Below are 121,896 nucleotides of genomic sequence, written 5' to 3'. Positions count from 1 at the left end.
TTCACAAACCAGCCTCAGTATAAATAATATTTTTTTTTTTTTTTTTTGCTTTTTAAATTGTTAGTGCACCAAGCACCTTCTCAAGTCAGTTTTATGCAGTTTTTCATCAAACAAGGCTCTTAGGACTCCCCTCCATAAATAACCAAAATGTAGTTTCAGAGTGCTTCAAGTTACAGCTGGAGGGAGACAAAGGGAGCAGCAGATGAATGAAGCAACAATAACCTTTAATAATCCATCCCAAAGCCTTGGATATAGTAACTACATCTAAACTGTAGAAAGAAGAGTTAACATGTATGTACTTCCAAAGAAATGCACATCCTTGGGTAAAACCATATTTAAGTTGCTGCACCTTTTTCCCCTTCTCCTTTTAAAATGTACTGATTTGAATGTTTTAATTCATGTTGTATTCTAAAACATCTTCTAAATGAAGCCTTTAGACTCTTTCCTTTGTAATTTCAATAAAATTACAAAGGAAAGAAGACATCAGCTCCTACTGGGGAAAAACAAAAGAAGCAAAGGAAACACTGCAATGTCAAATAAAGTATTCATGATAATTTTTGCATCTGACCTGACAAAATCTTAATTTTAAACATCTTGCTATAACTTCTTTTAGAGTATAGGTCATGGACATATGTGAAACATTGTCCAGTCAGGCAGTCCTGACTCATTGTTTCCAGCTGCTACACAACCTTAGGTAATTTTATTATCCTAATTTTTTTCACTTAAAAGTATTGCTGCAGTTTCATGGTAATTGCCAGTGGGAATTAAAGCCATTATTTCAATTATAGTAAATTCAGTTTTCTGAAGCTGCATGACCAAAACGTATGCATTTAAAAACCCACTAAATTGAGAGCTTCTGGATATTAGTCCAAATACTAAATATTGGCAGAATTTCTACTTGAATAAATCCCATAGGCTGTAAAACTCAAGGATCATGAAGATGTCTGCATGTATCACACCCATTTTCCTGCATGTAACAGGCAGAATTCACCAGGGAGGGGACAGAGCCTTTCCTGGCCAGCCTTTTCTGTGCATTCACAATCCTTGCACTGTGTAGCAGCCCCCAGCCCTCTGCCATCAGTGTCACCTGGAGCCCGGCACGAGTGCTAACAGGAGCAAGGAGGTGACAGACCTGCAGGCCAGCTTTTCACCAGCTGCTGCCTGCAGACCCCAGGCCTTAAGAAGAGCCTTGCTGGAGAAGCACCTGGTGCAGCAGGCAGACCCAAGTGACAGTCTTGCTGCTGCAGGAGAGCCTCAGGGACACTCAGGCCATGGCTTGAGCAGGCCCTTTGCACTCCCCAGCATCACCTCCCCGGGTAAAGCTGTGATTGCCTTGGCATCAGCTCTTCCTTTGAAGCTGGAAAGGGTTTCCTGGGGTGATGGGGTGAAACTGACTGCTTGTGCCTCTTTGTGGTGGTCTGGCCTCTATGCCAATGTTTCCTACACAAATCCACAGCTTGAGATGTGAAGAATAAAAACTATTTCTGTAAGTGAATATTTCTACAGTGATGTAAAGTCCATGGGGACCATAACAAACATCTCCCGTTTCTCTTTCAGATGAGAGGTATCTGTCAGATGTTAACTTCTAACAATTCAAATCCTCTCTCTATACATTGTCATTATTAATAAAAAGAATATTTTTCACTCCACAGTTACACACATCAGTGGCTTGCTCTTCTCAGAGTACTGCTGGACTCCCAGGGCTGCAGTGATGAGTTTAGGGCAGGAATCTCTATCAATAAAGCATTTGACCAAACTGCCAGTGGGATCTGAAAGGGCACCACTGCTACTGGACGGGGAAATAGCTATATGTAAATGATGCCTATGTGCAAAACCTCAACCCTTCACAGATACTTCCAGTTATTTTTCTTGGACATCAGAGAGGTTTTGTATTGATCAAGCTTTTGTACTTGAGTGTCACTTTTTTCTCTTTTTACTCAGTTGTATTTGTTTATAGAAGAATCATAACTACTTTTACAGACCTTCCACATTTCTTGTTCTCTGTGAGAATGGCTGTCAGAGCTGTGTCTGTTTTAACAGATTTGCAATAGTGCTGAGAACCAGGGTACTAAAAAATAAAATCCCTGACTAATGCAATTTGTCAGATTAAGCCCTAGTGACAGTGCAATTACATCAGCCAAAAATGATCACTCCTGGTATGGCTTTCCTTGCTAACAAAGGTTCCTGGCTATCAGGGTACATCATGCCCTTGCATGCACAGCTGCATCACACCCTGTGCTTTGTCACACAGGTACCACCCTGTGTCTTTGGCAGGCAAAGCACTTCAAACCCTGGGTACACTGTGCCCCAGGAGGGTGCAGGGAGGGCATCCTGTGTCCCCTCTGCCAGGCAGTTCATTTCAGCTGGTACTGCCAACTGGTAATGAAATAAAGACCAGCAAGCAAACCACAGCCCTCTTGTTGCAATTACACAGCCACATTAAGGACCCTGCTGCAATCCCTCCCTTCCTGACCTCAGTCCCAAGTTCTGCTTCCTCTCACCACATGACAAAGTATGCTCTGGCACAGGAGCACCCTGTGCTGCTGCTGGCCATCTCCCCATGGATGTTTCCCATGCCTTCACTTCCAAGATTTCCTAAGCCCACAAGAAGCAGAACACACTCTCCTGGAAGTAGTTCTTAGGAATCAAATTAAACTTAACCAACAACCTGAAAACCAATTGAAAGTTAGCAACCATAGCTTGTAGTAAGTGAGCGTAGGCATTCCTCTGAACTAAACCAACCCGTGATCTTATTTCTTTTTGCTACAAGTGGGTCTAAGAGAAAGACATTCTTTACTAATCCATGGCAGCGAAATACCCTAATTAGGTGAAAACATTTGTGTGTAGCATTCCAGAAAAACTCCTGGTGTGACAACAGCACTGTAGGCTCTTTTATGTTGCTTCCTCCACAGCAATAAAATCTCCTCCTCCCACTGGAACAACCACTGGAGTCAGTGAGAGTGCAGCTCTGCTGCTGTCTCCAAACCACCAGCTTTTGCTAACACTGATGTGTCAGGTCTCCATCCTCCCACCCAACCCATATGAACAAACACACGTACGCACCCTGACAGGCATCAGGTAACCAAACTCTTGCATTTTCAGTCTTGCAGGCCCAAAGGATTTTCTTCATGCCAAAACTTGCCCCGTGCCTCTTTACTAAAGCTGCAGCACTTCAGCAAGAGGAGAGAGGCCTTGGAGCTTTTATTGTGCTTGCAAGCCCAGATTACATTGATCACATTGACTGGTCACAACAGGTTTACTCGTGCAATCACCAGCTGAACATCAGAGGCTTTTTGGGATCCATGAGAGAGCAACACAGCCCCCTCCACCAGCTGAACATGGTGGCACAGGATACTGATTTTGCTGCTTCATTGATAAAGTATGCCTCAGCATTAGGATTGATTTTGTTTTTTATGAGGAGTTTTAAAACTATTTCCAAAGATAATTGTCCAATGAGGTCATTTTTACACTAACCCTTTTCTGGAATTCGCTGGGCTGGAAATGTGGTTTCTTCAGTGCAGCACAGCCATCTTTGTTTATTAGACTCAACTATTACTATAGTTATATTTATTATACTTTTATTATTTAAAAAGGAAAAAAGCCCAAGCATCTCCAAGAGCTATTTCTTTCCATGGATTTGTGTCCCATGCTTCTTCGACTTGGTCTAAGAGGGCAGAAGTTCCAACATGAGCTTTTGCTGCACTCTGGGTGTTTTAGGTTGTCTTCCTACACAAACTGTTTGGCATTTAATAAGGCTGGGAGCTCTTCCTCAGTGCACGAGTTTCTCCCTCCTTCCCCACACTTATTTTTACACTGCTGATCGAAGTAAATTTCCTTCCAACAGGTTCAAAATCTATTAGAGACAGGCATACAGCATGATCATAGAAACCTCCTGTGTGTAAGAACAAATCTATTTCTCCCCCTGCTCCACCACCCTTCAGCAGCCTCATTTGCTGGTATCTTCCTTAAGGGGCACACCACAGATCACCAAGTTTGGCTACTCAGTTTTGTTTCGAAAACAAGTTAAAGACCTGACGAAGCTTGCTTACAGATTAACAAGCTTCATGCTTAACTTGGGGAAAATAAGAACAGAATGCTCCTGAAAAGGTAGGAAACATCCTTAAAAGTACTTCAGCGTAAATCTTGCGTCACACAGGGCTCCAAAGAACGCACCAGCAACCTTGTGCTGACATATACTTGACCTTTGTTGCGAGCACACAATTGCAACATCCTGAATGTCTGTAGCTAAAGTTTTCCCAGCAGGTTTTCCAGCTTGCTTGCACATATACTGAGCAGCAGTGTAAATATAATTTATACATTAACATATTGCCTGTATGCATGTGAGGCCTCATTTGATGTTCATGATTGCACCATCAAACATGGATTTAAAATGTCCAGCCTTGGAATACAGCAGTTGTACTTTGCATTTTACTTACATCAGGACCAATCCGTAAATTAAGCCACATGCAGATGAAGAAAAAAAAAGTATTGTGTGTTTAGGAAACTTCCTTTAAAACAAATTATTTTATCTCAGTCCAAACATCCACAATAGCAGGAAGCTGGATCACAGCATGTTTACAGTTGTATAATAGCTCCAAAAACACTAAAGCATCCTCCCACTGTATTAAGAAAAGAGCCTTTAAAAGATGAAAAATAAGTTTAGTACAAAGTCTCTTGACTGAATTAACCTAAGACAAATTATTTGGACACATATGGTGTATATTATTTAAAAATAGATTAAACAGTGTTTTGGGTTTTTTTTCAAACATGAAATTATTCTATAAACATTTCTACTTTTCTGATGAATCAATGCTCAAAATTTGGCCAGAAGACAAGTCAGTTCCCATGTCATGGAAGTTCTCAAGGGGATCTAGGGGGAGATTTTCCAGCCTTGTTTTTTCTATGCTACTCCGTTTTTTTTCTGTCCTGTATTTTTTCTTGCATACAGCTTCAAAAGAGCAAGTACATCTTACTCATCTTATACATCCTATTCTGCACTCTCCCCTAGAAAACCTGGCATTACAAGGATCCAAATTGTATTACAAAAAATAAAATCAATCTTGCTTTAAGAATAGCAGTTTTAAGTGTAAATGGCACGATACAGAGTGGTATTGGTGATATTTGAGCGAGCCCCAGATTACCTGGTAAAGCTCAGTGGCACAGGCTGGCAGAAGCACCACGATGGGGAACAAAGGGAATAGCAAAGTCCTGCAGGTAGTGAACCCTCCTGGCCCTCAGCTGGGTCAGCCTGACTCATGGCATATGTTGGATGATGCCCACCATTTGACAAATATGCAGGACAGGGATTTCAGACATTAACATGTTAGTTCACCTTTGGGTCTCCACTCTGATCATATGTATTGTGGAAATGCCCATTTAGAGTTTCAGCAAGCAGCATAGTCTTGCCTTTAATTGAAAAGGGACAGAAAAGCAGGTTTTTCTGTTCATATTTCATTTCTCAGCCATGTATTCTATCTTTAGAAACACCACTTCAAGTAAAATGCATTAATTTTAACTGTAGTCCCCTCTTCTTAAAAATAATCCAGTAGTAAACTGGAATCCAGAAGAAAACACAAGACTTTTAGACAAACAGGTTTATAAGGTTTATTGTCCATTGCACATACATGGATTATATACAAGTTAGTAACATAAGTTACTTCTTAATTTTCTAGAAGATTGTTACAGCAAACGCCATTTTAAAACATCTACTCAGAAATCAATCTCAAAAAGGTAAATATGACAATATTTTAAGAACAAAACAAATTGCACTTGGTTAGGAGAGTCAAATACAGGTTTGTCTATATGCTGTAACAAACTATATAGCAGGTAATATTACAGTTAGAAGTAGCTCTTGCAGTCCATTTGTACATTAATAATTTTTTTCAATTTTACTTATTTAAAAACTGGTGAATATTTCAAAGATTTCTTCTTCTTCTTCCTAGTATTTGAGATTCACATGAAATGCACTAGCGACTAAGTCTTTATACAATTCCTATTCAAATATAAGAAGAACACCACACCTGAAAATAAGGAGAAAACTAAAACGTACTGATTTTACATGTATCATGAGATGAGAAGTATGGAACATATGTTCAGCAAGAAAGCCCTGTCCACTACTTACAAAAAAAAAAGATTTTAAAAAATAATCACTGCACACAATACAAAGGGTGGGGTCATACTGTACTTTTTAAACCTCCTGTAACAGTACTATTCCTCATTACTGTTCACAGATGAGTGTTTCCATAGCAAACTTGTTCTCAAAGTGTCGAATCTTTCGGCAGTTGATGGCTTCACGCTTCTGAATTCCTGTTGTATTGGGAAAGAACAACAGAGTGTCAAGAGAAGAAGGGCAGAGGTACATGAGAGGCAGAAGTTTTATGTTTGCTATGATAAGATGCCACAAGAAATCAGAACTACCTCTCTCCAACCCTCCCCTCCAACAAAACACACACAGGCACACATTCAGATAAACCCTCCACTGGCTAGTCTTTAACTCAGATCAGTTCCCAATCTCCCTTTCTGTACATCTGTAAAAATGCTTGTGGGGACATTTATTACTACAGAATAAACATACTAAATTTTTAATTGGATTTTGCTATTAAAACCTTTTCATTTTCAAACATCAATCTAAATTGCTTTTATAAATTGTATTTCTTCTCTTTGTTTTCCCAAGCAGTCAGGTCTCACAATATGACAGAAGCAATTAAACTGTTTTGGTGTGCACTTGCACACCATGTGCAGATTACACAACAAGAAATCAAACAACCTAAAAGCAAAAAAACCAAACCACCAAAAAGCAAATCCAAGTATCATCTGAATGCAAATTTTAAGGCAGTATTTAACAGCTCTTCAACACTTTTCCAAATAATGTTTTTCAGCCATTTTTCCATAAAAAAAGTACCAAGCACTATAATTTTCCTGTGAAGACAAGCTCTTATTGACATTTCACTGACACAAATAGGAAGACACGTAACAATGTATAGATGGCTTTAATGACAAAAAGAAGCTGCAATTCTGTATGTGGACTACAAAGCTAAAGCTTCTCCTGTATAAAAGATTTTTCTTTGTTTTGAGGTAGGGTGTGTGGTTTAGGGCTCAAGACTGAAGAATAGCAGCAATGAAAGCCTGAGCTCCAGAAAACACACCCATGCACACACCCACCCACCCACACACAGACACATCTGGCACTCCTAGGTCACTGGGGCCTTGAGCACTTTTGCACCATGACACGACTTATTTGCACACCTACACAAGAAAATATCAGACACACTGAGGCCCACAGAGCTGGTCAGTGCAATAAGCAAGCCTTGCTTTCATTAGAGCCTTCTCTGAACACACTCAGGCATCACTGAAGCCCTTGTTAACGCAGCAGACCATGGGAGGAGGGTTTACCTTTCATGGCTTCCTTGCGCTGTAGCTTGTAGGTTTCCTTGCCGCGGCAGAGGCGGTAAATAAAGAATCCCAGCTGATCCACGTTTTCAATGCGATCAGTAACAATCATCTGCTCATGAATCAAATAGGACTGAGGCAAGTATGTTCCAGCCTGTTGAACAAAATCGTAACAGCTCTGTCAAAAACCATCTCTTTGTGGTCCGAGTACACAAGAAATGCTTTCCAGTGTTTTTCTTCAACGTATCTTTGAATTATTTAAAAATATGTATTATCCATTGGCTTTCATTCTAAATGTGTAAACTTCACTACAGTAAAGAAACATGTAACAATTACATGCAAAAAGGTCACAGAACTTCCATTGATGCTAACACCCACTGCAGGTCCTGCTACAGTAACATCAGCCTTCAGCAGGTTTTTTTTCTAGCTGTACCCACTGTCACAGGCCAGTTCTGAAATTATCATCCAAAGTTTTCACTTAATTAGTAACAGCCCACTAGACCTCAATGGGAACAACTCCCAAGCAGGAGCTGGCAGAACCCTGATCCACATGGAGATACTCCTGCTGATGAAGCAGGCCAGCTGCAGTACAGTCCAGCTGCAGTCCATGGGGTTGGGAAGCCTTAGACTTATTCACAGTTGGGTCACTGTTCGCAAACCAAAGCCAAGATGAGACCCTCTATCCCTGTAAGTCATTATGGTGACTTGTCAGTTATGTAAGTTATTATGGTGAAGCCAAAGTGGGACATCAGGTGTTCCAAGACAATACACTGAAAAAGGGGAGAGCCACAATGACATACAAAGGCTTTCCAAGCCCTCTCTAGACCCTCCAGTATTACTCTGCCACAGAGGAAATGATGGAGGAATCTGACTCTGTGCACACCTCACTGTACATGGCTGAAGATGCAGACTTAGCTGCCAGCCAGTTTTCTAACACTGCTATTAAATAATCATCCATTTTTAAAAATACTAAGAAATCTTGTTAAGAGTGGTTCTAATTTATAGCAGTGTAAAGAGGGTGTCCTTGCTTTTAAAAATAAAATGATCAGCTATTGTGAAAACAAATTCAGATTCTGTTGTGAAAGATCTCTGTATTTTTAGTGACAATAAACAACTTGAAATTTCCGCTGTGAAACAAGATCATCTTTTCAGCTCCAGTGACATGTTGAGAAGCTGATTAAATGCTATTATTCCCAGTAAAGAAAGGACTGCATAAAATTCACTTTAAATTTTGCATGAATGAATAAACTATGAATATTTTCTTCACTATATATTGTGAGGAAAACAACAGCAAGTTTTTTTTTCTCTAAGTAACAGCTTAGCAAACATCACTCTCCCAAATTATCCCGCTCATTATTTTGTAATTAAATTTCTGCAAATCACTGCATCTTAACTCCTGGTCTCTCGACTCTCAGGAAGGAGTGCTGAGAGAGTGCCAGAGCACAGCACCCAGCACTGGCAGGGTGGGCAGCAGTGCTGAGGCCTTGGGGGCCAGCCTGCAAGGGCACTCCTGGGCTCATGCCCTCCAAACCACAGGACCTCCCAGCCACCCCAGACCCAGCCTTCTCAGCTCTCCCTGGGTGGGACAGGAGGAGAGGAAACTCAGTGCAGGAATCTCCTCTGCCCAGTTGCTGCAGGGGCAATTACCCAGCACTGGGATCCAGCATAGCCACAAATATCATCATTTTTGAGACATCCTGTGCACTGTGTACAGTTAAAATTAGCCAGTTGTCTCAGCAGCAGGAACGAGGTGGATGAGCAAATATATCTGGGTTTCAGTTTTGTTTCCCCAAGAAACAAAGGAGGCCCTTCATGTCTGCACACTGAAGCAAACTGTATCAATATACAGAAATGTGGAACTTTAGGCTAAAATTATGGTGTTTCTTAAACACCAGAACAGCCCAGAACTCCACCATGTACATAAAATGCCCTCTGCATGTATTCAGAGCTCATTTTAAAGAAACTAACACACTCATTTCATACATTTTTTTTGCCGGTGTAACCAGTGTGACTGCAGGTCAGTATTTGCTCACTTTATGTATCTGCAGCATAGTTTTCCAAATTCCAGTTAAACATTTAGCTTGATTTTCTGTGACATCAAATGCCCACAGCATTTGTTAATACAATGAGAATTAAGCAGATGTCTCATAAAATTAGGGCATCCACTGTTGGGGACAATGATCAAAATTGTTTGCTTTTGCACGGATTTTCAGTTAAATGTGTGATGCCTGGTTATCCTCTTACTTGGAAACCAAGCATATTTGATTCTGTACTAATGACAAAGTAGGAAATTAACAGATTTTAATAGTGGAATTTGTGTGATCTAAAAATGGAAAGAAAACAGCACAGACAAAGTTAAAAAAATGGGGTCACTGAGTTTTACAGACACCACATCATCCTTATGTACAGGAAATGAAAATGTGGTTAAATAGCCAGTCTCAAAATAGGAAGCAAAAAAGCATCAAAGGACTTACTTGTGGTAAATTTTCACATGAAATTTATTTATACATATAAACCACTCAGAAATGGCTAAAATGCTTCCTGGAGTCCTAATTCCAAAGCCTTTTTTGAAAGAAGCAAACCCAAATATGATGTAACTGTTCTAAAGTTACAAAAGCCCAGTAGAATATTAAAACATTCTCCCCAAATCTTAGCCACATTTCATCACCTCTCTTCCCCACTGGGCTATTTTGCTGTTCTGTGAAGAAACCAGAAGGCCAGAACCCAAGGCAAATACTACCTAAATCAGCAATGGAAAGCACACATTATGTGCAGATCCAACACATCTCGTGTGCAGCACCCTCAAGCCCTGGATCGAAGTGGGGGCCAACCCCAGGCTTTAAACAATGCCCCTGTAAAAAGCATTTCCCAGGCTTATCTACTCCATGCCTTTCAGCTAACCAGTCTTAGTCCAGTGCACACATGCTTTACAGAAACCTCAGTCACAATGGATTACAAATTAAAAAACACAGACTACTATCAAAGAGTCCAGCTACATCACTTTTACATGGTTTTGTCAGCCAAATTTGTAGCACTAAAGAAAATCAGATTTTTTTGCCTTCCTCTGAATTAATGATTCCTTCATGATTGTAGATCATTGTCTAAGTAGGTTACAGACTTTTTTCTCTTTGCAAAGACCTCTAGTGATCATGTGCCTTTTGTGAATGTCGGAGTTCTGCAGAAGGGAAAAAAACCAAAAAAACTTATACTTGTTCCTGTCTTAAGAACAAATTACTTATGATTTAATCATACCTTGATATTGATGAGCAGCTCCAGGAAATTTTTTGGTGGCATAACAACTGAAGTGTTCAGAGGAATCACATAGCACTTATCCAGGCTAAGGTCAAGATAGGCAGTGAGTCTCTATTGAGAAAACATTTATTTTAATCAAAAAACCAAGATCAGAAAACTGTCAAACAGATGTTGCTGAACTGCTATTGCCTTGTGCTGTTCTTCAAATTATTCTTTTGTTCACTGTAAAGTCTGTCCAACAAACTCCAATCTAAGGGCAAGTAAAAGTACAAGCAAAGGGCAGCCTTGATGAGAGTTTATATTTTCCACAGGGATCTGGGCAAGGCAGCAGGTGATGAGGAGCTCAAATGCACCATGCAAGGAAACTACAAAGGTGTACCTGAGCTGTTATGGAAACAAGAACAGTGTTCATTTATGCTTAGTGCCTTCATTGTGGAACAACAGGACAAAAACCTGGCTCTAATCTTCATGCTTTTATATTTTGTTATAGTCTAAAGAGGAAACGCTGCTGTAAGAACAAAACACAGAAAGAAAAAAAATTGCTACAGATAATGCAACAAAAGTAGTTTTAGGTTCAAAAATATGACTGACTTGCAAGGTTAATGATTATTCATAGCTGAATTATTATCTTTATACAGTACCTGAACTGCAGTATTTGCCATTATTTGATAAAAAGCTCAGGGAATTACCCTGATGAATCCTGCAGCTCTGTTCACTGAGCTGTGTTTTACTGCACCTGTTCTTGCTAAAGAAGATGTTATCTCTAGCTGCTGAAAGCTCTGAGGCTGTATATGTATATAAAATACTGAGCACCAGGAGCCCAGCAGTCAAAATAATGCCAGGACAGCAATCATCAGTGCAGCTAATCTCATTACATGGAGCAAGTGCTGTATCTATGGCAAATGACCCTTGCACTGACCTTTAGAGCAAAGCCTTGAACTTATTACATCCAAAAGTAAATTTTTAATATTATATTGTTCTTCCTTGCTTCTTAGATGCTGCTTTCTTTTTTCATTTTCTAGTTTTCCCTCTTTAGAGTCTTTATTCTAACTCTTAACAGAAGGTCCCTAAATATATTCTGAAATACTATTTGAATTACATAGCTTGAGCAAGCAATGTTTTCCTCCAAATCTGGCAATGAATATTTGAGAGATAGCACTTTAAACTCCGAAGTTTGCATAAAAAAATAGGACACTTCCCTATTCTTTTTCAGCTTAGCTTAAAAAAAGCTGTTCAGTGAAGTCTTCAAATGTTCACAGAGATTTAACTTCCTGAAAACCAGCTGTACAACATTTCGTTGCCATCAGACCGCTCCAACCATGCTGATACAGAAGAGGAAGGCTTCTAATTGTTCTGCAGCTGCTCTTAACTCTGAGAGCTGTAGCCCTGTCAACTGCCTTAACAGAAATTTATTGCCATGATTCCTATCAATCAAGGTTATTTCTCCAAAAAAGGAAGACAGCTTTGAAACTTTAGTTCAGTGTCTCTAGGAATCATAGTAGCCTGTGGTGCACAAAGAAATTAAACTTTGGCTTCCCGTGGCATCTGGAAAATGAGCTGTTTTCCATGGTCCTTCTGCTGCTGCTTTGGGGGTTTGAGCCATGCTAGGAGAGCACCTCCAGGAGAACACACCCAGTGACATCAGATGCAATCAGCCCCTCCAAGTAATGTCAAAGCTACCTCAGGCCTTTCCAAATTTCCCTTGGCACCACAGCAGCTGGTCAAATTCTGGCTCAGTGGACTGAGCAGAGCAAGAACAATATTCTTTTCCCTTTCTCATACTAAGGAGAGCAAACAGATCCAAGGTTTTTCCCTTTCTAGAAACAGAAGTGTGTTTGTAAAAGGTGGCTTACACACCACCTGATGATGACTCTATCGTGCTGTACTTTATGCCCAGTTAATAACTGCTTGCAGCCTGCTGCTGATCAAAACATTTCTGCTGCCTCCTCCACCCCTCTGCTTCCCCCCACCAAAATAAATGAGTACATTTATCAGGATGGCTGAGGGGGAACATTTTTCAAGTTTTAAATGCTTTCAATCAGCTTCTTCAGACATATTTCTTACCCGATGGAAGTCGTGGACGATATCAGCAGGATCGCTGTCAGCAAATTCAGGGACCGGCACACTGATAAACTCAACATCTTCCTCCTCCAGGATCTGAATATTTTGCTCAATTGTGTGGTAGCGAGCAGTCTGAGCCTCTGCCCCAGCCTCAGGTAAACTTAAGCCATCTTCAATGTACTTTATTCCACAGAAATACACGCCACCCTGCTAAAAACAGTAAACAACCCAGCAACAAAAATATCAGTAACGTAGAAGTTTAAAAGTAATATTCTCTGAAGAAAAACTTGTCAGACTGAATTAATTTTTTTGCCTTTAATTTGATTCATACACCAAAGCAGCAGCCAGTTGCTATCAACAACAGGGCCATGGCTAAAACCTCAATTACACTCAACACAGAGGGAGTTCTTTGTTTAAATTCAAGGATCCCATAAAGAAGATTCTTAAAATCCAGTCTTACATGTATTTTTAGAAAGACCATGAAGTTCCTACATCTATATGCATGTGTATTCTTATTATTATTGTTGTTGTTGTTGCTGTTTTTGTTGTTGATGTTGTTGTTATCTCACTGTAAAATTATTACATTTTAAGTCAAATCTAAACAGGTAAATTATTAAAAGTCAAAATTACAAATAAAAGCATTAAAACTGGTCATCCAAATCACCTTCAAAAAGCAAGTCTAAATTTGGTCTTGCTTGCAGCAGTGTGTTGGACTAGATGACATCAAGACTTCCCCTCCAAACTCAATTATTCTGTGAAGTTGCTTAGTTTTACTAGACTTCAAGAGTCTGGACAGTCAATTTCTAAAATACTTTTTGAACAGTTTTAAGAGGCAAAAAGGTAAAAAGAGAAATTGGAATAACTAATTCGTGTCCTTCTGCCACAGAACAGGTGGCAGGCTACCTAAGTTACGTGTAAAATACAGTTCTGAGTCAGACGAAGCCATGTACCAAATTTACACACCAAATAGTTTTAGAAATATGGAACTCTGCATATGCACATGCCATCAATTTAAAATTTTCCATTGAAAATGTGTCTTCAGCCCAATGTCAGCTCAATTCCTGAATGTTTCCTTTAACGCAGATCTGACTCCTAACCAGCAGCACAGGTTTAATTCAATGGCACTTTCAGTTTCACCTCACTGGCAGGTGAAAGGTGGAGCATCCAGTGCTAAGCATGGGTGAAATGTGCATTAGAAATGCAGCCGGCCTTCAGCTCCTTAGCTCGTTAATCCACCCACCCCGATTAGCTGTGCTGTTTAAGCATCATCGTTTGCAACACTTACTTATCCCCTGTAAATTTGGTTAATGTGATAGCCAAATAGACTCCAAACTGCAAGTTCAGCTAGAATTTCTCAAGTTTAATGACTTGGCTTTCCACATTAGCAGCTACTAAAATGGGGGGAAAGCAACAGTCCTGCTATCAGGGATAAGAACGTCATTTTTTACCTTATAATTAGGTGCTCTGACCAGTGGGCTAGAGAGATTCATGTTTTGCTTACCCTCTCCCTTTCTGGCTCTGTGATCTTGCAACCCCAGCAGTTTCTGAAGCAGGCAGGGTGTGCTCCCACCATTTGGGCAAAAGCCTAGCACATCCAGCACTGCCCAGTGACAACTCCCCCCAAGGGAGACAGTATTTAACTCAGATCTCCCATGTTTCAGGTAAATGCTCCGTTTCCCTGGCACTGCTGCCTTCACAGAGCTCCTCTTGCAGCAGTGCTATTTGTTAAAAGACTGAAAATACATTTTGTTAGAGGTCTAATCTTGTCAGTGTGGATTAGACTTGACAGGCCATGTTTAAACCACAGTGACTGTGCTTTTCCCAAGTGCCCTGCAGGGCCCATATTTCTTATCCACGTGGAGGCTAGGGAAGGAGAGAGTCGCCACGGTGCTCTCACAAGCAGCTCCTTTCCTGCGCATTAGCAGTGCCTCATGTGTTAGGAAACCTGGGATCAAACAAGGAGGCTTTCAAGGGGTTAATCCACCTCCAGTATTTGGCACTGCAAAAGAGAAAAGAGAGTAGATAAAAATCTGGGACACCACTGGGGCTCCTAAACCCAAGTCCTATTTAGATACAATCTTTTCTCTGCAAAGTGAGGTTTTCAAAACTGTTGCTCTCTTCTATTTGCCAGCTTCACTTCTGCCCTCCTCTGCTGATAGGTAACTTTAGAGAAGGTAAAACTCTAGCCTTTAGAAAACATGAAATTTTGGAAAGAAAAAATGGTTTACTTCCTTTGGTTTAGTCTGTTCCTCCTCTTCTAAATGTTAACACAGGAAGAACAGTCTGTTGCTCCTCTTCCCACAGCGAAAAACAGCCCTCTCATAATGAGTATGTGACTTACCTGGAATGCAAAATATTTGTACAGATAGGCACCACCCAGGAACACACCAGCCAGCATAAAGGCCAGTCCAAAGCACATGCACCAGCACCAGGCCCTTCTCTGTCCAACAGGCACAGCATCCTCAGGGTCCTGCAAGGCACCAGAGAGGGACCTTCAACACACTGTTCCCAGGCAGGTAAAAGAGTGCATACTTCAGGCTCAGCAAATACAATCATTGCACCCACCAGGAAAGCCTGTATGCACATTAGCACAAGTGTTTAGAAACTTAGCTTATTTGGTAAAATTTAAAACAAGTCTGTTTAAGTTGAGCTTTAGTAAAACTTGTACTTTTAATGCCATTATCACTGACTAGATCAGGAGACTTAAGAGAAAAATGTAACAAAATCTCCTGAGATACCAAATAATAAACAGTGAGCCACTTCCCAGGTTGCAGACAGAAAAATATTCATTCTCAGGCAACCTCAATGCAACAACAGCAGAGCAAGGAAGTCAACTCAGAAAGGTCAGATTCTTTTTTACCTTAGTATATGCAATGTAAGTGAACCCAAAGAACCAACAAAATATCAAAGGTAGTAAGAGCAGCAAAATATATCCTTTCCTATGTTGTTCCATCAGAACAAAACAACCCTTATCACAACTTGGCTGGCAGAATAGCCACGGTGGGAATGAAAAAAATATAAAGATGCTTTGTAAGTTGTTGTTAAGGAAGCTTTCTGCTCTATCTGCTGTTCGTGTAATAGTGAAGGAATGACAGGATGTTTCCCCTTTAGGGCACTAGTTTGCATAACCATGCAGTCCCCACAGGCATCCTAAGCAATAAACTGCTGCTTGCAAAAGCTTTCCTCTATCAGCCACATTACAATGCTCTCTCCTCCCCTAAGTGTTTGCGTAACTCATATACGAAGTAAGAAAAGAAAATAATAACAACGATAACTATAACGATAACAATAATTATAATATATTGATAAAATAAAAAAATTCAACTTTGAGCTACCCTGTTCTAAGCCAGGATAATCCTGGGAAAACATCTGAATTCAAATAAACACAAAGAAACTCATTACCCCTTTGCAACCACAAAACAATAATGTAGAAGGATGATGGTGCAAAATCATTATGACTGAATGAACAAAAAACCACCCAGAAAACTGAGGAAGAGTAGGACAGAACTGCTTGAGAAGGCTTTGACAGGCATAGTTGTTAGTCAGTGCTCTGCCTGATGTGCTGAGTCTTTTTGCTGCATTTGCTAATTAAGATGATACCCCCCTTGAACAAAGGTTCAGGTACAGTACCCAGCTGCCTTGGCCCAGTTAGGAAGGAATTCCCCTTATCTGGCTGAAGCAAGTCTGACACCAAATGGAAAGGGGATCCTCCCTGTAAATGGTGGGAGAAAGTGGCACTTCCTGGAAATGACTCAGCTGTTCCAGAGAAGGGTAAGTAGCATTTTGGAGGGACTTACTTCTTTTCATTGATTACAGAGGGAAATTCCTTGGTTAACAAAGTAGGTACCTAATTCATATGCAGCTAAAATTAAGTGATACGAAACCCACCTTTACAGTACACTGCAATTACCTTTCATACAGAAGTGGCAATGCAGCTTCTTTCCCAGGCAACAGCTGCCAAAATCTGATTCAGTAATACTTAGAGTCAAACTGAAGATATTTCACACATTTTGTTTTACTTTACCTTGTTAAATACCACAGTAAATCAGATTGTGAAATCTCCATCTTTGGAGGTTTTCAAGACTCAACTAGAGAAAGCCATGGCTAATCTTGCTTTGGCAACCATCCTGTTTCTAAAGGGAGGCTGCAGCAGATGACTTCCAGAGGCCCCTTCAAACCAACACTTCTGGGATACATCACAAGGCAAAGTGAAATCAGCAAAATAACATTTGCTGTGGACTGAAAATACACAATGTAAAGACAAGAAACAACTTTTTAATACTTTAAGAATACTAATTATTTAAGAAATTCAGTGTAAAAAATTACAGGATTACTGGATGGCTGATTTTTAACCTGGCTCTTTGCAAAGACTGAGAATAGGATATAATACCCATACTAATCTAATTAACTCTCAGGTCACGTTGAGTCACTGTGGATTCTTCTATAAATCATCTCAATTATAAATCTAAACCAGGTAAACCAAGGATTTTTATTTTTATGTTGCCCTGTATCATTAGGTAACTATTTCCCTAGATATTTCAAAGCATATAGGACACCTGATTGAAACTTTTTGTAACAGCTGTACTCAAACCATTCCAAGTTAATGCCAGAAAAAGGGATAGCAAACTGCCTTTGGGATACAATATCAAAATATTTCCTACTGAAGAATATAAACAGTATCTTTAGTCTTTCCTAGACCTGCTTTCACCCCCCACACCTTTTTAACTTCAACCAGAATTATCCATTAATGGAATAACCGCCTCTTCCATTTTTTTTTCATTATTTCGTAAGTCCAGAAAGACAAAGAAAACATGCACCTGGGAAATGGTGAGGAAGGCACACAGAGTATGAACACCTACCTGGAAATAGGGGTTAATGTCAGATCAATTTTCCCCAAGCAGCCAAAATAATCAGAAAAAAAGAAAGTAACTTTTACTCTTTAACCATGCTAGGAGGAACCTGAAAGACAAGTTTATCAGTATTCTACCTTAAATAATTTTCCTTTGATATATAAGATGTAAACAATGGGTTTAATACAACTCTTTTATCCTTTACCACCAGCTAAAGGCTATCATTATTATTTCTGAAGGTGTCCCTTGTGGTGGCACGTTAAGCTATTTTGTATTTGTAGTTGCCTATCATTGATTTGTCCTCAGCCTGCCAAAAACAGCCCATTAAATTCACAGCAAGAGTTCAAGCCCAGTTTAGGCTCCTGCTTAGGAGAATGAATGAAAGCACAGCACTTCAGCACAGGTAGAACCTGAAACTGACAACACTGAAATTATTTTATGCTACTGAAAGAGGACAAAGAATTGACTTCCTAGCCTGAAAATTCAGTACATTATTAAGCAGTTTAAAACCAGCTTAAATTAAAATATTATAAATAATTTACTGAAGCCAAATTACATAGGTAGCTGACCCATTGCTAAGCTCCCTGAGCTTTTGCACTGCTGCCATAATAGCTTTGTTTGGGCTGTATTGACCCAAAAGAATAATTTGTCCCTTGCTATAAAAATCTGACCCTCTGCACTGCAAAAGAAGGAAGTGCAATGGATGCTCACCCTCCTTCCAGGTGACTCATGTTCTGCAAAGAAACCCATTAAGTGAAAGCAGATCCCCACTAAGAGGGACAGTGCTGAATTAGCGCTTCTCCCCACATGGTTACAACTGCACTTTGTTCCCCGGCAGCAGCGCTGACTTCTGAAGCCAGAGCACAACATGAGACTGCAGCTTCAATGACTAATTTTTCTCTAGGCCAGCTTTCCACTGCCAGAGGTAGCTCACAAAATAAAGCATCATGTACTTGAGGTGAAGACTGACCTCTAAAAATACGCCTCTCTACTTCTGTGAGCAGTAATAAATAATTACTGTCCTGGTCCCCTTCTTTCCTCTTTTCTGCTTCATCCCTGCCCCATGTACTTTCAGCTCCCTTGTGAATCCTCAGCCTTAAGGTGATGCCACAAAATTCATCTCTGATGCAAAATGCCTTAAGAGGAACTGGATGCAGGCCCAAAACTGGCTTGTTTCCCTTGATGAGCTGATTGTTCTAATTGGAAAACATTTGATTAGCCTGTTTCCCATGCATAAGACATGAAACAGAAGCATCTCTCTGCCACTTGTACACTAAATCCTACAGTGTTGAAATTAAATGGTTCAGGACTTCCCAACCTGAAAAGCTTTAAGCTCTGCAGTAACAATTTCCTTTCAGATAGAAAGGAAGTATTAAATTCTCTATTATTTGAGACTAGCAATATTCAAATCTAGAGTCTTCTCACAAAGAAGTGACAAGTTGACTGCAGTTTTCAGAACAGGTCCCTTTATTGGTGACCACAGCAGTGAATGTAAAACTGCTCTCTGCCTTCTTACTAAAACCATGAAACACTTCTCAGATGGGAATGATACCACAAACTATTTATCAGAACACTCTCAACTACAGAGAGATGTGCACAAGAACATCTTTATGACAATTAGCATTAACTGTTCTGCTAGTTAATTTAAAAAAGAAAATACTAGTAAATTAAAAAAAGAAAAAGTTAATAACCCCATAAACCTGCAAACACTAGCAGTTATTAATGGCTAGTGGCCATATTTTCTCTTGCTCTTTTCAGTTCAATTTTAATGCTACTTTTTTTTTCTTTAATATATGCTGTATTTTAGAATGGCCAAATGCAAGTTTGGGGTAATATCACAAATGTATTCTAAGACGCTCCAATGCTGAGCCACAAATGTGTATAATTAGACTTGATAATTACTTAGATTTTCCCCTTGTGGCTTTTTGTACATAGTGGAATATAATTGCTTTAACATTATAAAAGTAAAGCACTCTATAAACTTACAAGGCATATGTCTAGCTCATATTAAAATGAGTGAGATTATTAGACCTTGTTTTTTTGCAGAAATTAAGGACACATCTATCTAAACCAGATATGATGAACAACATGCTGTGAGAAGTCCACAATACTGTATGACTACTGGACAGCTATGCAAAAGATAATGTCCCAAATTTAAAAATAGATTAAGATAGCAATAAAAATAATTATGGGAGAGGGAAATGTCTTTTGGAATGAACAGTCTTTGATCCACAGAGAAACCAGATGCAGAGCATTACTGAGTATTACAAACATTACTAAAAATGTCTGCAGCATAATACACAAAATGTCCATAATTATGCATGTGAGAATAACATCTATTACATATACACAAACACATATATAAAAGCTTACAGTTAATGTGGGTAAAACTGGCTGGAAGTTATTCAGAACAGTTTTTCCTCCAAGGTCCTCTGTGTGCCACTTAGCTCACATGGATGGACAGAACACTGTGGGACAGACTGAGTTTCCTGAAGGCAAATATTGACCAACTGCAGCTGTAATTAGTGGAGTGGGAAGAAGGGAAGTTAATGACACTCCCTAGAAGTGTTTTTAATGAGAGAAGCTAAAAAGCCTTTAAATAAAATACTGACCAATGGCTGTACAAACTGAATTCTGTTGGTCAGGCTCGCCTGCTCTGACTTGTAAGTACAACGTCTGTAGAAAATCCTCACAAAAGAAAGTCAATTTAAAATGAACTTAATTTAGAAAGAGCTCTGCATTCCTTCGATGGTATTCCTGCCTGAAGACTGCTCCAAGCCTGGTATTGTATTTATTACTTGTTGCAGATGGGAAATTAAGGCAGGCTTTTGCAAGACTCCTCACTTGGCAGATGCTGCGAATCAGGAAGGCAAGCATACTGATCTGCCTCTAAAACAGCAATTCTATGCTTACTAACAAAATTAAATTTAAATTTTAAGTACAATCATCTTTCAACTTGCTAGTTGGGAAAAAACACTCTATAAACAATAGATGCTTGAGAGATTTCTCCCTTGTCCAGCAAACAAGCTGTGGCTGTTTATATGCAGTTGGTATCTGAACATGGCAACTCCTCAGTGCCAGCAGTGCCAGTTCTTCTGTCAGGACAGACAGGGATTTGTCCATCTGACCAAAGGCTCTCTGCCTAAAGAACAACATGAAAACATGACATTAGTTGTGCTGCTGTTCGCTGTAGTCACATAGCCTGAATAACCAAGGGGATAAATCAATTAGAATTATCCATTAGGCTGTTGGTACTATTAACCTCTTCTTCTATTTCTCCTATCTGTATATGGTCTTTGAAATAGTATTGTAAATACAAAATCTTTTAGACAGCACTAGGAAATCCAGAAGTAAGAAGAAATTAAATTCCAGGAGCTTTACAAGTTCAAAGTCCAAGGTTGTTTTAATTGGTTGAAAGTTATCTTTGATGAAATAATGGGGGAGTTTTATTAAAACATACAGTGTCAGTCAAATGACTCATTTCATTGTTCAAACATTGTAACTATAACAGAATAAAAACATCAGTATAAACAGCCAGCTCAAGATCATCTTAAAAGGCAAATGAGAGCTGGTGGGCAGGAAGGTAGCTGCAGCTGCATGTATTGGGAGAGACAGAGGTGAAGAGAGAACAAAAGCTGGGAAACAGGCAAGAGTAGGGGAGAAAGAAATAAAACTCAGAAACATATTAGAACATGAAGAGTTCAAATTTTCTGCAAGAAGTAAAGGAAAATTACAACTGTAAAGTCAATGTTAAGGACAGATATCAGCAGTTCATTCATAGCTATGTGAGAGACCACAAAAGCAGCATGTACTGAAGAGTAATCCAGCAACTCCCAACCAACATGAGTAATCCTGATTTACCTAAACACTGCCTTCATTTCTGAGATAAGAGACTGCAAACCCTGATGGCAGTCAACAATTAAAGAGGATAGGTAAGGAAGGAAAAAGCCTGTAACTATTCAAATTGCTGTTTTGGTTAAATTTTGGAGTAGCATTAGGATGAGTAGTCGTTAGCTTTGGTCTTACATGAACTAGAAAGTGACAGGGTACTTAAATGGCCTGCAAGTTGTATTTTTAGACCAGGTAAAGACTTCTTTTCAGGTGATTCACCTGCACTTTCGGCTATATCCTCATCCCAGGCTGTCTACAGCAAGTGTGTAACTAACCACACACTGTATCTGATGTTTTCTTCAAACTGTGTTCCCCAGATTGTTCCTCTTACTCTGTCCAATTTCAAGCTCTACCAGCTTCCTTCTCTGTGCACTTATCCCATGTCTATGTTCCCTGCATCTTTCCCCACCCAAAGCAGAGCTCTCTGGTATCTGCCACACACAGAGTAACTGGGCACACCTTATCTCCATTTCCTCCCTTCACCGTTGCACCAAGATAAACCACTCATCACCACGCTCATCATCACGGGTGAAGAGCAGCTGGGCCATGGCCACAGGACTTTGGTCTGCCATATCACCCAGCACAGCACTCCTGTGCCTCTTGGCCTGTGCTTTCACTGCAGTCAGGGCAAGGACTGCCCTCCTGGTCACCTTCTGTGCAGCTATCAGCACCACAGGACCTTAATATCATCTTGTACTCCTACTGAACATGATGAAACACTTCTTTTACTGCATGACCTCAAACACTGGCACCGCTTGCCCAGGGAGATTGTGAAGTCTTCCATCCTTGGAGATACTCAGAAGCTGGCAGGAGGTGGTAACAAGCAACCAGCTGCTAGAGCAGGGGAGTTGGCCCAGATGACCTCCAATGCCAGCCATTCTGTGATACACATCTACAGTTTTTAAGTAACACTAATACTATAGAGGATGAGGATTAACAAACAACTCTAACCACTTGCTTCATTTAAGGAAAAAAAAAAAAAAAAAAAAAATCAGACTTCCAGGAGTGCTGGGTCTGTGCTAGACAAGTAATAAAGCTCCACACATCCTTTACTTCGCTTTGGAGTTTGATGATTCTTTTGCCTTCTCCCCACTCTCTGCCATAAAAACTTCAACAAAACCTACAACATTTGGAAAATGTCTTGCCTCTAAATGTCTCAGTGTGAAAATCAGGTTTATTAAGAAAATATATTAATGTTGCTGAATTTTTCTACATATTTTCATAAACTGGAATGACAGAAATTTGTTCTGCATTCCACACTTAAGTTTTCTCACATATTTAAAGGAAAGAGAAGTGTTCTGGTGCAAGTTTGCAAGTGATAGACCAAAACATGCAGGTGGAAAGCTTGCACAGGTATCTGGCAAGAGGGATTAATTTTTTAAACAAAAACCCTCAAGCTGAAGAAGTCATATGGGACGTTCTTCAGAATGGATTTGCTTTCAGAAAACAAAATCACCACACCCTTTACAGTTACAGAATACTGAACATGGCCTTTCATTAAACTGTCCAATTTTGAAAAATGCTTCATTTTCAAACATTGCCAAAATAAACCCTTTACCTATCTGCACTTTTTGACCTACAACTGACTTACATTCTACCATACCCACAAAAACTACACTAAATCAATCTATAACTTTAATGAAGTATTTCTTTCATCTTTATCCTGAATGAGATCAGTGTTTGAAAACAGGAACTTAGAAGGTTCCTATTCCACTTTAAATGGATCAATACTAAATTATCTCTTTGACCTTGATTGTTCCAGTCCCTGTTTCTCCCTTACCCTGCTCAATTCTTAGATCTGAAATTTCTTTTTTTCTATGACTGCCTGATTCTCAGCCATCAGTATGATGGAACGCTATGTGAATTTAACCTAGATTTCTCTCAAGGCTATTTTCCCAAGTGGCGTTGGCTCTTTCACCCAAGAGATCTCATTAGCATGCACATATGCACCACTGAGCCTCAGAATTTAATAACTCTATTCCCAGTTCAGCCACAGATGGTATGTCATCTCAAGCAAGTTACAAAGGCTGTGTCTCAGTTTCTCTCAAAAGCAGAATCCAGCATCACAAAACCCTCTTGTGAGGTCTGCAGTCCTGCTTCAAAGGAGGGTAGACTCTGAAGCCTGTCTAGGTTGCTCAGGGCTCTTGACCAGTCAAGGTTTGAAAACCGCTAAGACTGACACTTCAAAGCTTCTCCAGGTAATTTCCTCAGCAGCATTCAGTTCTCCTCAAGACTGAAAAATATTTTGCTTTTATCAGTCAGAAGCTCTCTTTTTTAACTTTATGACCACTGTATTTTCAGTCACCTCCCCAGGCACTGGGAGGCTGCTGTTAAGTCCTCCTTGCAGCAGTTTCATCTCTGGGTTGAACAAGCCCCACTCCCTTGGCCGCTCTCACAGGGCATAACCTCCAGCCTCTGACTATTGTGGTGGCCCTGCTGGACTCACACCAGTTTGTTGCTGTCTTTTTTGGGATCAGAGAGCTCTCAGCCTTCTGTGATGCCAGCGACTAGCATGCAGCTGAATGTCCACCAGGAGCCCTGGGTCTTTTTCAAGCAGAGCAGCTTCCCAGCCAGGTGGTGCCCAGTATATCCTGATGGTTGGGACGAGTCTGTTCCAGGTACAGGACTTGGCATTTGCTACTTCTGAAACTCACGAGATTTTGTTCAGCCCATTACTGTAGTCTGTTGAGGCTCTTGTGAATGGCAGCCCTGTCCTCAAACACATACACTCTGCTAATACATGTATTAGTGAATTAGAATGCATAGTACCTGAACAGCAAGCACAGTTCTCTGAGTGGAAACCATTCTATATGCAAATACAAAATAGCATTTAATTGTGGCAGTTATGAGTATCAGCACAGGAGAGCTGACCTTGGAAGGGTACGTTTAATTATGCTCTCTTTCTAGACAAAACTGTTGTAACAAACTGAAGAGCTTCAGTGCAATTACACTATTCCAAGTCTGAAGTGGAGCACACACTCCAGTGCCCAGCACCTGGCAGCACCACACCCTGCAGGATCCCAGACCTGGCCAGCGTTCAAACACCTCACCAAGAGCTTCCCAAAACTGCTCACTGCACTGTGCAGCAGCCTCCGAGTCGTGTCTGGCCTCACAACCTTGCAAAGGCTGCTGCATTTTCAAATGTGTGAGTGCAAGGCTTTTCTATTTCTGTCTAGGCTTTATCCTTTAAAATAAATAAATAAATAAATAAACAGGCCTTAGTGATTCAGCAACTATGTGAGATCCACCCCAGAGATCACTGACCCCTCCCAGTTATGATCTCTCCAGCCTCCTCTTTTTCCACAGTCATTCCACCATCTCATCGTACCCACAAAAGAGCAGAAAGCTGCCATCAAAGCAGGAGTTTGCTGAACACTGGAGTAAAGACAACCACAAATTAACCAAAGACTTGCATTCAAGGAACTCTACTCTTAAAATGCCTGTGGATTTTATTTTTATGTGTGTTTATATATATGAAATTATATGTATTGCATACTTAATAATATATCAACTTTAGAAAAATTTAGAAAAATATTTGTGTACACACACACACACACACTGACACTACATGGAAAGGCCAAACAAGATACCAAATTTTTTTTTTTGCAGGATCTCTATACTAACTGTTGGGCAAATATGACTTTGGCATTTTGTCATGATGAATTTTGTACAGCTGTTGCACAGAGGACCCTTGCTTGCAGATGACACATGGATCACACAGGAAGGACGTAGTCCTTTTCTGTAAGTCCCTTGTGGTCCAAACCCTACCTAGATCACATGATGTCTGCCACCAAAACCATTTCTGACTTCATTGCAGAGCTCAATCCTATTAATTATCTCATTCCTTTGGTTTACCACATCTGTAAAATTAGGACAGATACCCGAATTTTATAAATTAGCATGCTTTTCATCTGTAGATTCAAAGTAATTTCCACTGAGGATAAAAAGCAGTACATAAATAGTAAGAAAATGAATGTTGTATTATTCATACAGATCAGGAGACTAAAAGCAGATAATGCTAACCTTTGTCAATCACAGCACAAGGGGAGAAAGGGGAGAAAAAAATAGGGAAAAGAAAAAGGAATCTGTGCAATAAGCAACAAAACATATAATCACTTATTACAGCTGCAGTTACATTTTTAAAATGTCATAATGTTCTTAGAAGTACAGAATAAAGAATATTTAAAATTACTAGGACTTTAAAAGGCAGTGTTTGTGTTTGAAGGTATTTCCTGAGGGTCACAGAGAGGGCTATTTTCTTTTTATGAAGAGCTATCTGATGCCTGTAGCTACTGGCTACTGGCTAGAAAATACATATAAAGCTGACAAATATTCCAAAACCACAACTGCAGAACAGTTACCTGAAAACATTACTGGAGGTAAGTATGCTTACCATTCTTACATACCCCCCACCCCAAAGACTATTAGCATCAATATTTACTAAAATGCTGATAAGAAAAAGAAAAAATCAGGGGAAAAACCCAGATAAATAACAAAGAAAATAGATTTGAAAATAGAAATTAGTCTATAAAACCACATCTGTTAGGTTACATTTGCAGCTGCAAACACTTCATTAAAATACTTAACAGAAGAAAAATATAGATACACATTACATTTTAAAATTAAACTTTCCTTGAAATACATGTTCACATGTTGGATTAAATATTCATTATAATGGAATGAGTCAAAACCATTTCCCTTGAAAATACTGCTGATTCCAAGAAAATTTTCTTTCAAATGATTTTCACAGGGAAGCTCAGCTTCTCGTTTTGATCCACATCTTCAGAAATTAACTAATTTAACTTGATCTTTCCCATTGAAAAGAACCTTCATTTCAACAGCCTCTGTTTAAGTGGTATTCTTCATACTGCTACGCAATGTTAACATCTAAACTAGTTTCTTGAGGCTTATCAAAAAGAGTATTGCAGCACAGAAAGACAGGAGTGAACATAAGAGAAGTACTTCTGACATTTACTGTAAAGATACATTACAGGGCAGGATAGTTTTTCTAGATACTGCACTAAATAAAGCATCATCTAATTACAGACTCTTCCATACGATGATATTAAGGGGAAAACAACTTCTCCGAATACATTTTCAGGGCAAGGGGTTTCAGCCAAGTGGAAGTTTGGGAAACTGAAGAGAAACTATTTAGAACTGCAGAAAGCATCCCCCTTGTCTCTGTAGTCATCCCTGCACTGAGTTCACTCAAGCTGTATGGTGCAGCCATCAGCTCTCTTGCTCGGTCAGCCAAAAACGTGAATGATACAAACAACTGACAAAGCAGTTATCACAAAGGTCTGGCAGAATACATCCTGTTTGAAACATTAAATATAATTCTTCTGGGAAATGGTTCTATTTCTCAACCAAAGCCCCGTGCTTGTTATTCAGGTCGGGAGGTTATGAGAGACAGAAAAGGAAGTGAGATACAGAGAACTGACAGAGCTCCTCTGTCCCACAGGTTCGTGCCCATTGCTGGGGGTTGACACCACCTCCTCCAGACCACATCTTGGATTTTGTAATTCCAAATCCCTAAACTCACTTAAAAATAGCAAGAGGTTGTCAAAAGAGCACCACAAACTTTTAGAGATCTTGGTTTTCTAGTATTGTCTCAATTGCTGGCAAGCCTTTAAGGAACAGCTTTAGGAGTCAAAAGTCTCAAGGCCACAGTTACCTTATGTTCAGGAAGCTGCTCTACTTAACCAGTAGCACAAATTCATAATGTAAAAAAAATGCAGGGGAAAGTATCAGCCACAAGGCTTCTTTTCTTAGGAGAAGTCCCTCATTAACAACACAAATTTTGCTCAATAAAACTCCATTTACCCTAATTTATCTTTTTGGGTACCCATTAAGTCAAATAAAATAACAGAACAAGCCCTGGGTACTCTTTGTGTCTGAAACTGAAGGGTTTTCATCTATAGTTTGGTGGATTTTCATTAAAATTTCAGCAACATCTGGGAGAAGAGGGAGGGAATTTGCTCTATTAGGATTTTTTACTTCTGGGCCTCTTTTAAATAATCATGTCTTAATCTCCACATGCTCTGACAGATAGCAGAAGCTGGTTGGTTTAATGACCTAGTTGCATCACAGAAAATAGAGGAAAATACAAAAACTGCTCTTTCCCCAATGGCATCTGGTGTAAGGCCTACAGAAATTTGGCTGGAGAAAGCCTATAATGGGAATATGGAAACTCCTGAAAGAAAAAAAGAAATGAAAACCAAACAAGACAATCCTAAACCACCCAGCTACAGGGATGTTTCATAAAGAGGGAAAACCTGCTTTCCTAACAGCAAAATAATAACCAAACAGCTATTATGACTATTTTTTAGTGGATACAGTAACTTTTGCATATATATATATATATATATTTAACACCAATTACACAAAATCTGATGGTTTTTCTGCACAGCAAAATTGCATTCACTAGTTGTTGCTCATCAGTACTTCTTAGGTGGATCCCTTCATTCTGTGTTTAAAAAATGTCTATTTTAGTATGCTTTAGCTAAAGTTAAGTGAATGATTAAGCTAAAGCGAAAAAAAGAAGGTTAATTTTAAAGGTCACAGTAATAACGTTCTTATAAGGAATAAATGCAGAAAGCTGCTGCTTTTAAAATTCTTAACATTTACACTTTCACATTGAACTCTCTGCATATGCAGTTACCCAATGGTCAGTCACAATACATGTGTGAATCCACAGCTTCTGTGCACAAAGCTGGATGTGGTAAATATGCACCATGTTGAGCACCCCAAAAAGAGAAAAATAGTTTTAAAAGGTTGCCACTGAACCTGGCAGAATGGAGCAACAGCCCCAGTCACTGAGGGCACAAAGATTTTTGGGAAGGCCTAATCTACTGAAAGGCCTTTATAAAATGTCTGAAGACTTCAGCTGTGCTCAGAACCATCTTTGGCTCTCCAGAGATCTATTGTAGGGAGAAACGTTAAAAGACCGCACATTGTTTGTTTGTTGGAAACTGGGTCATAAAACACCCTATTATAGAGACAATGAGCAAAATGGAAAATGAAATGTGGCCTAAGACCCTTCACTGGGAGTATGCTGTATTTTGGCTGAGAATTATGGCATACAAGTACCACCCCAACAACAGAGTTGTAATGGCTGCCTACAGTAATTATGGAGACACTTTCACTACATGCCATAATCCTGAGCAGTGATTTATGCAGAGACAGGATTAGCACTCTAGATTTTTCAAGTCCTTTTTAAGTAACAAGATACTCCAAAGCATAAGACCACTGCCTTCTGCAAAACCCTTTTTTTGAAGACATTGTTTCCGTGACACATCCCCTACTCTTCTTGCCTCTTCCTGTCTTACCTTCCCTGATTAATTTCCGATTAGTATCTGCATCAGAGGTTATCGGGCAATTTCTGGGAAAATCAGAGTATTTCTATGCTGTGTCATCAGCATATTTTAGCTGCAAATGCTCTTTGCTAAGTCCTTGGAAGATTATGTATTTGAGAGTAATCCTGCAATGGCAGAGCAGCAGTCTTCAAGGCACTGTGCTGGGAAAAGCTGCAGAATGAGACTGTCAAAGAATCAGCCCAAAAGCTCATCCTGTGAATTTTTATTTTCTTGACATTTCAAAGCATTTGGCTTTATTCATTAATCTCAACTAGTTTACTAGTATCTCTGGCTCTCTGGCTTAAGTATTTTTAAGTTCTTGGTAATAAAATTGTGATAGTGCAATTCTGTTGAGTCTCTTCTTAGGGTTTTCTCTTTACTTCAGTCCAGAATGCCTTCCAGGACTTTGTTCATAAAAGAAAGCTTCATAAAATGTTGCAATATTTTTCATGTTTACACTTGTGATCCAGATCTAATTATTTTCCTAGAGAAACAATGTAGGAGAAGGGAAAACAAACTTCCCATATATGCTGTTTTGGAAATGTGACCTTTTTCAGTCTACCAGAATTCTTTCTTTCAATATACATTCCCACACTGCCTCCAAACCTCACTTGAAGCAAAGGGTTTTCCAGCAGCGACGTGATGTGAATAATGCATTTGTCAGATGTGGTTTATTTTCTCCCCTTTCCTCCAAAGAGCTGCATAGGCAGCTGAAGTTGTGGATGGGTGGGGGAAGATCTGTTTCTAATGCACTTGTATTCGAGAAGGCGAAGTTCAAAGAGTGGATCTTGCACTTACCTCAAACGTATCAAGTTTTACAAGGGCCCTCAGTTCCTTTCCACCCGCCCCCCCCGCCCAAAGATCTGAGAATAAGCTCCCAGACTTGAAGAATCACAATACCTCCAGAGCTACATGGCAGTGCTTGTTTCACTACTGTTAATCCTGCATGGATTGCACGGCCTGTTCTACAAAAACTACAGACAACGCTACTGTACCAGATCTGCTTTTATTGATGCTTTAAAACACAAAAGCCCAAAAAAAAGCTTACTCGAGAATTTTGCACACTGTTGGGTACAGGTCTGCAGATCTGCAGACAAAAGATAGAAATGTGTCAAGGAGAATGTCAAAGACTCATCCCTCAAGAGCGCTCGTTTGTTTTTGGAATTTTCATCTGTACTGAGCATCCCCTCCCAGCAAGCTATTTTGAGAGTGTTTCAAGCTTCGTTCAGGCATGTTCATCCCCTGACAGCAGTGCAAGAACTTTTAAGTAGCTACTGTGAGACCAGACTGCCTTTTGACCTGGTTAATAAGTGTTTACAAGTCTCATTTCTAGGCAAGGAAACCAAAGTTAAGGCAGATCTTGTACGTCATCCTCAGCTGCTAGAATTTGCAGCTCCACATTAAGGAAATCATAGCCAAATGACATGCTTCCGTCAGTATCTGGACAGGGTCGGGAGGATTTGTTCCCCAGTGTACAATTAGCCAGATGTATTTTGTTTGTTTAGTAGCAGAAAAACAAGCCCAATTTGGTAGGCTATCTGGAAACAAACACCATCCAGGGCAGGTCTGGATTCCGAGGTAATAAGAAAAACCCATTTTCTGGAACATGTAGTTTGAGTTTGTGTCTTGCTTATGCGCTTGGTGTCACACTGACCACCAAATCTGGGGTTAGGAAGGAATTCTACAGCTTAATGTGGGCTCAGGGAAGCCACTACTTTCTAGAGAATAGCACTCCTCTGGGAATACCAGCACCCAATGGGTTTCATATAATTGCAGGCAATCTGAGCAACAAAACTGTCTCATCTGTTGTGGCACACTGTTCTAGAGACTTAAACACTGGTCAGTTTTATCTGAAAGCGCAGTATGCTCAGCGGAAGTGTGACATTTAACCACCTGCTGTATCAGGGAGATGTCACCAGAAGCACTTTTCTGGTTCTCCTCGGCTGTGAAATGAGAGCGGATTCTGCAGGTGAGGAACCTGGCCCCATCAAAATCACGGCAAAACCTGCACCAGGGCAGGACTTCACAAACTGAACAGATACTGTCTTCCTATGCAGAAATTCACCACAAAGATTTAGGAAATTAATAAACACTATCACTTTTGAAGAGCCAATCTGGTAACTCAGAGGCCCGATGAACCAGAGACTGTGAAAGCAAATGAAAACAGCAAGACACTGTTGTTTATGTGCAGTTGGCCATTTTTCAAGTTTTCGTTCCCTTCTGAAAGAGCTTAGAGCAAATTACACTACTCCGAATTAAAAACTGGTTTTGATTACGGGAGCATAGAAATTGCAACCAAAAACCTTTATATTCTATGCAAAAAACTTAAAAAGCCGCTGCTGTTTTTTCTCCGTTGCTGTTCGCAGAGGGGAGGCGACAGCAGCGCCCGGAGTTTGGGTGCTGTTCTGGGGCGGGGGGAGGCAGCTCTTTGTTCCTTTATTTAAGTTCCGAGGCGAAGTTCTCCGCACCACACAACCACCAGGCTCTGCGAACACGCTGCTGCGGCAAAGCGCGGCCGAACCCCCAACTTCACCCTCCAGGCTCTCCCTTGCCCCGCAGCATCCGGGGTCCGGGAGCTCGCCAGCAGCCGGCCGGAGGGAACGGCAGCGGGGGGAACGGCGGGCACGACCCGCCCTCTCCCCACACAGCAGCTCCCACCGCCGGCCCGACACAGCCAGGGCGCTGCGGGAGCGCAGCCGGCCCCGAAAGCCGGGGTGGCCGCGGTGCACGCGCTGCAGCGGCTAACAAAAAAACCCTCCAAAACAAAACCCCAACAAAAACCCCCAACCAAACAAACAGAAAAACGGAACCAGCACAGAGATCCCCGGAGTCGGCAGAAGCGGAGCCAAGGAGCTCGCCCTGTCAGCCATTTTAGAAGCGTGAGCCGATGGGGCGGCGGGGCGCACCGCTGCGCAGCCTTCCCCCGGCCCGCCCGGGGGCCATCGCCGCGGGCAAGGGCCGTACAAAGCTCGGCAGCGTCCCCGCCGCGCTCCCCTCCCCGGGCTCCGCGCGGAGCGGAGCGGAGCAGAGCGGAGCGCCCTGCACCGCCGGGCCCCGGAGGGTCGGTCCCCCCTCCGCCCTCACCTTGGCGTCCGGCGGCAGGATCAGCACCTGGCTGTTCTCCTCCTCCTTCTTCGCCGCCTCCTTCTGCGCCAACGCGGAGTTGAACGACACCTTCACCATGGTCGATCCTCAGCAGCCCGCACGCAGCAGAACGAGGACGAGAAGCAGCCCGCAACGGCGGAGCTTCGCGGGCTGTCCCCTACCTTGCCACCCCCTGCTGCTGCCTCGCCGCGGCTGCCGCCCCCGTCCCCTTGTCAGGCGGCTGAGGAGGAGGAGGAGGAGGAGGAGGAGGAGGCGGTGCCTGACAGGGCGGGCGGAAAGAGGGGAGGTGGTGGCAGCAGGGCCTTGCCCTCCGCCCCCTGCCTGCCCCGGCGCGGCGAGTGGCGGGCTCCGGCCGGGTGGGGGTTCCCGGCGGGACGGTCCCCCCTCTGGGCTCGGTAGCCGAGGGGCCGCGGCTCGGTGGGAGCCTGGCCGTGTCCCGGGCGGTGTGGCCCCGTCCTCAGGGCAGAGACCCTCGGGGGTCCGTGTCCCCCCGCCCGGGGCTCGGCTCCTGCGCATGGAGGAGCCCGGGCTGAGGCGCTGCTGGCGCTGCGCTTCCCGGGGGCACGGCTGGCACAAGCGGTTCGGCTCGCCCCGAGCAGTGCCAGCATTTCCCTGGTTGCCATTTTAATTTGGGGTGCTTTGCGAAAAGAAAATGTTTGGGCCTTATGTTCGTGAAGAAAATCCCCAAAATCCTTCATAGGCAGCGTGCAGGTGAAATCCACCAGTTTTTAAACCCTTGGGGATGGAAGGATGAGAGGAGCACCGGGGAAAGTGGAGCTGTGACTTTCCCCCTTCCTCTCCGGTGCAGTGGGGTAAGAACTCAGTGAACTCGGCACACCATCCCAGTAGGGTGCTCTCCAGTAAAACTCAGTGATGCATATATTCGACTTTGCACTGGGAATATGGTTGTAGTCTGCTCCAAGAAGTTAATTTTGGTGACTCATTTGGGTAGAATTGATTTCCTGGTTAGAGCTTGGCAGTGTAGTGCTTCTGTCACTCTCAGTGAGACACCAGGCAAGCAAAATGCTGTCCTTCAATTCAGTGGGTGCTCTGCTGCTGACTTAGTCAATATCTGGTCTTTCTCCCTAGAGCATTAGATGGCACCAGGACTGAATTGTCCTTACGCTTCGTACCTCATCATCAGCATCCTTTAAAACTGTTCACCTAGAATAACTAACAGAAAAGCTAACTTAACCTGCTTCATCCTATCATCCTAAAGTATTTAAAGATCTACAGATAATTTAAGGATTTTTTTTTCTAATGAAGATATAAAATTCACAAAGCAAATCACAGTAATTTTATATGCTCTAAAGATAAAACAGCTGATGGCACAGCTTGCACCCAAGTCTGTAAATTGCCCAGATATTACATGAATTCAATCTAACTACCTTAAAATTCAACAGAGGTTGACTGAAATATTTGCAGATCCTTCACTGAAGTAGAAAACGTCATGGACTCTAAGGAAGACAAAATACAGAGATTTCCCTAGGCAATTTCTGACCATATTTGGTATGACCCTGGAGGTTTTACTTTAGTAGGAACTTTCATTAAAAGTATTTGAGCATTCTTCATGAGGACGATAAAGTACTTTAATAAAGCTATCATAAGCTACAGTCTCCCAAGCTACTACTATGGATTTTTAATTTTTTTTCTTACAAGTGGGACTTTATTTTCTCACTCCCAGACTAGAGAAAAGCACCAGGTGACACCTCTGCTCCCATTTCAAAGGGAATCTGTGCAGGCGCACTGTGTATTCAGGACAATATTTAGCATGCAAAGGCTGTAGTTCAGAGTTTTGCTTTGCTTTGTTCTCCTTAATGACATCTTCAGATATTCCTCACAGGGAGATGGGTATGCAAAAAACAGCCAAGGCTAAGGCATGGCATCTTATTATCTGTGTCAAAGTACATCTAACTCTTTCCCCAGGCAGCATACACTCTTATCTTTCCAGATCAAATATACTCTGTCTGCCTCTTGAATCATGTTTACAAACCATGGCGGCTGACTGCAGCTGGATTAGAGCAGCACCTTTATATGTTGCCAATTCTGACCTTTTTATTAGTGAGAATTTAGGATATTAGGATTATTTCTATTAGAGACCAAAGTAAGGATAAAGCATGAGGAGAACATCCCAACTTACTTCCTGACTATACTACACTTCTATGTGCTTTCAGGCTGTGGTTTCGCAGACAGCTGAGCTGTAGGATGGCTCCATTCCTCCAAATGGAAGTCTTGCCTCAACTCTTCTTTCTTTTGTCCTTCATCATCTACCTCATGTCACTCTTCATACATCCCTCCTTTCACCAGCAGTTCCTCCCAGTGCCTTTGCTGGATGCATGACCCATCCATACGTACATTTTTCTGCATGAGTTTTCTGCTGAGTTGGTGAGTTCCATCACTTCAGAGATACAAGGACCAGCACCAGCATGAACAGCAGACCTGTGAGACTAAGAATGAGGAAGAAAGGGCAATAGATCCAAGCAGTAAATCAGCCCATCACATCTCTCAAAACTACAGTTTTGTTTTTTCTCAGACAAGTAGGTTTATATCCAGATGACTGTCTCATTCTCTCTCATGTTTCTGCCCCTTTCCTTTCACATACAAGTCTTTATTTCCTTCCCCTACCTCACTCATGTATCAGATATCAGGACCCCTCCCAGGAACAGATGACACTGTTTAGATCTGGCTGTGTCCTTGGGCACATGCTTTCCATTGTTTCAGCTGACACTAAAAGGGAGGGAACTCATTGATTTCTTGTTTACCCTGAGTGGAAAATGGCTATTACATCTATCAGGACTGGAAGCTGCTTTCTCTTTCTGATGTCCCTCCTAAAATGTCACAATGCTTCAAGCAGTACCTCTGCTTAGCCATCTACAATTCAAAATCAGCCTACCTGCTATCTCTTACACCAGGGTTATTAATTCCTAACGCCTGTATTAGACATCTGTAAATTCAAGCATGTAAAACTGGGAAGGTAGGGGGAGTGGTGTTAAATATTGATATTGTCTGCCAACAAAGAACACTGTTTTGAGGTGAAGAGAATGTAGTTGTTTAATTTAAAGTTTCTTTCATAAAGCTTTTAAATGCAACTGAAAATGGAAAGTTCCATATCATGTCATGGTATTTTTAATTGTTTCATGTTAACTGCATAGCATTGTGATATGGTGTGTCTTACTTTTCCCTCAACCACTCTTCCCAATTTTATGTCTCTCTCTATATATATTCATTTATCTATCTCTGTCTGAATATGCATATCATTCTCATTTCTTGGGGGAGGGATGAGAACAAGCAGAAGTTGGTCCTGTGACAGACATTTATTCAGATTTCTTTCTTAGCCAGAAGTTCAAATCCATTTGCACTGTTTCAAGGCTTTTCACACCGTGGCTGGCTCTTCCTGTCTGCCTTCTTCTCCCTTCCACCTCCCCATCTTCTCTGCACAGCCCCCTCAGCTTCATCTGAGAGAAGTCTCATCTACCAGATACTTACCCAAATGGCCCACAACAATCCTGCTGTCACAGTGTTCCTTTTGTGCAATCCCTGAATTAATTCACAAGAACTTGTACTTAATCCTAGATACATTAGAACATAGGTAAGACTACTAGTTTTAGTTGTATAATTCCAATTACAAAATAGGAAGGCCATTTTTATCAGCAAAATTAGAGTTTTGATTTTTCTTTTTCATTTCTTAATGTATTGGTATGGGAATTCTTTTCCAGATTGTTTGTTTTTGTTAGATGGGGGTATGGCAGCATTTTTTTAGCTTTGTCACAAGGTAAATCTGCTACCACCTACAAGTCTACCTTTTCTTTAACAACTCAAAACAAAAAGAACAATCTAAATTCACGAAGGCTAAAGCAGAAAGGAAAAGATGGCACTATTTTAAACAGAATAGGATAAGAAAGAGAACATACCAAAAGCCACATGAGCAAGTCTGTTACTCAGCCTCTATATTCTTCTAAATATGCCAGAGCCTGCTGAAGTTGGCAAACCAAATGCTGCACAAATCTTTGCCATCCCAAATCTTTGCAGATGACTGGGATTGCAGACTGTTGGTGTTTTCACAGAATTTTGGGCCCGACATTTACAACCAAATCTCCAATTTTTATTAATCTCTAGGCAATACTCTAATCTGAACCTTAGAAATAACCTAATTTTCACAATCTATCTAAAATGCAGCCACCACAACAAAGCATGAAATAAGCCTGACAAATCTATTTCAACTTGGCTTGTGCCTCCCGGCACCTCAATCATCCCTGCTGTGAATAAAGCCCTTTAGAGTGAGTAAGCCGTACCACAGCAATGAATTATGCCTTAATCCAGCAAGCTGCTTTGCATGGCCAGCTTCTGCACCCACGTGGAGCCCTGGGGTCCACCAAGATGCAGCAGCTTGCCTGACTGTGTCTGCAGTTTGTCTGGTGTGAAATTGCCATATGCAATATGCAGAAATGTCCCTGTGTGTACAGTACCCAATTGCATGCTCTTAATTTCAAAGAATTGTTTGCAACATGAACCAGAACCTCCCTTGTTTGAAGGCAGTGGAAGGGCTCTCATGCTCTTCCCTTGAAGCTGATCCTGCCAGTCTTTACTGGTGTCATCTATTAAATGCCAGACTGCAGACAAGAAACCTTTATATGAATTTATCAACACTTTATTTGCTCATTAAGCATCATGATTTGGCCAGTACTGAAGAGGACTCAAATTAAAGACCACTGCTGCCCTAGGGACGTTATAATCTAAATCAGATACAGAAAGAAAACATTCTCAGGGAAGCTAAGGTCATGAAATAACTTTGAAGGTTTCACTTTCTCTTCCCTTAAGCTCTTTTCCTTCTCTCATTTCTGTTCACAGAAATTAAAATTGTGTGCAAGCCCTTGTCCTCTAGTATTCTAGCAGTTGCTTCCTTCTTACCAGCAATGCTATTTCTCCCTTTTTAATACATTAAATGTATGCTGCAAATATCTTTTGTCTTTTAGGCTTTATTGAGCTGATCCTATTGCTTCTTTTTGCTTTGTCCATTAGCACTCAAGACTTCCAGAACTGTTGGGTGCACATCACTAATTTACCCTAGGACAGCAGCTTTAGGAAATGAAAGACAAATCCAGCTTGGTCCATTATAGTATGTCCTAGAAGACAATGTCATAGTCTCAAATTTCTATTTAAGCCTTGGGGATTTTTTTGTACCTGTCTTTTTGTCTCCTTTTCTGCTGCATCAAATGCAAACTTCCTCACTTGGCCTTCCAGGCTTTCCCTGGCTGGCACGTGGCCCTGTCCACATTGGCTGTTAGTTCTTGTGGCAGGTCCTACACTGCACTACTGGTGCAAACCTTTCTTTTCTTTGACCTTGGCTCACCCATGCAAGGAAGAAGCTGTCCTGTCCATCAAAGCCCACAACACTGCTAAAACTATGTGTACACAGCCCAGCAGAAGAGCCACATCTGTGGCAGCTGGGTCACCACAGATTTGTAAAGTTGCCCTTGTCTCATACTTCCCAGCCAGATCACCAGGATCTTACAGGCTTGCATTTAATGCAATGTAGCATCGCTCTCCCTTGGGCAAACAGTGGCTTTACAGGGGAGAACATGAAGCTACACCTGAAGCCCCAAGTGTGCTGGATGGACTCACACACTGTGAGACCCTGCTGCTACTGTTCCTGTGCCATCCCAGGAGTCAGGATACAGCTTCATGTGCACGGATGTGCAGGTGAAATGACAGCCCTGCTGAGGTGAAGTGATAGGCTGCTCACCTGACTACTCCTTGACTTGACCTGATCCTATCATTGCTCTGCACTCTTGCATTCATCCCTTTCTCCACATTTGCTGTGTATCGCTATGTTCCCCTGGCTTTTCTGGACCTGTGGTTGTCTTTTCATAGACCTTGTGGAAGTGTGAGCATGCACACAGTGCTCTTTGACACCAGCTAACTCGCCCTGGGCACTCCTGTAGTACAAACCATTCTGATAGCATCCTTGCTATTCATTTAAAGTAAGCAGGGAGGTGGAATGTCGGTGGTGTGGGGTTGGAGAAAAATTCTCATTTACCAATTTTGTCAAAATTTCTATTAGCCAAGGTCTTTTAAAAATTGATTTTGGGGTTTTGTTGTTCTTTTTTTGGTTTGGGTTGGTTTTTTTATTCCCCCCAGCTTTTGTTGGCCTTGATGATTTTCAAATCTCTTCTGTGTTTGCCAGCATTCTGCAAAGAAGGGAAGAACTGACTTTTCCAGCCTGATGATGTAATACTAATTCTACCTTGCAACTGGTGGTTTTTAGGATAAACTTCTGCAAAGCTGCATAAATTGTTCATGCAGCAAAGCATGAACAACTCTGTCCTGTTTAAACAGGTTTTGATGTGGTTGGCTCTGGGTGCTGCTCAGAGAACAGTAAACCATTACTTGTGTCAGAGGGTTGATTTCTCTGCTGGCTGCTCTGCCACATCTCAGACAAACCTTCCCAAATAGCAGGAGTCATAGGCTGCACCCAGATATACCTGCTTAAAACATCACCTGGTATCCTCAGGAGAAATTTCATGTTATGCCAAATTTTGGTCAACAGCATCAGTCTGCTACAGTGACAGCCCCATTGCTTCCTATGAGTTAGGCCCTGATGTGATCAGAGATAAACTGGATCCAAGAGCAAGATGCTGCTTTTTTATTACTATTTTTTATTACTAATTTATTATTATTATTGCTGGATGAGCTCTCACTGCTCAGCTGCACCATCCCTGGAGTTGCCTCCTGGGAAGCAGCCAGAGGTGGCTGGTGGGAGTGGAAGGAGCAGTGGAAGGGCTCTTGGCAGGCAACAGTCACTTCACTTTGGAAGTGATACAAAACCTCATTACAACTGACATCCTCAGTCTGGCAATGAAGCTGATGGGGGCGTGTGTGTGCGTGTGCAAAAATGGCCCTGATGCTGGGGTCTCTGTGTACAGCACTTTGGGGGTTTTGTTTTTATTTCTTCTGGCAAGACAGAACGAGCAGCAACATGAATTATGAGAAACTGTAAGAGTTAACAGAGGATGGGATCCATCACTTGTCCCATGGCAATAATCAGAGGTGTCTTTACTTCTGCATTTGAGATAAGTTTTTAAGATGTTTTAAGACTTTCTAGTGCAAGATGTTTTAAGTTTTAAAACTTTCTACTGAGTTTCTGAACTTGTACAATACCCCACTCCATTTTACATATATTTTTAAAGCAATTGTAAGTTTCATAAGGTCACTTGGCTTAATATGACCAAGGAAAGATTTCCCCAGAAATGCTCAGCATGAGGGAGGTTTCCTTTATGATACTTTAATTCTAGTAAAGCAGAGCCATAAGCATATATCTCCAGACTACGACTCATTCACATCATGCAGCCCAGACTTTTCAGTACTGCTCACAATTTCAAGAAGAGCAAAAAAAAAGGAAGGGAAGGGAAGGGAAGGGAAGGGAAGGGAAGGGAAGGGAAGGGAAGGGAAGGGAAGGGAAGGGAAGGGAAGGGAAGGGAAGGGAAGGGAAGGGAAGGGAAGGGAAGGGAAGGGAAGGGAAGGGAAGGGAAGGGAAGGGAAGGGAAGGGAAGGGAAGGGAAGGGAAGGGAAGGGAAGGGAAGGGAAGGGAAGGGAAGGGAAGGGAAGGGAAGGGAAGGGAAGGGAAGGGAAGGGAAGGGAAGGGAAGGGAAGGGAAGGGAAGGGAAGGGAGAAGAGAAGAGAAGAGAAGAGAAGAGAAGAGAAGAGAAGAGAAGAGAAGAGAAGAGAAGAGAAGAGAAGAGAAGAGAAGAGAAGAGAAGAGAAGAGAAGAGAAGAGAAGAGAAGAGAAGAGAAAATTTAAAACCAGGGGTTATAATGACACCAGGATTTGGAATAGGCTGCAGCATACTGCTTGTTAAGTGTTGTCCCTGGGCCAAAGAGAGATATCTGTCAATAATTTAAACCTGTTTTAAAATTTCCTTCAGGAAAATTTCATAAGAGACCACCTTCTCAAATCCTGAATGGATTTGAGAAAATATGTTTACTCCCCAGAAAGCCTCGATGTTTGCCTTATTATAGAGACAAAAATTAAATAACATGCAATCTCTGTCCAACACTTTTCAGGATTATTTAAAACTGTAGAGCTAACAAATCAAGTTTCCTTTATATTTTTGAGACTGATTAGCGGGATAATGATATGATTACAAGGATGAGAACTGAAAGAAATGAAAGAGATATTTCTTAGTTTCTCAGGAAAATCTCCTCTATCTGCCATAACACAGCACTGATGGCACCAGCTCAGGGTGAACAAGCTGTGGTGAGGTGACTACCAACCTATATAGGGTGACTCAGACTCTGCCCTGGGGAGATAAATTGTGCAGGAAAGATAAAGGTAATAGTAATTTGCAAGGAAAAATCAAGATTCAAAGAGAAAACTGGTGTCTCAATCTAAGAATTCTAAACTATGTCCTCTGGGGAGGCTTAGACACCCCCCAAAAAAATCAGTGTTCCTGCCTATGACTTTGTTCTGTAGTTATTGAAGTCAAGAGCAATATTCCCATTAAGTGAAGATGTGCAATTATGAGTCTTGACTGCCTTACAGGTAAATCATCCATCTTCACTCTGCTAAAAAAGGAGTTTACAATCCCCTTTCAGAATTAATAAAATGTATATACCAAGAAACATCTGGCCATTTCTGGAAACAACAATGAAGAATACGGTTGTTTGCAGAAATTGCATCACTCAAATGATTGACAAGAAGACATCATCAAAGTTTTTACACAAAAATATGTAAAATCTGTAAAAACATATGTACCTTGCTAGCAATTCAGTTTGTTTTCCTTCAGTCTTCAATGATGCATACATAGCACAAGAATCATATTCCTAAATAATACTGCCCCTTCTGAATAGAAAGCATTTAAAAATAGGTTAAAAGTAGTATATTTTATGAACAATACATTCTTTAAATAGATTAGTAATGGAAACATAATATTTAAGCAGTTCTTTGTGGTGAAAGCTGAGACTACTTGTATTGATGAATATCCCTACCATCATGCAGTTTGTCAGAGAAGCCACAACAATCCTACTATGAAAACCATGGGTCATTTCCATTGCCTTTTCCCCAGTAAGATTACCATTTGTTTTCAGTAAATAACTGCCTGAGTAAAGACAATAGAAGCAGGTCTCATGTTTGAAAAATAAGAACAAACACAACTAAATATGAACCAGGAATGACAGAAGAACCAAAAATAAATATACAGAGAAAAAAGAGCAAGAGGAATAGACAGTTTAATGAGACTGGGAGTGTGGAGATTAAGGCAATTTTCATGCTAGTTTTAAACCCAAATTAAGAAGAAGGTGATAAGTATGTTATAAAAAAATTGTGTAGACATGTTTTGGTATATCATTCTTTTCTCAGTGTGTATGGGGGCTATCAGCTTGTTTTAGTTTAGGACACCTAAAGAGATGTCTTTCAGTGTGAAAACATCTTTGAATAAGTCACATTATCATATTTGCTAGACTGTGTTTTCTCCTCTGCTTTGTCCAAGTCACAGACTGTGTTGAAAGCACTACATTTAAGTCAGTGAGGTATGTGTGTCTTCTCTAAAGCAACAACTTCTGAACAGTTTCCACTTATTTCTGAAGTTTCAAGGTGTGTCCCTGGCACAAGTGGGCAGAACTCTCTTTCTTTTAGTAAATATTTAATAATGAAGGAGGAACAAAAAATTAAGAGCAAGGAAGACCTTTTCCTCATGTTTATCAGAACCACAGTCCCAGGCATTTTTCTAAACATATAGTGAACCAAAAATCCATTAATACCTTCCTAGATAACAGTGCCCGTCCATCCTCTTTGTTTGTTCTATCCACACAGCTGGGACACATCCACACTCTGAATAATTTCTCTCCCAGAAATAAAATCTCATCATAGTAGTGGGGGAATGAGTGTGAATCCAGCCATGGAACTAGGGAGGGAAGGGAGTGGGGGGAGCCTGAATTATAAAGAAAAAAAAAAAACCAGCATCAAGTCCATAGTACAGATAGAAAGGGCATAAAGTCCTTAGTATAAGGAAATTGGGGTCAACTAACCTAAAAGTGGGACAAAGGAGAGGAAGACAAAAATCCTTGCACTAATAGGAGGATTGGTGGCAAGGGAAAATTATATGGGCAGAGAGCATTTGGCATGTGAAAAGAATTGAGATACTGGCAGAAAAATCGGGGTACACTGGTGTGCATGTTTCAGGGTGGGAGTGTTTACAGTATCTTTTCAGTGGGGACCAGGTGAAGGACACTGAGCCACTGAGTAGTAAAATATTGACCACATGGTGCCTTGGGTATGAAACAGAGGCTTGAGGGAACCCTGAAACAAAAGGTGTCATACAGGGGAGTGTTTTGTATTCAGTAAGAAAGATGACTTTAAAAGGGAAAAAGATTCACAGAGTGAGGCAAGACAAATGAGGATTCAAGTTAAGCTGGGTGTTCAGGAATCGGTTCCTCTGGAGTCCCTTTGCATAAATTCCCCCACATCACCTTAAGGAGACTGGAGACAGGAACCTGCTGTCCTCAAAGGACTCCTCAGCCACTGGGGTGGAAAGAGTTGCCAGGCAGGCTCGCATGTGAGAATGTTAACCCTTGGCACTTCTACAGCCACCATAAATGCATACTTGCCTCCTGGCTGTCCATCTCCTCCGGGGAGCCACGTGTCACTTTGGAGCAGGGTGACCAAGGATATGCTCTGCTAGAGCAGCACATCCTCATGGCCTGGGCAGCAATTTTTTAATGAGTAATGGCAAGTTGTGTTCAGTCTGTCCAGCACTTTGGAAGTGCCTTCATGCATCAACAGAATGAACAGGCGCTGAAGAGACAGTTTACAGGGAGCAATTTCTCCACAAAACTGTGACTCCCCACATATGGCCTGTCCACCCATTCCCCACGTATGTCCCATTTTTCTCTCTCTGGAAACACAGAGGCACTAGTATCTTTCCAAGATTCTTTTGCATTATTGTTACATAACAGTTTGCATATTTTTCTAATCTGACACTTTCAGTTTGGGTATATACTTGCATTCTTACTAAAACACATCCAGAACTGCACAGCTTCAGACAGCTTTCTCTTCACCACAAAGCTGCTATCAAATAGCAGCACAGGAACTTTTTTTAACGCTGTGGTTGTAGCTGACTTCATCTGACAGGTTCATATCTGCCTCAGGAGGCACCAGCACTGGAGCAAGACTATGCTCTCAGTATCATCTCAAGCTGTCTAGCTGGTGTTTGGGAAAGGTACAGGAAAGGCAGACCTGGCTGTATGAGCTACTGCCAGTATGAGCTACAGACAGAGGCTGCCCATTTTGGGGTGAAGCAGCAGAAACCCTTGAGAGTGGTATGTTTGAGTAGCCCGTTACCATGTGGGTGTAGCAGTTTCAGAGACCTAGGGCTTCAAAGTAGTAGCCCTTGAGGAAACACACTCTATTCCCAAAAATTAATGAGAAGACAAGGAAATAGTTTCTTGTTCTCCATCCCTGCTGATTTTGCTGCTCTGAGTATAATTTCATACTCAGGCAGGGAGAGTAGGATTACACAAAATATGATAAACCATTAGAAACGGAGAAGAGCAATTAGCATCAATCAGTGCATCCATTTTTAGAAACTTGAAACAATGGACCCAGGACACCGAAGTGCTGTGTGCTGTACAGACACAAGACACACAATCTCCACCTCTTGGGACCCAGCAGTTAAGTTTAAAATCAAAGACAACAGACCAAAACAGGCAAATCAAGACAGGATAACAACTCAGGCATCCCAACAGACCTGCATGGCAGCTTGTCACTGTTGTCAGCTCTTCTCCAAAAAGCATAGTTTTGGGGAGTGTAATGAAGTACTTGAGGGACAGTGTAAAATGATAAGCTAACTGATGTTTATGGAGAAACCCTTCCTGTGAGAGAGATGCAGGGGAATGAAATTTGGGGATCTTTAACTGAGCTACAGCATTAGCAGATTCAGTGCAAATGACATGGCTGCATAGAACACTTGAACTGCCTGTTTGTTGGCCTAATCTGTCCAAATGATCAAAAAAGTCATTGGATAGAGGGAAGAGAGAGGAAAGAGGAAAGAGAAGAAAGAATACATCTACTGTGTATTGAGAGCCATGCCATAGACTGAGTGGAAACGTGGCAGCATTTCAAGCACATGCTACTCCCCACTTTTATGCAATCATATTTTCTAAATCTCTGCCTGAAAGGAAGGCTGGATGGGAAGGGAGAAGTGGACTTTTGCAGAAATGCAGTTTTGCCTGTCTTGTGACCAGGCACATATGTAGCTCTGGATCTGAGTGTCAGTCAACAAAGTAGGATGTCTCAGTAGGATGTGTCAGTAAATTCCTTGCTGCAACTGCTTTTGCTCAATCCACTTCAAGTTTTGCATGGTGCCCCTTGAATTGATGCTGAGGTAAATTAAGTATTTTGCATGTCCAGCCTGGGACATGGCAGATAATAAACAGGTTTTCTACTTAGTAAAAGACTGACCTTGTTCAGGAAAGGACATTCTGAGCAGTCATTTTGCAGTATCTGCAGGCAAAGAAGGGATCTGGTTTTGTCCCTTAGCACTTCTTCCTTCAGAGCTGTAAGCCAGCCTTGGCCCATGGCTGTCCCCCTTAGTCTCCAGCTGTTGTTTGCACAGGCTTTTCCCTCCCAGTTTTCTTGGACGCCACAATTGGCAATCACAAATTTATTGCCCACTTTCAAGGAAAAAGGCAAAGACTGGTCATGGAGGTGACACACTTGTAAGCCAGAGGTGATGAATTAAAGTACAAAATATGTCTACAAAACAAATGCGGAGTATGCAGACTTTATGACTGTCCCAGACAGATCACCTTGAAGCAATTTCCTGATGTAAATTAGCTTCCCTTGAAAGATCCCAGAAAAAAATGCCAGTCTGCTGCAGAGAAACTGAAATATTTCTCAGAAAGTAAGATTAATAATGAAAATACAATCTGAAAAAAAGGTAATCTATAGGTGAGTATCAGGTACAGTGAAAATGTGGCTGTAGAGAGAGGTTACAGATGAACTGATCATAGGAAGGAAATTTGTTGGTTTCTCACATTTAATATCTATCACAAGGTTCTTTCTAAAAATGAAAGTTGAAATTACACAGAGTATTATTTTGCAACTGTAATATAAATATGTAGTATCACAGTATCCAGGGTGGTTCTGTAGCAGCAATCAAACTGCAATGAGGCAAAGAATGATGCTGGAGTAAGACCATAACCCTGAATAAAAACAGAAAAATTCCCTAGTCCCATACTTGCCAGCAAATTCCTCTATCTAGACCCCAGTGCCAAAGGAAGTTTTTCACTCTGGGTATTTACTGTCACTCGTAAGAGGCAATGTGCAGGGTTTCAGAGTGTGTCCCTCCTCTGTCCTTCCCCATCACTGTCCTTGCTGCTGCTGTGATCCTGTGCCTGTTCAGATGGAGACCAACTGGAGCACACTGTAGAGCCTTCTTTTTCCATACACCTGAATTTTTTTCCAGTGAAAACCAGGATGCAGAAAGGGGGAGAAAATTGTACATTCGAACCTCATCCTCATATGTATTTAAAATGTGGCCAGGATACATTTTGGCAACTGATGCCTCTGGTCCTACAGTTTTAGACACACCTGGAAGGCACAAGTTGCCTGATATCAGATTTCAAAAATTAAACTGTGTTTCTTACTGCCTTCCACTCTAAAACAGTAATAATATTGTACAGCAAAGCAAGGAATGCTGCCAAAGTCAGCTTTTTTTCCATAATCAGATAAGTGCACCAGGAGAATAATTATTTGTCTATTAGCACTTGATTTGCATGTGGCTTAAAAATTATTTATGAAAAGTGCTGTTAATATATATATTCTGAATGTCTGAATGTGAAATGGCTGCTGTCACAATTAAAAAGGCTGAGGAAGCCTATGGAAAATATATAGGAAAACCTCTGTGTGACATTTTAGGTAATTAAAACATGTAATTTATTAAAACAACAAAACACAGTGAACTGATTCAAGACCATCTGTCCAGGATAATCCTAAGTATATAGTCATAGTTTTGCATGATTTGAGTAATAACCATAGCTGAGCAAACATTTTGAAAGAAAGATAAACTCATTAACCATAAGTTCCATGTATGAGCCCAATGAGGACCCTAGTCCTCCGTCAGGACTGAGACAATATAACAAAATGAGTCAGGCTTTGACAACATAACAAAAGCAACAAGAAAAGGGAGTGAAAAATAATTGAGGACTAAACAACAGGTTTTAACATGTTTAAAATTGTTGTTAATACATCCTTGACTAATAGAAAGCATCTTTTCACTTCTAAATTACTCAAGTTTTGCCCCATTCAAACAGTATTTTGTTATTTTGAGTCTTCCTCCACAGATTTTTATCAGAAGCAGAATGAACAGCAATCAAAATATGCACTAGAATGTTTTCCTTTCAGAAAAGAAAAAAGAGAAAAGAAGAAAAGCATATTCCTCCTATGACAGTGTTTGAATTTTAATGTAAAATGCATTCTGAGATAATCCTCACTTACAGAGGCTTGTTCCTGCACTGAAGGATGACAGGCTTTTAAATCTGCCAAAGATGAGAACTCTCTTTCTGGCTCTGCATTGCTTCTGCAGTACTTGCTGACACCACTGCTGCTTAGGGGAGCATAAGGAGTCTCCCTTAATTTGAGGGTGAGCTGTAGAAATGGGAAATGCTGATGGCTGGGCCTCAAAGGTGAAGAAAGAGCTGATGTTAAAATCATCTTTCAAAGAACAAAATGGATAAGCGAGGGTAGCAAATAACCAGGCTTAAAAAGAGCTTCTTTCTATACTCACTAATTTACATTAGCTGTATCCATTTTATCAATTGAAGGATGTTAAGGCTATGCCTATGCTAGCAAATTAAATATGCTTATGATCCCTCTGAGGGCCACTGTGCCTAGCCATTGTGTTAAAGTCTCTTATCTCCCCAAACAGGGTGGCTGCATGCAGACGGAATGGTCCGTGACTGATTGCCACACAGCATCCAGGGGCTGCCTGGGGAAGGGCTGCACATCCTGGCACAAGTGTCAGGAGAGCCTTCTCACAGCAGCTCTTGCTGGGATCCCTCTTCCAGCTTAATAGTCTGGATGCTCAAATTCTAGTTCCAAGGGACATTTACTATCTCCTTCACCACTACAGGGAGAGCAGTGCATTTGGCTAATAACATGAATAAATGTGCTGAAGTCATCAGAATAACTCATACTCATGAAAGCATAGATCTAGTATGTTGCACTATTGATGTAAAACTACAATATGATTAGGAATTATCATATGCATTTATTCTGTGAAGCCACAGACCTCTGAAGATTTGGTGGCTATTTATATGCCCAGAGTTACTTGAATACTTCAGGCTTTGACACACTGTGGTCGAGACAGAGACAGTAAAACCCACTGTGAACACACTTTACAATGTTCAATTTATTTCTCTTGGCAACTGAAATCTATATCACACTTCTGTTAGTTCTCCACTATGTCCTGATTCAGAAAATTGATATTGTAAATGATTTGATTTGGGGAAGGCAAGGCCCTCACCACAAGACAGGAGATGTATGAATAGTTAGAAAGTAGTTAGAATCCTACCAGAGTTTCAAAGCTAGCAGAGTTTTATTGTGTTTTTCTCCAACAGAGCCTTTGGATTCATCTATAGGAAATAATATGTGGATAATATATTTTATAGTTTTGGCAAAGGACATACCACACATGCAGTGACTTGCTCAGACCTAGCCAATACAGGATAAAAGGTGAGACGTACAAGACAATGGGAAGTAAAATATTCCTTGTTCAAATTTATAAGCTTCATGAACACTCTCTTAAAATAAACCTTGTATGCATAGTTATCAACCTCCACTTCCTGGTCACACAGGATCTGGTTCTAGATTACAGGCCTGCAGCAAAAGAAGCAAAGCAACAGAGCAGGAAAGAGTGGAAGACAAAATTAGTATTTATTTTTTACTCACCTAAGTAATCAAGTATTTCCATATGCCATGCAGAAATTGAAACTAGCTTTCCAACTAATTTTCATCTATGGTGGATCTTGCACCATCTGATAATGTGTGACCTCTGATTAAAACTCTTTATGAGGTTGGGATCTATAATATGGCTCTGCTGTGTAGATATGGCTTGGGTTGATGGTATACTTTTCTTCCATATAAGGCAGCAGGCTTTCCCTCTGCTATCTTCAACTGTTTTCCTGATAGATCTATGGACCCAGTATGTTTGAAACTGCTGTTTCTGAATAAAGCTGGGCCCAGAGTGGCCAGAAGTCGTTTGCAGAGAGAGGACAGACAAACACACAAGAGCACACATATGCTCAGAGCAAGACTGCATCATCATAATTTCCATACGGGCTAAAAAGAAATAAACACAGCAGTCGGATTTTGCTGCACAATGTCCTTCTTAATTGTCAAAGTTCAGCTGGGCTAGAAACCAAGATAACCACATTTTAATGCTAAGCATATCTGAAGACTCATGCTGCAAGCCTAAGGCAAGTGTGCTCTCAGAAAGTAGGCTCCACACCAGGCATTGAATGCAGCCACAACAAATCATCTTCCTTTGCACATCTAGATCCTGAAACAGGGTGTAAAAGACCATGCACACTGCAGCATAAGCGTGGGAAGAAGAAAATAAAACCGCCCTCACAAATGAAAATATGGAAGCTCTGCTGCACCATCGGTGACTCAGACCTGCTTCTTTCACCCCTGCCAAGAAATTCAGGACACATCCTCTTTAGAAATCCCTGGCCATGTTACTGAAATACCTGCACCTTCCAAATTCTGTCAGAAAGCGCACACATACTCTTTCAAAGTCTTGGCAGCATAAATCGAATGATTCTGTGAGGAATAATCTGGGGTCTCAGCTTCCTATGGCTCCGTTACACACTCCACAATAGCTCAGCAACAGATGCTGCTGGTAGGAACTTGGTGTATGTACTGCACACAGGAATTTTCACTGAAGAGAATCGCCTTCGCTGCGAAGGATGTTGGAAAGCTCATGTGTGGGAGGAGAGGAAAGGTTCCTATGTCTCCACCACAGCTTCCACAAATTCCCAGTGGGTCTCAGCTGCTCTGAGTGAATACTATTAACTGGCTGTCTGGGGTTCAGGGACAGAGTTAGTTGTTTTTCTCTCAAAAGACTGTGTATGACTTTGTAGATTATAATTACTCAAACTGCTGCTCCTCAGGGGAGAAAGACCTCTCCCCTCTGCTTGACTATTGGCCAACTGAAATCACTGTGGTTTGGGGAACAGGAAAAGGCCAGAGCTGTGACCTATGAAACAGATCTGTGAATCTCTTGGTTTATAAATCCCAACACAGAGAGGCTGGCCCCTTATGACAGCTGCCTCTAAAACCTGTGACCTGACAGTGAACAAAATGTCAAGTCCTCTTAACAAAGGAATCACCAGACTGCTGCTCAAAGAGAGGAAGTTCTCAAGTAGGTATTTTGTCATTTAAGTGACACTCTTCCCTACTGAATGCAGGCTTCAGCGCAGCATTTCCTACTATTGTTGCCTAGCATTTGGATTCCTGCTGCTCCCCTCCAGGGGCTGGTGATACTTCTCCAGAAGTTTCAAGCACATAATTAGATTGCTCCCTTAGTAAGCAGAATTTCCTGGAGGGGAAGCACATTGCAGCACTGTTCCATGACTTGCCCAGGCTGCCAGCAAGAGCCAAGGAGATGGCTGGTTCTTGAATCCACAAGGATCTGCAAACCCAGCTGGCCCAGACTGCATAGCAGGAAAAGTCTGGCAAGGCTCTGACATAGGACTTGCATGTATTTAATAATATGTTTTGGATAGCAGAGCCCAAAAAGATCTGGGCTGCAAATTGGCAGGAAACTGGACCAATCTAACAGCTTGGTGCTGCCAACAGGCTGTGATCCTATTCCCATCTTCCCCCTCACCCTTCTGCTCCCATCAGAGCCTCCTGCACCTTCCGTGGAATTGCTGGGTGTGGAACTCGGCCGAACATGCCAGGTGACCAAGAAAGGTGACTCAGCTCCTGAGCTCAGGAGATCACTCACTTTTTTGCTGGCTTTGTTTTCTGATGTGAATAGTGAGGTAAACTGACCCACTCTTAAAACTGAGTGCTGGACGAACGCTGGCATTGGTGCAAGGCAAGTGTTAATGGCATGTGCCTGTGTGGGAGGGAATAAAGGACAAAAAAAGAGGAGCAGCCCCCTTCCAGCAGCAGCAACCTGTTACATTGCATTCAGCATCACAGGAACCCCCACCCCACCTTTGGGCCTCGCTCATTGCCAAGTCCTTTTTTTTTTTTTTTTAATTCCAAAACCATACAGTGGGTGATAACTAATTTATTTTGGGACTCAGTGTGCATTTCAAACAGATTTATTTTACAGGAGGTATGGATGATGGCAACCCACTGGGCAGATAACAGGCCAAACTGTACTTTGGAGGATGATTCCAGCACAGCAGAAGCTGCTCTAAATTTGGGCTACTGCTGCCTGATTCCCCTCCCTCCTTACTCACACATTTCTTCTTTTCCTACATGTTTTGGTCTTATGTTTTCCATAGCACTGGTGCCAGTAGAACCAGAAGACAAACTATGTTCAGGGAGCTGACCTAACTAAAATCTAAACCTGTCCTGAGAGTTTTTCCCTTGGGAATCAGTTTTCTGAATCAGACCACTGTACAAGTCCATCTCATTAAAGGGATGGGGTACAAATATTTAGCTGATGATGTAAACAAAGCAAGAAAGCTACTCTGTATTTTAACAGTCTGTTAGTTTTTTAACATGCATGGTAGGTGAGTTTTAAAACTTAGGCACTAAGAACAAACAGGGAAGATCTCAAAGGACTAAAGATAAAATATCTTTAATCTCAAAGACCTTAGTCCATGAGAGTGATTTAGGTCTCTCTCCCCTTCCAGGAACTGAGGAAGTTAGGTAGTGATGCATCCTTTGTCTACCAACAAAACCTCTGAATGTGAGAGAGCAGCATCTTTTAAAACCAGCTAGAGGGAAAGACAAGGCAGTGAAGAGCTGAGATTCTTCTTCTCATATTTAGAATTCTCTGTGTGTAACATTGGAACATTTTTTGATCTCTCCTTCATTTCATTTGTTTCTAGTTTTAGGTAACTAGCTCTGCCCTGGGAAATAAATGTGCCCTGCTGAAAAGTAGCCTCCAATGAAAAATAGGCAATGGCTTAAATATCCAGTTTTTGTGGGTTGACACTGGCTGGATGCTGCTCACTTACTGCCCTCTGCAGCTGGATAGAGGGGAGAAAATTTAGCCAAGGGTTCATGAGTTGAGATAAGGACCATGAGATGTCACTCATCAAACACCATCAAGGGCAAAACAGGCTTGACTTAGAGATATAAGGTAAACAGGCTATAGACAGGCTTGACTTAAAAGTATAAGGTAAATTTGTTACTAATAAAATCAGAGCAGGATAATGACAGGTAAAAAACACCTTAGCTGCCCCAATCCCTCCCTCTTTCCCACCAACTGTGCAGGGAGATAGGGAATGGGGGTTTGGTCAGTTCATCACCTGTGGTTTTTCTCTCACCTCTCAGGCAGAGGAGTTGTTCCCTGCTGCATTGTGGGGTCCCTCCCACAGGGGCCATTTCTCCGTGAACTTCTCTGACACGACTCCATCTCACCAGCAGCAGTTCCCTGTGATCTGCTGCAATGTGAGTCCTTCCTGCATGCACCAGTCCCCCTCAACCTGCTGTGGCATGGGTCTCTCTTCCAGGGGGTGCAGTCCCCCAAGGACAGGCTGCTGCAGCATGGAGCTGGGGTGTCTCTCTCCACCAGGTCTCCCATGGACCACAGCCTCCTCCCAGGCAGCCACCTGCTCCGGTGTGGGCTCCTCCACAGGCTGTAGGTGCATCTCTGCATCCCCCCATGGACCCTCCAGGGGCTACAGGGGTGCAGCTGCCTCACCATGGGCTGCACCAGGGGCTGCAGGGGAATCTCCGCTGGCTCCTGGAGCACGTCCTGCCACTCCCTCACTGATGCTGGTGCCTGCAGAGTTGTCCTCTCACGTGCTCTTATTCCACTCTTCTCTAGTCACAACCAAAACTGTGCAACGACCTTTGTTTAGATTTCTTCTTAAATATGTTATCACAGAGGTGTTATCCCCATTTCTAATTGGCCCAGATTTAAACACCAGTCCATCTTTGGAGCCAGCAGGGATTGGATCTTCAGGACATGGTTAGAGCTTCTAGCAGCTCCTCACAAAAGCCACCAATGTGGCCCCTCAATACCAAAAACTCTGCCATGCAAAACCAATACAAATGACGTTAAATGAAACGTCAAACATTGAAAATTCTGAAGTAAAGTCAAAACAACAAAATGAAACTGAAGAGAAAGGAAGATGAATTAATCTGAAACTTCAATAAGTGATTGTCAAAGAAACCTCAAGATTTCATTTCCATTCAGAATTTTCATGTTTTCCAATTTCATTTCATGTCATTGTATTTCCTTCCCTGTATTTCCGTTTCACTTCATTCTCTGATTTCAAGATTTCATTTCCCTTCATGACATGAAATTCTTCATTCATTCATGAAGGGAAATAACGTCTCATGATTTCAATGAGGATCAATTCAGCAAGTTTGGGACCATTTCATCACAGTTAATGTCATCTCCTTTGCTTTAGAAGTTTTCACTTTCATTCAGAATTTTTTTTTTAGCATTTCATTTCGTCAATTTCTTCTCCAGTCTCTTCATTTCAATTTGTTCTCTGATTTCAAGAGTTCAATGTGTATGATTTTGGCAAGGTTCTGTCCTTTTCACTACCCCTCATTTCATTCCCAACCCATCCGTTGTATTCACTCAGTTTCTTCTTTTTTACACTTGTTTTTGATTTCATCATATAACCTTTCTAGTTTGTTTGTTTCACTTTCTTCTCTGATTTCAAGATTTTATTTCCTTTCATGAAATGAAATTCTTCATTTCATGAAAGGAACTTAAATGAGAAATCAAGGAAGGAAGTGTAATAGAAGGACAGGGAAGGAAGTATAATGACATGAAATGGAACTGGAAAAACCAAAAAATTCTGAAATGCAGTTAAACTAATGAAAAGGAATGGAAAAAAAAGGAAGCAAAACTAATTAAAAGGTATTGAAAGAAAGGAAGTGCATTGAAATGAGTGGAAACTTCATTACATGATTTTCACTGAAACCTTAAGATTTCATTTCCTTTCATGAAAAAAAGGAAAGGAAAGGAAATCAAATGAGACATCAAGATATGAAGGTAAAGGAATAGATAGGAAAGGAAATATAATGATGTAGTGTTTAGGTCTTGGCTGGGTGGCAGGCACCCACGAAACTGCTCTATCACTCCCCTTCCTACTGAGACAAATGAGAGAAAAAGATGGAAAACATCTCATAGGTTGAGATAAGGCAATTTACTCAAGCAAAGGAAAACGAAACAAGTGAAAGTTTTTGCTTCAGCACACAGAGTGGTTTTTCTGGAAGGCAAACATTCTGAAGCAATAAACGGACCCACTTCTTCCACTCTCCCTTAGCTTTTTTACCTGAGTTGCTGCCCTGTGGTATGGAATATCCCTTTGGTTAATTTGGGTCAGCTGGCCTGGTTGTGTCCCCTCCCAGGATCTTTCCCACTCCCAGCCCCTTGACCGGGGAAGGAACGTTAGAGGGAGAGCGCAGCTCAGCAGTGGCCAAAACACTGGTGAGGTATCAACACCTGCCCAGCTACAATGCAAAGCACAGCACTGTGAGGGCTGCTGAGGAAAACATGAACGCTATCTCAGTCAGACCCCATAACCCAGTCAAAGAAAAAGGAGGGTTTTCCTCAAACCTGCAGTTCCCTTCCCAAAAGGAGACCTCTTAAGCCAGAGCCAGGAGGCTAAGGTGCATGACCATCCCCACCTCAGCAGAGACTTCTAGGAAAAAAAACCCAAAACAATGAAGAATCGCAAAGCCAGGAAAAGCACAAGCAATAATAGGAAGCCAAACTTTGTCTCTTAATTATAGAGGTGCTCCCCTGAGAAATGGAGGTCTTTGGTACCAGTCCTTGCTTTCAGCATAGATTGCAGTTTTTTAATCTACTGACTCCTTAAAGCAAAACACACAATTCCAGCGGCAGGGCTATAGGCAAGGTATTAATTCTCCTTACTTACTAAATTATTTGATTTTTTTAAAGCACAAGGTATTTGTACAGTTGTTAATAACATGCTGCAAACACCCAACAGCTCCAAGCAGGAGAGAGAATGAATGCTATGTTATTCTAGGAAAATGGATGTGTATTTTTACTGTAGTCATAACAAAGGAAGCTTCAAGCATTTCTCTACATGCCAGTTGGGTTGTTTTTCTCATCACAGATATTCATCTGTCTACAGACTGTAATGTCTTTCTATGTTCATATGTGATGCATTCTGACAGCTTTTCTACAGTTAAAATTTGGTATTTCAAGAAATCCATTCACAGTCTGGCTTTGAATATAGCACGTGCAGTTATTTCAGCTTCCGCATCACTTTCCATTTTATTTTCAGAAAACTTTAGTTAGCATATTTTTCCTACATGTGTGAAATTTCAAATTGGAAAGGACTTGTTTCAATTCTCCTTCTTTTAATGGAAGCTTGTCATCTCTTCAAAAGATAGAGGAAATGGGGTGTGACTGAGAGTTAGATTCCCTTCCAACATACTGTAACTTCTGGAAAATCAGGTGTCTTGAAGGGAACACGTGAGGTTGTTCCAGCAGGAGATAGGATTGCCAGAGGTCAGTCTGAAACTAGGGACATTACATGGCTTCTCCAGCTAACCTACTGCTGGTGTTCAGATGTTGAAACAAACCACAGCATTTTTTATTCACAGAAACAAGCCTTGAGGTAATCAGGCACATGAAATTAACAGCAAACACTGTTATAAGGACTGCAACAAAGAGACACTAAAATCGTAGTTTAAAAAGGGCAAAACTACAGTCTCTGTGAGAAATTTAAGGTTTAAGATTTCTAAGTTTTAATGGCAGAATTTATCAAACTCTGAAACCTTTTCTAGCTGCTTGTGTCGGAACAGAATTTCAATATCATTTCCTTGCATGAACAATCTTAAAAATCTGCATTGAGTCCTTCTCTTGTTCACAAAGTTCTGTAGCATTATTTAATGTATAATAAAGTTCTCTAGGCACAACTTAGTTTGTCATGTCTTTTTTTTTCTCAGCACCTGTGTTCAGGTGGGGAAGAGGAACTTGGTGAGAAGGGAGGATTTTGGATGGAGGATTATGGATTTAGGATTTTATCTCTGCAGAGTCTGGTACGGTCTTTTGTTTTGAGACTGCACTTTAGTACCTGGATTGTCTGTTTTGGTGAGAGAGAGGCAACTTTTTGTCTAGGAAGATGACAGAACCAATAGTACATGTGAATTCACAAGCCAGGAGCTTTGTGTGGGTCTCTCATAGGAAAGGGACAATTTTGGAGGCATCTGATAGCCTAGAGAAGTGGAAATCTCATAGAGATAGGATAGCCTTTTCACAGACACAAAAGCAAGCCTGTTTATGAAATACATTTCCTGAAAAAATACATTTTAAAACTTGTATTATAGATATTTATACAATATATAAAGACAGATACTGTGAGTTAACAGAGAAAGAAGACCTAACATAACTAAACCAACACAAGACATGTGACTACATGCAGAATGCATGTCTGGAACACTAACATTATGTTCTTTGCTTGGGGGTCTGGAGGAATGTGTCATGGTTGTCTTCTGGCCTGAGTATATTTCCCAGGAATCAAAGGTGCGAAGAAGTGGGTGAGGCAGAAGGACAGACTGGTGCACACCCAAGGCTCACCCTGACATACCAGAAATGTGTTTGGACATGGGACTGCTGCAGAGGCACTCCTGCGTTCTGGTGTTTACCCTGTGAGATTGCTTGATTTTGCTGGCATGTAACAGAAAGGTACAGCTAGTCCTGTGAGGAAAAGCACAGCACAGTGCCCTCTCCACAATAACTTGTCACCTACACTGGCCAGGGGGGGAGTTGGAGCTGTTGGGTGACTGCAGAAGGACACCCTACGGTGCCAGGGGAATGGTCGTACCAGAAGCAACCCAAATAGCACATACAACTGCCTACAATTCTATAAACATCCTGCCTGCATCCACGCTAAATGCACTTCCATTCTTGTGAAAATACTCAAAGAACAGTAGAACTACACTGTGTTTTAAAGGACAAAATGTCACAGCTTGGAAGGCAGAAGCACTTGGCAGAGTTATCAGCATCTAGAAGAAATGTATTTGAGCATTCCTAGCACAAATGTGTTCTCGGGTACTCTGTCCTGCAAGACAGAGGAATCTGCCAGGTTCTGTATACTCAGGCCATAATGTACCAAACAACTTAAATATGTTTTTAATTGCAAGCAACAAGCCCAAAGCCCAAAGTTAAACATAGGGAGAGCCATGCTATTGAACTGAGGGAAAGAACCCCCAGCACTTCACAAGGTCAACCCTTAGCAAAATTGGACCTTGATTTCTTGAAGTACCATAATTGTTCATGTGTCTTTGAGCCTCGAATTTGGAAATGAGGGTGACTGTTATTTCAGGGTGTATGACTCAGGCCCTGAGTAACCAGAACAAAATCAGAGACAAGTGAGAATTAGAAACACAAGGGATACTGTGGGGGAAGAAGCGAGTGACTGAGTAAGAGGGTTCCCTGAGGTGAACTCCTTGCCACACTACCTGCAAATGCTTATAACTCACTCCTGTGGCATTCTTTTCATTGCACCTTTATTACCAGATAACCTAAGTGTCATTTACGAAGCACCTGGGGACAAGAAATACGTGCGATCCCAGCCTGGACACATTCCCTTCTCCTGTAGTGACTACACAGCTCTTCCTGGGATGGGGCAGGGCGAGGCAGGCAGTATGAAACGAATTTGGTGAGGTTTGAGAGAAATGAAAACATGTAAATTATTCTCCTGTCATGACACTTTGTGAGGTCTGTAAAGATGCGACAGATTGTACTGGTTGCTTTTCATATTCTGCATTCCAATGTGCTTTTAGCATATATGCCTTATGTGCTCAAGTTCATGCCTACAGAGCGGCTTTCAACGAAGCAATGCCAATTGTCATTTGCATAACATATGAAATTTTGACAGGCAGCGTGGAGCTGGGCAAGGTTCTGTGCCTTTACAAGGCCCAAGAAACAAGTTCTAGCACAAGAAGTTTATATTAAACAGGTAAAAATCCTAGAATACTTTCAAAATACCCTGGATATCAGGGATACATTTATCTAAATCATGAACTCTTGTCAGATTACTTTCACTGACTGCCACCTATCTAGCATAAGGTGGCATGGTAAGACTGCGTCACTTTTGATGATCTCATGTCAGTACTATGTTGCAGTTTGAGTTAAAAGGAGACATGATATAAAAAGGAGACATGATATGAACTGTAGTTAAGGTTTTCCCACTAGAGGGGACTTTGGTGTGAATTTACATAGAAATCACCATAGAAATCAGAATAGTTTGGGCTGGTGAGGACCTTAGAGACCATCCAGTTCCACCCCCCTGCTATGGGCAGGGATACGCTCAACTGGATCAGGTGGCTCAGGGGCCCCACCCAACCTGGCCTTTGAGACATTGTCTCTGGTTCTTCAATGACAAGGCTGTTGAGTGGCTTCATCCCTTTTGGAAGCAGATAAGGCAGCTCTCTAAAGAGCTCCACCTGAAAGCATCCACATGAGTCACTCATGAGGAATGTCTTTTCAATGGGCTTTAAGTATCTGTGCTGGTGGATGAAGAAAACTTCAGAAACAACTCTTCACTTGGCTTACCACCTACCCTTAAACAACTCATCTACAGATACAGTAACTCTGCCAGCACTTAAATGACAGCAGAATTTCTTTCTGCTAATGCTAATATGATATATTAATATCCAAATAAATGGCAGAGCCCTGAAGTAGAGATCCATGCAAGGCCTGTTTCACAAAGGACAGACCACTACTGATTGTATTCTTTCCCAGGCTTAATAGCTACGAACTCTCCCCTCAATTCACATGGAACCAGCACTGTTAGTAGTTTGTTATATTTCAGAATGTCCCGTGGGATCTTATTTGGCTGCTGAGCATAAGTAATTCTGTAATTGCTTTTGGAATAGTGCATCATACTGTTTTCTCAGCTGCCAGTAAAAATTTTCCTCAGTTATCCCAAGACTTTTCTTTCATAAGGAGTTTTACCTCTGTCCATCTCCAACTGATTGGAGAGAAACCACTTTTTTATTTTTTGCTCATGTAAGTTTCTAAATAAATCTTCCATTTTATCTTTACCCTAGAACTCAGTCCTCACAACTAATTTAAGCCAGGTACCTCTATTTCTGGTGGGTGTTCTGCTCTTTATGAATCTCAGGACAGAAGCTGATGCTGATGTCAGCTGCAAGTATTTGAAAACTGTCTGGAAGTTGCCTTAAGCAGGTGAAAATCTGAGCAGCATCTTGGAGATTAGAAGATGAACTCACCCAGTTAAAAGACAGGTGACCTAGTCTAAATGTGAAGAGATGACAGCTTTATCTTTAGCAGGAAATGGGGCACAATAAAAGGATGAGGGAGATGTGGGAAGAGATTCATTCTAAGTAAATTACAACTCCTATCAGCCTAGCTGGAATTCAGCATGTGGGAGAGCAGGGGCTGCAGCTGACAGCATTGCCCTTGGATTTTTTGTGAGGGGAAGTAAACAACTCTAAATTTCAGCCTGGCTTCTACAGAAGCTTGTGTGGGTGTCCCAGTAGTTTTTGGTAAACAGTTTACAGCAAGAGCCACCAGGAAAATGAGATTTTTTTTTTCCAAATAAACAAGTTTAACTTAATGAAGGCTCAAAATTACTATGTGTTGGGGGGTTACCCCAGGAGTCTCATTATCTCTAATTGGATGTTTTATTTCATGAAGTAGTCAGCATTAACTTTTAGCTTGGTGAGGAAAAAATCTCATATTTAATTGCCTCAAAATTTTTCTTTATTCCTGGGAAGACTTGGCAGGATTGTAAATATCCCTAGTGGCCAAGCTGTCAAACAAGCTTTTCCTTTTCAAAGGACATTCTTTTTCCTTTCTTTCTTTCTTTATTTTCCCTCCCCTCACTATCCAGGGCCAATTTTGGTTCTCTTTCCCACTCAACACCTCCTATTTCATAGGCAGCACTGGTCCCCACAGCCCTCCAGCAGACTGAAAGCAAGGACTGCTTTCTGCCTGGGTGACTTCCTGTCTTGAGGGGCTCTGTGCCCAAATTTACACCCGAAGAAATCAGCGTAACTCAAGTTTAATATAGCTCAAAGCAGAGCTAATTCTGTGATGAAACAGTCTGGAATGGCATACCAAACTCTGGTTTTGGCCATATGTACTAGTGTTTCACACTCCTTCCCCCCCAAAAAATAAGTTTTGGCTCATAGTATTATCTATTTTTATCTCATCTATGACCTATTCTAAAATTACACCAGTTAAGCAAAGCCACCTTTGTCATTTCCTGTCTTATTGGTCTAAAATTGCTATCCAACATAAGTGAGCAGAAAAACAGATTTCTTTTTAAATAGAAATAAGAAATGGATGATTTATCAGACACATTTCAAAATATTAATGGTGTAAAGACATCTTGACAAATGAGGAACGATTATTCTCATCTTCCCAGACCAAAGTACAGCTGTGAAATCCTTCCAAACAGTGCTCGAGATGTTTGATTTCTATTTTAGTTCATATTTGACAGAAAAGATTTTATTTTTACATTATTTAGGGGAAGTGGGAATGAGTATTTGTTCTGTCCTTTTTCCTTCTTGCTCTCCTTGCTTATCCTCCTGCCCTTTTATTTGTAGTGATTGCAATTTTTTGCTTTATTACACATGGTCCTGAGAGCCATCAGGAGTTATGTATCTTCTGTAGTCAGTATTTTTCCCTATTATTTTAAGGTGTGGTAAACCCAGCTGTTGCCAACTGAACACTTGATGTCTAGTGTCTGGAAAGTATAAATTAGAAGATAGCTGAAAAACACTGTAGCCCAGAAAAAAACAGATTTTAACTGAAGCACAGACCTGCTTTGGGCTTCTTAGGTGAGATTCTCTACAGCTCAGCTTCCATCTTCTAAAGTGATCCTCTAGTTCATGAAAAAAAAAAAAAGGAAGGAATTTCTGAAGTTAAGAAATCACAGTATTGTGTTGGAAGAAAAGGCTTTGCACTAGAGGAATCCTAGGTCTGAATTGCACTGAATTATGAATAAGAGAAGGGGAAAACATCACTTTTCAGCAGTAGCCCATAGTCCCATGAAATTAGTTGTAACTAAAGCCACGCTCTGAAGGCATGGCTCCATATGATAAGGTTAGAGTTCACTCTCTAAAACAGAAGGAAATTAACACCCTCTCCCAAATTAAATATTCTTCAGTCTGGTTATTGAGTTGAAGTGGCTCATGGACCATATGGCAAACACCAAGGAGGAGCTAAGGGTGGGTGAAAATCTGCACTTGGGACATGAGAAGTTAGCAACATTTCAGCTTCTTGCCCTTGGTGAATTATTAGATCAGATCAGCTGCTCCTAGACATGTCTAGAGGAATCAGTTTGCTCTGCAGATCATCACTTCAAGGCCCATTCTGGAAGAGAAAAGACTCAACCAAACAAGATAAAATAAGCTATTTTTGCTTGTGCAAACAGGTTGCTAACAATACATTCAGTATGCCATTGAATAGACAATCTGAAATGAAAGAGCTCTGAAATGTCTAATATACTCACTGTGCAAAGATCCATGTATGGCCACACAAACTAAAATTTTCTCAGACTATTGGAAAAGTTTGGGAACAATACTGAGTTATTCAGGCAGGGCATGATCTTTAAAGAAGCAGGTCTGGCACAAAACCAACACAACTATGAAAGAAGTTTACCCAGGGGAAAGTAGGAGAAAAGCACTGAAGAACTGAGGTAACAGGGGAACCAACACTGGGGGAACAGAGGCTCTGTTGTTTTTAAAGGCAAATATTTCAGAAGTCTATTCAGCAAATTATTCACTCAGTCTTAAAGTAATCAGCCCAAGGGACAAGTTTGGGGCACACGCCCATTTCACCCAGCCTTTCCCTTTGTCCTGAAGGAGATGACCCCTCTGGCATGTTCTGAATGACTTTCTGTGTCTTGGCACAGGCAGGCATTCCCTGATACCACTGGTCTCACCCTGTGCTCCCACACAGAGGCACGAGCACAACAAAGTCCCTGCCTATTCCACTGCACTCCCCAGCCACGGCTGCATGGCCAGGGCAAGGAGAAGGAAAGCACTGGGCAGCAGAAAGCAGACAGCTGTCCATGTTGCCTGGAAGAGGGCCTGGTTGGATGGGAGTAGTGCTGCTGTGAAGAGAAAGGGAGGGAACAAGCTCCCAGGCACAAGGAGAATGAAAGATCAGGCTACAGAAATCACCTATAGCAGATATTCACACCTGTCAACTTTGGGAGTCCTGTTAATGCTGCAAGCTTTTAGCTCAAGTGAAAGCAGCATTATTGCCCTGAAATATAGCACAAGTGCTTCAAGTCTAAATAATTCAGATGTCAAAATGAGTATGAGGAAGAAAATGATTTAGTGGAAGGACTGCTTTGTTTTTGATGTCGCTATTTCTATTTATGCACCCATACAGACACTAACAAATCAGTGAACTGGATGCACAAGCAGACACCATCACTGATTACATCTTTCCCTGAACAAAAGCAAGGAAATAGAGGAGGGGAAAAAAAAGCAAGCAAAACTTATTTAAAAGGCAGAACTATTTGATGAGATTTTATCTGCTATGCAGTTTAAACAGAATTCCCAAACGATTTACAATCAGAATGTTGAGGGTTGTTGGGCATTGCGAAGGAATTTTAAATAAGTCCTGTTGGCAAAGATTTTTTCTCAGAGTTGCCAAATCTCATTGCTTTATCACAAATCTCATAATGTTGAATTGCTTATTTAAATCAAAATCCAAAGAATTACTGACTAATGAGTTTCTTGCCTTTTTTTTCTTCTTTAAATAAATGTAAATTTCTCAGGAGCACACTTATTGCAGAAGGTAACAGATAATCAGAGTAAATACCAGAGCAGTCAGAGATGTTATTGTTCATGTAGGGTAGTATTGTTCATGTAGGCCTTTCAGGCCTTTCTCTAATCAATGGAGAAGAAAATTGCTGTTTACAGGCAGCTGCCTGCTGACAGCAGAAGGACACAGGGTCTGCTGGGGCTCCCTGTTGTTCTGTGGCAGTGCTTGCCCTGGTTAATAAACCCTGGCCCAGATTAGCCCTCACTCTGTGCTCCTTCACCTTCCCTCCACCCTGCCCTCTCAGGGTCTTTCCACATTACTGAAAATTTCATTAATATAAAAAAAATTCCACTGGCTTCACTGCGACTCCACCCAGATCCAGCAGCCCGTTTGACCAGCCCATATAGAACAGCTATAATTAGAAAACCCCACAACACAGCAGTACTTTTTAATTAATTCTACTTCTTTTAGGGCTTGGGGCAGGATTTGTGCTATTACCTGCCCCAACCATTGTGTGCAGAGGTTCGTGATGGACACCGAGCTGCCTTCATGGACATGCAGGTGTGCACAGGCAGTGTTGTCTCTGGTCATGTATGGGACAGGCAGCCCAGGTAAAATCCTGGCCTTGGTCTGATTTAAAGCTCAGGTTTTTGTTGTGCTTTCCCTAGCAGGCACTTTACCTTCTTTGATTGTCAGTAAAACATCAGATGTATAAATGTTTTAAGGAGACATGCCAGGACGGAGCCTGGTGCTTCTCACTGGTGTCAAGCAATAGGACAAGAGGCAATGGGCAGGAACTGATGCACAGGAAGCTCCACCTGAACATGAGGAAGAAATTCTTTACTGTGTGGGTGACCATGTGCTAGAACAGATTGCCTAGAGAGGTTGTGGAGTTTCCCTCACTGGAGATATCAAGAACCCTCTGGATGCAATCCTGTGCAGTGTGCTCTAGGACAACCCTGCTTGAGCAGGGAGGTTGGGCCAGAAGACCCTCTGTGGTTCCAGCCTGACCCTTTCAGTGATTCTGTGATTTCATCCTCCATCTGATCAAAGGCACCTGAGAGATTTTTGGACAGCAAGACTCTCAAAAATGGAGCCAAACCCCTGAAGATGTAATTCAATTGCACACACTTCACCTGTTTTCTGTGTCTTTAGCATACATCAGTGTCATCTGGAGGCCCTTTGTGGGGACCTGGGGACTCCACAAATGCATTCCAATTGGAATGGTTGCAGCCAGGTGGGGCCTGACCTCTCCTCTCCAGTGACTACCAACAGAACAAGGAGAGATCACAGTCTTCAGCTGCACCAGGCAAGGTTTAAGTTGCACATTAGGAAGATTTTCCTCACAGAAAGGGTAGTTAAACATTGGAATGGACTGCCCAGGGAGGTGGTGGTGTCACCACCCATGGAGGTGCTTAAGGAGAGACTGGACGTGGCCCTTAGCGTGGCGGTCTGATTGACATGATGCTGTCCAGACTCCATGATCCCAGAGCTCTTTTCTATCCTAAATGACCCTGTGATTCAAAGAGCAACAAGCGCAGATCCTTGCGCAGCAACCCCGCCTCAAGACAGGCCTCTGACAGACTCCCAAGTGGCCTCAACGAGGCAGAACCGCCCTCCGCTCCCTTCCCCTCACGCCCCGGTCCCCGGGACGAGCCCCGCCGGCCCTCGCGGGGAGGGATCCGCCCCCCGGCCCCCGCCCCGCGCATGCGCGCGCCGCCTCGCGGCTGCAGCCCGTCCGTCCGCCGCCGGGGGCGCTGCCGCGCGCCCGCCCGCGCCGGCCGGGGGCGGTTCCCGCTCGGGTCCGCGCCCGGATGGCGATGGCGGCGGCGGCGGCAGGAGCCGGGGCCGGGGCGGCGGCGGGCGGGGGAGGCGGGGAGCGGAGCAGCACCCGGGACCGGCTCCTGGCGGCGCTGGAGGATCTCGAGCTCTTGGCCAGGTACCGCGCTCGGGCCCCCGTCGGCCCCGGGTGGCGGCGGGGCACCGGGGGCGGGGTGAGGGCTCCCGGCGCGGTGCGTGCGCGGCGGGCGGAGCGGCAGCCCCCGAGGGTGGGATGGGAGGGGCCCGGCGCGACTGGAGCCGGCGCTGGCCCGAGCCGCTCGGGTTCGCCTTCTCCTGCTCTCTGGCCGTCCCCAGGCCGCGTCTGCGGGTGAGGGGCTGGAGCTGCAGCGGGGCTCGGCCCGGCCCTGCGCAGCGCTGCCCGGCGCTCGTCCCTGTGGGAAAGCATCGGTGGTTTGCAGAGAGAAGGAGCAGCTCCCTTTTCCTCCCACTTGCCTTTGTCGCTTGGTTGACACCTGTGTTTTCTGTGAAGTGCGCACTCACACGCCGATTTTAGGCATTCTGTTACTCACTAAAAAATATGCTTAAGTCAGAAATGCGTAGATGGTGTTGCATGACATCAGCTCTCCTGGTCACTGCCTGTATTAGTGCTACGTTCACTCCAAGTAGGCTGCAGAGCTCCTCTTCAGAGTGATAGAAATGCTCAGATACGTAATCCAGAGTCTTGAGTCCTGGCTGGTAATCCCCATCCCCCTTGTCAACCATGTCGTGGACGCACAGCTGGCAGTGAAGTTTAGATAGTTCCTAATTATTTTCCACACCTCAGGGAGAGCAGGAGCTTAGGAAAGCATTTTCAGAGGAAATAACCTGTGCTATCCATGTGTATGGCTCGCTTGCTCAGTGATGACCAAGAGGAGGATAAGCTATTGGTGAGTTGCTCTGCTTGTGTCTGGTTAAGCTTTCTCCTCAGTCACAGATTTTATTGTGACATAAGAGTTGCTGGAGAGCATGGAAAAATGAAAGCAAACCTGTTCCTTATCTAAATTACTTACTTTTTTTGAAACGCTAGTGTTCTACCACAATGAAGCCACAGCAACGCTCAGTGGCATTTCGAGAATCTTCCTATTGATCAGCAAAGTGTTGCAGCACCCTGGGGGTAGGCCTTTCTCTGTCACAGTACTCGTTTGGTGGTAGGGGCAGAAATTAAGCCACATGTCTAATCTGTCACCTTTCTGTAGTTTTGAATCTACATCTGTGCATTATGTGGCTGACACGGGGCAGAATTACAGCACCCTGTGACATCACCCTCGATGGTGGTACCTGACCTACTTAAAATGGATTTGCTGCTGCTCAGTGTTGGTCAGATGGAATAAAGCTTTAGTAACAGTGACAAGTTTCTTTGTTCTCTAATTGTTTCAAATCACAGTAGTGTTCAGGAGTGAGCAAGAGACATAGACCAAGATCAGAGCTTTACTGGGGTTTTTTTGGAGACATTTCTGGCTCCACTGCTGTATTACACACCCCACTGAGCTGGACCAAGCAAATAACCAGTGCTTGCAAGGGCAGTGTCTCCGTGCTTAGGGTTGAACTGCCATTCAGAGTCTCAGAAGCCAAATAACTTTGCTCAGTTTACAGAAAATGCCTTTTTGCATTGTGATACCCAGAGGTTCTTCAGAACAGTGGCAGAGTATCTGGATATCTGGGAGAGTGATCAAGAGGTCTGTTTGAGAAGCACTTCTAGCACCAGAATATTACCAGGGTTCTTTTTTATTTTTTGTGTGCTTGATGCACAGCTAATATATTCTTGTGGAAATACTTGTAAAAGTAGTTCCATAACAGACTCTGTTGGTATTTGAAAGTGTAGACTTAGTTGCTTTAAATAACAAGTATATTGGGGAAAAAATGGAGAAAAGTAGAGAAGTAAAACAGTGAAGACCCTCTTGCAACAAATAAAGGTAGTAGAAGAAGGGTCTGAGGGCACTCCCTTATGCCGTTTCTTCTCTCATCTTCTGTTTATGTCTTTTATGGTTTAACAGGAACTTAGCACATTTCTTGAGTTCAAATACATGGGGGCTTCATGATAAATAACAAATATAGCTCAAATAACAAAGAAAAAAATATGTTTTCTTGGTTGAAAAATCCCTGTCCACACTGTACTATAAAATATAAAATACTCAGGTCCATGAATGCTTTCGTAATGATACCAGTCCTCTGGGTAATTTTGGGATGACTTGATGTGAGAATGCCTTAGAAAATTGTTCAAACTGAGTTCTCCTTTCAGGGAGCTAATTGAAATTTTGGCAATTTCAAGAAACCAAAAACTTCCACAACCAGGAGAGGAGAGCCAGGTAAGCTGACTTTCTGAATTGTGTTTCTTTGGGTAAGCATAATGCTTTACTTCTAACTTTTTTCCATTCTTTTTCCCTTTGTCCATTCCTATATTTGAGTTAATGGTCACAATGGGGCTTTGGCCCTGCTGCAAAGGCATTTTTGGTTTTCCTGTTTTTTATTCATTTTTTATGTGCTTCATAGGCTGTTTCTGCAAACAGGAGGAAATTCTGTTTCATTTTTCATTCAAACAAAAATACTCCTATGGATGCCATTTGCTCTTCTTTGTAGCATGACTGAGGGTGTGTTGTTAGTCTAGCCAAATTAAAAGTTGTACAAAACTGTTGTTCAATAGATCCTGGAACTGCTGATTCAGAGAGATGGAGAGTTTCAAGAGCTGATGAAGTTGGCAGTGGATCAGGGAAAAATCCATCATGAAATGCAGCTCTTAGAAAAGGTAGTAGAAAAGCGGGATAATGATATTCAGCAGCTGCAGAAACAGCTTAAAGAAGCAGAGCACATATTGGTAAGTTCATAACGATGTGTTTGCTTTTGAGCATCTTCTTGTAGAAAAGGTGGTTCTGGGCAAAGTGGTGTTGTATTAGTTTGAGAAGATTTAAATATTTAAGACTTCATAAGAGCTTATTGGTTTGGGTTTTTTCTCAGTAGTCAAACACTGTTTAGTTATCATGGTATTAAGGTTTTTTTTTTTTTTTAAATAATGCTAATTTGCGTCTAAGTCTACTTTATTTCAGTGTGTTTGGAAAATGTTCACAGAAGTTTCTCTTCTAAAATGCAATTAAATGGAAGGGTTTATTCACAAAGCTGACTTTATGTAGATGTTTATAAATGAAAGATGCATTGAAGGTTTGGTATCCTTTGTGGGTTTTTATTTTTTACAACTAGGCAACAGCTGTTTATCAAGCAAAGGAAAAACTGAAATCAATTGAAAAAGCACGAAAAGGTGAGTATCCATAATTGTACATACTAAGTAAATGCAATTCTAAAGAAAGTTGTTAGTGAGCTCAAATTGGGCCTTTTAAAATTTTTTAAATTATTCCATCACAGATTTCAGATGCTTTGTGTGTAAACAAATTTCCATTTCATTATGAAACTGTAACCATTTTCTCAGAATAAAGACAGCATTGATTTTTTTTTTTTGTGGCAAACATATTTTAATATGGAAGTGTCTCAGCAGTCTTCTTGGACTGAAAATAGTATGTCTGATTATTTAAGTACCTTACCAGATTTCCTCAGTAGGTTTGCTAAGGAAAGGAAGAGAATGTTTGTGTGTATATGCACACACTGACTAGGTGGTGATAGGTGATACTAGACTATAATTGTAGCAATTCCTGCCATTCTGTGGCACTTCCCAAACTAACTTTTTTTTGGAGGAGGGAAGGCATCTTCTTCAGGTTGTTTTGCTTGGGTTTTTTCTGGTTTTTTTTTTTTTTTTTTTTTTTTTTTTTTTTTTTTTTTTTTTTTTTTTTTTATGGTGTCTTCTGTCATTTTGTTATGCCTCTTTCATCTAGAAAATCAAGGAATTGAATAAAGTTTCTATTAATCTAATACAAGCACATATTTGGAAGGACTCTTCTGGCTACAGTCTATAGTTACTAAACAAACAAACTTCTTTGCTACAGAAAATTCTATAGTAAGCAGGAGGTGAAGTTTTAGACTTTTTTTGTGCTTGTCAAGTACTCTTGTTTAAGAGATTGTGGTTTTCATGAGGTTGAGGAACCATTGATATTGAAGGTATTTTGTACTTGTGTATGTAAAATTAGTTCCCTGCAAAGCTCATCTTTGCATAGATTGAGAATCTTCTAAACAGTCATTGCTTTTGAACCAGGCCCTTAATGTTTGGCAAAATCACATTCCCAGTCTTTTAGATATTGGTGGTCAATATTCTGAAATAATTAAATGACATAATCTCTTGAGAATGCAGCAACATTTTTTTACACTCTTCCAGGTGCCATTTCCTCTGAAGAAATAATTAAATATGCCCATAGGATCAGTGCTAGCAATGCTGTTTGTGCCCCTCTGACGTGGGTACCAGGTAACTGTTGTGTTTATGACAGTAGATTTTTTTTAATAATAAGTCATGGTTAATATCTGCTCTTAAAAATGTTTTTATACAGCGATAAACACCAGAGTTTATTAGACTAGAATTGTTTTCAGCTGTTATATCTAATATTTAATTCTAAATATTTAGTTTTATCTAAAATGAATATCCAAAATCCTGTGGACTTCACATACATCTCCAAAAGGTTATGAAACTGTCTGCTTTCATTAACAGACTGGCCTCTGTTCTCCCTTGTTTACCTTTTTCCCCTGAATGTTTACCCTGATAATAAGTCAAAGCCAAGTATGCAAAGGGCTTTTCTGTGTGTTTGGTTGTGTTCCCTCTTGCCCCGTACAATATTCTTTCAGAGAGTGTTCGTAAGCAGTGGAGCCAGAAGCAAAACTTTTACTATGACATGTTTCAATTTTGGGTACAACCTTATTTGTCCAAAATGAAAATGTGTTTGATCCAATTCCGTCCTTGCTGTTTAGCTGTGAAGTAGCAGGGTGAGCAAAGATATCTTTTAAACATGATGGGGTTTTTTTTTGTTTTGTTTTGAGTTGCTTTGTGTTGTTAGGGTTTTTTTTAATATGCTTTTTCTGCCAAGTTTGAGTGAACAAACAAAGTCTGAGTGAAAGACAGATTTGAATTTTAATAAACAGGTGTGATGGTCATTACTCATCCAAGCAACCAGAGTATGGGGTTTTTTGGTCATTCTGCTAGGTTCTGAAGCTAAGGCTGATGTCTGCAAGACAATTGTTAAATATTTCAAGGCAATCTTTTTCCTTTTTTTCTTGAAGGGGACCCACGTAGGCCATATCCTACAGATCTGGAAATGAGAAGTGGTCTCTTGGGTCAGATGAACAACCCACCCACCAATGGAGTCAATGGACACTTACCAGGGGATGCACTCGCAGCAGGCAGGCTACCAGGTAAGTGAAACTCACTTTTGTTTTTTCTTTATTGCTTGTAGATTCGCAGCAGTTATACATTTCCCTTAGCAAAGGTAAATCATTGGTAAAGCAATGAAAATTGTGGTTAATGTTCCTTAGCAGTGAATACCTAGTAAAGAAAGGTAACTAGAAGTTGCATATTTTTTGTGTATGTTTTAGTAGAGCCCATTCTGGCTGGCTCCTTTGCCTCAGAGGATGCAGACTTGATCCATTTACTTTTGAGTGCTGTCTCTATAAGAACTGAAAGGGATTTCCAGGAATTTTAGGAATTTTCCTTGAGAACCTGGAAAATGTGGGATTTAAACTCCTCCAGTAGAATTCTTAATTGAGTCTTGGGCTCCTCTGTCAGGTTAAACACACAGACTGTCAAGGTAAGAGGGAAACATTGATTTGCAAGAAAGTTGAAGCTGCCTGGGCATTTTGTGTAGGGATGCTGAATCTGTTGGTGTGTGGAGGCATGTCCTGAGAATGCTAATTATGGGATCTAGTCCTTTTGGAGATTCCTGCAGAGATGTCCAGTTACTGAGTCCTTAGTGAATGTGCAGACCAGTTTCTGGACTGCTCAGTAGCCTTCAAACTTTGAGGCTGCTTAGCACACCCATTCAGCCTGGTTTAATAGCAGACTGCTTCTAGCACTGAAGCATGGCCACACAATGCAAAACACTAGCTTCCATTCTGAGCTGCTTTTCAGGCTTATTTGGATAAAGCATTTTTCTCTGAATTTTTATGTTCTGCCTGATTTTTTTTAAATCTAATATTTTAATCTATTTTTGCATACTGACAGACTGTGGTAATTTTCATTACTCCCAGTAGTTGTGAATGCTGAATCAGTTCAAACAGTGCTTTGAAGATGAAAAGCTCTGTATTGAGTATGAGTTATCAAGAGCCACTCACATAAATGGGCCTCTCTGGCAGAGCAGACTTTTACAATTATAGAATTGCTCCATCATGAGATGTTTTCCAGCTCTTTCTGGAGGGTTTAATCTGTCCAAAATTTAGAAAGGATTTCAAGATTTGTTTTGATTTTATATTGAAGTTCTGGTTGAGCTGTCATGTTGAATTTGTCAATATACAAAACTGAAAGTTTTCTTGATGATGCCTCTGTTTTTCCAGATGTGCTTGCTCCTCAGTATCCTTGGCAGTCAAGTGATATGTCAATGAACATGCTACCTCCTAATCATAGTAATGACTTCATGCTGGAGCCTCCAGGACACAATAAAGAGAATGAAGATGATGTAGAAGTTATGTCAACAGACTCCTCAAGCAGCAGCAGTGACTCAGACTAGGTACAAGGGGGACAGTATCCCTAGTAGACCTTTCCTGTGGTGAAGGTAGGTTAGATGCTGTTTGTCACAAACTGCAATATCCTTTTGTTACACCAGCAGCCCTGCGTAGGGAGAAGAAAACAGCTGGCTCAGAAATAGGGTGACTAATTTAAAACCATGGACTAGAGACTTGTTTTTTTCCTGTTAGATGTTCTGGGAGCTGGGAGAAATGTCTGGGAGCTGTCTGCTGGGAGAGAGATGTCAGATTTTCAGTGATTGTGTAAATGTATGTTTGCAAGAGATGTGTAAATATATATTTATATATATGTATTTACTATACATTAGATGACATAAGTTCCTGGGAAAAAAATGTGTAAGGGGAATCCCCTTGTATGTTTGTTAGTACCTTTACTTTTTTGATGATAGCCTTTTCTATGCCACAGAAATGAAACATGAAGTTTGTAATGTATCTTTTTTTTGTTACTGCCTAAATCTGTGTTCTTGATGATCTGTGTATCAAGGACAAAAATATGGCAATAAGGTGTAATAAAAGAGTTTGTAATTATTGTAATATATAATGAATGATTTGTCATAAATAAACTCAGCTTTGATCTAACTTCAATTTTCGAAACTTGAATCTTAGATGAGTTGTCATGTAACTTCAATACTCAGCACATTTTATCCCAGTTGTGGCTGAATTCTGACTGAGTTTCAGAAGGTTGTACTCCCTTTTCCCCTATGCAAAATGCCCAGTCAGCATTAGAAGCAGCTGAGGAGGAGTCAGAGGTGGAAAGCCTGTCCTTCCTTTTCAGGTGAGCCCTTCCAGGCGCACACAAAGCTGGGCAGACCCTGAAGCAGCGCGTGCCCACCCACAAGGCTGCCCCTAATACTTGGTTAAGTGTCCTGGGACCCTGGAGGTGACACACTGTGGGGCATGCTGCAGGTTTAGCTCCTTTCAGATCAAAGTGCTCAAGGATTTTTTTGTCCTTGTCATCTATAATTTTTTTCAGTTCTTTGAACCTGCTAATTTGTTTACTTTCACAACTGCATTTCCTGCATCAGCTGCAATGTTATTTTGTCTTTCCAAAGGCACTTCCCTTGGCTTTCCTTTCCTTGTTCTGTTTTGCTTAAGGAGTCATTTCATGACAGCTGCTTTTCTCTTATGTAACCCTCTGATAGAATTTCAAAACCCATGTGAACTGTTGCTCCTGGCAGTTAAAGGTTTCTGTCCTGCAGCACAGCTTCCTGCAGCAGAGATCACAATTCTCTTCTCTTTTCCATTTTGTAGATTCCTCACAGGAAGTATCTGATGAATCAGGTAATTCCTCCTTTGCTCAAGTAATCTTTCAAACATTGCTGCCAGTAATGCTGCCACCTGTGACCAACCTGTACAAATCCCTTCAGGCTGTAGAAAGAAGGACTTCAGTCACGTTCAATCACATATTATGGGGCAGTGGGTTTTGTTTTCAGAGAAATTGGGAATTTGGTTTTGTCTCAGCTTTCCTTTTAGAAGTATTTTCAGAGTTATTAAACTGTCACCTCTTTCACAGCTTAAAGTTATTAATATATGTACACACTGTAACCTTTATTCAGTATCATGTTCTCCTCTCGGGTGCTTATCTCCAATGTCTCTCCTCTTTAATTCACATTAATCCAAATACACGTGCCCTGTCTCAATCATTCTAGTTAACCTTGCCTACCCCTTTTCTAGCTCACATTAGTGATCAGAATCATACACAATATTACAAAATGGAGTTTCATAATGCTTTGGATAATGGGATTGGTATTTTCTTTCTAAATGCCCCTCTCTTAACACAGCACACACAGTTCACTAGCCTCTTTTATCTTCTAACTTACAAGGACATTCTTGAAACAAAATACAAACGTATGTAATTAAAGCTCATGGGAAGTGTAGTGTAACAGTCTACTCAAAACTCTTCCATGGCTGTATCTATGTAATTCACCAACTGAAACATTGTGGAGGTGGGTGATTGTTTTCAGACATAAGAGGGAACTGAAGCAATGACCACTTCTTTTTCTGGCTTATTAGTTACTCTGTTATGGGATTAAATGTAACCAATATATTACATCTAATAAATAGGTAAGGCAACAGCACTGCCCACTGTTCCTGGTAACTTAGCATAAAATCAAACTCTGGCTATTAGATGCATTCTAATCAGTTTCTTTGCATCAGTGCTTCAAACTACGTGCAGTTCAGGAGTATGCTTCTCAGTGCTGGCTAACTGTAATGCCATTTTAGGTGAATTCTGTCAGTTACAAGCAGTTTAGTGAACCATGATATGATATGGTGGCTTAGATATGAACATAATAGATTTTCCTATTTAGCAAAAGTACCAAAAAAGTAAAGACTTAGTTGAAAGGACTGAGTCTTGGCAGCTAAAATTGACTGAGAACCACATTTTCTGGAGGGGTGGGAAATATAAATGTGTGATACATACAAAGTTATTTAAGTTGGGGAGTGCTGACAGCTGGTTGCAGTAATGCACTGTAGTCTTTTAATCTGTCCATTTTGAAAAGATACAGAAATGCTGACATATGGAGATACTGTTGTGTCCTCATTTCAGTGTCTACTTGTGTATTTACAAGAAATAGAATGTATATATCCATTAACAAAATATGCCGAGAAAGTATTTATTGCATGACAGACCATTTTACACTAGTCCCTGTTCTCTCATCAGGACCTAGATGTTTTCTAAAATAAAAAATTGTACTAAATAATTTAATTTTTTTTCTTCATTATTCTTTGTGACAGATGGGCAGGACATCTGTCAACTCTTGCCACAGCTTCTTTGTTGACAACTGAATGGAATAATTTTCAGTGTACATAAGGTTGCTTGCAGGAAGCAAATCTCCACTTTTGAATAGAAAAATAAGATTTTTACAAAGTTACAGTAGCAGAGGAATTTTTGGTGAAATTTCCCATTTCAAGACTGCTGTGTAACGTTGCTTCTTTCTTCACTTCAGAGAACGGGTGTCTGTCCTAAGGGAAGTTGCACATAATTAATACTTCAAACTCTAATTAGGAGGATTGCCAGGGGCAGTAGCATCCTTATGCCTCATCACTGTTTCTCAGCAAGAAGAGCCATCTCCATTTAAAAAAATGTATGTTCAAAGTAAGGAAGAGCCTTAAATCCCTCAAGCTGATTTCTTTTAAGAACTGAGAAGTCAATTCATAATTCCAGGCAATTTTAATCTCTCAGTATTGTGCCTGTACTTTATTCAAAAGAAATTAAAGAAACCTTACAACATTTTTGTACAATGAATATATCTAAAGGGAATAGACAAGACGTATGCTATAAAAGAAGCCTGACAAGAAAAAAAATGAGCCAACCAGTGATTTGAAAGTTATATCTTAAAATTAATCACTGATGTCTTAGTGACAACAGCTGGAAAAGAATCAAAATTAGTTACAGATTCTAGAAAAATTAAAAATATTAACTTCTTGGTTTTGTATGTACTGTTGGGTACTGTAATTTCATTCACTAACAACAGTCATTTAATCAGTCAAACTGAAAATGCACAATTTTACCAAATCTCAATAGTCAGCCATACAGAACTACACCCATGTGTGCAGTTTAATACTCACAGCTCTTTTTAGCCACTAAGTATGATTTTTGCCATGGAGCTACACTTAAAATTGAGGTTTGTGTCAGCCTAGTAGAGCAGGCACCTCTCCATTCCAAGAGTTCAGTAACAAACTCCGATAAATTGCAGAGATCCGAGACATTTCTACAGATAAATTCAATGTAAATGAGGCTCTAAACAGAACTCTGTTATGAAAACAACTGGCAAGAAGGGTCAGGGAATTTTCATTCCCTGCAATAAGTCATGACAATCTTCTCACATTTATAATACTCTTTTGATTTTCAAGTGTATACTGCTGTCTGCAGGGAAAAAAGGCATTGCCTATTAAATGTAACTTTTGCTCATGACAGTAGCTTCATAAGTGAAGCTACGAGACAAGGCCAAGTTTTAAAATTGGTCCAATAATTACAGGAAAGCAGGTTTGAATGAGTAAGTTTTGCTGCAACTGCTTTTAAGTGAGTAAGCTTCCTGGGCTAGTGCTGATTTCCAAATGGCTGGTCATCAATGGACTAACTAGGTAAAACACTGAGTTTTCTGTAAAAGAAAAAGTTAATTATTAACTACTAAACCTAGAAATGGGTCTGGAATGAGAGACAACTGTCATGTGAAATATGGGAAAAGCACTGAAACAGCTGGCATGTTCTTCTTTGGGAAAAAGATAATATTTTCACATGGGCAGGGTGAGCACTTCGTATCTTTTACACCAAAAAAGCAGGTCTGTCCTTTTGTTTGTTACATAACATACAATTTGTTTTTACTCTAATTGGTGACTTCCCGTGTACCCCTTTAGATGATCGAGCTCCTCTGTAAAAGGATTGTAGCCTTGCTCTCTTAAACAGCGTAAGGCCCAGAACAGTTGATCTGCTGGAGGAAATTCATCCCATCTGACCCATTCCCAGCCTGTAGGGGAAAAAAAAAAAGAAAAAGGAAGAAAAATCTGAGTAAAGAGTTAAGACAGGACCCTGTGGCAGGAGAGGTTTAGGCTGGATGTTTGGAAAAGGTGATGGGGCACTGGAATAGGCTCCATAGTGCAGCCTGACAGAGCTCAAGGAGTGTTTGGACAACTCAGGCACAAGGCGGGATTGCTGAGGCTGCCCCGTGCAGGGCCAGGAATGGGATTTAATGATGCTTGGGGGTCCCTTCCTACTCAGGATATTCCTTCTTTCTGTGATATAACAATTCTTCCTCTTCAAGTCTAGATGGATCATATAGAAACTACCAATACAAAGACAGGTGACAGAGTCATTTTGCCCGAGCAGCTTTTTCATTTACCAGAGAAGCTGCGGATGCCGCATCCCTGGGAGCGTTCAAGGCCAGGCCGGATGAATCTGGGAGCCACCTGACCTAGTGGCAGGTGTCCCTGCCCGCGGCACGGCGCTTGGAACTAGATGCTTACTCACCCTCGTTCTTGTCGGGCTCCTGGTTGCGCGGCTCGGCGCCCGGCTCGGCCTCGCCCTTCATGAGCACGGTGACATAGTGGTAGCGCTGGGCCGGGCACGCCGCGTTCACGGCCGACGCGAACCGCACGTGGCGCAGCGGCAGCGCCGCCTCCTCCAGCGTCTCCCGCGCCGCGCACTCCGCCAGGCTCTCCCTGCGGGCGGCAGGCAAGGGAAGGCACGGCACGGCACCGCACGGCCGCCTCAGGGCACGGCGGGCAAGGGAAGGCACGGCACGGCACCGCACGGCCGCCTCAGGGCACGGCGGGCAAGGGAAAGGCAGGGCGGGGAGGGAGGCAGGGCGCGGGGCTCCTACCCGAACTCCAGGTGGCCTCCGGGGAGCTGGTAGGTGCCGGCGCCCAGCGCGCCTTTCCGCTTGCCCAGGAGGACGCAGCCGGGGTGCGCGGCGCTGGTGACCACCACCCCCACGCCGACCCCCGGCCGCCGCGGCTGAGCCGCCTGCTCGCCCATGGCAGCCTCGGCGCTCGGCTCGGCTCCCCGGGGCAGGCGGGAGCGGATCCGCCAATCGCGGTTCGGGATGCCGGGTTTTGGCAGGCCCTTGGCGGGGGTGTGACCGGAGAGCGTGAGTGCGCCTGGTGGTGACGTCGCTGGTGAGGAAGCGGGCGAGGTTCCCAGGCAGGATCGACAGGGAGCGGTGCCCTGTGCTGCTGTGTGCCTGGGACCCTGGCCTCTCAGCCCGCAGGGACTTGTGAGCGCACCGGGAATAGAAAAGGCCTTTGTGCAAACGAGGGCAGCTGAAAACAAGCGAGATACGACTCGATTTTTGAAGGTCAAGGAGCCAGTCGGTCTCTGACTGCAGATTTGTTCAGGATTTAAAAAGCAGCCCTTCTTTGGTTAGCCCACTGTTTCTGGCCTGCGAAGAGTCTGACTCTGAAGTGTCACGTGAATTTTTTAAAAAGGAAGCTACAAACTTAGCTGAGCAGAGCTCCACAGGCAGAATAACAGTTCCTGACTGATAAAGAAACAATAATTTCTGCTGGCAAATACTTACCTTTGTGAAAAAACGCCAATCACTTGTTTTTAAAATTTTAAAAGTTTAATAGAAATAAAATGGTTATAAAAATAGTAATACAATTAGAGTAATAATAATTTGGACAATTTGAATTAGGACAATATGAGACAATAGAGACAAAGAGTTATGGACGTTCGTTTACCTTTTCTGGGCAGCACGAGCCCGAAAAAGGACCCCCGTTAACAAAGGATTAACCTTTAAAAGCAATAGCCTGTTGCATATTCATACACTTCATACATGATGCATAAATTCCATTCAAACACAGGATTCTGTCTGGTCAGTGTCAACTTCTTCCTCTGAATCCAAACAGCGCCTTCAAGGTGGGAAGAAGTTCGTTTCTTCTGATAAGAGAGCAATAAATTCTTTTTCTCCGAAAGATTTGGTGTCCTGTGGCTGCTATCTCACTGCAAGTCCTTTCTTTAAAAAAATTATCCTACATAGCATAGTTTCTATTTTAACATTTTTTATAACCCAAAACTATTTAACACACTACTTAAGAGAACTAATACAGCATTACTTTCTAACACAACACATATAATATTCATTTTAATATTTTCAAAAAGCTAATCATAAAATACGCATTTTTCACACCTTCATTCTCACATTTTTATGAATTACAGAGATATGTAGAATACAATTCAGCTTTCATTTTCTTTATAAACAACTGTAAAGTTCATCAGATTTTCCCGTTCTTCAGCCTATTGATCACAACAGAGAAAGAAGTTTTTTATTTGCAGACCTTTCAAATTGGTTTTGGGTTTTTGTTTGGTTGGTTTTGGGGATTATTTTGGTAAGGCTTTAAAATATCTGTAAACAGGTGTTTTTATTTACATATGAAAGTCACAGGGCCAAACTGGCTGAAGCTTAATCACATTTTCGGGGATCAGTTTTCTGGGGTTTAACTGCCCGAAGTAGCTCAATGCAGCATCAGATGTGTCCCACTGTTGGCATGAAGGGCATGTCGGGAGCAAATGTCTGGGTGTGCTAGAAGCAAGGCTGCCCTTTGGCAGTATTTGGCCCTGCTGCTTAATGTGATGTCAGCCCATACCCTATGGTAATCACATATCCTCTGAACAGAGAGAGACACAGCTCTCCCAGGATTTTCCTGGGAAGCTGTGAGAAGCTGTGAGAAAGCTCAGAGAAAGAATCAAAACAATTATCTCAACCTCTGCACCTGGCAGGCAATCTCCGTTTGTCAAAGATGTTTACAAGGAGTTGTCCCTTCTTGACCAATAGGTGAGAGAAGATTACTAAAGGCCGATCAGGTCTTAGGCCCCCCATTGTTTCTATAAGAACTGTGGATTTCTAATAATAAAGTGCCTTTTCATGCCTTCTGATGATGGAGTCTCTGTATCACCTTTGGCTCTCCCTGATACCCCTTCAGTGATAATACCCTGAATTACTGACATTGGTAAATAGCAGCAATAATAATAAATAATCGTGAGCAAATTGCCAAGCTAACAAGACTTTTTGTAAACCAAGTTCATTCATTTGTATCTGTCTCCCCAGTACAGCTGAGTATCCTAAGTATCCTAATGCATGAGGACATCCATTAGGAGTATCCTAATCTCCAGATGAAACACCAGACATATGAGTTATATCATGTCTGTATTTACATTTTAAGACAACAATCTTACAAAAGCCATATCAAGGATTCCTCCTCACCCATGAAGATCATTTTGGTGCAATACTTTAAAACACCACAAAAATTTTTGCCTGAACAGTGAAAACATTCTACTTTCTATGTACACCATTTTCCTGTACCTTTTACCAAACAGCATTTAGTGACAAGTCTTGAAGGTGACCCATTGATTTATTTTCAAATTAAAAAAAAAGTCCATATACTCATTATGCTTATTTACTATATTAGCAGGATACAATTAAATGAAAATGTTATATGAAGATGATTATATAGAAATGTTATATGATGATTATGTAAAAAGTATGTTTTTACAAGCAATAAATTTTTATTTGTCAGTACGCTAAGATTTTCCCTTCCTCTCTACCATCTTCTTGATTGCAACAAAGATGTGAAGTATTACCCTTCTACAAAACTTTAAAATGGCTAATTTTTTGTTAAGGTTTTGAAATCTCATATACAGATGTTCAGACTTGTTTCAATTTTTTCACCTTACATTTGTGATCATTAAGATAAAGAATACTGTATGAAAAGAAGCATTTTGTTGACTGAATCTGTTCTGATTGGTTTCATTCTAGGATTTATTTAGGACATGCCTATGTAGCCAGGTATTGCAGATCATGAAGTAAATACAGGCTGGTTTTCTGAGTCTGATGGTGAACAGATGTCCACTGAAGAAAGATATGGGAATAAACCAAGAATGAGAAAGTAGCAAAATCCTCTGCCACAATTTGAAAAACTTGCAAGATTATGATTTATATATACTTGTAAATTTGTTTATTAATATTTCATCTGAGAAAGTACTTCTGTGAGCCAAAACAGTGTATTTGAACCAGCATGTGTCCAGCAGCTACTGGAAAAGAGGCAGATATTTTTCAGGGCCAATCCCTTGTTCTTTATGCTAACGCTTTTATTGATTGAAGTGTTATTGAATGAACTGTATGTCCGAGGTGATCTGGATCAAAAAAACCTATTTTTTAAACAATTAATCTGTTTTCTAGCATGCTGTGGGTGGCACAGGGAAGGGACAGGACAGAGTTCAATCAGATTAAACACAGCACAAAGCTAAACCTGACTCAGCAAACTGGGAGAGAGATTACATTTTTAGTAGGATGTGATCCCTGATGCAATTTACAGCTCAGGGACATAAGTGAGGGAGGCAGTGAGTCAGAGCAGCTGGGAACAAGAATGGTGGGACTAACTGTATTAGAGACAGGCCAGATTTATGTCAGATTAAAATGACTACACAGCTGTTCCCTAAGAAGAACACACATAGGCAAAGCAGGTTAGTAAAACACACAGTGTACAACAGCTTATTGAAAAGCAGCTACACAAGCAGAAAACATCCATCTTTCTGAGAATTTCATACACATGGCTCCCTGGCTGTGGAATTTACTATATATTTGCATTCTCTTAGCAGAAGTATGAACTAGGAGATATAAGGATTATATTTAAATATTTTACATTGCAAAACTGGCATTCAGAAGCTGGGTGGAATGTGACAGCAGTGCATGACCCCAAAGTCCTGCCAGCAACCTGGCTGAAACTTGAACTTGAAAGATTTTTCTTCTCTTGCATTCAAGCAGCTGGTTGTTATCCAGAACCCTGATATTGAAAATGTAACATTGTTAACTGTTTCCTCAGTTTTATTTTAGCAGAATTATTTCCATGATACCACATGTTTCCATTAAATGGCTGTCTTTCACCATAAATTACTGCTTGCTGTAATATTATGGCTTCATAAACATTATTAGTGGAAATTAGGCAAAGTGTGATACGCAGTTTTTATGTTGAAATGTAAATAACTTCTGATCACATTTACATATGGAGAGAATAATGGTGTGTGCAAGAGCAATAGGACAAATTAGAGCTGTACTACAGGTGTGCTGCCTTCATTGCTTGTTAATTATTTCTTTTCTGTGTCCAGGCAGGACTGAGTCATTGGAATGAGTGAAGGTGCTGAGACAATTCTGCTTTATTTGTAGCTTTGTCATCAACACTCTAAGTGACCTTGGGCAACTCATAGGCAGGTGAAGAGGGATTGTGCTTTGCTGAAACTTCTGTGTGTGCTCAATCCCGGGGGACCCTGAATCAGAAGAATAAAAAAGCGTCTGTTCATTATCCATCTAGGATAGTACCTGGAGGTCCAGAATGGATGTCTGGAATACAGTAGGCAAGAAATCATGACAGGGTTTTTGAATACTATTCTACAGCCATCTGTAGCTCAGTGACTTCTCAAGGCAGAGGTGGCTTTTGTGTATTTACTAACTAACCTTCTTCTTGTTTCTCTTCTTTAACCTACCAAAACTCCTTTTGAGCCCATATAAATTTTCATTATTTGCAGCATCTGTGGCAAGGTGCTCCATAGCTTAGCTATGTGAAAGATCATTTTTTGCAAACCAAATCCTTTTGCTTTCATTGAGCCTTTCATCTACCAGCCTTCACTGGTTGGGAAGAGATGATGCATTAGTGTTTCATGTTCATACTGTATTCTGCAGAAAACTTGCACCTATCCAGACCTGAGAGTGCACACATCAAAGGCCTGTTTGCTAGGACAGATGTCAGAATCCTTGCAGGAAATACACCAGAGCACCTTCAGGGAAGGACCCTGGATTCTCTTTTCTGCATGACTGGGAGGAGAGATGGAATAGCCTGTTAATATTGCAAATGGGTGCCGTGAATAGTTTTATGTTGTTAGATAAGCCTGAGGGTCCCCTTAGCAACCTGTAGTTTTTCAAGAGACAGCCAGGATGGTACTCCTGCAGACAAGTGACGCAGAGAGAATTCACCATCTGCAAGACATGCAATGTAAGGCAGTATAGACACCACTGAAGGATTATTCTCACTCTGCTTCAAAGTCAGTTTTTTTGTTCTGACCAAAGTCAGTTTTTTTGCTCTGATTCATCAGCTGAACCTGTTTACTCATCTACCATACAAAAAAAAAAAAAAAAAAAAAAAAAAAAAGTGGGCTCTGTCTTCAACAAAAAGAATTCTGGAAAGCTCAGGGTGATTTTCTCCACAGGTACTGGGATGCTTTCTAAGCCCCTGCTAAATTTCATCTTGGAAATTTCCTACCCTCTGAACTCTTGGCCTTGGCAGAGGCTTTCATTTTCTGACTCTGACCTTCTTGGCAAGACCATCTCTCCTGATGTTTTTCAACTACAAAGTATCAACCAGTGGAGCTTACAAGGTCTGGGAAATAAATCAGATTGTACCATTGTCACTGCTTGGATGTGATAAATTTATAATAAAGCAAATTCATGTCTATTCATAATGCCTGACTCTTCCAGGATGCTATATTTGGCCTCAAAATGGATTATTTATTTGTCCTGCTTATCTGTTAAAACTTCTTGGCTCCTTCTATCTCATTTGTTATGTACCTTTTCCTTGCTTCTTTATAGTTTTAAACACAGATTTTCAGAGAGGGCCTTGATCCTATGTTAAAAATCTTATTCTGATTTTCGCAAGAAATCTCCTAATTTTAAACTTTGAATAGGATGGAATCTGTTTCTGGAGATTTAGCAAAACCTCTGGATATCTGCTGGAATCCTACAGTGCATTCCTTGTGCAGTCTCTTCAATTGTAAGTCAGATATTGAATGAGGCTGAGCCTATACAAACCTGAGTTTATATTGGGCTCACTAGGAATTTGTCTGGTTGTAGCCAAGTGTTATCTTTTCTTGTGTGTCTAACAAAATAAAGAAAAGGTGCACGTGTCATTTCCAAGAACTATTGTTTTTAAGATTTTGAGTTGGGTTTACAACCACTTTGTGCTGACAGTCAGAGCCGGGTGGTGGCACTGGTGATCAGACAGAAATCCAAGCAGGTTTACAGTCCACCCCAGTTAGACAAGTTTTCACAGGCAAGAGGAGATCAGACAATAAAACATTCAGATAATTAAAGTTCTCCATACAGCTGTGTATCAGACTCCAGATAACAGCAGCAGCTGCCTCAGTCTTTCTACAAGCCCGTCAATGTTGTCAGCCATGTGACAGTTCTTCTTTTGATGTATAAGGTAACAACCATCTTCATTTTGAAACTGGAAGGATAAGTCACTGCTAGTGAGAAGATACAGTAGTAGTTGTAATCTGAATGTCTTAGAGTCATTTGCTCGGGCAAGAATTAATTCTAATTAATTAATTAATTACACAACAAAGAGAGTTGTCCAATTTCCTTCCTGTAGCAAGCAACTGAGTAAGGATATAAGTCTTGTTTCCTGACCTGCAGCCAGTACTTATCTCTGAACAGTAGCTTTGGGTTTTTAAGGTTAAAGTTTAAAGTTTTGCCAAGATCTATTACATCCTCTTGTAAACATTGTTGCAAATCCTTTCCAGGGGGGAGGTAATTTTGGGGAGTCTGCTGGAGTTAGGAGATGTCTTTGCAGGTGGAAATGGCATCCATGCAGCAGGTCCTGTGACTATTGAAGAGCCACTGTGTGTACAGGGGGCAGAAAGAGCACAGAGTTCAAGTGCTTTTTCTTCCCTTCCTCCCTTTCTTGCCTTGGCCAGAAGCAATATTTTATCAGCTGTGGTGGAAATCTTGGATGATCTATCAAAATTTTGCAGCTGCTTCCAGGTTCAGTGACACATACTCCTAGCTGGTGTCTGCACACAGAGGTGCAGAGCTAAGCACTCTGCAGAGCTCACTGCCGTGCTAACAGGTGACAGTAACTCCAGGCCAGCAGAGGACTAGGAGCAAAAGAACTGAACCAGAATGAACTCCGTCTTTTGCAATACTCACCCAAGGAGAAGTTATGATAATGCATTTTCAGTTCCAGAATAAAAAGAGGCAACTCATCCAGTTATTTATTGGATAATTCAAGTTACAAAACTCAAGAAGAATCACAGCTCTGACAAGGCTTTATTTCACATCAGATCTTGCTTTGATGTTCATAATGCATGGAAGTAACTGCATTTTTCCTTATTATGGGTAGAGGGCATTCTTGTTCCAATTTCTCAGGCCAGTGCTATTTTCCCAATTACCATTTTGTTTTAAAGGAAAAAGCTTTGCCTGCTGGTGAGTCACAAGGTCTGGCCACTAGTTTCTGCAGGGACACCTGTCCCCTGCTTCAGTTCCTTAGTGACCTGAGTCGAGGCCACCCAAGTAAAAGTACAGACACTGAATTGCAGAGGGGGCGGCACAGCATGGAACTGTGAGAGGCAGAAATGAGGATCGTGGCATAGGGAAGGGGCTGCAAAATATCTAGAAATACTAGAACCACTGAATGGTTTGGGTCGGAAAGGACCTTAAAGATTATCTAATTCCAACCTACCTGCCATTGGCAAGGATACCTTCCACTAGACCATGTTGCTCAGAGCCCCATCCAGCCTGGCCTGGAACACTTTCAGGGATGGGGCATGCACAGCTTCTCTGGACAACCTGTGCCCGTGCCGCCCATCCTTACAACAGGGAATTCCTTCTTTACATCTAATCCAAACCTGCCCTCTTTCACTTTAAAACCATTCCCCCTTGTCTTAAGTAAGAATGGTTGTCTTAAGCAAGAATGGTTGTGTTTACGTTGCTGCACGGACACACCCTGAAATACGAAACCAAAAATAGTAATGCTCTGGAGTGAAAAGACTTAAGTTCTGCTATTGCAAAGCTGAAGCGGGAGGGAGTGTGGGCGTGGCATAAGGGAGCTGGGCTTCCTTCCTTCCTTCTTTTTAACACTGGCGGTGCTAACCGAGCCCGACGTGGTTGTGGGTGGATTACAACCCATTTAGGATCCTTGCGAAGCAAAAAGAACCTTTATTAAAACCAGAACGGCGGAAAGAACGAGGGGGCCGGGACGCGCCCCTCAGCGCCGCTCCTCCCCGCCGCCGGGCGGGCGTCACTGCGGGGGCGGGGCCGCGCCTGGCGCTTCCTGGCCCCGCCCCGGCCCGCGAGCGGCGCGTGCGCGCTGCCGGGGGCACCCGAGGGCGAAGGGGCTCGGCCATGGCGGCCTCCATGATCTGCAGCCGGGTGGCGGCCGGGCTGAGGGGCAGTGGCCTCCGCGCCTCGCTGGGCTCCACCGCGGGGAAGGTAGCGGCCTCTCGGGGGCGGGGGTGGGCCAGGCCGGGGCTGAAGCGGGGTCGGGCCGGCTGGGGTTGCGGAGCGACGGCGAGAGCAGCGTCCGTCTCGGCGCGCCCCCGCCGCCCTCCTGCCCTGCCCTGCCCTGCGGCGCGGCTGGCAGCCCGGCGTCACCTTTGGTGTACGGCTCCCCGCAGCCGCTGTTCTTGCTTGTGGCAGGTCTTCCTGCGTGGCTGCTTTTCCCTTCCTTTTCAGCGCCCCCGTCCCCTATCTTGCTTGGAAATCCCCGTGTTTCCATCTCCGCCGTCACCTTGCTGCTAGGAGGGGTTGGGCTGTGCCAGTTCAACTCTTCTTTCAGCTCCCCCCTCCCAGCCTCTGCTCTTGGCTCCTCTGGATGCCATTCAGGGGTGCGGGCTTGTTTTTGGCTGCAGCACCCGTGGGAAGCGGTGACACGGAGGAGCTCGGCAGGCTGCGGTGTGTGACACGGTGTGTGACACGGTGTGTGACACGGTGTGTGACGCTCGCTGCCGCTTTCTCCCTCTGCCACGTCTGGGGAAGGTCGCCCTGAGTGCCCCTCTCGAGTTACACGCAGCCTCCCGGGCCGCCTCTCCGCTGGGGTCGTGCCAAGGAGAGGACGTCCTGCCTGGAGAAGGAACCTCTACGTAGGCCCTGTCGCTTCGCTAGCTTGGAATGCTGTAGTAAATCTCATGTGTCGTCTGCTTGTTTCCTTTATTTGAAGTGAAATAGAGCCTAAAAAAATCTAGCTTGTTAGAAACTTCCTAGTTCAGGCTGGTTTTTACGGTGCTTGTGCCAGTGGTGCATACTAAAAAAATAAAAATAAAAGCAAAGGTTTGTTTTGTATGTAAGTTTGGTTTGTAATCTTTTTACGTTGAGTCTTTTGGTGATCATCCATATTCGTGGATTAGCTGAATTCGGTAGGTTTCTTGCTTTGTTTGTGTATAAAATTAAGGTCTTATTTGCATATAGTGAAATACGAAAGACGCAGCAAACGTTTTTTTGCATTTGTTGTTGCTGATCTTTATGTTACAGTCCTTGTCAGTGCTAGTAGTTTCACCAGCTCTTTCCCCCTGACCAATAAAACCTCACAAAATCAAATACGAGACCTGATATGAATGACTAATGTGGAAGGTTAGGATTAAATGTTCAGGTGTTTGCACTGGAACACTAAAATATACTTGTTTAATATGTAGACTGGTTTTTAAACCTAAACAAAGAGGGTAGTCTTTCACAACAGTCACATTCTTCTTTTTGTTTTCTTTTTTTTTCATTTATTCTTTTCCTTCAGGTACTTGCTGGAAGTCCAGGAATACTCAACAATCATGGGTTTCAAGTGCAGCAACAGCAACAGAGGAGGCTATCACTGCATGAATACCTGAGCATGGGACTGTTGAAGGAGGCTGGCATTTCTGTTCCACATGGAGTGGTTGCCAATACGCCAGATGAAGCTTACAAAATAGCAAAAGAAATAGGTATAATATTAAAGAGAACATATACTAATAGGCATGGGTTTGATACAAGGTGTACCTACTTTTTCTGTCTTTCTTGGAAAGATGTTGCTTGGAGTTCTGAATATACCTTCCCTTTAGGAGAGCCTTCCCTGTGAAGCAGCCTTCTTGTTAAGAAGGAGTAGGTCAGATATAAATTTTATTAGCTTAGACTAATATAACTACTTAAACCTCTTTGAGATGAGTAATAGACTCTACTTTGTGCAAGTCTTGGATTTCTTTCTACTTTCAGCAAGGTTAGAGGAAGTCTTGTGTGAAGAGTTTCAGTGGAGGTGACAAGATCTCATGTAGAACAGAAGATGCAAACCATATTTCTCTTTAGGCTACAAGAAAAGAGTAAAATCCTATTCCTTTGTGAGTGTGCTTTTCTGGCAGAATGCAGCTAATTCACACAGGAGGGGAGGACTTTGATGGCTTATAGTTGTATGCTAAATTCCTGTCTTGTTGATGAAAAAGTATCCAGTCTCGTTTGCTGGGTACTTAAATATTTAATTGAGAATTGAGCTTTAATTTTGGACTTGACTTTGCCTATTAATTTGACACTTTAATTACAATCTGTCCTCATAAAATCTTGTGTAATTTGAATTTAATTTGGAAGTCAGCTTCTGTTGTGTCAGATATTAGAAGATAGGGATTTTTTTGGTTGATTGATTTGTTTGTTGGGGGATTTTCTTAGTTTAAAGTCTGGGATTTTTTCTTCCTCACTGGAAAAACATGTTAGGCTTGTCACAAAGTTTTAGTGAAGTTTTGGTTCTCATATTCCTTTCTCCTATGCAAATGCTCAAATCTCTATTCACCTCCAAAGGGATATATTCATAGTGATTCCTGAGGTTATAGGTTTTGTTGGATTCATTTCAGTTTCATATGGAGATTTAGTGTGAGAAATGAGATCTGAAAAAACTGATAATTTTTCTTCTAGAGCGAGTTATGCTGCTTTGTAATGTAGAAAAGAATTGAAAGGCTGCTTTTCCTTCAGGCATGATGTCCCAGAAATTCAGGTATTGTCAGATACCTTCTTTGTCTTGTTCCTGTTATTAGAGTGAGTGATACAAAATTATAATAATTTCATTAATATGAAAGGAAGTTGCTGATATACTTCTGAGAATGATTTAAACTTCAAAACCTTACCTTCTGTGAAGGATGAGTTTATAGCAGGATCAAAACTTCCCAAATCAGGCATACCCCTTTTCTCTACTTTAATGTTTGCACAGATATTGCTGGAGGAAAAGGAGAGCACCTTTGTCTGTGGCTCTTTAATCAGCAGCCTGGAAACTCGTAGGTCAGGATTCCTTTGTTTTGTTCCTGCTCAGAGAGGGCTCCCCCAGCAGTGTGGGTATGGATCTGGCTGCTGCTTTATAGCTCTGTGTCATCCCTGTGACATCATAGGCATGCCTGTTATCTGAGTGTGGGACTCTGGGCAATTTCTTGGGGATTAAAAGAATGAAGTTGTGAAGTGTGTGAGTTGGCATCCCTTTAGTACAGGAATTCAGGACTTCTGGTTGTCAGCCAAATATTTATTGGAGTTGGTGTGTAGTCGATGGTGTGACTTTCTTTGGTACTTGAGATGAGGACGGGAAAACTTCCTGAAAGGAGAAGACACACTGAAGGAGCTTGAGGTTTTGAGGCATTGCTCAAACAAGTCCAGAACTCATTCTGAGTGGTAACATTATTCTTTGCTCCAGTGTTTTGGATTTGTTTGTTGTTGTAGGCATTTAGCTGCTTTCTTTCATTTAGTACTTAAAAAAAAAAAATCAACAAAACACAAACCAAACTCTATCAGAATGAAAACATTTTTTGGTCCACCACTTTTTTTAGTCCACCCACGCATTGTTGATTTTTGTTGTGTGGAAGTAGTTGCCAGTAGATAGGATTTTTTTTTCTTTTTTATATGCTAAACTGTTTAATCAAATGTTTATCTAGACCACTACAAAGACAGTTGGTAATACTCTTTGCTCTGTTTCCCTAGCGCTGATCCACATATTCCTGGTAAATTTACACAGAGCAGATTTCTGACTAAAGGTTGAGTTTGGCATTGGATTTCTTCCCTTTTGCAAATACTTCACTTAGAAATGGGTAAATTTTTATCCCAATGTATAGCAAATGAGAACTTCTCGTTAGCAGAGATTATCATAGGTTAGTTGTGGCTGTAGCTAAATCAGTGTTACATAATCACTCACTTAAATTTTGAGAAACAAATGAGCTGAGTAAGTTCTGTTCCACAGCTTTGATAAGAGACTGCAGAATGACTTGGTTGCCTTGAAGTTTATGGTTTGCTCTTAGCCATGTGTGCATTCCAGCTAGCACTGTGACCAGTTCTGACTGAGAAGCTGATATGTGCGTGTTATCAAGAACATGACTAATGGACCTAAAGACTGTTTAGTGAACAGAAGCTTGATCAGTGTGATGGCAGGTAGCTCAGCAGAACACACTATTTGAAATGAACATTGCTGTTTGTTAAGAGACTCTTCCATAGGTGCAATGTATTGTTGTAACTCAAGTTTTGATGCTTCCTGTTCCCTTTCCTCTGGTAACAGTGGAGTGAAAGGCAGTGACATATTGTGTGCTCGCCTGGGTTTTTTAATAGCATGTATTTCGATTCATGATGATTTGAGAAGTAAGACTTCGTAAGACATTAATATCTTGAAGCCACTTTTGTGTGCTGGTGATTTTGTTGGGTTTTCAGGTAATGAATCCCACAGCTTTTTGTGCATGGCAGACTCCCAAATTTTAGTAAAATATAAAGCTGTATAAAATAGGAGGTGTTGAGAGAGTGAGTGCAAAACATTTCACCTTTCTACATCAGAGTTCTTGAAAGGAGACTGAAAGGTCCTGGAATTGAGTGTGCTGCTTTTGCTGTTGCAGTTTGAGGTCCAGTGCAGCTCCATGTCCGTGTGGTTTATAAAGAATGTTCTGTTTTGGTATGCTTTCTGCAGAATAGCTCCAGTAATTGCTTTGGCTGTATTCCTGCTGACAGTTACGTGATTAATACATGATTTTTTTCAGACCTTCTAGATTTTTTTCAATGTTACTAACATCTTTTAAGTACTTATCAGTGTTATTTATTTTTCCATCTGTTGCTTAAACATACAACTTATATCTGTTAAAAAATCTTTAAAAAGTAATGTGTGAACCTGGGTAGATTTGAAAATAGAATTTTTGATCCCAAGCTTGATTTAGTCAGAAATCAAAGCTTAGTACAATGTGTGCAATTATTTTCTAGGTAAAGTACTAGCTTTTTCTTTATTAGCACATGAAAAAACATATTCCAGGCACTGTGGGAAAAAGCTGAGATGGTTTTCTCCTTAATGTATGCCACACTCATCTTGGCTGTCTGATTTAAGTTTTTGGGGTTTTCTAGTCTATGTCATAGTGAGAACTCATGTTTGTCATACTTATATATATGGTATTTTTTTGGTTGCCATTATCAGTTTTCCTTGTTGGTCAATTTTCTGTCTATGTTCCTGATGTCTTTCAGGCTGTCTGAAATTCCAGAGTGTTTATTCAGTTGCTCTAGGATATAGATGATGATCTAAGGTGGCAAACTTAAGCAGAAGTTCCTCAGGTGTTAAAAAAGTCATGCAATTATGTTCTTACTTCCCTGGTCAAAATCTCTAGATAAACAGCAGTTGCAGTTTAGAAACCAAACATTTACTTACATTCTGGCAGATGTTATTTTTTTTTGGCATCTGAATCTTACATTTTGCTTCAGCCTTTGCTTTCTTCTGTAGCACTTCACTCCTTTGAAGTTAAAATACCAAAACATTGTTGATGATAATTCACTAATTAAAATAGAATTGTATAACCAGCACATTCAAATTTTGACCTCTGTGTTTTAATTGCTCTACTTTAGCTGTTGACAAAACCAAACCTGTCTTGTGAGCTGATAATGAATTTGATGCAGTTGATTAATGTCAGGAAGTATTTGTGTAGAGGATATTTTGTAATAGCAAAACATCTTGTTCAATCTCCCGATTGGTACAGTCCTTTCAGTGAAAGAATGAGGATTCCTGGCACATAATTATTTCAATAGTTTTACTTTTGATTTGCATGCAATGAGTATTCTAATACCCAAAGGTTTCAAATTCTGAAAAAATGTGATTTTGAAGTTAAAATTCCCAGTGGCTATACTTACTAATGAAATGCAGTGTACTCTGAAGAGATTCTCTGCTCTGTTGACAGAATTAAGGTCAGAATTTTATTTATATTGACACTCCTGTTGTTAGTTACAAACCCATCTTTTCCTAAGGCCAGTAAATATTTAAATTTAGGTTTTGTTTAAATTTAGGTTTTTGTATCTGTGCAACAAGAAAAAAATAGCTTGTGCTATAAATGGAGGGTTACTTTTTCTGGTGCAAGAACTTTGAAAAACAGACTGAAGCAGAAGTTACAGGTCTCTGTCTCTCCCAGGATAAGTTTGCAGTTGAATAGTAGTTGAGAACTTGGTTGACATGTGAGTTACTAACCTGCCACTGCCCTTTACTGTTGTCTGCCTCGTCAGAATAGATTAGGCTTGCATGGTTGTTCTGAAGGTGCCTGTAATATGTGGAAAGCAGTACCTCTGCTACAGATAGTATTGGGCAGAGAAGTGGCAATTAATGTGATTTGACAAAAGTCAGAATGAAAACTTGTAAAGCAGAACATTTTAATCAGGCCTGTGTGCTGTATTGGACTTTCCATTTGCACAGGAAACTGCAGAGATACAGTGGAACAATGACCCTTCTTGCCTCTTAATAAGCTTATTAGAAGATTGCATTTTATATGGATATCTTTCTGCTTGCCTGCATGCATTGATCTTTCTCACAGTTTGAAAGGTTAAATTGTAGAATCAGAAATTATTCCTTCCAAAAAATAGGTATTAGTATTGATAGAAGTGAAGATGGTTTTGTTTGCTGACTGTGTAACTCTTTCACTGTCTAGCTAATAACTGATTGTTGAAGGTGATAACTGTAGTGTTAGTAAATTTATAGATTTTTGTTGTCCTGAACAGATGAATGCTAAATCTGTGTTCTGATTTCAGACACCTGTTCCCACTGGTATCTACTCTTAATTTTCTAAGCATTTCCTATTTTTTTCAGGCTATTGTACTTATATGTGCTTTTAGATCTGACTGCCATTAACATGGAAATGTGATGCTTACCAAATGTTTGTTCAGAGATTCGTGCATTGGCCTTTAGCTTGCTTGCCCACATGAGTTGTACTGGTGTTCCAGTGCCCTGTGTTAAGGCTTTACAATTTGTTACAGCTTCAGCTGCTGAAAGCTGAAGTCCTGCTCTCTGAAGTTCTTGTGTGTGTGTGCCTGTCACATGGTGCACAAGTCTGCAGAAGCACTGTCTGTCTGCTGGATGAGCTTTTGCCTTCAGGGAATCGCTGTTGTGATGTGCTTCAAGGCACGATAGCACAAGTGCTTCTGCCAGCACAAGAAGCGAGGCTGGAGTGAAAAGCTGAGGGCTGGAGGCAGGATGGCACTTCTTTGGTGGTGTGTCTGCTGGGTTATCTGCTCCAGGGCAGAAACTGCTATTTTTCATTGAAACACAAGCCTAGCAGTATTTCAAAGCCATGTAAGCAAAAAAAACAAGGGCACAACTGTTGATACTGAGTAGAAAACTATGGTAGCTGCTGGTTTCCAGATTTTTTCCTTGGGTTACTGTGTATCAGCAGTTCTTTGCGGTGTCAGATTGTGTGACAGTGCTGCTGCTGGAACACTGCAGATGAGGTGTGTGACCAAGCACTTCCTCTTGTTTTAGAGTAATTTTCAATAGGAGCTGTGGGAAAAATGTTTATTGAACAGTGAACTTTCTGCATAATGGGTTATGGTTTTCTTGGGATGTACTGTCTTAAGTTTGTTTCAGGTACATCTGTGCAGCTTAATTGCTTGTAGACAGAGCTGCTCAAATAAACCTTGAACTTGTTTATGCAATCAAGCAGCTAGTTTGCAGTGCTAGAGGAAAACAATTTACAGATCATTAGTAATCTGCTCGTTTAATGACTCAGTTGTTGCATAAGGATCAGTCCAGTGATGTTACAGCCAAAACTGATTGTGAAAAATTAAACGTTGTTTTTCTCACATTCTTTTGGATATCTGTATGTTGACAGAATACTATAATGCACCACAGTAAGAACATTTTTAAGAAAATATCTTCCAGGATCAGGGTAGTGGTGCATATAGCCCACGACTCTGCCTAAGAACAAAAGAACATTGTGCTATTTAGGGCAATTCTTAGCCTCCCTATTTTCTGCAGTCCATTACTCCTCATGTCCTCTCAGCATTCATATTTTTTAACTACTTTTCTTTGCTTTTTAGTCTCTCAATGACAGTTCAGAGTATCCCAGTTGATTTTTGTTATATTCTCATGCTTTACTTTTTAAACTCAAATACCCAGTTTCCCCTCCTAGAAGAATATTTTGTAAAGGATTTTTAAACAGTTAAAGCCAACTAAAGGGCTTACTTTGCCTACTCTTGGAAGAATAATGGGTTTGTTTAGGCCTCTGGCTTCTGCAAAGCACTCAAGCTTATGCCTTAGTGCTGTGCTGGGTGAAAGCCAGAGTGCACCTGGCAAGCTGACTTGGGTAAGTGCTGTAGTTACATATCATTGCTGGGAAGGGAATGGTTTACAGGTACAGGGTATTTGTAATTGTTTGAGGAAAACCTTGCATATGGTGTGTCAGAGATTCAGTTCCTTCTTGTAAATAATCTGTGAGGTGCTAACTATTTCTTACTGGGTGCTTAATCATATGTGACTCTAGCATGTATTAAAGATGATCAGAACACCAGCATTTCTGAGTACTAATTCACCAAAGTTTGCTCACAGAACAGCCTAAATCTGCAAATTGTGGATTATTTGAGTTTTTTGGAACTATCTGTGTGAATTGCAACGTAGTTTTCAATTCACATTGGTGTTTTGAATGGTGGGCATGGAGAAAGGGGGATAAAATTAAAGCAGCCTTTGTTATTTTACCTGAAGCAATTTGCTTTATGGTCATAGATGACATTTTTTGTGTTTTCTTTTGTTCTAGGTTCAAAGGATATTGTGATAAAAGCACAGGTCTTAGCTGGTGGTAGAGGAAAAGGAACATTTGAAGGTGGCCTCAAAGGAGGAGTGAAAATAGTTTTTTCGTAAGTTCTTTCTAAATTATCCATCCAAGTGGAAAAACTTCAAGGTTTCACATTATGGATTAAACCTATTGCTTTCTTTAAAACCAGGGTTTTAATTATTAACTTTAAAATAACAAAAATTAGATAAGACTTTTTTAATGCTACTTCTGTTTTTACAGCAGTTTCTTTGTCACATTCTGAGCTTCTTTCATTCTAGTCCAGAAGAGGCAAAAGCTGTCTCCTCCCAAATGATTGGAAAGAAGTTGTTTACCAAGCAGACAGGAGAGAAGGGCAGGATATGCAATCAAGTATTTGTCTGTGAACGCAGATATCCCAGGAGAGAATACTATTTTGCAATAACAATGGAAAGGTCTTTTCAAGTGAGTAATATTAGAAATAGAAGTAAGCTAATTAGCTTGTTACAACTGAATTAAAAAAAAAAAATCAACAGAAGTGTTTGCTGTTCACTTGCTTTCGAAATCAGAAGTATACAAGCTAAATTTTGTTTTCCAGTGTATCTGACTATATGATTGACTTTCTTTTTAAATGCTGTAAAGATGTAATGCTACAATTTGAATTTACAGATTAATAAATGAGTGTTGGTAGCCCCAACTAAAGTTCGGAGTTACATGGCCAAAGGGGAGATGGGTAGAATAAGGGGGTAATTTTCATTTTGGTTTTAATTTGCATTTGCCTACTGGATTATGCAATTTAGTTTAAAACCACAGCTATATGGGTGCATGTGCATTTACACCTTATTTTTAAGTGTCAGAAACAAGATAAGTGACAGTGTTGTGGAAGAGCAAATGGTCCTGCATAAATCTAACATCTTTTTGTCTGGTGTGTGAAGGTTCCCAGAGGTGCACTGGTGTGTCTCTTGATTTTGAGAGTGCTAGTAGCTTTCTCATACTAATGCTTTCCAGGAAATGGGTAAGAAGATTTGGGCCTAGAGGTCTGTCTTCATATCTTTAAGGAAAATGAAAGCCAGTTTTTTCTGGGTGTATGGGCTGTATGAGTGGGTATGTAGTTTTTTAGGCTACAATTCAAGTGTGCTGAAGTATGCTGAAATGTGTCAGTGTTTTCTGACAGACAAGTGTTCTATTTGGAGCATAGAACATGAATTGGTAAGTAACTTTACTGAAGCCAGGATTTGGAACAGATCTTGGAGCTTGATTTGCTAAAGCTTAGGAAAACTGAGTTTTGTCTGTTCAGATGCTTAAAGTTTGCAGAGGCACTGTTTTTGGTAATTAGGGGATATTTAAATATGAATGAAATAATTTTCTGTGGAGGAATGAGAAAACTGGTCTTACTCTAATTTTTTTTTATAGCCGTATTAGGAATTAAGTATTTGTTCCTTTATCTTCCTCTGTAGTATTCTTTTTGATAGGAGAGTATCAGTTGTGTTGAATTATGTGACCTGGGCACTTCCATTGAGATGTGCTCCTGGAATAGAGCAAGGGACATTCAAGTGTTACCATATGCACCACAAGGTGGCATTAAAATGCTGTAAATGAACAGACTTCAGACTCCTAAATTTGTGTAAGCAATAAGCACCGATACTTACGGAAATAAAATTTACTGTAACTGATTGTAGCAAATTAGATAAAGAAGGGAAACATATTTTCATGGCTTGTTCTTGGTCTTGTATAAAAGATAAGTCTTACTAGCATATATTGATCATACTGTGTGGGTTGTTGCTTTTTGATAGGGATGTGCTTGGTTTTTACTGCTGACTTTATAAGTCATGTTTTTAGGTGTGTTTGTGATTACTGTAACTTGTATAGGACACTTAGGATGAGGAAATGCCTTTCAAAAGAATGAAGTGTGAAGGTTGAATAGCACACAGTGTTTATTCCTGAGGTTGTTGTAAACCTCTTCCTTTAAGGAGGGGAAAAATGATTAAAATAGCCAGCTGAAACTGGCACTTTATGACTTGGTTATTATTTGCCAGCAGGGGTTTGTGTTTTAAGCAAAACTATTCACTTTGGTCAGTTCTATGGAATGATGAGTTATTTTATGATCAGTTTGTAGCTTACTGACAGTTCAAGATAAGAATATCCAAAATGTTCATTGAGCTGAATTTTGCTATTAGATGCAGGATAATTTGCAAGCTATGTATTTACATTTGGAAGGATGGTAATGGGAGGGGAGTGGTGTGGTTATTAAACATGTTCTCTGAACCAGGGTCACATTTTCTATAATTAGTTGTCAACAGTTATAAGGCTGTTTAATCTCTGAGTTCTGCTGATAGGAGATGTTGCTTTAATACACCCATGGCCATAATCCATGCATGGGTGGTGATAAGGGAAGGTTGGTTGAAGGGATCAAGGTATGTCTTTACTGTGAACTGGAGGAGAGAGTTTTAGGTTCCATGTAGTGAGTCCCTCATGTTTTTGCTGAGATTTGGCTTTTTTTTTTTAAATAAACTCAGCTGCAAATGCTGTCAATTCTGTTTTCTTAATTGCTTTTATTAATGAATAATTGAGTGCTGTTTTGTTTTGCAATGGCTTACTTTCAGTGAAGGCTTTAGTTACTGAGCACTGTGTTCCTAGTGAGCAGGTGTGCTTGGCAGTAATTTATCACTAGGTTCTGCAGCCCTCCATTTGTCCTTGGAGTTGGAGCATGACAGAATGAAAAAATGAGTGCCTGGCATTTGATCTGTATTTATGTAGGAGTGAGTGGAGAAGGTGGAGGTGAGACGGTAGTTACACTTCTCTGGTGACACCTAAAAGATAAAATGTATATGATTATGAAGTTGAATCTTTCTATCAAAATTTAAAAATAGTATGTCAGTGTTAATTGTTTTGCTGCTGCTTTACAGAGGAAATTTTTCTTTATTAAAAGAAAGTGGACCTGACATACACTTGAACATTTGGAAAGTATTATTAAAAGGTTTTATATGGAGGTATTGAGGAGATACACTAAATTTTTCAACAAAAAAGGTTTTATTGCTGTGAAGTATCTTATGGGAAGAACTAAGTTTTGATTGTGTGCTATCAAATTACTTATGCATTTTTTCCCTTTTTATTCTAGGGTCCTGTGCTCATAGGCAGTTCTCAGGGTGGTGTTAATATTGAAGATGTTGCTGCAGAGAATCCTGAGGCGATAATTAAGGAACCCATCGATATAGTAGAAGGCATAAAAAAGGAACAAGCTGTTAGGGTAATTGTTAATGTGGGAAAGTACACATTAGTGAGGATGGGAAAGTTGCTTCTAATTTTTATAAAGGGTGTGTGCATTCAGCCTGCTGAGTTGTCTTAAATCCTTGTTTGAAACCGATTTGAAACTAGATATTTAAGTATTTTCAGGTGAATCAGTGTAAATCCAACTGCATGGCAGTAATTTATCTAGCTTTTATACAGCTGTGCAAAGGCATAGCATGTATAAAATAGCTCTTTTTTAGGATAAGTGTAGTGTTCTATATTGAAAACAATCTGTTCAAACCAAAGAGTGAGTTTGGTTTTTTCCCCCCAGTGGACATGGTGGGTTCTACATTTACAAATTCCAGTGACATTGAAATAATAGCTAAACTGAGACACCCTAACATGAGTTAATAATAACCATTCTTTTACTTTCAGCTTGCCCAGAAAATGGGATTTCCTCCTAATCTGGTGGATGAAGCAGCTGAAAATATGATCAAATTATATAATCTCTTTCTGAAATATGATGCTACCATGATAGAAATAAATCCTATGGTGGAAGATGCATCAGGAGTTGGTAATATTTCTTATTCATACTCTTCATGTAACACCTTGACTTTTTTGTAAATCTGCGTTGCTTCACACTGATAAAAATTCAGCTGTATACAGCAAGAGGAGTTAGTTAACATGGTATGTTGAAAAAAAATAAAGCAGATAAATTTGAGAATCTAAATATTGTAGGAATCTGCTCTTAATTGCTAAGTATGCTCTTAAGTGTAACTTCGTTTTAAAATTTTTTAATGAAGAGCACATCTACCCAGGATAAGGCATTCCTGGAAATCAGGTCTTTTCAAAATTCATAAATTGAAACTTGAACCACCACATGTATCCCAAATTGGTACTGTGATGTTAACCAGAATAGTAGCAACTATGAGAAATCTCCTGCCTTTGTGGCATTAGAATAACTGATGGGGTGTGATGTATGGAAAGACTGTAGGGGTTTAAGTAATATCTTGATATTTATGAGGCTTTTAGCATATCCAGTTGCAGAATAGTTATTTAATGTTAAATCACAGCCAATTCCATTCTACAAAAAATAAACCTGTAGAGAATATTTGTGCTTGAACTCAGATTCAACAGTTTGAAATTTAAATATGAATATAGCTCTTTCATCAAAGTGTGTTATTACTGTCACTGGGGTGGTTTTTTGTGTGTTTTTTTTTTTTTTTTTTTTAATAATACTTAAGTGATCAGTATAGAGCAGTCTTTTCCATCTGTTTCTCATGCCTTGTTATTTTTATATCATTTTCACTGAGGGATAGAAATGAAGTGATACAATGTTAGTTCTGATGTAAAGAATACTGTAGGTTTTCTGCTAGCTAAATCTTAAGTAAATTTACTTCTGTGTGTTTTTTCCTAGCATTTTCTCTTCCAACTCAGGCACTCTTTCATTTTGTTTCTGTGTGATTATTGTCATGCACACATTATATATGTTTGTTCTAAAAGCTAAAACTAAGATGGATGAAAAAAAACCTCAAATCAGAGACCTTCTTTAAGGATTAGTTTTATGCTAATTACTTGTGGTACACTCCCCCCATTCTTTTCCAGGCTGCAGAGTGATCAGAGAAAAAATAATTTGCTCAGATTTATCAAACAGCTTGTTGTAAGCTTTTTAGTGTCTAGAGTGTCTCAAGAAAGTTATCTTCCCGTTTTGTGCATAACTGATTATATGGGGAAACAGGAGAGAATCTTATATTTATTGATAGTAGTACATGTGTCTTTGTAGCAAAACTTTGTGTTTGGACTGCATGACCTAGCTGCCAGGTTTAACTTGATATACTTCAACACATTCATGCAGCACTTGAATTGTTACTATAATATTAAATGATGGTGAGTAATGGTGGGTGTTTTCCCTTTCAGTGTTGTGTATGGATGCAAAGATAAACTTTGACAGCAATTCAGCCTATCGTCAGAAGAAGATCTTTGATATGCAGGATTGGACACAGGAAGACCAAAGAGACAAGGATGCTGCAAAAGCAGATCTCAACTATATAGGGTTGGATGGAAACATAGGCTGCTTAGGTATGTACTATTTAATGAATTTTAAAGGACCTAATGGATTCATAAACTGAATTCCTAAATGTTATCTTTATTCTCATGTAGTCAATGGTGCTGGTTTAGCTATGGCCACAATGGATATAATTAAACTTCACGGCGGAACTCCAGCAAACTTCCTTGATGTTGGTGGTGGTGCTACAGCGCAGCAAGTGACAGAAGCCTTTAAGCTTATTACCTCTGATAAAAAGGTGAGGGAAGAGTTGGCATATCAAGGTCCTACACAGTGGTAAAACAGGCTATGATTTGGAAGACAATGCTTAGTGCACTGTTTTATAAGCACAGAACTAGAAAGAGAGAAGATGGAAATCTTGACTTCATCTTCGTGCAGATGAAGGAGGCTGAATAATCTATGGATTTCTTTTTACCTTTTTAAATAATAGGGGTTTTGGCTGGGTACTGAGTAGGCATTTTTGTGTCTTCTGGTTGAAGTTACAGCTGTATTTGAATCTTTCCAGAAATCTTGGAGTCAGAAACTCCCACTGTCAGCTGTTTAAACAGAAAGCAGTATTCAGTTGGTTTTCCAGTTTTGTTTTTCTTTTGGACCAGTTTTGCAGCTGGGTCTGTGTTTTGTGTGGAGTTGTAGAGATGAATATTTGCTGTGCTGTGCACAAACGCGTTTCTAAGGTACTGATTATATGTAATGTAAGATAAAATAACTTTGTAAGGGGCTTGGAAGGGCTTTAATGTTTACCCTATTAGAAGTTTATCAGAAGTGCTTGAATATTATTAAAATAATATATTGGTTGAAGCTGGAGGAAGAGGTTTTCCACAAAAATTGTGTGAAGGCCATATTGATGGTCTATATGAGATGCTTATCCCAGGGGGAACTTGGCAGTCTGGGGCTTTTTAAAAATAAAGAAAACTGTTTTAAAAGGGGTAACCACAAAAGGTGGGAATGACTTGCAAGATCTTGCAAGACTTTTGCACCACAATTTTATGTACCACTTGCTCATCTTTGGAAAGGGCCAGAAACAAATAGTGAGTGATATTTCAGAGGAGCTTAGTCTCTTTCTTATTGGGAAGACTTACTATCAAATGCAGGGTCTGTAACACGCTCCAAGAGTGCTACAGAATAATTTAATCATTTAGATTGGAAAAGACATTTAAAATTGAGTCCAACCATAAATCTAACACTGCCCAGTCCTGCACTTAAACCATGTCTCTAAGCACCACATCTACAAGTCTTAAATACCTTCAGGGTTGGTGACTCAGCCACTTCCTTGGCAGCCTGTGCCAATGATTAACAACCTTTGTGGGGAAGAAATTTTTCCCAATATCCAATCTAAAACTCCCCTGGTGCAACTTGAAACCATTTCCTCTTATCTGACTGCTTGTTACTTTGGAGGAGGAAGAACCTCACCTTGCTACATCCTTTCAGGCAGTTGTAAAGAATAATAAGGTCCACCTTGAGCCTCCTTTTCTCCAGGCTAAACACCTCAGCTCCATCAGCCCATCCTCATTAGCATTTCTTCATATTTTTCCAGAAAATTGAGGGAACAATGAGAGACACAGTCACAGAGCACCTGAATTACAGAGAGGAGAGAAGAGAAGAAACAAGGAAGAATCTGAGGGTTACTGATTTGGGCAGAGTTTTTGCAATGCAAATTCTCTGCTGATGTGTGGACAGAGGATGTCCAAAGAGACTTGTTAAGACAGCTTTTCCTTTCTGCTTTCTTTCAGTTGCTCACTATTTTATCAAAAAGCAATGGCTATAGCTGGGATTCCTGTTGCTGAAACTCAAAGAGCAGTGCAGCCCCCTGGTGTCACAGATGGCACTCAGGGTTCAGTTCAGGGCTCGTTTGGAACAGCCTTCTGAGGTGCCAGTCTGAGTTGCCCATTAGTAGGAGGAGGAAGAACAGCGTGACACAGATGAGCTAGTCTAAGTGCAAGATCATGGGAACCAAGTTACTGCTCACGAGCCAGTTGCACAGAAATGTTTTATCTTGTTGAGTTTGTTTTGTCACCTAAGGCTGTCTACCCATTTCGATTCCTGCTTTGTTTCATCTTTCATCTCTGACCATGATTCTTTTCACCCTTCCTTTCTACCACTTGAGTTCCGTTAATTGTTGGCTTAATTCTCCTGAATAAAATGTATTTCAATAGCTTATCTCTAAGCATGCTGGCTTTTAGGTAAACTGTGTAAACAGGGTCTTGTGTATGAGTTTTTAAAATTTCCTGTTTTCAGGATGTGGAGTTACTGGTGTGGGGGTACCTCTGATGGAGTACTGTTAGCAATGGAAAGATTAATAGTTGACAAATACCGTTTTCTGAAGTAACTGTTCTGTTACCTGTGACTCTACAGAGCTGTACTTTGGTTGCTGATATTCTGTAGTACAGAAATGTTCTGTCTCTTGTAGAGTCCCTTGAATTATCCTTAGACTGAAGGCTGTGTGCTGCTTTCATCTGATCTGGCCATTTTAAATGTGAATATTGTCATTGATTCTGTAGGTACTGGCTATTCTGGTAAATATTTTTGGTGGCATTATGAGATGTGATGTCATAGCACAAGGCATCGTTACGGCAGTAAAGGATTTGGAGCTGAAAGTTCCTATTGTGGTACGGTTGCAAGGTGAGTGTGCTTCATATATATTTAAATACATTTCTCTCTAATTGACAGGTGTCATTGAGCTTATATACTGTGTAGCAAGCTGCCTGTGAATTGAAGTCAATGGAGAAATAAAGCAAACCTTGAATTTAGATGGTGAGGATTGGAAAGTTAATAAAAAGAGACTTCCTGCTTTTTAACTACTAATGTTGTTTTCTAGAATTATTCACTAACTTCTGGAACAGGTTTCCTAGAAATATGAGACTAGCAGATGGTAGTAGTAGTAATAATCTCCTGTTCAATAAGAGTGGCATTTTGTCTGTTTCTGAAGGTACACGAGTTGATGATGCCAAAGCTTTAATAACAGCTAGTGGCCTCAAAATCCTCGCGTGCGATGACTTGGATGAAGCTGCAAAAATGGTAAGATAACTGGTTATGAATATTCTTTTCAGAACATAGCATCTGTTGCAGAGTACTGAAAAGTCAAACTCCATTCAATCAACTACTGGTAGCTTAGGATAAATCCCAGTGCCAGTTGCTACCAGTGCCTGAAGCAAATATTTTACAAGTTACTAAGTGCATAATTTGTCAGGGGGGGCAAAAATGCAGTCAGAAGCTGTTTAACCCCGCAACCCAAAACCAAATCAATGATCAGGTCAGCCACTCCCCTTGGTGGGGTAATGGCTAAGAGCTTAGCTTTATTAATTGGGGGAAAATACTTAAATTGAGGTGGCTGAAAAATGCAATGTAACACTTCTTTTTATCAACCACTGCAATTCAGTGTGCATGATTAAAACCATAGTTGATCATGATGTGGCCTCATAAGATAATTAGATATTCAGATGTTCAGATGCACTGATGTGTGTGTTTCTTTACTTTGTTTGTGGAGAAGAAAGTTGTACTAGAAATGTACATGGGGAAACTTACTAATTTTTTTTCCCATAGAATCACTTACTCTGTTATAACATTTCATTTGAAGCAGAAAATAGTTCAGAGAAATTTAGAGTTGTTATGCAGGAGAAGATAATGCTCCTTAAAGTATCAAAATAAGATCCAGAAATGCTTGCAACAAAAACTCAGAGGAGAAATAGCTTCTAGATATATAGAATTTCTTGTGAGCTGTCACCTCAACACTTCAAATAACAAAGTGGCACATAAAATTTATAACTTAGCATTTTTGTTATAAATGAGAAGCAGACTTTTTTAACTCCATGGGATGTTTTCTAGAAGACTTCATTATGTTTAAATTAAAAGTGATTAAGAAGTACTGAGCTAAATAGTAATCCTACCCCTAACCCCCTCTGATATCTTACTTATGATTCCCTGGTATTATTTTGTTTAAAAAGATTGATCCCCTCAGTCAAGTTAGGATTGTTTTGAAATTAAGTTTTTCTTTTCTGTTTTTCAGGTGGTGAAGCTGTCTGAAATAGTAAGCTTAGCAAAACAAGCTCATGTGGATGTTAAATTTCAGTTGCCAATCTGATCTGGGAAATGTCATGCCAGTGTCTAACATGTTCTCTGAAATACTGTGTTCTGTGGGAAATTCTTAATTTTTCTTTTGTGTGGAGGTTTTGATTGACAGGCGCACAAACTGAAGCATCTGATCTTTAATGTTAACATTCAGAATGGTCAGAATTCTTGTAAAAGTGTGTATTGCTGATATTTAGTCTTTCTTAGCTGTTACTCTCAAGCCTCCAGCTTCTGCTGCAGAATGTCACTTGCAATATGCTGCGTTGTCCAAAGTAAAGCTTCTGGTTGAAAAAATAATTATTCTGAATAAATTTTGAAGTTACTTTACTTGTAAATTTGTATTAGCCTTGTTTAAAAGTAAATATGGCTGGATTATCTAGTTGTCCATGTGGAAAAATGTATTGAAACGGTATTTTATGTTGGAGACATTTGTACTTAGCAGTATAATGGACATGAGCAAACCAATCATTATTTATGAACAGATGCATTTGAACTTGATCAGAAATATTTTTAGAAGTCCTTCATTGAAGTGGCTGGTAACTCTTCTGGACAACGTGTTAAATCACTACAAAATATACTGTAGCACTTATATTTTCAGAGTTTCTGGTCCTCACGAAAAAGCATTGTGTAGTTTTGTATACAAACAAGCATTTACCAAGCTTCAAGGAGACAGGATAAATAGAGAATTAAAATGTCTATTGTACATCGCTAATAAAATTGTACATTAATAAAATATCTCCCAAAACTTTTACTCTCTTTCTTTTATATGTTGCCATTTTGATTAATTGCATATAGCCAAGGATTAAGCCATTGTTTAAGACAAACTAAAACCTTTTTAGTAGTAAAGTTGTAGTGCCACATTTGTTAATTGTTTTCCTCCCTGAAGTACACTGTGTGATTAAACCCACATGAAAAGCTTGGACAGATATCATGCATGTAATATCTTGCTAAAATATAACTCATCTCTGCACAAATAAATATGCAGGATTTTGTTGCTTCTTGGGGAACTACTGCTTCTACTAATGAATAACCATTCATTTTTGTCACTTTACTTCCACATTACACTGAACTTGGATGATGGTCCATTTACTGTTTTGTTTCCAAATGAGCACTCACTTTTTGTTTGTATTTTGTAGGCTTCTTTGTTTGAAATGTTATTTTCTTGGCTAATGATAGTGTAGTTTTATCTGGAAATAATGAAGCTACGTCTGTGGTGGGAATTCAGAATAGGAAATCATACAGTTATGAGCTAAGGACTTAAAAGGATTATGTGAAATGTGGGAAAATCAATCCTGTGGTGTTATGAAGAAGTGGGGTATTAAATGAAAAACTTTATACTAGCATGGTGTATTTCAGTAATCTTTTTGGCAGTAGTAAAGAAAATCAGCAGAAGTTAAACTCTCTCCAAATTTAAACTGGATTATTTTTGATCCTCACTGTTCTCTCACTGAATATTGTGTGTTGTTGATCCAGCATGCTAAATTTGGCATATGGATGTGCTTGGGGTTGCTTTTATTCAGTAGCCTTGAATTGAATTGCAGAGATGACTGTAATTCAAATTGTAGTTTGAATACATCTGTTAAGCATTGAATAATTTAGAGAATATAATTAATTTTTAGCATGTGTGTTTGCTTCTCGCTTTTTTTCTATTCACTTTGAAATCTTTGTGAGCTGCTGATTTTAAATGGAAATGATCTTTTCACACAAATCTGTAGTGGAATGGAGGCGAAAATAGATCCTGCTGTTCCAGAATTTGCTTAAACCCTGTTTGAATTGTTAAGTGTAGTTGAGTAGGGGAGAGGGAGGAAAGGCCAAGTCATGTCCATCTTTGAGGGGAATGTAAAATACTGACATTCTCAGTAATGTATTTACAAGTAGCAGACTTGTCAAAGCAGTATTTTGCAATTAGGATATTTCTGAAGCCCACAGTATTCCTGTAACAGTGGATGTGGAATAGGTGTGGGATATTTGAATTAGTCCAAATACTCCCTAACTGGAAAACTGGAATTTCCCTTTGGAATTGGTGATAAGGGACTGTAGATGGTGTTACAGACAGGATGGGAGACATGGGAAGTGTGTGACCAGTAATATGGAAGGAGTGTGACTAGGACAGCAAATATGGTGTATATGTATAGGTCTCAGGCATGGCTCTTTCCAGTGGTGGGTCTGGAAACATTCTTTTTTATTTCACATGGTGAATAAACAGAATTAGGGACTGACTGATTTCCAGTAAGTATCTTGAAGTAAGAGTATGGAGATTGCTTTAATTAAGGTATAAGAGTGCTATGGGACCTTTTAATTATGTGTATGTTTTAAACATTCTGCAGACTGGTTTGCCTAAATCAAATGTGTTGCAACCAAGGAATGTTAGTTCATTTGCTGTGTAGTTGATAATTTAAAGGCCCAAAGCTGATGTATCAGAATCTATTTAAAGCCTTACAGACAACTTCCTTACCCACACTGTACTGCAATGTTGATAATCAAAAGGTGTGTAGGAATGGAGACTTACTGAAATTAGTCTGTACAGCCAGAAGCAAAACTCCTAACAACGTAATCAAAACATGAAAAATGTGTAAACAACTTAGAGATGAGAGCTTCAGAGAAGCAGGAATTTTAATGACAGTAGTTTATATTAATTATTTGCTGTCTTTTGATACAGTTGTTACCAGGACAGACTTTTGTAACTATTTTTGAAATACCATGAAAGCAAATGTCTTTTTGTAAGAGTAATGTAGCACCACAATTTTGAAATTCAGAAATTAGCTGTCTCATGTTCCACAGCAACCCCAAGTGTTGGACTCAGGGCACTTATGTGGCCAATGTGCTTGAAGACAGCTCTGGTGAAAGCTAAGTATCAAACTTACTTCCGAAATATTAAGTATTAAATTACTCCCTAAAATATTAAATAGATTTTTTTTTAATATGGTGTCTACCAATTTCTGTTTTATGTAGTAATGTGCTTTCTGCTGTGATACTTTGGTGAAATAGTTGACCTTCATGGAAAAACAATAGGATTTTAAGTAGTGATAATATAGATACTGTTGGGGGATGTAGTCAAAGCTGGGTAAAAATATTCTTATGCTAGATTCCAATGTGGAACAGCTGGGAAGAAAAGTATAAAAAAATGAAGCTCAGGAGTAATTGGGAATAAAGCTGTGTTTCAAACTACTAATGGGTCTAATGCATCTGATGTGGGGGAAGGCCTTTATATTAACACCTTGAAAAAGCCTCCCTGCAGCAAGGAGGAAAAATCTGATTTTATGAAAGTGAAACTGCTAAACTTCAAGTAGCTAGCTTGAAGTTTACTCTTTACCATTTGCAGAGTAAAGAGCAGCACTGGATTTAATGGAGGCATAATTGCAAGCTAGGACTACACTATTGAAAGGTAAATACCTAAATTGAAATGTCAAGCTGATAGAAGCAAAGGAGAAAGTCAATGTCAGATGTGCATGAAGGAGCAGCTCAGGCTTGAGCTGTTGGGGCTGCAGGCAGAAGGCAGTGAATTACTGCTATTTTGTAGTGAAGAACCTGTGCCTCAGTCTACCAAGGCTTGCTTCTAAATCCTGATTTCAGTCTGCCTGATGAACCTCTTTGCCTAACAGAGGCTATCACTGCAGGTGGTGTCTTCAACTGCTGTACCCCAGCTGAGGGAAGCTGCAGTGTAACAAAATACTGTACTGTACTGGCTGGAGAAAGATAGGTCATACAGTTTTCATCTTGTGAGGGCAGATAGGGAAGAGAAAAAGGTGCAGCTTGACCTCCCTAGTGAACAGAAGCTGGGGCTGAGGAGGAGGACGAGACATCATCTGTTCTCCCCAGCAAGCTGCCTGGCAGTTGGAGTACCAAACACCTGAGAAAGGAAGAGTTCATCACTAGATTTAATTTGAAGCCTGGCTGTTCCAGCCTGTCTGGATAGACATTGGCAGCCTTGGTGACTACTGACTGCAAAACTTAATGTGAACTGTAAATATCCCTGCAATTCAATTACTGCTGTTCTGCATCACAGGGCTTGTCTTCAAGGGTCAGATGAAATGCTGACATAGTAGGGGATACCTCAGAAAGGTGTTTGATCTAGATGAGTAACAATGATACCTCATAAATACACTCTCCTAGTCAGCAATGATTTGGGGTTTGGAGTGTTGTTAGAGGTAGACACAAATGAGGCAAAAATCACTCAAAATGCAGTGGCTGCACCCTGAAGTTTCAATTCTGAAGGCAAGCTTTAGCACATCAGGCACATTTATTTTCATTTCAGGCAAATAACTGAAGCACCCTGCAAACCAAGTTAACATTTTAAAAAGTCAATTGGGATCATTAGTTTTGTAAGATATGGTACATCATAATGAAGCAACTCCTAAAATGTAGTGATTTTCTTCAAGTATGTATTAAAGTGCAAGTACCTGGTGAAGGGCCCATGCACATAGTTCTATTGCTTAGTTTGTGACATTTTCCCCCTCTTCCATTTACAGCTGAGCAACTTACTTTCATGAGCAGGAAATCCTGAGGCAATTGTGGCTTTTACCATAAGGAATAGGGCACAGAAGAGTAAAGTTGCTCAAATGTGGTGGCTGATATGAGGCCAGTAGAAAATTTTACCCACAAGAATAAAATCTAAAGGGCAGAACTTACTGAGAATTAATTTCTGACAAAAGGTTTTTTGGTTTATTTATTTCTATCTGACTCCAAATTTCATGTGTTAAAATAGAATAAACTTTACAGCTGCCTAAGAGACAGAGCAAATATGCAAGCAATAGATACCCAGCAATGGGGATAGTTTTGCCCTCATAAAGAGTTGTGGTCTTATGTGTCTGCAGGGCAGGTTATTTAAGGACGGTGTCTTTGGTTTCACAGGCAGTAACTGGCTCCTTGGCTCTAGGAAAGTAGAAATTCAGAGTGCAGGAAGAAAGCCTAAGGCACTGTGTGCTGGACTTTCTAACATTTTTGATAATTCAGTTTCCTTAAGGGAAATACACAGCATTGATTTTTTTTTTTTTTTTTTTTTTTTTTTTTTTTTTTTTTGTGTGTGTGTGTGTTCAGGCCTCTTTCCCCCCTTACTCTCACTTTCTTCTGGACTTGTGTCATGCTCTGCACTTAAATGATCTTGTTTGGTCTCCATCTGTGCCCAAGTTCAAAACCACTGTGGGGCCTTATCTGTGTTCCTGTTTGCCTGCAGTTTCTCTCCTGCTGTAGCTTCTGCTGATTGAAATCTCCACCAGTCTGTCCTTTTCTTTGCAGTGGTGGCCAGTTTCTGCAACATTTGAGGGAAATGAGAAGGGATCTGAGTGGGTACAGCCTGATTAAAAGACTTCACTGCAAATAATGTGAAACTACTGTTTGTATTTGTACTGGGTTTTTATACTTCATCCAGATTCTGAGAGTGAGAACATGCCAACAGTTTCATAACTGTGTGTGTCTGTGTGCAAATATGTGCATGTGTGTCTGTGCATGTGTAAATGTGCTGAGAGTAATGCATATGAATTTGTGAACAGTTTATGTGTTTGCATGCTGTATCTTTCTCTCTGCTCCTATTAACTTTGTTACCCCATTAAGTGCTGCTTGCAGCAGGTGAGCCTTGGCAGAGGTGTTGGTAGCTTTGAGTGTGCCCAGCACTTGGGAAGTTAAGGCTGTAGTGAGAATGGAGGTCACTGGAAAATAACATCATAGGTGAAAGACAAAGATAGATTTGGGGGTCCTCAGTGCCATGAGTTAGCAGTAAGAGAGCTCTCATCTTCTTTTTCTACTCTTTTGACTTTTTTCTGAGCAAGACAACATAAAATCTTTCCACTAAAGGAGTCACACCAGGTGTGGGGTGTGACCTGATTGCTTGGCGTGGCTGGGTCTACCCACTATGGCTGAGCAGGTGAGCAACATTCATGGTCCTTGCAAAGCTGGCTGATGATGGAAGGCCTAAAGCTGTGTCCTGGCTGCCAGACTTCAGCAGCGATTTTCAGTATTTACTAGCTGCTTATCCATTTTCTCTGAACTAATAATGTAACTTGTTCAGGAAAATAGCATGTCTGCTTTAAATATTTTCCTTATATTCCCTTTAATTTACTGTGATCCCAAAGGTAAGTGAGCTGCAGTGGTGTCCTTGCAATAGAAACGATAATAAAAGAAATAACTATAAGGAATAACTATAAAATAGAAATAAAAATAAGGAAAAAAAAAATAAAAGTAAAGGAGCTAAATGTAGTGAAACATGCAACTGTGGGGTACTGAATGGTGCACTCATCATTGTCACAAGACTGATGTACCCTTTGCCCTCCTGGTCTCCCTGGCAGGACCTCAGCCCATCATTGTCATGACAGATCTATTGCAGTTTGGAGCAGCCCCATGAGCAGTTTCTGCAGACCACACATGATTACCTCTGACACCTGACATTTCCTTTCCTCCAAGAGAATTGCAGTCATGACCTCCAATCAGACTGGGTCCTTGAAACAAAATCACTTGGAGCAAATCCATTTCAAAGAAAATGGATTTAAAGCAGCTCTCATTCTTAGTGTTCTTGTAAGGAAACTAATGCCACTACAGCACAGCTCTCTGTCAGACACTGTGACAGCTTGATACTATTCTACTTTAAAAAATAAAGCCAGGAAAAACCTCTCTAACCCTAAGCCCTCCCATACTATTTTTTTCTGGTCTTAGTTTCTTTATAGAAGGAATTTATAGAAGCTCCACTGGATGTTCTGTGTGTTAAAAGCACACTACTCTCCTTTACTTGTCCTTTTCCTTTGCCTTCCCTGCCGCTTTCTGGCAGCTTGCCTCATGCATCCTGTGTGTTGCTTTGTCGATTAATGGCTTTCCCCCCACATCTGTCTGTCAAGGTTTTGTCTTCCAAGCTGGCTGTTGTTCCATGACTGGCCATCAGTCTGCTTGTGGGAGGTGGTGAGCGCATGCCTTTGCAGCACTTATCAAACTGTCTCTGTGTTGACTCATGGAATCTTTTGCTTTTCTTCACCCTGCTCTTTCTCCCCTCCCAGAGGGGAGGGGGTCTGAGTGGCTGTGTGGATGCTTGTGTGGCTGTGGAAAGACCCTGCTTGAAGTGTGTTGCTTTATCAGAAAGACTGTTTATTCAAAGCTCACTTTGAACAGGTTAGTTGTGAAGTCCCATTTAAGTTAAAAAAGGCTTTCTCTTAAATATGTACAGCTGTGCCTTAAGGTAAAGGTTCCTAGGTTCCTTGTTTGGCTTTATTTTTTTTTTTATTTTTTTTTTATTGTTAGATTACACAGTAGCTGCTGGTGTGATCCTCAGGTCAAAAGAAAGATTTCTGGTTCCCATCTAGCTTTTTGTAAGTGGTTAAGCTGCTAGACACTAGCGCTGTCTATTCATTTTGAAGTCACAGGCTGTGTTTCAAGGGAAAATGATTACTTAACTCCCCTGACCTAAGACTTGGCACAGACTGGGCCATTGAGATCTGAATTGCTTATTTCTATAGCAATTGACCCACACTTGAACATGACCTGTCCTTCTCAGTGTGTGCTTGAGTTTCGTGCTAGATGCTGTGGTGTCAGGAGTGTTTCCCTCATCTTTCTTGTATGCTTGACCTCACCATCATGTATTCATTTATTTCATATCTTTGTGATGAAGTTGCTTGGGTGTCCTATTTGGAATCAGGGCTCTGTATTACTTAACCATAGCACACAGATGGAAATGCACAGGTCCTGCCCATTTATTTCCAATTCAACTAGAATGAAGGGGGAAAAAAGATACATAGGCTGCAGAGTGATGGGGTACAGTAATAGGAACACGGTGCCTTCTTTCCAGCCACTTTCTTTTAACTGTTTCTGCTCTCTTTACATTTCATTGCAGATGGCTTTTCTTCAATTTTTAATTCATCTTCACAAGTCAAGGCATCTCCCAGCCACCCTCTGTTTGTTTATCAACCACTTCCTTGTCCTTTCATAAAGGGAAAGCTAAAGCCAGGTCACTCATCTTTGGTTCTGAAGTGCTGTCTCACCCAAAATCCCACTTGGCCTCCCTTGCTGGTGGGTAACTGCTCCAAGCAGTTGTGGTGTGTATCCTGTGTATCCCTGCTGAAGAGGGAGCAAGGTCATGCTCTGGTCTGTCCTGGGTCTAACTTTAGCTGCATTTGTGAAGAGAGGATGTTCACATTAAATGTATACATGCCACAAAGCTGGGAGGGGTCACATGTGCACTTAAAAATGAGAGAAAAATTCAAAATTAATTTAAAGGGTGAAATTTGAGAGGCAAAACAAGCTGTTTCAACTGAGCAGAGGTAACAAACACCAAGGAACCAGTGGCCAGATGGCAGCTGCAGAAAAGGAGGAGAGCTAGACAGCTGAGGTGTATTATTGTGGAAAAGGAATACATTTTAAAGGGATGAATAAAGAGAAGTATTGCTCTAGTCAGTATCTTCAGTGAAGTAACATAGGCAATTTCCAACTTACCTGGAAAGATGTAGCTCAGTGAGAGTGAAGAGAAGACCAACATGAGTGATCTAAGGTCTGGCCAACCTGACCTGGGAGGAGAGAGAGAAGAACACTGGAATTGTTTAGGCTAGATAAGAAGTGACTGAGAGCAAACACAGATTGTGAAGAAAGAGGGTTAAGGAATAATCTGTTCTCCATGTTTGTGGTAGATGGGATGAGGAGCACCAAGCTTACACCTTAACCTCTCAGGCTGTGAATAGATATTGGGAAGAGCTTTTCCTGGTAAGGACAGCTTGACTGGGACGCTGTATTTCCTGCAGAGACCTATAGAAAAAAGTAGAGAGGAGATGAGTTAGATCTTGCCAAATTTCCTTTAATCTTGTTTTCCTATGTTTAACTGCAGTGAGGAACTGTTTTCCTGCTGGTGCTGATAAGACAACCATCCCTTATCTCCTTTTCTAATGGGAAGCATGTTCTTAGCTGTGGGGGTGGAATTGTCTCCATCCTCCAGACGATGCCTGTAGCTCAGGGCTGAGAGATTCTGAGCAACCTCCTCATGAAACTGCATTTATTTCATCCTAGACTGTCTTTGTTTTCCAGAGTGGGCATTGCTGAAGAGGAGCTTGGCCTCCCTGTTTATGTCTGTGCTCATTATTAAAGTCAGGGATAGTTTTGTACTGACCCTTCTTAGGACTACTTTCCTCCAGGGCAGATACATCTTGGAGAAAGCTGGTCAGAGCAGCCCAAAATAGAAAGGCAGTGATCTAAAAAGTAATCAGGGTGGGCAATGAGAGGTCCTCAACTTGGCTTGGTTTAGCAGAACAGATATACATTAGATCTTGCTTCTCCCTTGACACACATCCCCCTTTCTTCAAAAATGCTTCTGCTTCCTTTACTTCTAGCAGGCAGGAAAGCTAATTTTCTCCCTCAAATTTTCAGCATCTTTGACAGCAGAAATTAAATTCCTTCAAGTCCCTTGAGACTGCTGCTCTTAAAAACCCAGTCTGCACTCCTCAATCACAGAGGATTTAGAGGGAGAGAGAACCACTGTGATGTAAAAAGAAAATAATGCAGAAAAAATTGAGGTGAGAGGGCTGGAACTACAGCTGCATGACCCTTGGGTTTGACTGCATCATATTCAGCTTGTATTATCCAAATGTTTTGCTGAATCTTTTCCCTGCTTTCCCAGCCCACCTAGTCCCTCATTGTGGGAAGCTGTGACCCTGTCTGAGGGCAGCTGGCTCTTCCTGGGGGCTCTGCCTCTGCCCCCAGTTCTCTCTGTCTGTGCAGCCCTCTGGACAGAGCAGCTGCTGGGCTCAGCTTTCCCTTGTTCCAGGGGCATGCCTGGCAGCAGGGCTGGGGCTGCACGAGGAGCTGGGAGGGGACACAGCAGATCCCACCTGAGCACAGGGATCCCATCATACTCAGCACATAAAGCTGGGGAAAGATGGAAGGGGGGACATTCAGGATCATGGTGCTTGCCTTCCAAAGTCACCATTGCACATGGTGGAGCCCTGCTCTCCTAAAGATGGCTGAACACCTGCCAGCCCTTGGGAAGTGGTGAGTGGATTCCTTGTTTGGGTTCGCTTGCATGCATGGCCCTTGCTTTAGTGATGGAACTGCCTTGATCTCAACCCATGAGCTTTCTCACTTTCACTCTTCCAGCTCTCTCCCCCAACCTGACGTGGGGGGAGTGAGTGAGTGAGCAGCTGTGTGGTGCTTCCTTGAAGTGAAACCATGACAGCTGTGAAGAGAGAGACTCTGACCCCAAGGCAGGAGCTGAGATGACATGATGCTGAGTGACCCAGAACACAACACTGCTCAGATGAATTTTTAATATGTTTGCAAATATGAGTGTTCAAACTGACTAAGGCCAGAAGGAAATTTTGACACTTGCCTCCTTTGCATTTTTTGTCTTGTTCAAACAACTGAAATCCTGACTGAATTCAAGACTGAGCTGCTGATCAGAGTTAGATTTTTGTCAGCAACTGCCTTTCCTTGGTATTATACCAAATGTGATCCTTAGAGACATTCACATGCACATGCTGAGCAAATGCAGTAAATCAGGGAGTGATAACATTGTTGGGTGAAAGGAATCTTTGTGTAAAAAAGTTATTGACATCCTGGTAAATTAATCTTGAAATGAAGAATACTTTCCCAATGAAACAAAGAGTTTTAAAAAAATAATTTTTTTTCTAGTATATTTTGTCATATCTATTTTACCGCTATTTCCTACTGAACCAAGAATGTTCAGCCTAAACTGTGGGATTTGCACACCACTGATGTCTGTCATGCCGCTTTCACATGATGAAAGCTTGCAAAATGAGATACAGAAAAATTACTTACAGTGAAAAAAGTATTTAAAATATTACCTTAGTGGTTTGCTTTGGGCTTTTTTGCCTGCCTTGGGACTAACTCTCCTTCTTCAAAATTCCAGGTTTTTGGATGAGCATTTTCCCTATTTTTATTGCATGTAAACAGGAGAGAAGGAAAGGCTGCAGCTTGGATGGTAATTGCTCTCCTGGGCTATGGTTATGATTCATATTCTGTCTGATGCAGTATAAGATGCAGCTTGAATTGCAGAACAGAGAGAAGGATTCCCAAGGAAGTGTCAGCTCTGATTTTCCATCAGATGAGGGACTGAATGAGGCACTTGAGGGAGCTATTCACCTTCCCATGGAACTGGTGAGGAGAAGTTCCTGAAAAAGGAACTAAATGAAAATTCCAAATTTTAAAAGAAGCAGCAGTCATTAGCTTTAGGGAAAGCCAGTGCTATTATAACCCTGTAAACAGAATGGCTTGAAATACATAAAGCAAAGCATTGCTATGGGTAGATCTCCACTGGAAGGAGCCTGCTAACACTGGAGTGATGCTAAAGGATGAGGGCAAATTTAAGTTATTGAGTTAAAACATATTCATTACAGATTTTGAAAGTCTGCTTTCAAGATGTGAGGGCTGTTTGCACAGAGCAGCTGTGGGCATATAGCTCTGTACCTGCAAGATGCCACACTGGAATGAGCAAGAGGCTAAAATCTAATGTCAGCAGCAGGAGGCCAGTGCCTGGTTCTGTTGATGAATTTGAGTTTGATCAAGGGGAGCAGCAGCCCCATTTTGGGGTTTTCCAAAAGGCTCCTGTTCTCAATCTGTGCTTAAGAGAAGTCTGTCTCTATTCATGATATGAGAGACTGTCAGCATTAGACTTAGTGCTTCTCTTTGATTTCAGCAACCACCAGTGCCTGGCAGCTTATTTGGGCTGCTAAGTGTCTTTAATAGGGAGACTCTGCTTTTTTTTTGGTTTTATTGTGAACTCCATCCATTTACTGGAGATATCTCTGGTACTTACTGGGAGTAGGGAACACCAAATACCCGGAGCAGGGATAAACCCTGCAGATCATCTGTCCAGGTGAGATTTAATGTTGTGCCCTTGGATGTCTGGGAGAGACCTCAGGAGCTTTGCAGGAACACCTTCCAAATGTCAATCTCTCTGTTGGTGGAAAATGAAATTCCCTAAATGTGAAGGCAGGTTATAGTTAAAGCAAATAAAAGTAGCTATTTAGTGGACCTAACCTCAAAAAATCTGTCATATGGGTTTATAAAAATACATTTTAAAGAGGAGAAAACTAAATTTTGCTGATTTATTCCAAAATTGTGTCTCCTTCTTGCTCTGTACTTGGCCGCGCTAGCTTGTCCAGCTCACACTTCAAATTTCAAGACAGATTAAATAGGTTAGTATTCAAATCCTTCTTTAAGGTCTTTGTGGGATCTCCTTTGGATTTTAATCTTCCCCAGGTCCCTCTATCACCCCCACTCCTAAAGGATCTCTGGGCATGGGGAAGGGCATGCCTTGTCCGTATGGGAACAGCTCACACTGCTTCGATCTCTGAAGCTCTCTGTGAGATCACAAACAAATCATTAATCCACCAAGAGCTGAAAAGTTCTTCTGTCCCTGAAAAGGCAAAGTGGAAATAGCAAAATGAAACATTTTTAAGCTCTTAACCTTATATTTCCTATTACTGTACAAGCTGTAAGTCATATGTTGTATGAGGAATTCATATGAGAGGTTTTTCACTGTTTTCTGGCTGAGAGCAGGCATGTGGATTGGCCCCTTGCTCATAGAAGTAGCAGCCAGGCCACATCTGTCTCAGAGGAATATGTACAATGACAGAGAGGAACAGGGAGAAAACTGTGGTGGCTTTTCTCCCTCCCAGTAAAACTCCAGTTCTGGGAGGACCTGGAAGAGAGAGACCCACCAACTGGCCAAAGATGGGGACCAAGAATTTTTGATGTGATGCTGAAAGGATGAAGGCTGGGAATCAAAACCTAGCAACACAGATGTATGTGAGAATGCTGGAATTGTGCTCCACTGGCCTGGAAAACCAGGGCAAAAGGGTTGGTTCTTCAAAAAGCCAAATGTACTGTTTTCTAGACAAAAGTAATTTTTTGGCTGTCAGTGACAGCTCCTTTTTAGGAGGATGCTGTTTTGTAACTGTGAATGTAAAGAGCTGCTTGGCAGCCAGCCAGCAGCACAGCTACTTAATTTACCAATGAAAATTTTGAAGAAATGGGGGAAGTTTGCTAGAAAGCAGGTCTGCAATACAGCAGGCTGTGTTTCTCCTTGCGACAGAAAATCCGAGAAAGATTTGAAGGATCACATGAATATATTTTGTGTACTCTGATTTACTGTACAGTACAAAATTTAGTGGCTAGAATAGAGTACACAGAGTAACTCTGCATTTACCCTTCCCTTTTGAATGCTGGCTCTTGGACCACCTTGGGCCTCCTTGGATTTAAAGCAGTCAGACTCTTGCCCTTTGTGTAAGGGTAGACTGGCTCTAGCCTGACATAGCTGGAGCCCTACCAAACAAACATATAGCTAAAAAGTAATTTTCTGAATGCTCCTTCCTGGGGTACATCTCGGTGCCTAGAGAACAAGTGGAAAGATCTTCCCCAGTGCAGACCCTTTGTGCCTGGGTGTACATACTCAAAGACACCAGTGTGAGCTGCAGGAGATGATTTCAGCCCTGTGAGTGAATCCCCTGGGGAATAAAACCTGTCAGATCACAGCATTGGCAAGAGCTCCCTGCTGCTTCAGCAGGACACTCGCATCCAAGCAACTGGGAAGAGACCATTTTATTAATGATAGTCCCTGCTGCTAGAGCCTGCTTCCCTTTGGAGATTCTCCTCATAAAAAAGCCCCTCCATGCTGCCTGCTGACACCTCTCATCTCTGTGGGATTCATGATGAGTTGGCCACTGAATTGGGCTCAAAAATGTAAATTTTTCTTGGAACATTAATCATCATGTGACTCCAAAAACAGGCATCTCATTTGGCAACCCTCCTTAAGCATCAGCTCACAAGGCACTCCACATCTTCCTAGTCTACCTCAGCTTGCTGCAGCTCCTGTAAGAAATAAATTCTGTGGTGTGCATCCGCCTGCCTTCCCAACATTAGCCTTGCATTTTATTTAATTATTTTGGAAGACCCAGGTACCAAAGTTTGTGCTCCACTTCCCTGCACAGTTGCCCATGCCTTACATCCCCAGCAGCTCCAGCTGTCCTCTTTTCACTCTCACCAATACTCAGTGTTTCTCTAAAACTTCTGTAAAGCCCTTTGGCATTTCCAGCTTGAGATTCTGCAGCAGAAGGAAAATTAAAATTTAGGGCAGCATTAAGTTAATTAAACTTACCATCAAATTAATAACACAAGAAATACTGTGCAGACTACATTATTCATGGTCATGTTTTATTCAATAAAAACTCAATTTTTAATGCTTTTAGTATTAGTGGAGGATTTCTACTCTGCTCTGCTAGAGTTACATGGCACACAGGGTTTCTCAGGTTCTGTATATAAAGTCAATGTAATTTTCACTCAAGTGATAAAAGATCCCCAATCAGTAAAAGAAATGAGAAGTCCCACGTCTCTGGTTTCTTGGAAAGAAATAGTCAAACACGGAGGATTAAATTCCTATATATTTAAAGAATTAATTTTAATTCATTACCTTTCCTCTTGTTTTCTTGCACCTCAACTGTTCTCCCCTCCATCAGTTTTGCTGTCCATCAGCAAAGTTCCAGTAAACCTCGTAAAGGTTTTTCTAAAGGTTTTGGTGCTGAAGCCTCATTGCTCCACCGTGGCACATCCCAGCATTATCGACACAGCTCTGCTCCTGACCACGCTGCAGGAGGTCCTTGTTTATGAATAATGCAGTGAAGCACTACATGAGATATGAGGTTAGGACTGAGAGACTCTGTGCTCCTTCAGGTTTTTTTCATTTAAGTTCAGCCAAGCAAGAGCTAAATAACATGGTTCAAAGAGCTCTTCCATTCCAAGGGGACTGTGGATCACAGTCTGAAAGAAGTACTGCAAAATGAAATTATGGGCACAATAATCTAATGCATGCTTTGAAAAGAGGCAGTGGGAATGTAACTTCCCTTGGAGAAAGGAAGGAAATTAATGAAAGCTGAAACCATGGCACAGAGACAGCATTATCAAGGAAGAAGGCACCATGAAGGAATCATCAGGAAATGTGCAGCTATTGCTGTGACACAGCACAAGGGAGAAAGGCAGCTCATATAAGCATATTAGAAGTTCTCTTGCTTAATTGCTGTGTTTATTAGAGGTTATTCTTGATACAAAGTGTACTGTTAATACAAAGATTATTGTTTATTCCTCTCTCTTCTAAATCCTTTGGCCACCTGCCCCATTTTTGTTCAGCAAAGTTTTAGCATTTACAATATTATATTCCTGATAGCTGGAAATAATGTTTAAAATGTGCATTTAAAAAAAATGCAGCAATGGCCTACTTACCCAGAAGAGCTTGGGTTATTCTTCTAGACCAGCTTCTTTATTTCCTTTTAAAGCAGTCTTTTATATTTCTGAGCCACTTCATGAATTTTTATATTCTATTCTGGTGTCTCTCTAGCATGAAGGTTGGTAGACCTTGCCAACATGCTTCAAGCCAGAAGACTTTAGAGCATCTTTAGCATCAAAAATAAAACTCTCTTCCTGTGGCTGTCTGAAGAAAGGTGTGAAAAGAGGACTTTCATGGTGTGAGATTCAAGTGCTGCAGTGCCCAGAACAGAAGGGATGTCTCCAGGAGGGGAACTCACGAGGCTGAGTGGCACCTAACCAGTGAGGGAGGGAGAGCTGGGTGCCTCAAAGTGGGATTAGCATCCTTCATCAGTCTGAGTGGGGAAAATGAGAAAGAACTGAAGATATTCCTGAATTAACTCTCTACCTGCTACTGTGGTATTTATACCTGCTCTTTGATGTGCATAAACTGGGGCCTTCCCTTCTGCTCTTCAGAAGAGAGGGTGTGAGAAAAGATTATATTAGTAAGGTTTCTTTGAGCTCTTGGTCAGGAAATAAGAGACCTGTTCTCTACATCCTCTTCAATCTGTAAAGATTTGAACCTGTATTGCCCCTTTCTCATTTTTGCTAAAACTTTCAGACAACAATAATTGAAAAAAGCATCCACTCACAGCTATCCATTTACCCCATGGAAAAGGGTCTCCAAAGGCTGCACTTTGATACTGTTGCAACTAAAAAGAGATTTCAAGAGATGGAAACTTGTGACAGCCGGAGACAGAAGCTGCCTTCAGGGGATCTACTGTGTTATCAGCCAAGAGCAGACCTTCTTCAACGTCTACATCCATTAGGATATTTGACCCAAAACCTGATGATTCTCAGTTCTAAGGAGGTAAAACAGGATGATTAAGCCACAAAATATGATACAGGATGCACTGCTGGAAGGAGGGTTTGGCTTGGGGGCTGTTGCTTTGACTGTAAGCTGGACACTTCCACAGAAGGAAGATGCTGCTGACAGCTGCCTGGAAGCATTGATTCTGCCTGGTGGGTCAGGAAGAAGGAGGATCCGGGAGGTTCTCCCACATTTGCAGCTCCTGTGGCCTTTGCTGGTTGCTCAAGGCTCCCATGTACAACTCCTGTCCTCCTAAGGTACTGAGCTCCCTCTAAGCAAAGAGCACCAGGAACATTCTGTGGCAAGAATATTGGACTGAAAAGCAGCAACCTGGCTGTGGGCAATACAGGGAACAAGTGCTACATCATAGAGTCATGGTCTGATTTTCACAGGCAGAAAATTTACCATTGGAAGGTGACTGTAGTTAATGACTCACTTCTGTAGTGAGGATGGTTTATCAGCATCTCTGCTTGACCTTCAAAGTTTGCCTGAAGATCAAGGTTTGCATGACCATACCTTCACAACAGAGATGTAAGACACAATTGCAATTGAAAAGGATTATAAACCTAAGTTTAGTTTACAGCACGCTGTGCGGGCTCACTGACCCATTAATCTGTGACATTTTTGGTTTACTGGCCATGTAGCATGACTTGATTTACAGCATGCAGCTTTGGATACCAACCATGCCAAAAACCACAATCAATGTGAAATAGTTATAAAAATCACACTGACTAAGAAGTGGGTGTCCTTTGTTTTTGACAAAGGTGCGGGTGGCTCCTCAAAGGAACTGAGTACTCCCAGCTTTGTGTTCATTCCTTTGAGGGAGGGACATCAGCCTTTCTTCAATCAGCCTAGAGATGAGGTTTTGCAACAGCAACTGCTTTGCTTTTTCCATTGTTGTCTGAGTAATGTCCTCAGAGAGAAAAGTCCAAATGGAGCCAGCTCATGGCCATGCATTATATACAGTTCCCTGCTTTCACATCAGGACTTTAAAGCAGCTGTGGAAATCCAGGGCTGACAGTTCAAAGTAACTCTCCTGTGTCTCGCTTGTTGCAAACATTGGAAGAGAGGAGTTGCTATGTGCTTGAGTGGGCTGTTGGGCTGAATAATGAGATGCTTTTGGATGCAAAGTTCATACAATGGCATTTTAGGATGCTATTCAGTAGTTAATTCTGTGAATAATAGGGCATCACTGAAAGCATTCCAAAGTCTACATAATAACTTTGGATTTGGGCATGGAGAGAGACTTGCAGCAATAATACATATCAGTACTCTTTTGGGAAGGCTGGCAGTGGAGGAGTGCCAAGTGATCAGCTTTGGTTTTGTTTTTGCACTGTTTATCCTGTCTGTTTGGGTTGTCATGCTGAAGTTCAAGAATCAATCAGTAAGGTACAATGGACATATTTTCATTATGGCACAAGGAGCCTCAAGAGTCCTTCATTCATGTATTATTCACACAAATGGATGAACAAAGAAGCCATCTACTACAGCACACAAATCCCAGAATATCTGCACAACTTAAAAGTACACAGAGGTCCAGGCAAAGCCTCCACTCCTCTGCAGTTGCAAAGGCAAGAGTAAAATTTTGGGTTACTGCAGAAGTGTGATCACTTGCCATGTTTCTTTTAACTCAAGCACTGGTAGATGCTGGAGACAGAGGTGCCAAATGTTTGTTTGCTGAGAGGCCTTTGAAGTGTTTTCAGGATGGACATTAGGATCCATTCCATCTCTAAAAAGGGAACATTATTTCACAGTGAGAACTGAGCAGCAACCACTGAAAGACAGAGGATGTTTGTATTTCTCTGCCACAGAAAAAAATACAGTTGGTATGCTAAAATTACCTGTGAGTGTAACAGTGTAACAGACTAATGCTCTGTGAGTGACCAAGGTAGAATTATTCCAAGTTATTCTCACATGCTCCAAATATTAGGAGAAGTGTTTCCCCATTTTCATTTTATCTGTGCATTAAGAGTTTAATTCTACCAGGGAACTCTGCATTTGCATTCCCTGAAAGTCAGCAGGGAATGATTTATACATACTTTCTAGGATTTCTCATGTAAAACCTTGAAGACAAAATCTCTGCAATACTTTCTGAAAAGCCCATAAGGTTGGGATTATAAACTGCATTTTTTGGGAAATGTTGGCTGGTGTGCATTTGGCGAAACAAGGAACATGCAGCGACAGCCCCAGTGCTTCCTTGGAGAGCTGAATCCTGGCTCTGCCTCTGCCATAGATGCAACACGTGAATGTTTTTCAGTCAAGTTCCCTGCTCTTTATTTTCCAGATAGCTGAACTGTGGGTCAGAGCCAGCATGCTAAGAGCTGAAACTTTGGTCAGGGGGAGGTTTTTTTCAGACCGTGCATGAAAATTGCTATTTAATACAACTGCTCAAAGGTCTGACTTTGGGTCTCTTTGAGGACTTGAAATCCGCAAATGTCCCTTGTGGCTTTTCCTTCCACCTCTGAAATGGGAAAATGCTCCCTTGACACAAGGGGGTTTTGTGTGAACAAATGAATAATGATGGGTCCATACATATATCTTGGTGGCCAGGGCAGGGCTTAAGCACTGCTTCTTTGTGTGTCAGGGGCTGAGCCCTGAGCAGCAGGAGGAGACCAACATGTTGGCTTGCTGCTCATAAGCTGGGCACCTTCCAGTGTCTGTGGTGAGGGAGGTGAGCGTGCTAGGGTCACAAAAGCCCATAAAATTTTGTGATTAAGTACTAACACGACAAAGGCAAACAGGAGGGGTAAAATGCGCTTTCCTATGTTATCTGCTGCATCTTTCCCAGGATGCTGCTGTGTGCTCCCTAGCTGCTCTCCCTTAGGGCAGCAACAGGTGCTTGAGGAACTGAAGTGTGTCCTGAAGCTGGCTTATGGGTTTATTTACTTTGAGTTGACTTCATCTGGGTTCTTATGACTACAAGCAGACTGGCACATGGCTGCATATTTGTCTTGTGGCTGTTTTTAAACAAAACCACTTTATGTTTTTTCACCTTGGAGAATTTTGTTACTCTTTCATTTTCCCAGTCACCCTGAAGACTACTTTCTTCTGGATTATTGCTTTCTTTATATTATAAGCAAGACTCTTGATTCTCCTAATAAGGATATTAAAAGGGGAAGGAGCTCATGGTTTCCATCTGTTGTAAGCTTCTCACTGAAATTGCTGTCCCATAAAGCTGCACTATGCTACAATTTGCTCTGAAACACTGCTGAAGAGAAGAGAATGAAATAAACTTCTTTTACAGAGTGTCTTTAGCAGAAGTTGAAAAAAAAGGTCATTGTTGCAGTTGTAAAGATTTGTCCTTGAATAGGGAAGGAGTGGAAGAGTCCACAAAGGCCCTCTGCTCTGCCCTTACAGGCTGCTGTCATCTTAAAATGATGCTCTACAATACATGTTGACATAGTTTGACTAGTTTAAAAATTACAAGTATTCTTTCTACTTTTGATGCTTTTTTCAAGTTACTAGAGTATTCAGACTTGTAAATATTACTACTAATAACAAAGGAACACTTTAAGAATATGTTTCAATTTTTTCTAGGACAGAAACAAGCTGGCTCTAAGCAATCATGGTCCATGGGTCAGCAGAGGGATGAGAATTTGAGTCATCCTTGACATCACCAGCAGATCAGGACATGTCACTACCAGTGCCTGACCCCTCAGGCACACACTGGAACCCCAGGTACCATTCTGAAATCAACACCTTTTCAGGAAGATGCTGGAAAATGATATCAGAAGAGTCTCTTCGTGGGGTGTCCACTTCACTAGAAACAGGAAAACTCTGATTGCTGCCAGACCAGCGCAAGGGAAGATTGGACTGTCCAGGCAACCCACACTTAAATTGGACTTTCCTAACATAACTCTAATAATAACCCAGAAGAAGAACAGTAATCAAGGCAGCTAAGAAAATACAAGACCTAAACCTTTTTCCAACTTTCTCGCTGTTGCCTGTGGTGACAAAGCATACAGGTTGATGCAT

The 121,896-nt window shown here is 41.0% G+C and overlaps 4 protein-coding genes across 4 annotated transcripts; 2 read left to right on the top strand and 2 right to left on the bottom strand.

The window, feature by feature from the left end:
- Positions 1–5,579: 5,579 nt before the first annotated feature.
- Positions 5,580–32,136, bottom strand: ITM2B (integral membrane protein 2B). The gene is made up of 6 exons (XM_058045730.1): positions 31,883–32,136; positions 15,044–15,172; positions 12,706–12,912; positions 10,642–10,752; positions 7,393–7,543; positions 5,580–6,306 (listed from the first exon to the last, which is right to left on the bottom strand). The coding sequence occupies exons 1-6, from the start codon at positions 31,979–31,981 to the stop codon at positions 6,218–6,220; spliced, it is 786 nt and encodes a 261-aa protein (XP_057901713.1). The 5' UTR covers positions 31,982–32,136; the 3' UTR covers positions 5,580–6,217.
- A 31,511-nt stretch (positions 32,137–63,647) lies between these two features.
- On the top strand, positions 63,648–70,836 carry MED4 (mediator complex subunit 4). The gene is made up of 7 exons (XM_058018336.1): positions 63,648–63,772; positions 65,894–65,960; positions 66,296–66,466; positions 66,847–66,904; positions 67,910–67,996; positions 68,803–68,934; positions 70,069–70,836. Exons 1-7 carry the CDS (start codon positions 63,648–63,650, stop codon positions 70,239–70,241), a joined length of 813 nt encoding a protein of 270 aa, XP_057874319.1. The 3' UTR covers positions 70,242–70,836.
- Positions 70,837–73,413: 2,577 nt separating this feature from the next.
- NUDT15 (nudix hydrolase 15) lies at positions 73,414–77,255 on the bottom strand. The gene is made up of 4 exons (XM_058045505.1): positions 77,238–77,255; positions 75,579–76,111; positions 75,227–75,417; positions 73,414–74,726 (listed from the first exon to the last, which is right to left on the bottom strand). The coding sequence occupies exons 1-4, from the start codon at positions 77,253–77,255 to the stop codon at positions 74,581–74,583; spliced, it is 888 nt and encodes a 295-aa protein (XP_057901488.1). The 3' UTR covers positions 73,414–74,580.
- A 6,556-nt stretch (positions 77,256–83,811) lies between these two features.
- On the top strand, positions 83,812–102,585 carry SUCLA2 (succinate-CoA ligase ADP-forming subunit beta). Its single transcript, XM_058018626.1, has 11 exons — positions 83,812–83,954; positions 85,249–85,432; positions 92,483–92,582; positions 92,779–92,941; positions 95,595–95,723; positions 96,140–96,278; positions 97,622–97,783; positions 97,865–98,007; positions 100,268–100,388; positions 100,696–100,784; positions 101,773–102,585. Exons 1-11 carry the CDS (start codon positions 83,868–83,870, stop codon positions 101,845–101,847), a joined length of 1,392 nt encoding a protein of 463 aa, XP_057874609.1. The 5' UTR covers positions 83,812–83,867; the 3' UTR covers positions 101,848–102,585.
- The last annotated feature ends 19,311 nt before the right edge of the window (positions 102,586–121,896 follow it).

Source organism: Melospiza georgiana, chromosome 2 (assembly GCF_028018845.1).
Source record: "Melospiza georgiana isolate bMelGeo1 chromosome 2, bMelGeo1.pri, whole genome shotgun sequence".
In the NCBI taxonomy this organism is placed as follows: domain Eukaryota; kingdom Metazoa; phylum Chordata; class Aves; order Passeriformes; family Passerellidae; genus Melospiza; species Melospiza georgiana.
The sequence above is the reverse complement of the archived record's forward strand: the minus strand, read 5'-3'. Positions and strand labels throughout refer to the sequence as shown.

Bases quoted from the DNA above. Each gene is read 5' to 3' on its own strand.
- ITM2B (XM_058045730.1), bottom strand. From the start codon at position 31,981: ATGGTGAAGGTGTCGTTCAACTCCGCGTTGGCGCAGAAGGAGGCGGCG. The intron at 15,173-31,882 runs GTGAGGGCGGAG...GGTGCCTTGCAG, and splicing joins TCCTGCCGCCGGACGCCAAG to GACCCTGAGGATGCTGTGCC. The intron at 7,544-10,641 runs GTATGATTAAAT...TTTGTTCAACAG, and splicing joins AGCTGCTCATCAATATCAAG to GCTGGAACATACTTGCCTCA.
- MED4 (XM_058018336.1), top strand. From the start codon at position 63,648: ATGGCGATGGCGGCGGCGGCGGCAGGAGCCGGGGCCGGGGCGGCGGCG. The intron at 65,961-66,295 runs GTAAGCTGACTT...GTTGTTCAATAG, and splicing joins AACCAGGAGAGGAGAGCCAG to ATCCTGGAACTGCTGATTCA. The intron at 68,935-70,068 runs GTAAGTGAAACT...CTGTTTTTCCAG, and splicing joins CGCAGCAGGCAGGCTACCAG to ATGTGCTTGCTCCTCAGTAT.
- NUDT15 (XM_058045505.1), bottom strand. The intron at 75,418-75,578 runs GTAGGAGCCCCG...TGCCGCCCGCAG, and splicing joins GGAGGCCACCTGGAGTTCGG to GGAGAGCCTGGCGGAGTGCG. The intron at 74,727-75,226 runs GTGAGTAAGCAT...TTTCCCCTACAG, and splicing joins GGAGCCCGACAAGAACGAGG to GCTGGGAATGGGTCAGATGG.
- SUCLA2 (XM_058018626.1), top strand. From the start codon at position 83,868: ATGGCGGCCTCCATGATCTGCAGCCGGGTGGCGGCCGGGCTGAGGGGC. The intron at 83,955-85,248 runs GTAGCGGCCTCT...CTTTTCCTTCAG, and splicing joins TGGGCTCCACCGCGGGGAAG to GTACTTGCTGGAAGTCCAGG. The intron at 100,389-100,695 runs GTGAGTGTGCTT...CTGTTTCTGAAG, and splicing joins TATTGTGGTACGGTTGCAAG to GTACACGAGTTGATGATGCC.